Genomic DNA, 136,330 nt, shown 5'->3' with positions numbered 1-136,330 from the left:
AGGCCTTAGATGGGCTCATGGCATGATTGTCCCACGGCCCATAAGTCTCTCCGGCCCAAAAGAACAAAAGGATTTCATGCCGGCCCGGCCCAGAAGAGATCGATGAACTCCCCGCGGTCGACGACGTCGGGAGGGTTTTTTCACCTTTCACGGCGGCGGCAAGTGGCGGCGGGCCGGCGGCACGGCAGTCGATGGGACGGATCGCCGGGACCGCGCGGCCTCTCGAGCAAGAGAAGCAGAGGTTTTCTCCCTAACCTTGCTTCTGAAGCTTTTGTTGCTGGTTATTTTGGGGGGAGAAACTTAGGGTGGTTGATACTTGATAGTTCCTGGATGGTGAACGCGTCGTGTTGCAAATCCTGTACCATCTATCTATTTCTGTTTGTTTGTACGGAGTTCATCGATGATGAGAAATCGTAGTTTAGTTTCATAGGCCGTGCTTTCGTTGAATCGCAATGTGGGGAGCCTAAAGTTTGGCGAGGTGATAGTTTAGGTTAACACTGTTTTGTAGCTGGTGTACCATCCTTCCGATGCATGACTTGGCGGTGGCATTGTGTGATCAGGTATCTGTCGCTTTCAAAGCATAGGTTAGTGCAGGATTGACTGGTGTAATGTTATCCCCCTGTGGTTCTGACCCGGGAACCTGCCGCATTGGGGATGGCATGTTCTGTGGCGACATAGGTTAGGCAAACTTGCTATCGTGAGAAGTTTCGTTGCCTTCTTGGTGATGGGAAAAGGATGAATGGACATCCAGTAATGTAGTTTTGTTTGGATGTGAGGTGTTTTTTTAAGGAGGAGGCAGGAGCACTGCCTCTTTTTATTACTCCCTCCATTCTAAAATATAAGCATTTCTAGGATTCGAATTTTGTACCACAATATAAACATTTCTACATTGATTCTCATGATTTCAATCATTCCATTGATTCCAGAACCAATTAGATGCTTTGAAAGAGAATATAATTTCAAAAATTGACCACTTAAGTAACTAAGAGAATCTTTGGACGTATTCTTAGCCTATGCTAAACAACCTATAAATGTTTATATTTTGGAATGCAAGTAGTAAGAAGGAAACAGCTGTGACACTGCTTGTAAAAGGTATTTTTGCTTTATATTTTGTATGCAGTTATCTAATAACTTGTGCATTGGGATTTTACAAAAATATTATGTTACATATGGCAAAGGCTCCCTAAAGGCCCCCAAAACAAATGCGTCAAAAAACATTTCCTGGAGGAGACGCAGCTAATGCATATCACAGCCTTACTAATCGGTGGATGTAGTATAAGTGTATAATCCTTGTGGTTTTACAGACTTACCATGGTTCAGGATTGCAGGGCCCAATGCATGACTTAGTGTGTGGTAGCACAGGGATGAGCCCTCCCCATAGGCATTTTGTTATTGTAGGGCAAAGATTCCTCCTCCATATGTGCTGAATACACTGGATTTACTGGAACACAATTGACAGATGATCTGCATCAAGAGATGGTTGATGCCATTCTTTTCTTTGTTTCTTATTTTATAATTTATTGTTTTTCTGTATGGGGCGTTTCATAATGACATTCGCAGATGCTGGACCAGACATGCGTTATCAACTGATCAAGCACTGTTTGAGTAAGAAGGGCCAGCAACTTCTGAGTCATTATGACTATGAATTTTGTTTGTCTAGAGAATTTTGAAGAGAAATCTAATCGACTTGGCTCAGATCATCACTTGGTACAGCTATAAAATTTTGTATACTGATTGAGGCATATAGATGAATAGAGAAGTTCAAAACCATAATAAATAACAAGGTCTCTTAAAATTTTACTTATTCCTAGCTTTGCTTCCTCTCTGAAAGTAGGATGTTCGTTTTATAGCAGTAAATTCTTTATAAATGCACATTATAATCAACAAATAATAATTCCTGAATAACCTTTCTGTTGCTATACTTGGACTTGGCCACTGGTTTGCTAATGAAAGACTGAATCATACTGCCACTCTAGGGTCCGCATGTAAAATACACGATAACTGCCTTGTTGGATATTTATCCATGAAAGTTATGTTTATGAAAGGAAGCAGCATCAGTCAACCAGTAATTGACAAAATATCTTTAACAGACTGCTCCATTTACTCCTCCCCCCCCTAAAGAACACAGGAATTTCATTTGTTGATCACTGGCCTGCCATTTTTATTTCTTTATTTAGGGAAGATTTTACATTTTATTGAGCAAGATATTATTGTTCTTGGCCTTATCCCTCACACCAAGTATAGTGAGGAATATGTGCTATCTGGAGTTTCGATATCATTGTATTCATCGTGCTTGGGTGTGGGAAGCTGAAATGCTAAATTGCCATGTACTCCTTTTTTTTTTTCGTTTTACCAGATCCTGTTTCCTCGACTCCATGACTGTACTCTCCAGATTGTTCTTTTCTCCGGTTACTGCCCTTCTTTATCACTTTGATTCTGGAAAAAAGTGTGCGTGTGGCCATGTATACATATGTTCCTTCTAAAATGTTTATTCTCATCATATATCAGTGAATTGCTTGTCAGCATGCCAACTTCAGGTCATGGTTCATAGATTGTTCTGTAATGGGGACATATTACCGCCTAACAGAAGTTCATCGTTCAGAAAGTATATTTGTTTAAGTACAAGCTCAGATCAATTATTGCCCATTTGTCTTATCGACCTCTTGGCTATTTCTTTCTGTATGGTGACACACTCACGCCTATCCACAGAATTCTGACTGCTGAGGCTTTCTACTTGCAGTGGTTCTTGACTTGTATATATTTCACAAGTCATAGTACAGGTTATTGATGTCTATTTTTGATTCGTCTATGAATGATCAGCACATCTTTTATTTTTCTGCATATGGCACATTCAGCTTGTTATCTACCATACACTGGCAATTCAATCTCACTTTTGCTGTACAAAATTCGGATGTGGAGAATCTGTTGATACTGTTATGGACCAGAAGGATAAAGCTTTCTCTCAGTGCATAGAAAAGCTTCAAAGAAATGGTCCTCTAGTACAAACAAACTAGCTCGATCTTAAAATACTTGGTCATGCTCATGCTCTCTCGCTTTGTTGCACTGGTCCTGCCAAGTGTGCCGTGCATTTTTTTTGTAACCTCATTTAATCGTTTCTGGTTTCTGCCCGACTTGAAGCTGGACGATGGCAGAAGCTGATGATGTCTAGATAGAAATCCTCATGAGGGTGCTGGGAACTACTCTTGGATTTATTCAGCTCCCAACCATCAATAATGTACTCTATTTCTAGACCTGGAATGATATTTTGTTCCTGTGAAATGGAAATGGACAGAACCCATTTATAGCTGTTGCCCTTGCTACACATTTGGAGTTCAAATCTTTGCCTCCCATTTTATTTCAAGTCTTCATATTGTTGGATGCATTTCAGACGCAGGATTTCTGGTCAGTTGTCCATGCTATAACTGGTGAAGTTTGTTACAATTCTACTATACATGTGGGGCTTGGTCAGTATCATGCGCAAGGGCGACATACGTAACTAGTCCTTGTAAAACATTGGTGGTTGCAGGATTGGTTTTCGCCTTTAAGCTGGAGCGTGGCAGCTGCGGCATCAGAAGCTGCATGGACCACTTTGAGGCGTTTTTTTGTTGGAAGCTTCAGAGATGGCGGAGCATCCAACCCTCGCGTGGCTGTACGTGCGCAGGGGCACTGTAGGTGAGGAAATACTGTCGCCTTGTTACTAACTCTGCTCTGAGTCTGACTCCTCTCTTCAAAAAAAGATTAAAACACTGCTCTGAATCTTGCTACTACGTTTTCCTCTTGCATTACATATTTGCATTGCTGCAACTTGATGCGGTGCTTCCTATCTGCTTGATTGTGTATGCATTTTGTGTGGTCGAATAACTTTCTTGCTTTTGATGGGTTTTTTTTTCCTGTATTTGTTGTAAGCATAGTACTCATACACTACTAGTAGGCTTCCAACGATGCTGGTTAAATGCTACTCCTATATACTTGCTGTGAAGCATTTAGCACCAGTTTCTGGCGATCATATGCTTGGCACCTTTTTTTTTTTTTTGTGAGGGATCATTGGTTGCTTTTCTGGAAAAAAAACACCTATAGATTTAGCAAGCTCTATATCACGGAAGACGTACGAAGAGAGACAGTTTTGTAATTATTTTTTTTCTTCTTGCTGTTGGAATGGAGTGATGAGAGTATTGTAAAAGGGGGATACGTACGCACGTACTACGTACTGCTAGCCTTTGGGCTTTGATGGGCATGCTCGTGTCGCCACGAGCTGTGGGCCATATTCCAAGGTTTTGTCAATGATGGTCACTTGATGCGTTTATCAAGGCTGGGGCCCATCTGGAGGAGAGTAGCTTTTGCCAGCAAACAAAAATGGTGGATGCAGAGGCTGCAGGCTGCAGGGATGGAGAGAGAGAAAGAGAGGCGTGGGAGTGGGACAAAAGGGTGGAATGGCAGCAGCAGAGAGATTGAGAGAGGGTGCAAACTGTAAAGAGGAAGACAGAGGGGAGAGACTTATTAGAGAGAGAGAGATGCATCGTGCATTCATGCATGAACTCGTCGGGTTCAATGGAATACTTGTGGATGGACTAAGATGAGTCTCACTCACATCAAAGAGGCTTTGGAGTTGTCCTCCTCCGTGTACATCCCTATCAATGGAGGCTTTCAGGCAAATGGCACGAGGGGAGGAAGGATGCATGTATGTTTCTCACTTCATTTCTCAGAGAGAGTGTGAGAGAGACAATAATACTGAGATAGCAAAGCTTTAGTTGTGGAAGAGTTCCCACACACACAGCCACTTAGCTGCTCTATGATTTTCTTGCTCTGCCTTGACCTTCGGTGTTGGCCCTGTTACCGTTAGAGGGAAGGGAAGAGAGAGAAGGCAGGCGGCTGCAAAGCTGAAAAGCTAAAGACAAACAAGGACACTTTGGCCAAAGCATGAAACATAGATCCTGTTTTGACTGCCTTCACAGTTTGTATGGACTATGGACGCCTTGCCATTTCTCCATTTCGGTTTCAGCAATTAGTTGCGCCATAGAGTGTTGTACATTAGTACTTAGGGGTGTGGGGTGCTTAGTTCTCTAGCTAAAATAAGTTCTGCTATGCTATGCTATGTGCTTAGGATTTTATGTGGTCCTACTTGTACTTTACCTATTTTTGCCGGTTTCATATTTCTTTCTTGTACCCTGACTCGTACTTTCCATGCATGCAATATATTTCCTCTTCAAATGGGCCAGACTACAATTTATCAGCAGGTTATCAGACGTAAAATTATTGTCTGTGCAAAGTACTAGCTTAGTAGGTGTTCAGTTTGGCATTTCTGAAGTATGTTCAGAATTCTATAACCACTCCAAAGATGCATTTCCATATGATGCAGCTATCTTCTAAATGATTCTGGAAGCTGTGATGAGAGAATGAATCTTTACAGAGTAGTGCCCATTTTCTGAACAAGTAGATGCCTCGACTATCAAGAAGGGCAGACACAGCCACACATGGATGCCCTTTTCTGGAGATTTGGGGAGAGCATGCATGTCCAAGATGGCCTTTATAGCTAATCTAGACCCTGAAACCTGCTTTGCTCTGCCATTAGCCTGACTGCCTGGCAGATGTATTTTATGAAACCAGTCATTCCAAGCTTAATTCCCCTTGTGATCCTCTAATTAGACTAACATAAGTGCTCTCTTGTGTTGCTTCAAAGATTGAACACAAGGCTCTATGAGGTTTTCAAACATTATTAGTGTGTTGAGAGGGTCCACCAACCAGTGAAACAGCTTGCAGGATAGTATTTCCCCATGCCATATTCTTGGTCAAGTGTGCTCTCAATTCAAGAAGATTGGCCTTGTCTTGGGGGAGGGGGCAAATGGGCACGACAACTAGCCAAGGATGTACTTTTTGATTTACTACTAAACCTAGGCACCGGTCTAATCTCAAAGATTGAGCCAGTATTGCTGTTTATTTTCACTAGTGATCATTCTGAAGCTAACCATCTTTCTCACCCGCTCGTGCAATCTCTTCTATGAAGATGGGTCCCGCGAACTAAATGCCCAGTAGGATCAGCTTAGCCTACAGTAACATTGGTATATACCGCTCCACTGTATATATTATACTACATTGTACTTGTACATATGAATCTAGCGTGTGCACAATTGTTAAAGGCAAAGTGTGTAGCTTGGCCATGATTGGGCAGTAGTGCAGTATCTGAATTGAGTTATTTAAGTCATTATCAACATGAACTTGGAGCAGGGATCGATAAAAAATCTGCTCCTATTCAGGTTAACTTTCTCTGAGCTGCCATGCGTCCATGGGAATTTTTGGGATAAACTTAGCAGAAAGGATGGGGCTTTGCACGACTTTTGACGGAGATAACCCCGGTCGTGATCTCTTGGTTCCAGGATTATGATGCTAATTGTTAATTATTGGCTGGCTTCAGAGTTCAGACGGATTGGCCAGTTCTGGCAAGAACTCTACATTTGTTCCTGCCATCTGAGCAAATGATCATTGGAAGTCGACTTCACGTGATTGGCACACAGGTTATATTTTTCTTTCCCTAACCTAAAGCTTGTCATGCTGATCTTTTTCCCTGATGTTTTTGATGGTTTATTTCCTTGAACATGCACATGGAAAAAAAAAACTCGCAAGAATTTTTGGATTGTAAATTCTGGATATGCCATGACCATGAAGAGAAATACAGGTTTCCTACTTGATCTAACAATACATTCTGGACCCAGGGAACTTAAAGAGCCCACTTGAAAGTGTTCATGGATGATGGGTGATGAATGGAATTGAGTTTATGACAATCATTCGAGGATGCAAACTAATGAAATATTAAAATGTTGATAAACCGATTTTTAGAAGTTATCTAAGAAATGCTGAGGAAGAAAGTTTTCTAAAAAAACACACCGTCCAAAAGTTTATAAAGTGTGTCCAAGATAATCCGGAATCAGATAATCTATACTCCTATAAATATTTTTGGTGCCACCACCATCAACTCCCTGTTTTTATTTATTCTTTGTTTTATAAAAGAAAAAATAATTGTGGATCACACATGTCAACCACTTACCTGTTATGAGAAGGAAAATACCATCAGACTATATGCTCACATATCAATAACAAATATAAGTAGCAATTAAAAGATGATACATGTAAAAAAATGTTAATGATATTTTTTTACTCCATCCGTTTCACGATATAAGACTTTCTAATTTTGTCTAGATTCGTATGGATGCTAATGAATCAATTGATGAATTTAGACAAGGCTAGAAAGTCTTAACGGAGATATTAATAAAATCTTGTTGCAACGCACGGACAGTATGCTAGGTTATAAAAAACCAACAATCTTCCTCTTAGTACGCGGACACCAAATTTGCACACAAGATTCTAGGCTCAGTTATTACTGCCCCCTTTCAATAAAGTGGTACTTCGATCAGTTAATTTACCTAATTACATCTTAAAAGAGAGGAAAAAAAATCAGTGCAATGGTAGCTGCAGAAATTTTACTGCATGGAAACCATCTGACAAAGTGACAGGTGGTGAGCAGCGGACGAAGAAAGAACCCAGATGCATTAGACCACATAACTCCAGGGCAACAACCGAACCTGGTCAGTCAAAACTGTCATCAGAGGAATCAACCTGTCTGTTTTATTGCAACCTGTATCTGTTTTATTGCTGAGATCAGCTATTATTTCCATGTCTGTACTGAGATCTCACAGTCCGTTCACGTCCTTTGGAATAGGCTGCAGCTGCAGCTGACTTGTTACCCAGAAAGGTGGTATGAGCGTACCACGAGCATAAAACAATCTAGCAATAAAAGTCGCCAGATAATGACAGATAACACTATAGCCTGTAGTGCTAGCATTTCTGCAGTAGGTGTGTGATTTTTGCATCAGGAGGGTGTACTTTATTTAGCTCCTTTTCTTTTGATCTTGATCAAGATTCAGTCAGTCAGCATTCAGTCTCTAATCTCTATGGTTTTAAAGAAGGAAGGCAGTATCAAAAGAGAAACTACACTTTCTTTTTTTTCTCTTTTACCAATAAGCTATGTTCTTGATTCTTGAACACATCAAAAGCAACCAAGAAAACAAAAGGAGTAGCTAGATGGGGGAAAATAAATGACTGAATTGCTTGTTGGACTGTAGGTGCAGTGCAGACACCCAATGAAAAATCTAGGAGGTAGGAACCAATGTGCAACCTCTTGCATCCAGATTCCAGCATCGCCTTCGAAAGGCATGCGTGGCGTGCCCAAGTACCCACGCGACAAGAGTCCCCTCCTCCCAACATCTCTGAAGCTGTCAGCTCCACTCCAAGTAGCCTCCTGGTAACTGCACTTGCCAATTTTCATATCTGAATATCTGATGAAGTATGCTTTGAGCTAACAACTTCAATCGCCTCTCTCTTTTCTCATTTGAACTGATTCTGTTCTAAAATATAAATACTTTTAAGGTGAGCATGAGTATTTAGTACGCGAGAATAATTGAAGAAAGTTTGTGATTGGTTGAGAAGATAATGTAGAAAGAAATAAATAAATAAAGAATGTTTGGGATTGGTTGAGATGATAAGTTAGGTGGAGAAATAAATACATTTTGGAGCAAATGGTTGGCCGTAGAAATAACTTCATTTTTTAGCAGAGGGATTAATTAATACTTCTTGCATATTATAAGTCATTTTGAGTTTGTTTTAATTCGATCTCTTTAAATTTGATTAAGTTTATACCGTCATCCAAAACACCAAATTAGTTTCATTAAATCCACATTTAAATATATTTTTATAGTCTATTTATTTTATCCTAGAAATGTTGCTATATTTTTATAAACTTGATTAAACTTAAAGATATTTAATTCAGGACAAACCTAAATTAACTTATAATATAATATGCTGAACACTAATTGTATGATCAATGATATTAGTAGCAGTAGCACATCTGCTTTAATTTTTATAACCTAGCTAAGAACAGTACTGCTAATTCAATTGGCAATATCTTTTGCATGCAGAAAGGTGTGCATTCCAGCTCAGATACATACATTCTCACCGCCGTACAGGAGCACAAAATCTAGCAGCAGCAGGCCGCCGAAGAGGCAACGACCAGTCCACCACATTGGAAGAGAAGAAACCCCCCCTAGAGCCACCGGTCTCCTCCTCTCCGATTTGGAGTACCAAAGCTTGTCAAAAGAAAGGAACAAGAGCAGCGAAAAAGAGCATGGAAGGGACAAAGAAAAACAAACAAATTAGGGGCCGTATAGCGTATCAGCAGCCACAGCCCAAAAACACAAGAAAAACGTCTTGGAAGGTAAAAAAGTGAGATCTCTCTGAACAAGTGAAACGCCCTCTCCTCCTTCCTGACTTTTTTTCTCTCTCTTTTTTTTTCTTTGGTTCCTCCTTCCCCAGCTTCTTTATCTGCTGCCTGAGTGGCCAATGGGATTGAAGTATCAAAGGAACAAGAGCACGGCAGTAGGAGTACACTGTTGCAAAGGTGTGCCACCATAATATACTCCTATACAGATGAAGCAGAACTCGAAATTCAGATGCAACTAAAAATGACAATTTTGAGTTGCATTTATACAGACACATTCTCTTTAAAATTCCAAGATTTTTTTCCCTTGAAGAAATCCAGTATTTTTGCACTAGGAGCTAGAGCTACATTGCACGGAATACCATGTCTTGAGGAGTAGCTCTTCACAAATTCACATGCATAAATACGGCAGTGCTTCTTCCCCCGAAGGGTACTACTGTGTCTATTTGCCCTCCTTCCTTGGTTTTGCAAGAGAAACGAAAAGCAGAGACTGACCATCCTAAGATTCCTCTACACTTTATTCTCTCCCATCCTCACACGTATTTCACCTCCAAAGACTGGGGTTTTTGAAGGAGAGACCTCCCTCTCGCCCTCACTCGTGCTGCCGCTCAGCTCAGCTCAGAGCCTCAGTTACATGCACACACACACACAAACACTCATCTTCCTCCAAGAAGCCGCAGGCTAGTAGTAGCATCACATTTGTTCTTCTCCCTTTGCTTCAGAAGCCAGCTAGAACATTAGTGTTACAAGGCTCTTTCCTCCAAAGAGAATCCAGATTTTGTTCTCATCCTCAATCCCTCTCATCTTCTTTCTATCTGTGTGCGTGTCTCTCTCTCTCTGTCATCCTCCTCCTCTTTCCATCAAATCACAATCTTTGTTTATAGAGAAACAAACAGTGGCCGGCCTCATTGTCTCTACCTCCTCCTTGGCCCCTACCTGCCATCAACTGCCCATTTTTGCTGCAACCAACAGTTTGTTTGGGCTGCATGAGTGTTCCCCTGAGAAACAATGAGAGATGGCAGCAACACCACCAAGAAGAGCAAGGTACGTCTTTCGTTCTTGGTCTCTTCCTGACCTCGCCTTCATTTCTGATAGTAAATGCCGTGCCTCCTTATTCTTCAATGTGTTGTATCTTTGATGTTGTCACAACCTGTAGCTGTCATGGTCCAAGAGCTTAGTGAGGAAGTGGTTCAACATCAGGAGCAAGGCCCATGACTTCCATGCCGATGATGTAGCTGCAATTGGGAGGAGAGGTGTGCATGCGTTTGGGTTCTGCGAGTGTGTGTTTGTGTCTGTGAGCCTGGTTGCTCCATCAGTGAGCTCGCCATGTCTCTCTTTCAGTCTTTCTTTGCCCTGTTTCTATCGACTCTCTTTTGCCACTTGTGAAAAGCACTCTCGTTTGCTGGTTTTATTATATTTGTTTTTGCAATTTGTTCGTACACCATTATTTGGAGTATTTCTCGCATTGATCGGGCTGTGTTCTGATTGCAGGAGGAGGTGATGATGAGTGGAGGGGAAGCAGCTTCACCAGGAGGGAACCAACCACAGTCAAGAAAAGCAGAACAGGTGAGCAAACTACCAAAGATTGAACATTTCCGTGCCTTTTGATCTTGGCTGTACCATTTCTCATTGCATTCGCCACTGCCATGAACTGCTTTCTCAGAGAGGTCTTCGAGAAAAAGTCATGAGCGATCAAGGCGCGGAAAGATCGACCTCGACGCCACCGAGGCCACCGTGACGTTAGACTATAGGTAAGCCTCTACACTCACAATGTTGGTGACACCCAATTCTCCCACATTTTGGCCTGCGCGTGATCCCTCTTGTTCTTGAAGTAGGATCTTTGTTGCCACATGGAATGTAGGTGGCCGATCACCCCCAAACAGCATGAGCCTCGAGGACTGGCTCCATGCTGCACCTCCTGCTGATATCTACGTCCTCGGGTACATGCTTTTGTTGATCATCTCCTCCATGTTCTTTGCATCTCTGAATTGGTGCAAGATATCACAGCCCCGTTAGTTTGATTACCGTGATAATTGCGATGTTATCGTGCCATTTAGGTTTCAAGAGATCGTCCCGTTGAATGCTGGCAATGTTCTTGGAACAGAGGACAATGGCCCGGCAAGGAAGTGGGTGTCACTGGTCAGAAGAACTCTGAACAACTTGCCGGGCACTAGTGGCAATGGTAGCTTCCGGACGCCATCTCCGGCGCCTGACCCGGTGGTGGAGATGGACGACGACTTTGAGGGGTTGTCGTCGAGGCAGAACAATGCATCCTTCTTCCACCGCCGGTCTTTCCAGGCCGGACTTAGCCGGAGCTTGAGGATGGAGGGTGACATTCTTGCACCCCAGCCTAGGCTGGAACGGCGGTACAGCGTCTGCGACCGAGCTATCTATGGTCGTCGGCCTAGTGACTACGAGACGACCTGCCGGTGGGGAGGCTCATCGGACGATGAGAACAACACTGGTGAATCACCAAGTACAGTTTATTCACCAATGTCGTACGGATACGGCAATGCATCATCTCTTGAAGAAAACCATAGACCGGCTGGTCATACTAGGTAATTTTTGAGCTTGAAATTTTTAAACCTTTTATGAGATCCAGTGGCTCATTTGAGGATAATATGATGTTCAGATATTGCTTGGTTGCAAGCAAGCAAATGGTGGGATTGTTTTTGATGATTTGGGCCCGGAAAGACATAAGAGATGACATTAGAAATCTGAAGGTATCTTGTGTTGGGAGAGGATTGATGGGCTACCTTGGAAATAAGGTAATTCATGGTGTTCCAATGTTGTGTATCAAGTGTTATTTTTTTTTTACTGTCTACCTTATATGGATTGATTGCAACCAATAAATCTTATTAGCTTAGGTATTCAACAGTAAAGGATTTGTTTTCCAGGGTTCGATTTCGATTAGCATGTCATTGCACCAAACAAGCTTCTGCTTCGTCTGCAGTCACCTGACATCAGGACAGAAGGATGGTGATGAGATGAGGAGGAATTCTGATGTGCTGGAAATCCTTAGAAAGACAAGTTTTCCAATGGTTTATGGACAGTATGAGCGTTCACCAGAAACTATCTTAGAGCATGAGTAAGCAACGAACCTTAGCACAAGCTCTTAATTTGTTCCATATTCATGTGTTGTAATTTTGAGGGCCCTTCTTGTGCCTTTTGCTGCAGCCGAATCATCTGGCTTGGGGACCTAAATTACAGAATCGCACTTTCCTACCGATCGGTGAAGGCCCTCGTGGAGATGCGCAATTGGAAAGCATTGCTTGAGAAAGATCAGGTGAGAATTTGTAAACCTTCTTGAGTACAGTATCGGAATGAGTGCGTGTGTGTAGCGTTGAACCCCTAGAAAGCAGTAAAATTCTTGTGGCACAGGCAATCAGGTGCTTTCTGTCTTGTCATTCTTTTACTTTATCATGTTACTAGATTTCTGATAGCTTGGCAAAAGCTGAGGAGCTGTTGTTTTGAGTTTGTAAAGAAAAGAAAAGAAAAGAAAAGGACACAATGTTTTCACTGTAAAAATGTTTATGAAATAATGTATAATCTCAAATATAGAAAAACTTGACACTTTCAGCTAAGGATTGAGCAAAGAGGTGGGCGAGTGTTTGTCGGTTGGAACGAGGGGAAAATATACTTCCCGCCAACATACAAATATTCGAATAATTCAGACAAGTATGCTGGGGATGACATGAACCAGAAGGAAAAGAAGAGAACTCCTGCATGGTATTTTGGCTATACATTATTGGTTTCAAATTTTTTTGCTGAGGTTTATACAGTAAGAGTAAATTTGGTGATCTTTTTGTGCAGGTGCGATCGCATATTATGGTATGGAAGGGGCCTTGGTCAATTGTCATATGTTCGAGGCGAATCTCGCTTTTCAGATCATCGGCCAGTTTACAGCGTCTTCAGCGCAGAAGTAGAATCAATCAATCATAGCAGAATCCAGAAGATGAGTTGTTCAAGCTCACAACTAGACATTGAAGAATTGCTGCCCTACTCATACGGATATACTGATATCAATCCATATGGATACACCGACCTAAATTTCTACTGAAAGGATTTGAGAACTTCGATCATCGTATGAATGTCTAGTCCTGCAGCTATTGATGAGGTGGTATGATTGGGAGAGTGAACTTAGTTCTAAACCGAAATGTCTGTGTTCCATAAATACTAATCTAAAAATTTCCAATAGCAGGCTGCATTGTTGATGAAGAGTAAAGGACTAAAAGTGGACAAGGTCGGATTTGAATTTAGCAGAATGCCATAACAGCACATTGATCTTCAGAAGTTCACCAAGCGCTTGCATGATGCACAAGATTTGATTCAATGGGACAAGGTACATGTGTGCTCAATCTCATGTTACAATATCTACATGACATATCACATATCTGGTGAAGGAGAGAGCTCTAACGAGCAATTTGTCATGTTCCTCGCCTTTTTCACAGCAGGTACTATGGACCATGTTTCTCTGAACTCTGAACAAAGTTACTACATGCTGCAACTAGTAGGGATGGTGTGACAAATTATTTAACTGACTCCAAAGAGAATAAGGAACCCAGATGAGCACTTACACAGCAAAGGAGAGGAACAACGGCAGATAGGACGATCATTCAATCATAAGTACAGCAGTCTTTGGCCACCAACAGCAAAGATACTACTGAGTACTGACAACAACGGCAAGCGTCCACCAGATTTTTTTTCTGTACATTGCTGGGCTTTTTTTTTTCTCTCCTTTTATTCCCTGTTTTTGGACTGTAACGAACAAGTAGCCATTTGCAGTTTTGCACAGTGCACTTCTCTCTGTGGGTGTTTTGAAAGCTGTAAGAAAGAGCTATGAATGCCTGCATTGTCCATATCATTTCCATGGATGGAAAAGGATGTATAGGCCATCATTGTCATGTTTTTGTTTTCATGAGCATTGTCTGATCAATTGAGCTGACAAAAAGGCTACCAGTCACATTTTCACCAGCCTTCATTCACTCTACAGGGCAAGATGTGTTATACTACTCTTATCCCTTCTCTTTTGCACACTTTGCACTGTTCTCCTGGCAGGAGCTGAGAAAATAAAAAGGCCAAGAAATTTGTGTTGCTGGGATCTGCAGAGACAGTGAGTAAAATCTTTTGTTTTTGTGTTTTGTTGTGACTTGTGTGTGAGTGCACGCGCACGCGCACGCGCTGATGAGGTCTACCATGGAATGATTTGCTGTTTCTTTTGCAGTGCACGATGCCCAGATCGAGTGCAACTCTGCATTGCTGCAAAAAAACACAAATGCTTCAGACCCAAATGGTTTCAGTTTAAAGCGACCATGCAGAGTCTGATTCAGTGGCATCAGTTGTCTGGGCACGCATGGTTGGCTGAACAAGATGCCAAGGTCCATTCATGTACACCAATAGTTTCGAGATGCTAGGTGATGATACCGAATCAGATACTGCTTCCTGAAGCAAATCATTTTCCACAAGAACAGGAGAGGAAGAGAAGAAGACTGATTAGCAAAGGTGAAGAAAAGCTATCAAATCTCTGAATCCTAACGGCCTAACCCAGTCTTTGAACAGGGAAAATGCAAAGTTCTAGGCTGCTTTAACCTTATTTTCAGCCGAAGAAACCGACCTTTTCACTTGACAGTGTTTCTTGTTTAACAGAAGAAGATTACCTAACCCTTGATGTGCCTCAAAAGGAGTGAGTTGGAGGAAATGACAGCCATCTTTCACCCCAGCTAGCTTCTTTTCTGTGGCCTGTGGGAGGCTAAAGAACTGTAAATTTTACCAAACCTATAAAACAGGGGTAGGTAGCATACATGTCTGTTAATCTGGCACATTTCCATGATCTGTCTTAGCTAGCACTTCAGTGAATATTTGTGCTGGCTAGGTGTGCTACTAGCATATGGGTGCCTGTGGCATGGAAGCTGTAAAGCCTGTAACAATTGGGTCCGGATCCTCTAGAATAATGCAGAGGAGCACTGTTTATGTGAGGAGAACAGTAAATAAATGTCATAAACAACACATAAAATACTTTAGCAACAGTAACCCAAAACACCATTTACTACCGTAGCAATAGCTGTAGCGATAAATCTCGGCCATCTATTTTAATCCAACGGTTAAAGGGTATACCAAATGCACTATACTGTAGCCCCTGCAGTAGCACTGCAGGGGATCCTATTCCATAACAATTCCGATTTTTATAGAATAATATTATGTTAACAAAAATTTACAAAATCTTTCTATCATCACGTGTGGTTGCAAGAATAACACCCAAGTTTAACTGTGCGCCTATGAAACTAGAGGAGAGCGATAGAGACCTATTAAACTCCCACGGTTCGACATACCCTACCACCTATGATAGCACGAATGCCAAACCTGTCAAACTAGGGGGTGTTCAACAGAGGGTGTTTGTGAAACTGGGGGAGAGTGACAAGGTGTTGAACTTCCCCAGTTTAACTACGGTAGCACAGATGCTAAACATGTTGAACTAGGGGTTTGACATGGTGCTATTCTTATAATTACACGTGTCGGAAATTTATTTTTGCATTTTTATTAAAATAAATATTATTTAAAAACTAACAATTCCCATCAGTGAGAAAAAAAAAGAGTTTACCATATTTTTTCTCTCTCAAAGGCAACAGCTGTCTCAATTCTCAAGTACTAACCCCATCTCAAAATATTAAAAACAAATAATTCCGATTCGAAATGTAAGACTTTCTAGCATTATCTCCGATTCATATTGATGCTAAACTTAATAATGCATATAAACAGTATGCATTGATAAATAGATGAATCTTTATCGGAGTAGTACCGGATTTGTCACAAGATAGTAGTAGGATGCATTTATTTGGGTCACTGCTGTGTGGGCCATTGAAATTATGGGACCACATACCGGTCTATATGAGCATTGATAGAATTGGCTGGTCAGGAACCACGCCATACATGGATGTGCGCTTATATGTGTCAAAGTAGAATTCACTCCCTTCTCACAGTTTAAGGTGTGCATGTATTTTAAAATTGAACTCTTATAATATCTGACCAAGAATTACTGTACTGTAAATTAAATTAAATTTGATGAAAATAGTATCATCGATTGGCATTTAATGTATTATCTTGCGGTTATGATTTGTCGCTACAATTATGATAGTATACGGGAAGTTAAAAGTCAAAGATTATTTTCAGAGTTTGACCATCATTTATATAGAGAGGGAGTAAATGATAAGAGCCCATTTGGCCCAGCGAAATAAAAAAAAAATGATAAGAGCCAATTCCTAGTTCTGAAAAGTGAGAAGAAGATGACATATTTAGCTGAAACCATAGTAGTTTGACAATATTAATTGCACTCATCACAGACCAAGCAAGCAAATAATTTGTTCATTTTTTTCAAGTAACCAGAGAGAGTATTTCCTGCAGATGAATCATTTGAACTAATCTCCATCAGGAGTGCGTATCATCCGTACACGACGATCGAGTGAAGCGATGTGGAAGAATCTCAGTGCGTATGGAGCAAAAACCACATGCATGGCATTGGCATTGCAGCCCTTTGGACAGTGAAGTGATTGGGAGAAAGAAAAGCAAGCATTCGTGAGAAGACGCGACGGCTGAACTGAACGACATGGCTTCTTCCAGACCCCCCCCAACCAAGCAAGCTCAAAGGCATTCATGGCGGCGAGCAGCGAAGGCCAAGGAGCCACGTTTCTGCATGGCCAACCAGACATGATATCAACATCATCCTTCCATCATAGAGCATCCTAACAGTTAGGATCATCTAAATTTGGTTATTATATCTTAATTTAATGATTATTTAAAACAGTTTTATTTTCTATATCTTTTCGTACTCCAGCAGATTATCCATATTTCTTGGAGAATGGAGAGAATATCCAAATATAGAGTTTCTCTCTCTAAATATGAATGACATCTAAAAATAGAGGATAAGATGTTGGAGCTCAATCTTTATCTTTCATTCTCTATTTTTAGGATAGATGATGAGATAGATGAACTGTTGAGGACGCAGCAAGGAAAGTGATGATATATATTTGCAAATAAAAACAATCTGGGATCGAATAGAAATTTTTATATACGTATTCTTAGCGATCTAAAAAATAGGATGAAAAATAAACTTTAAGGAAAAAATCTAAAAATAAACTCTAAATTTAAAATTGAAATTTTAAATACTAGCTTATAAGAATAAGCGTGAGCGAAAAGATAAGGTCGGAGGTGTGCAGCTGCCCAGATTCATCGTCGATCGTCGTCATTGCAGATCTTTCTAATTGTTTCTCCTATACTCGATCTGATCGGATTGTATGGATTTGCTTCATGCAGTACTTGATCTTGGTTGATCAATTATCTCCGTCTCAGCTAATGATTGGAGATCAGAGCTAGGCATGCATGATCAACTAAACATGCATGTTTGCTGCTCCTTTATGGCTTATTAATCACCAACTCATATTCAGATAAAACTGAACTGTTTTCAGTCCTGCTGCAAACTGCTAGGATTAATTAGTTTCCCATCTTGATATATACTGTTATCTGGTTTGATATGGGAAACATAGATTGCCCTTATATCTGTACATACATAATTTGCAAGAGATGGATAGAGAAAGAACCGGCATATGACCAAGCTAGGGATAATGAATGGTCACTGCAAATGGACAATGCTGCACTTTTCCATTGAACAATCTGCTGCATGCATGGAGGAAACAGGTACCTAAATAAAGTCTAAAGGCCAGTGCTATCATATCATGGAAAAGAATGGAAAACAACTCATGCATGGGTGATAGCATCAAGTTCAGAGGTTGAGGCCTTGCATGTCTCACCATTAATCCTTGCCATTGAAGCAAGGGATGGTGTTTACTGCAAAGTCTGCAGCGTGCGATAATGATGCAAAGTTGGGGAAGATAATGCTAAAAATTACCGTGCACATGGAGCAGTAAAAAGGTGGCGGATACAAGATTTGCTGCGGCGTAGTTTAGGGTTCAGCCTTCACATAATCACATTGATCCATATGAGAGGATAAAGTTTACTTAACATTTAAGGTATAGGGGTTGTTTCACTTAACCCACTTTATAAAACCGGGTATTTTACCTTTGTAGTATTTAAATTGGTTCAATTAACTCGATCCTAAGATAGTTTTATAAATGATTTTGTCCACATGGACGATGATATAACATAGAGATTTGCTTCGGTCTAATAAAAAGTAATTTGAGGTACTGGTACCTCACGGGATTAAATCATTTTTTATCATTGGATCTAGTTGAACAGAATAAGCATTGTTAAATTTAATGATCAGAAACGATTTGATACCGTGAGCTACCGATAGCTTGAGTTACTTTTTGTTGGACTGAAACAAATCCATATGACATATGATATGTGGTATTGATTATGTGACAAGCATTAGTTCATTTCTCCTTAGTCGACCCAACCAACTTTTTTTCTCATTAATAGGCTAGTTCTTTTTTCTCACTAATCAACAAGCCTGAGAATTATATATTTGTTTATTTTGAAGTTGTTATGCTTAAAAGTACTTAAAACTCTGTACTGTCATGTCATTGTCTACGTTATCGTTCACATCTATAAAATTACTTATAAAACTACTTATTTATTTGAATACTTCTGGGGTAGATACCCTGTTGCATAGTTTATGGTGTCAAGTAAACTTTTTCCTATAGAGGAAATTAAAAGAAAAGGAGAATGTGAGAATAAAAGTAGTTCAATAAATTCCATTGTGTTGCTTTAAATTAACCGTGGATAAAAAATAATAGAATTGAGCAAATTGCGTACTATGATAGCACGCACAGTTCATTAATTTAGGCTTAGTTTTTAGTGGTTGTTGGTAGCCAGAACCGTTCTGAATCCGTTCGAAATAAGTATATGATAAGGATAATTAGTATGACTGCTTGTATCATATATATATCTAACATTTAAAATTAAATATGTTTCAAGTTAAAGATTTGAACATAGGTGGACATTTTTAATGGACATCTTTATTTTTATCATTTTGTCAGTATGTTTCAGTTCAATTAGGTTGGTGTTTGTCTAACTATTTCCTTTCTCAATTGCACAATGCAAAATCATGGTTTACCTTTGGAAAATGACACACCAAGTAATACACGTGAAACGAAGCGATAAACGTGATTGACCAATACAAAACTACATCAAATTCAATTAAATTTTAAATTACTTTTAAATTTTATTTGCATATATAAAAAACCCAGAGTTTTACTACTGCCATCCGCTAGGGATACCGAGGTAGGTTTTGTAAACCCTGGAAGAAACCTACACGTTACACGTGAGGCGAGCTTTCGCTTTGAATTGAAGGCCGGGGAAAAGACCTGAGATTGGAAATGAGAAAGAAGGCGAAGACGACGATCGATCGAGACGAGAAGCCTATACATGCTGCCGTTTACCTTTGGAAAATGACACATGCATCTTTCTTGCGTGGTTCAGAAGCTGTCAGAATGAGTTCTGACTCCCAACACACGAAATATATATACGCGATGCACGCTACTCCCACGGTCGCACAATAATTACATTTTTTATAGTCAACGTTTAATAGTTTTTTTATCTAAAAATATTTTATGATTATTATTATTATTATTAAATAATAAAAAATGAATTATAAAATTTTAAATAAAACAAAACGGTCAGACGTTTGATTAAAAAAGTCTATAAATACAGTTATATTGGTGCTACTGTAACACGACACACCTTAAATAACTGTAACATGTGCCACTTATGCATGCATATGTACTCACATCCAGCCGGCCAGGTCGGTCGGAATGCTGTTTCAATCAGCACTACTCCCAAAATAGAATAGTACTATTAACATTCAACCTTTGGCTAATATTAATAAGAAAAAAAAGAAAAAATCAGTTACGTTAGAATGGTTGCGTTATTTTTTAGATTTTTATCGGTTTCTATGCGCACCTTTACGAACGGCTAAATGTTGATTTTTTTATTAAAAAATTCTATGTTAATATCTTACATTTCTAAATTAGAATGTTCTATTTTATAGTAATTAATTATTTCTTTTATAACATAAAATAACTAGTAAAAAATCAGATATCTTTCATCTTCATCTAACAAAATAATGCAACCAACGTGTTACTATGTTTATCATTAAATAAATAACCATAAAGTTCAATTACTTAAAATGACTTTTTATGTTAATATTATTAGTTATAATAGCATCTCGAAAACTGTATCATAATCTACAGATAATTACGCTTTACCTTGATCTGAAAACATAACGGTTTTAAGAATATAAATGAATAAAAGCATGCATGGCATGAGTGACATGATGATACGCTCGAGCTGCAGTATGCAGCTGTGGTCGATGGGTCGGTGTCAACCTATCATCACGTAGACAGCCGGTACGGTGCGTACGTACTCCACCACCGTTCATGAAAAGTTCACTGAGAAACTGTAATAAGGAAGGCATATACAGTAGCCAAGAATTTTCCCTGCTACCCCTACAACTGTGACACTGTCCGAATCATATCACTGTCGCAAAGGAGTAGTAAAAGGAGAGATCGTGTAGCACGAGCACGACCCAGATTCCACAACAAGTGAACAGTTTAGTGATTAATATAATCAGCAAAGATGACACGGTCGAACAGCCATGATCATCTTCCGAATGCCAACGTCCTCGTCTCTTTTTAGCATAAGCGTAACGATTTATATATAGCTGATTAAACAATAAGATATAAGCCTTTTCTATACACGTTCTCGGCTATCGAAAAGAAGTATAAAAAATAAACTACGATAAAAAAATCTTTAAAATCAAATTCACATTTAAATTTTAAAGTTTAATTTTTAATCTATACTACTTTAAATGTCTCTAGTGATGAATCTGTCATCCTCCGACTGCTTTCTACATGTCTTTTGCAAATTAGACCACGGTGATATCATGGAATACTTCATTTAGTTCAAACAAGTGATATTAGTATAGTTAATAAAAGAAAATCCTATAGCATTTTTTAAACCCAATAAAAGTTTCAGAGAGATAAATATTAGCACTCTCGCAAATCTCTCGCAAATGTAAGTTCATATCTTCCACGCCATGTGTCGTGCATGTTTGTACCTTTTTTTTCTTTGTAGAAAATATTGAAGAAACTCACGCGAAAAACAGCCCTCCTGGTGGACGGCCGGCCCAGCAGAAGCTCGTGACCGTGGGCGAATCTTGTGGCCCATGCGGCCCGCGTGATGCACGGCCTCTCTCGCGCGCGGCGGTTTAAGAATTTTTTTATTATTAATTTTATTTTAAAAATATGTATATAAATATTTTTATTTTAAAAAAAAATATAAAACTAACCTTCTCGCGCCCAACGCGATGTATAAACCGTCTTTTGGTGGTGGTCTTTTGGTGGTGCACGGTAGATAACGTGGCACATAATGAGTGATGCACGGCCTCTCACGCGCAGCGGTTTAACGGATCGGCGACTAAACACATTTTGAGTGTTTTTTTTTTCAGTTCCTGTTTGTGCCTCCAAATCCTGGGAAATATGGCTGCGTGATCAGACAAATTTGTTGCCATGGGGACCAAGCATCGAGGGATGAATTACTGTGACAGTGAACGCAGGAGAAATCGTTCGCATTTGTTGCTGTGAAATCTTTACAATTTACACATCGTGTACTTATAAATAGTTAGTGTTTTACCTACCGTAAACGGTAGTAATAATTTGGTAGAGCATCTCTTCATTGCTCATCTTCAAATCCGAGTTGTGAATTGCATTTAACAGGATAAACTTACTGGCCGATGGTTTTACAGTTCGTTTTTTTCTTGCCAATATCAATTGAGAATTAATTTGGCAAATGCATTGGTTGGCAATCTGATGGCCAAAGTGTCGTTTTGTACGGGGAAACCACCCACATCGATCGGAAGCCCCACCAAAAGATAAAGCCACTAAATCATGTCGGTGCATCTAACTGAATACTTTCCATTTCATCCGTTTCATTAGCATCCAACCATGACATTACATAAATTAAATTAGGAGCTTCTTTGAAACACGAGATTTTAGAAAATATAAAAAAAATATGAAAACATAGAATTAAGATATGCACAGGTAAAGTATGCATGAATACAGATTAGAGGAATCTTGAAAGATGATGTGTTTAGATAGCTAACAGGAAATTCCAAGAAAAACAACGTAATTTTGTAGGATTTTAATTTTATAGTTTTTTTTTCATATATGGTCATTTGATAATTTTTATTATTTTAAAAATAACCATATAAGTTCATTTGCAACTTAAAGATCCAACTTCATGCATAGTTCTTCATCTTTATCTCTTCTCAAATTTCTATTTTTTTTCATCGGTCTAACTAAACGTGATTTTTGTACTTTTTCTACATTTTACGATTCTCCTTATTACGTTCATACTTATATCAAAATTCTGTATTTCTGTATTACTATTTTCTTAATCGTGTGTTTTAAAGGAACCCTAACTGTTTTTTGTTTCAGGTTGAACAGGTGGTCCGGGTTCCTCCCAAAAAGGCGCACGGATGCACATCCAAAAGTTCAGACTTCAGAGCTGCAACTTCTGCAGAACAACTCATGAATGCCACACTACTTGCAATGCCAGTTCCATGATATCTCGCCCTGCGTGATTCTCTCGCACCAACTCCCCTCCTCCTCCTCCTCCTCCTCATAAACCCTCTCCGCCTCTTCCCTCGCGACGCCTCCTCGATCGGTGCTTGATTGGTGTTCCTGAATCCTGCATCTCCGGTCGACTCGGCCAGGGCAGTTCTTGGACAAAACACCGGTGTTCTTCTCTCAAGAACTGGTGACGCCTTCTTTTGTTAGTGTAATTAGAGTTACTGCAGCATTGCAAATTGTCCCTTGTTTGTTTGTTTCACATGATTTTGTTCGTGGATTGGTTGATTGTATCATGGGATGCATATGAATCTGGTTTCGAACTTTCGATCATGGGGGCCAGGTTAATCGGCTGAAAACAACTAAAAATTTGTTTTTTTTTTTGTTCAGAATATCGCGTAAAAACCACTCCTTTATATGCCATGGAGGATGAGAAGAAGGGAGGGGACTAGGAGTGGAGATTGTTAGGGTTTTGTTCTTGTACTAAAAGAACCCAAAGCCTTGCGAGTTGCGCCGCCTGCGCCCGGTCTCCATCCCGCGAGCAGCGTGCCGGCGTCCTGCTGCTTCCGCCGCCGGTGAGCACCCGCACCGGTGCACATCCTCTTTCTCATCAGTCATCCCTCTCTGTGCACACACCTTCTTTTTTTTCTTCTTTTCTTTTGCGTTAACCTTAGCGTAGAAGTTTGTTCAACCCCAAAAAATTGGGATTCAACTGAACCCCCACGCCCTAGGTCGGCCGCAGCCTGAGTGCGATTACAACGAAACAGCAATTCTGAAGTTACAGGTCCAAATGGGCGTTCGTGTGTTCCAACTATTGATTACTCCATTGTACAGTATGTAAAATGTAGTGATGCTGTAAAACGAAAAATGCTGATATTTTGTGCTCCATTCGATTTAAGATAAAATTATTAGTTTATTACAGTAAATTTGATCTTGAGTTGTGACAACAGTTCATATGTTTGATGGTCGGCAGCATATTCCCTCTTCACATTGTCTAAAATGGGCTTTTTCTCATTTCAGAGTTACCCTGAGTGATTATTTTTCATATTGGAACTGGTGTTAATTTGCTCAAACATTTTTTATGTCTCAGGATTCAAGATGGGTACCTATCTTAGGAACTATTCAGATGATGAGTACTCTGTGGCTGGTGAGAAGCCAGATGTAGAGTTCATGGATTATCAGAATGATGGCTCTCTTCAGGATTATTCACTTGACGATGGACCTGTGGTTGTCACAATTCCTTTCCCATTCATTAAGGGCAAACCAAAATCTGTCCTTGTTGGAGAAACATCTGCTGACACCATTAGCATAGAAAATACCTCTTCTGAACCCTTAGATGTGTGGAGTGTGAGAATATTTTCTTCTAATCCAGAAGACAGTTATGTGCTCTCTATGATGAAACCGCCACTGAGTGATGCTGATGAGGAGGCGAAGAAGAATTTCCTTGGGTTGACTTCTGTGGAAGATCGTACACTCCAGCCTGAGCAAACCCTTACAATTTGGCTCTCTTGTACGCCAAAAGATATTGGCTTGCATACATCAATCGTGCACGTTGATATCGGCGATGAGAAAATTGAGCGTGTAGCCTTTCTATTGGCAGATGATAATGTTTCCCAGGCTTTATTTTCTGACAAACCCTATTCCAGGAGACACACTCAGAAGAAGACATTTGAGTCAACTTCATTTGTGCCAGGTTGTCGGCCAACTCGGCAGCACAGTCAAGGATTCAAGTATAAGCTCCCTCAGTTTGCAATACCTGCAGACATCCGCGAACTCATTGAAAGTAAACAGAGACCCGACGTCCTATCTGAAGAGTTGGACATGACAAACTATGCGAAATTTTTTAGCACTCTTTTAGTCATGGAAGAAATTCATTTGGAGGTATTTCAAAGCATGTAGTTGTCTTAGATTTTATGTTTTGTCCTTCTTTGCTAACTTCAGTGTCGCATTTGCAGGAGGAGATGAGATCATATGACATGGAGCATGTCTTAATGAGGAGGAGAGGCAATGAATTTTTGTCACTTGAGGTCCCTGGCTTGGCTGAAAGAAGGCCTTCACTAGTTCATGGAGATTATATATTTGCCAGACATGCTGGAAGTGATGTTCGGCCTTATCAAGTTTGTGTTCTTTCCTTGACATTCAAATATTTCTTGGATATTCTTAAATACTCTAAATTCTATCAGTTAGTGATGATTTATTTGCTCTCCAGGGCTTCATTCACAAGGTTGAAGCAGATGAAATATTTTTGAAATTTGATAGCCAGTTCCACCTTGCTCACCGTGATAGGAATCAATATGATGTTAGCTTCACATATAATAGACTCAACATGAGAAGGCTCTACAAGGCTATCCATGAAGCAGAAATTTTGGGACCTGACATTTTCTTCCCCCGTCGATCATCCTATGGAAGTACGAAGAAGTGGTCATTTAAACCTCTAAATCCACACATAAACACTGAGCAAGCTGATGCAGTTTCAACAATACTTGGCTACCGAGGGGTTGCACCTTATGTGATATATGGACCTCCAGGCACTGGCAAGACCATGACGCTTGTGGAGGCTATTTTGCAGCTTTATACAGCCAAGAGGAGGGCAAATGTTCTCATATGCGCTGCTTCTAATAGTGCTGCGGACCATGTTTTGGCAAAGCTTCTTCAGGCTAGTTATCTGATTCGCCCAAGTGATATATTTAGGCTAAATGCTTCCAGCCGTCAATACGAGGATGTCGATCCTAATTTTATCCGGTTTTGCTTCTTTCAAGATACGGTGTTCAAGTGTCCTCCAATGCAAGCACTACTGCGATACAAGATAGTTATATCAACCTACATGAGTTCATCAATGCTGCAATCCGAAGGCATTCGTCGGGGGCATTTCACACACATTTTTTTGGATGAGGCTGGTCAAGCCTCTGAGCCAGAGGCCATAGTTCCTTTGTCAGGTTTGTGTGGAAAAGAGACTGTTGTTGTTTTAGCAGGAGATCCCATGCAGTTAGGACCAGTGGTTTTTTGTAAACAAGCAGAGAAGGATGGTTTGGGGAAATCATATCTGCAAAGGCTGCTATTTGAATACGAGCAGTACAGCACAGGGGGTCCTAACTATGTAACAAAGCTAGTGAGGAATTATCGGTGCCATCCAGCAATCCTCGAATTGCCATCAGAGCTTTTCTATGGGGGTCAATTAATTGCCTGTAAAGAAAAAGAAGTGTCATCTATATATGACTGCATTGATCTTCCTAACAAGGCATTCCCTGTTCTTTTTGTTGGCATTCAAGGGTGCGATGAGAGGGAAGGAAATAATCCTTCATGGTTCAATAGAATTGAGGCTAGTAAAGTAGTAAACATCATCCGAAAGCTGACAAGGGGTGGTGATGTTCGTGAAGGTGACATAGGAGTCATTACTCCATATCGTCAACAAGTTGTCAAGATAAAGAAGGCCCTTGAATCATTTGAAATGCCTGACTTGAAAGTGGGAAGTGTGGAGCAATTCCAGGGTCAAGAGAGGGAAATAATAATCATCTCTACAGTCAGGTCAACAGTAAAGCATAATGAGTTTGACAAATTCTTCAACCTGGGATTCTTAAGCAATCACAGAAGGTTCAATGTTGCTATCACACGAGCCAAATCATTGCTCATTATCGTTGGAAACCCTCACATTATCACTAAGGTGAGTTTGTGTATGCCTATTTGTGGCTTTTTTAGGTTTGCTCATGATATTTTGCTTAAATCATGCAACCACTCCTTGCTTTTCTTGACAAAGCTGACGAGCCTTACTGTAGGATCGACATTGGGATAGGCTCTTGAGGTATTGTGCAGACAATGGTTCTTATCAAGGATGCCCACTTCCACCACCAGAAGAGACTCCAGAAGACACCAGAGTCTCTGGATTTCGTGACAGCCAAGATGAACCTGCTGGGTGGGGTTACAAACAAGAAGAAGAATCTGCCAACTACAACTACAAGCAAGACCCATCCGACTCTAGTTGTGGACATACAAATGGTTTGCCATCCACTGAAAATGAAGCGGAATGGTCTGAGAGAACTCCAGATGAGGAGCAGCAACGACTTAGCAGCGCTGCTGAAGCAGACTCTCCTGAGGTGATGCTGAAGCAGAACGCTGAGGAACATGTTGAGCATGATGGTGTACAGCCTGAGCAATGCCCAGCCAACGATAATCTAGTCCAAGATGCGTATGCAGCGAAGTACTCTTTTCCTCCTGAATGGTGTGATGTTTCAAATGTCCCTGCAACAGGCTGGGATGATTGATCGGCTTCGCGAGTGACCGCCTTATATTTTTTTCGACAAGAAAGTATTTTACCTAGGTGCAAGTGGTAATAATTGATATCAACCTTGTAAGGACTAACATTCAGAGTCTACTGTCTCCAATTCTGCACTCTGTAGCCTTTCCTTGAGGCTTTCAGCTCATCCTCAGTCACCCATTTTACTGTCTGCAGTCTGTAGCCTTTCCTTGTCCGTCTCTATGCCATTATCTGCCTATGTTAGGCTATACAGGAAGAAACATGTTCCTGTTGAAAACTCTGAAACTAATCATCTTGCTAGCTATGGGCATATATATAGCGTTCTCACTTGCTATTGTCACAAGTGTGTTTATCCTATCTGACATTACTTAAGACTTGAGCTGTTGATGTCCTCTGTGGTTCCACCCGACTATAATACATGCAGATTTAACATTTTCTTTAGAATTAAACACATAAAAGTAATATGATTTGTGGCATGAAGATTTTATGGATGTATATTTCATCAAAATTACCCACATTTCTTTCAAAATGACAATTTAGCAGTAACAGAGCGGTGATCATGTGGGAATATTGGAGAGTATTCAGTATCTGGTAGAAATTGGGGTTTCTATTTTCTGATGGATAAAGGGCAACAAACACTTGTGATGGAGAATCATTGAGGTAGTTGATCATTAGTAGATTAAGAGAATATATATATATCAAAGCATCGATTGTCTTGTTAGTATTATTTAGTAAAGCTCACTGACAAGGGCATACCTAAGGTGGGGCCTTCAGCAATGGCAGCTGCAGCAATGAAACCATGCAACTTGGAGGTCCAACCCGGGCCCTTTGTTCTTGTTCCTCTTTCAGTTGTTCCTCAATTTCTTGCACACCCACCTGTTCCTTCTATTAAGTTTGCTGTTTTTGTCAGTATCAAGCATGTTTATCACACTGCAATACTGTATTATTACTACTACTCCCCTTTTTTTTTTTCTAAAGTATAAGCATTCCAGCTATGTATGTCCCAAGTATGTAGCCAGAAATGCTTATATTTCAGAATGGGAGGAGTACATAGCAATGAGTAGAATGAGGTTCTGAGTTACCATACTGGCTTGCAAATGAAAAGTAGTACTGTAACTACACTCTACATAGAAAAGAAAAGAAGACACGTTTTGTTTGTATACTCCATTGCCTTGTGATCCTAGGACAAACAAACAGTGGTGTCAAGTATGTCGAGAGATCGTCAAAATTGACAGCTGGTGTTGTCACCCTCCATTGGGGATGATACTGAATCAACCCAGCTGTACAAATGATACCAAAGAAGGGATTTGCCTACTTGGAGTCTTGGACCCAATAAGTACCACCAACCTTTTCAGCTAATAAATTAAGTACAGATAACCATTTGTTATGCCAAAGAGTCTGAAACTACTTTAATGCAATGGAGTTTCTGCAGTTACTCCAGACTGTCCAACCAGGGTCCCTAAAACATGTGTATTCTAGCATTTGGCATGGATGGTAGGTCCGAAAACTGAAACCTGAGTTGGCTTGGCCTCTGTTTTGGATAATGAATTGTCATGCAAGTCCAAGATGAACTGATCTTGTCGAAGAAAACCTGGTTAAGACAAGCAGAACAAACGTGTTTTCGTCATAATTTTACACGGGTAATGAGCATTGATCAACTATGTAACAACCTATCCGACAAGGCCAGGTGTGTCGTATTATGAACAGCGGCTGGAATCCATCAGAATGGGGCCAAAAGTGTTGTTCTTGGTGGTCCAAGAACGATGGCAACTACGTTGTTCTGCATGGTTTCTGCTCAAGCTTTATGAAGCATGTAGAGAGCAAGAATCGCAGAGAGATCTTTGTTGATTATGTCTCCGTACCCACTTGGTGCTGGAATCATGTTACAACAGTTTCTCATACAACTTCAAAAAAAGCAAACAAAATGTTAAAAAAAAATATGGTAAGCTATTCTGTTGTCTCCCCGCAAAAAAAAAAAAGAAAAGCTATTCTGTTGTCAGAAAACTATTCATTGTGATTTCCGAGTCAATGTATGGTGAGTTGTTAAGAAGATGAGTAAGTTTTTGAGCAAATTTTGTTTCAAAGAACATCTCAAAACTATTCCATATAACTAATTTTAGCAATTCTACTGTTTCTCTTTTGTGCCCGGACATGTATCTCTCCAGGTCAGTGCATTGTTCATCAGTAGCTGCATCTCAGAGCCAACTGTGACTCTGAAAATTTGTGGTAACCCTGCAAGAATGTTCAGATTCCAAATCAAGCGAAGACAAAGTTATGTATCAATCTCCATGAGCAATCACACAGTAATAGAGGCAGAGCAAAGTAAACCTCACCTAGACACTTTTCACTTGTACTATGCACCACAGTAACATAGTATATGCTAAGTGAAAATTTAAAATTTAGAACTTAATTGATTTTTGGAGGGGGTTTATCATCGTAGCTTATTTCCCAGCATTTACTTTTAAATCACTAAACACATATATAAAAATTTTACTCACAAATTATTTTTAATCGCTAATAAGCACGAGCGAAATGACGAGGCTGACCATACTGCCACACCCCCAGAGCTAAGCTAAGCTAAGCTCCTCATCTATAAAAAAAACATGAGTGCCAGCATCTCAGAATGCTCTTCTTCTTCAGAAGTATAGAGAGAGAGAGAGAGAGAGAGAGCTCCTCCCTCTGAAACGCCAGCACGCCGGCAATGGAGGTGGAGTCGGCGAAGTGCGAGTGCTGTGAGCTGAGGGAGGACTGCACCCGGGGGTACATCCTCGGCGTGAAGGCCGACTTCGGCGGGCGGTGGCTGTGCGGCCTCTGCTCGGAGGCGGTCAGGGACGAGGCGGCGAGGAAGAGAGCAGGCGGCGGCGGCGCCGCCGCCGCCGGAGGCATGGAGGAGGCTCTGAGGGACCACATGTCCTTCTGCGCCAAGTGCAGGAAGAAGAACCCGGCGTTCAGGGTCGCCGACGGCATGCGGCAGATGCTGCTGCGCAGGCGATCGAACTGACGATGCCATCGCAAGTTTGCACCTGCATTTGCATCGATGCGTGATGGTTCTTTTTTTTTTAATCTGCAATTAGTCCAGCGCCATAATCATCATCTTGTAATCAGAGTTCTGAGCAAGATGACATTTTTTTTAGGTAGTTGAGCAAGACGACGTGTATTGCATCTCTGAGTTAGGATTTCAAGCATGTAATGTCAGATGTAATAATCTAGCTAAATGCGTGTTTGGGCTGAGGATTGGTAGGGTTTCATGCAGGTTCGAAGGATTTGATCGAAAATGTGATCATCGAATACTCATTCACCTATGCGACGGCGACTTGCCGTTTCTCTCTGAAAAGTGAAATCACAGTAAGTTTGTTTCTTTGGGTCAAGGTTTTTCAAGAAACCAATCATCCATATAGGTGATTTATGCTTCTAACATATGAAAAATTATATTTTTAGGTAAACATATCGAAAGATGTGCTGTTGGCATGTAGGATGTAGCTTCAAATTGAGATAAGATTTCCGCATTTCTTACAGGTCTTTTTACCATTGTTTACGAAATTTCTATGAAATTCCTGAATAGATTATTTCATGCTGATTATTGTAAAATTTGTTTAAATTTCTTCCGCTTCAAACAAGACCAGCGACTAGAATCTGGTGAGAGTTTTTCCATCTCATGATATGTCAGAGATTCAGAGAACCATACTATGAAGTTGATGACTTGGACGCTTGGAGCTCCAAGACAAAATGGTTGGTGACTTGGACGCTTGGATCTCCAAAACAAAATAACCTAAAATTTAAATTTTCGACTTTAAATTTAAAGTTGATTTTTTTCGTCATAGTTTATTTTTACCTTTACTCTAGGTAGCTAAGAATATATATATATATATATATATATATATATATATATATATATATATATATATATATATATATATAAAAGTTCTATTTACATATTCTTTTACAAATATGACGTTTTTTTTTCCTTGGCCTTTTCCCCGAAAAAATGAAAAGAAGATCCCTTTCAGTCTCATCACCTGGTATACAGCACATTCGCATTTATATGGTTAAACCCTGGAGGAGTTGGGATGCTTTGTTGCTTCATTATCTCCTCTATTTACCCTTTATCGAGAAGCAAGAAACTTTGTTCATGATCAACCCAGCAAAAATGCACAACGAATATAATCAGGGAGCATGCAAAGGATGTCAGATTCAAAAGAAGAGAAGTTCCCTGATCCCAGAATAGAATAACCGGCACAAATAGGGCATGAAGCCAACTGGACGCTTCATTTAGTAGCTACTGTTCTTTTTCTTTTATTTTGGAATGCAGTAACTCTTCTTTCTTTTCTTTATTTTTGATATGCAAGAGTAATTGTTCAACATGTTATAATAAGCCGGTACTCATCAATGGAATAAAACCGCATGACCTGATGAAATGCATAGTCGTCATAACCAATCATAGAACATCATAGATCACGCTGCACACATCAGAAGTTACGTGCTACAACACTAACTCCAAATATATCATAGAAACTTTTTTTTAAGACAAGTGGAACATAAGTCTACTTTTAACTACCAAGCAAGCTGATAAGGAAAAGGCAACGTCTGCCAGCCAAACAGACGCCAAGCAAAAGTTTTATGACACCGACAAAATGTTATAGCAAAACAGTACCAGATACGACTAGCCAGCCAAGCAGGCATTACACTGAATTGACATTCTAGCATATATGAGTGCTGACTGTTGACTGCGACGATTATTCAAACTTGATGGTGGCTAAATAGCTCCAGGTGAACAACGGGAAGCATGCTGGTATAAGCAAACCTGCAGAGCACCACAGCACAGGAATTACATTGCATTAACCAAAGAGATAGGCTGCATAAGAGTCGCATACCAAAAGAGTTTAATTACCATATTCAGGTCTGCATGCTCAGAGGTCTCTGAAGTCTGCCATTCTTTATCCGTCATATAGAGCAGTAGAATCCCAAATACATTTTGTGAACATAAACAGGACTAGGAATTATTGATGGTGCCCGAAAAAAGGCATACCACTACTAGATACAACTCTAGTGGTGAAGGCATGAAAGGAAGATGGTAGGGATCTCACATGGAAGATATGCAACAAACTACAGAATACAAAAAGGTGCATGGATAAAATTAGTAGAGTCAGATGGGACATGGGAGCAAGAGCATTAGAGATTGGAGCTCCATGAAATCCCACTGTGCTTCTTCCTTCCAAAAAACAGAAGAGAGCACCAAGAGATCGTAGTTTCTTTGCAGAACACCAGAAGCAGGTAAGACTAGTGAGTCACTGGATGTAAGGAATGTCTACAAGGTGAGGCAGAATGCAGGTAAAATAAGATAATTGCTATCCTACAGTTATTCCACATGGATTTGAACAGTACTAAGACACTAACATACCCTGCCGAGCATGAACCACCAGGAACAAGGATAAACTCTGACTAAAGGTTAATGATGTGAGACCATGAATGCAAATGGTGATCTAAAACCTAAAGGAATACCTAAAAGGTTGAAAGAACATTAGGAACATTTAGGTCACCACAGGCTACTCAGAAACTGCTGTGCTCTCATCCAGCCAACCAGCAGTGTCACCACCAAGTCATTCACTGCAGTTTAACTGCCATGCATACTTGATGTGCTTCACCCACCTGCGGTGCCTCCTGTTGATGCATTATGCAGAACCACCATCCAGGTAAAAGATGGCCGTTCTTCATTACTCTATACAAACTACCAAGGTTAGTTGCAGATTGCCTATGTACAAGGACCTGCCCATCTGTCATTCAGTGATCAGCGATTTTCAGATGGAGGATTCTCCTCAGATTCTCCGTTGCAATAGCAGTCTCACTGTCACTAAATAAGCTGACACCTGAGCCTGCAGTTGGCGACGAAGGTGCTGACTTAGCATGCAAGGGCATCTCCACGTCATCTGGTTGGTTAGCAGTTGGCAAGTCGAGTGAAACACTGCGCTTCTGGTGGAGGGAGAACTTGGGTATCGGCAGTGAGCTGGGAGGCGGCGAGTTAGAGAAAGCCGGGCCAGCCCAGAGCTCAGGCCGGGAGGGAGGAGGCGTCGAAGGGCTTATAGATATTGCCCTGCTGCGCTTCTTCCCAAGGTGTGGCTGCGACTTGGGCGTCTTCGGCTCAGGGGAGGAGTAGGTGCGCGCTGGGGGTGGGGGTGGGGGTGGGGGCGGGGATGGGAGGATGCCACTGCTGACGCTGGAGTGGAAGGCTCGGCAGTTGACAGCATGGAAGCCACGCATGAACTGGGGAGACGCAAAGTGAGACGATGGCTTCCTCCGGCGACCGGACGAATGATGCTGCTGGTTGCTTCGCTGCTGCGAGATGACAAGAGCGGCCATGACCCGAGGCACAGGCTAAGGTGACGGAACCGAGTGTACAACTCCGGCAGCTCGAGCGGCAGATCCCACGAAGCCCTAGTAACAAGCAAATCAAACGCGAATACACATCAAAACATGCCATTTTGAATCAGCAACTACTGGAAAATCACAGTAAATCCAGTTCTGATGCGAAAACAATCACACGAACGAGCAAATTTCGCTCCTTTCATCGCCAAAACGTAAAGTAACACAGCATTAAATCAGAGGTCAGCAACAGCAGCAGAAGATCTACAGATAGTTACCTCCCAGATCTACAAACAAGTAGCAGATCGGAACCGAAACGAGCACAGAAATCGCGGCCCCCCTACTCAGATCGATCGCCTGATTCACCTCCACACTCCTCTCCCGCCGCCGTCCCAAAACGAAACCCAAACCCAAACAAACCCTGACCAACCAAATCATCGCACCATTCAACACCACGGATCATACACACAACACCCCCCCCCCCCTCTCTCTCCCAAATCATCACCCTCAAAACTCACCGATCCCGCCGCACAAAATGAACCGCACCGATCGACGTCTCCAGGCGCGGGGAGGGTCTCGAGAGAGGTATCGCCGGGATCGTGGGACGATCGGGGAGGATCTAGCCGCTGCCGTCGCGAGCGGATCGGCGGGGAGGATGCGATTAGGGCGGTGGTTGCGGCTGGGGTTAGTGGGCGTGGAAAGAGGGAGAGGAGTTCTTTAGTTCTGTTCTAGCTCTATCCAATCGGCTGCTACGCGACGCTCCGGACTTGAAATGGGACGGCGCAAAGCCAGGTTTAATATAAAGTCCGGCCCCCCGCACGTACCTCCGTGTCGGGGGAGCCGTCGGATCAGGGTGGTCGGCGGGAACGGACGGTGATCTCAAGGACGCGTGGCGGGGTTGGGTTGTGTGTGGGCAAGTGGAGTGGGAAGAGTGGGCTCGGGGTTGGGAGTATTTTACGGGAATGCCACTAGGACCGTGAGCTTTTGAACTACTCGACCCCCGGCCCTTCGCTGTCCCGTCCGATCAGCCCTCGGATTAATCCTGGCCGTTCGATCGATGGCTTTCTAGGGTAGATACGAGTTGCCTCTCGGAGAAGAGAGCTAATTTCACGGAACCACGGGCATTATAAATCAAGTTTTACAGATCCATTATAATATATAAGTTGTATATTAGCATTTTTGTTTTTACCATAGAGCAAAAAATTAAATGGGTTAATGGTGCCACCAAATACCTGGTGTTATTTATCACGCGCCAAAACACTTGTGTGGACTACAATACATGTAGTTTTGCGAAATTTTCTTTAAAAATGAATAAATATTCTTACCATCATGTACGTTCAAATTATAGGTTCAAAAAAGGTTCTATATTACAACCGTTTGAATTTCCAAGATAACATGTTCTGCGGCAACAGCTATTCAATCCACTGTAAACACAGCCAGACACAGATGCTTTCTCCAACGCGACGAGCTCTCACTGCTTTTCAGAGGGCTCGAACCAAACGGTTTTACAAACTGGGAACATGAAAAATGAGATGCCACAGACTGGATGTTTTTTCTTCTTCGGGTCATCGATTGATCGATGACTATAGTCTCTATACATAATTCTGCCACTGGATTCTTTTGTCGCGGCAGCAGGATGTCTACCATTTAGGGGCGCTCAAATCTACAGAATGCGCCCACATTTGCAGACTTGAACAAACATAGCAGCAACAATCATCAATTACTCACAATTTTGAGTGTGGATTTGCCCATTTGCCCCTCCTCAAGGGGTAGAAGAGTTCACCCATATTTCTTGAGGCACAGGGGGGCTTTGGGCTTCCTGATGAGAAGGGGTTACTAGCCTTTGGACAGTCTTCAAAGCACTCGTTAACTGTGCAAATGAGGGCCGCAGATTTGGATCCCTGAGGTTTAAAAGTAAAATATTAGCTCAAATTTAGCATGACGGTCGGGAGCTGGAATACTCTGTTGATGCAAACAAGTTTGTTTCAAGAAACTCACTTCTGCCAGCATTCCCATATGATCCTTGCAACTAGAGGATCGATTTCTTTGGGAATATCGAGGCGCTTGTCCTGGAAGCCGACTGCCCCGACAACTTGCATTGGATTCATTCCACTCCATGGCATCCTAAGTGTTGCTAATTCCCACAAGATGACACCAAAGCTGTAAACATCACACCTGCAGACATTTCAGGTGATAGCAGAGTTAGAGTACCGCAACACCAATTAAACAAGGAAAACTGAAAAGTTTGAGAGGGAGATGCTGTTTCCATTTCTTTACGTAGAGACTGGAAGATATATATCCTGTCCTCTAACAGTGCTGGACAACTTTGAATGGAATGCCCAGAACGAGGAAATAAATGCAAAAAGCTAGGACAAACCCAAAACAGTTATTAAAACAAAAGCCATCAAGGAACAACTTACTTTTCATTTGACTGTTCATTCCGCAAGACCTCAGGTGCCATCCACTCAGGCTGGCAAGGTATTGAAAACAGAAATGGTAAGCACTAAGTGATGATCAAAGGATAGAACTCATCATGCTATGGACTAGGTTAGAACTTACAGTTCCAGCAGTTGATTTGGATGATAAGAATGTACTGTGCTTCAAGCGTGAAAGTCCAAAATCACAGACCTATTTCATATCATTGGTGAGCCAATAGACAGACGCAATCATAAATATGACTGACCAGACAAAATTTAGTTGTTAAAAGGTAAAACAAGCACAGTACCTTCACGTTCCAGTTATTGTCAACCAGCAAGTTTGGTGATTTAAGATCCCGGTGAACAATTGTTGGTACACTAATGTGGAGGCAATTCATTCCTTTGGCCTTAAAGAGAAAGCAACCATTTTCACAAGCAGGTACAAAACTAAACAAACATGCCAAGAGCAATATACAAAATACTTACCACGTCAAGGGCCATTTTAATTCTGCGCTTCTCGTCAATTTGGCAATTAGGGCGGTGAAGGATCTTATATAAGCTTCCCCTGCCAAGAATACAATAGTCAGGGTGAAACATCATTTTGTTGAACATCACCAGTGCATTCATTATAGTGCTACAGACTTAGCACAAGAGATGAGCATGAGCTGCACTGTAATATAACAATTATAGACAGATGCCACCTCCCATGCACAAGTAAATCATTATATTTATTTTATGTCTGATGAAGACAGGTATTTCAACTACAGCATGTTGAACCTCCAGTGCTATGTTCCATTTTAAAGCTAAATTATTAAAAGAGCTTTCTTTTTAGCCCATCCAGCTAGAATGTTTTCTTTGTCATTTATTCCATGATACTTTATCATAAACACGAAAAATCTTCATAAGATGTACCGTAGAAACAGCAGTACAAAATTGTTATACCTTGGAAGATACTCAGATACAATAGATAAGTTTGGAGGGCGAGTAACAGCACCCATGAAGAGAACAATATTTGGATGACGTAATCGACGCATAATCCGCACCTTGTAAAAAGAAAGCATATTGCAAATTAAAACATTGCAGCAACAATGAACTAAAAAGGACAAATAATGAAGGCATGATACAGCCAATAAAGCTCTGCGATAAAATACATATAGTTTCACCTACTTCACTCCGGAACTCATCTAAAGCATCACCATAGAAATCCTGGTCCAAGAATTTCTTGACAGCTACTTCCTGCAAATAAACAAAAATGATTTTGTTGTTACAGAAATAAAACAATAAAGAATTTAACTTCTTGGAAGAATGGGAAGGCTCAAGATGGAAATAGAATGAAACAGTTTTTTACCGTTCCATTCCAATCAGCACGGTACACCTCTCCATATGAACCTGTTGGGAGGAGGAAGAAGTTCATTCAAGTTGTTTTCTCACAGCAAACACATGCACATGATTTGTGCCGCAAACTGGCACAATATAACGCAATGAATTAAAACACGTGGCTGAGCTATAATAAGTTTGGAGTATTGTTAAAGATGTGTCGGTTCAACTTGTTAGTGTGAAGGGCAGCAAGGAACATGTCAAATCTTAGTTGCAGAATAATACCTAAGCCAATCCTTTCACCAATCACAAGATCTTCCCAATGAATTTCACATTCAGACACATCATCAAACATGTTGTCTAGCTTGTGTGACCTAGCAAAGGATGGTGAAGCAGATTCCGGATTCCTTGATGGCATCGATGTGTCCATGAATCTGTCTAGTGGAGATTTCTTTGGATCAGGATGTAACTTTTTATTGTCTTGCTTTCCGTCATAGTATTCCTTGTGTTCTTTTGCTTGATTTTGAACTGTGCTTGTTGGAATCCTTCCTTCTACGGAATTGCCCCATTTCTGTCTTCCGATAGGTGGCTGATCCCCCAGTCTAGAACTAGTAAGGCCTTTGTCCAAATCACCATACAGAACCTTATCAGGAACCTTCCCAATCCCAGCTGCAGAAGGCATCTTCATTGCAGAGGAACCAGCCATATTATTATCATAATTATGAGCTGCCATGTATGGTGTATCAATGCGCACTCCAGTGTTAAGGCTAGTATTTTTCGCAGATGGCCTTGGCACCTGAGATGATGATGCAGCATTATCACCAATATTTCTACGTGCAGATGAATCCTCAACATAATTGTACTGCTTGTTGTTGGAAACATCATTGTAAGGAGACCAATTTTTCATAACCAAACGCTGCTGTGGTCTTCTTGTGCTAGGGACTACATTCTCCCTGCGTCTTTGCAACTCATTATTTCTATTGTCTGGCCCATTTAATGGCACTGAAGTCTTTTTGGACTCCCTACCCCCAAAAGGATTAAGGTCAGCAAATAAGTTGGACTCTGGATTTCCTTGCAAATCTGAAGCAAGTTTTATATTCTCATTCCGTGCATTTATATTCTCATTCCGTGGATGTTCTCCACCTGGAAGTACAACTTTCTTCTGGGATGATATACCAGCAGAGGTTGATGGATCATCTGATTGCCCATGAGATACTAACGTCCAAGAACTATCAAAAGCACTTCCAGCAGTAACAGAAGATGTACCACTTGAAGAGGCCTGTGAAGATGTTGCGGCTGCATCTTTTTCATATACAGATTGACTGGTCAATATCCAATCGCCACTGCTAAACAATGGCAGTTGACCACCTTTATGTTCTGGTGGTAACACATTGGCAATGAGATTAGAATCAATTGCACTTGGCAACCCAGCCAGCTGATTCTGGGAGAGTCTTCCATTGGAATTTAATGAGTTGCCCTTCCAACTTAAGACGTCCGATGGAATAAGAGTACCAGGAGCAGCCATGAGATCAACCAAAAACTCCCTGCAAACGCAACACATAAACCCACTTAGAAAATGTAAGGCATCAATACCACATTAATTAAAAATGTTTTTGAAACAAAGGTAGCAGATGATTAAATAAATAATGTATTTGGATTGTTTCTCCCGGAGAATAACTATGTTGTGAACAATATGCAGAGATCAAATACATCAATACCTTTCATTGTCCATCTTTATAATGTTAATAGCATCATCATCATCACCAGTATAATTACTCCCTTTGACAAGCTTACACGGAATGCCAACGCTATCAGCAAGAATCTGCACGAAGATGCACAATGGTCATAAGCGCACATCTATATATGTTGGACAAATGAAGAAATATATTGCTTCATTCAATATATGGAGGATTTTATAATTTACTATCGACTCCCAAGCATTGGTTGCATTGTCGGACACTGCAAACTGTGGGCCCCCCAGCAAAATACACGCATGCAGAGAGAGAGAGAGAGAGAGAGAGAGAGATGACCTTGAAAAGTAGGGCACGGTGACGAGACAGGCCTATCTTGATGCAGCCTATAGGCAACAAACTTGTGTGTAGTGAGGTTCTTAGCTCAGTGCTCTTCTCTAGCCATCTAGTGAGCATGTCATTTGCATCTTTCACAGGTCCACCCATATGATCTGTAACAAGCTCAGCTATTCTTTGAACTAAGGCTGCAATATTTGCAACAGGAAAGTCAAGCAAGATGCATTGTGCAACTTGTTCCATCTCCTGTAAGGTTGTATCAATGGCACGATTGATTACAATGACTTCAAAGCCTAGGTCGCCTATGCCTGTTTGAAGATCTGCTAGTGATGGCATCTTCCCTTGCTTGGATGATTCCATAGAGTGGCCAAAAATGTCATAGAAGCCATCAATAACTTTGTCGTGATAATCAAGAAAGTTGTAGTCCTGAAAGGCAGAATAGGAGCACAATGATAAATTATCAGACAATCCAGCAAGAAAATATACTTCATAACTAGAAATATCATCCCCAAGTTTAACTGACTCAACATGGAGTGCAGAAAGTGGCTGACCAGGCAAAATATCTACAAATATGAAATAGCACTCACTAAGTAATTGAATGGCATCAACCCAACAGATAAAAAACATAGATTGATGTAACCAACAAGGCTACAATCGTCTGCAAAAGAACCTCCAGTCAAGAACATCTTGTCGCCTTGCAAGTTGTATCGTCTACTCCCTCGTCATCCCCAGAAATAATAGATGTTTATTGTTTGGCAGTATCCAATGTAAAGACTGATTTGTTTGTTTTTATAATAATGCACCAGCAAAAACATGGCAATGTATATTGTAGTAGCATTCTATTAAATTGTATGGTTTTAATGGGTTTATCACAGGGGTGGTTCCACAGTATACACGAATGAATACTCGCAGATGCTAGGTAGAAGCCCTTTCATTGTACGTGTGATTTTCCATTCCACTGAACAAGATGAAGATTCACATTTGAATGATCTAGACATAGCCACATAAGCTACTATCCAATCCATTGGTTGAATTTGAATACGACACGAACAATGGTATCATGGATTGTATTAGTGATCATTGGTAATCATAACATGTAACACAACCCTTGCACCGCACTAAGACTACTGTTCTGCTGTATGTAGTATGTACTAGCAAACTAAGAGATCAGTATTGACATGCTTGCATGGTTTAGCATTATATATCGAGCTCGAATCGGATCCTTGGTCATGGAGACTCACCCGGTAGCGGCGGGAGAGCGCATCGGCGGTGTGGTCCTCCTCCCGGCCGGCGGCGAATCGGTCGCCCCTGCCGAGGCTTATCAGCTTGGCCTTCCTGATCTGCTCCCCGTCCAGGTCGCCCACGCACTCGCTGTTGGACGCCGACAGCGCCATCGCCAGCTGCATCTGGAACTCCTCCTCCGACAACATGTAATCCTCTCCACCCCCACCCCCGCCCCCGCCCACTACCCCATCTCCCGCCGCGGCCGCCCCCGTCGGAGTCGCGGCGGCGGAAGGGGAAGCAGACGACACCGTCGAGACGGACAGCGCCGGAGGGCCCCCCGACGGGGAGCTCGCCGGCGACGGCGACGGCGGCGTCTGCTGCGGAAGCCCCTGCCCCTGCCCCCCCTGCAGCGGGGGCGCCGCCGGCTCGTTGGACCGGTGCTGCCACTTGATCTTACTCTTGAACAAATTCTTCATCCCGTCCACGGCGTCTCGCCTCGATACACCCCCCACCCACTCCGCCGCCGCGCGGGGGCGGCGCCGCGCGTGATCGATCGGCGGCGGCGACGCGCAGCGCGGAAGCGTGGGCGCAGGCGACCGCGAGGTTGGGGAAAGGGAAGGAAGCGTTGGGGAGAAGGAAAGGGAAGGAAGGAAGTTTCCGAGGGGTTAGACTGCAAAACGCGCGATTAGTAGCTTAGCTTAGTGCGGGGGGGTTAAGTGAGATGGGGCATCGAGTTGGGGGTTAATTACCGAAGTAAGCCATTGAGATGAGATGGGATGGGACGGGGGTGATTACGCGGCGGGGGGCGCGGAGATTGGGACGTGACGCGGGCGGGAGGACGGGCAGCCGTCGATGATCGTGGGTGGGGCCCGCGCTTCCTCTGCCTGTGGGGTAGGATGCGGCGGCAGCAGCGGAGGATGTGCATGCACCGGGGATGCGGGGCCTGACAGTGTGGGCCCGCGTTGCCAGTCTCACTCTCACACGTCAGTTCACGCGTCACTATGGACCATTTTGGTTAGTGGACTAAACACTTAACTTTGGTTAGTCACTTACATGTCTTGCTAAATCTAATCACGATCGGTGGTACTGCCTCCTCTGTCTCAAAATTGTCTCAAAATAAGATCATTTTTAGTTTTTTATACAATGTTTTGACTCTTTATCTTATTTAAATTTTTTTGCAATTAATATTTCTATTCTTACTGGATGATAAAACATGAATAGTGTTTTATGTGTGACTAATATTTTTAAGTTTTTTTATAAATTTTTTAAATAAGACAAATGATCAAAACGTTGAACACGAAAATACAAAAAATAATGTTATTATGGGACGGAGCTAGTAGCTCACTGTGTATAACTGGGTCTGTTGATTGGTTCATTCGTTGTGGCGATAGTACAGAACCGTGCCCATAACTGATTAGTGTCACTCAAGTGTACAGTGTCTCACGGTTGGTTCGGTTGCGGACTGTAATATGAAACGATGCTACGGTGTAAAGTTTGATGGTGACACGAAATTATTCCGTTCTGTTATATAAGTTATATACATGGCTCTTTCGGAACAGATTAATTTTACAATATTTCCATAAAATAACAGCTCAGTGTTCCTTTAAAACCAAATAGGCCTAAAATCTTCCGTCATTTTTAAGTTGATTTTGGGATTTTTATCGTAATTTATTTTTTATCCTTTTACTTTTATATCAATAAAAAAATAAAATATATATAAATTTTATTTATAAATATGTCGTTCGACTTTAACTAAAACCATCATGCCTTGATGCTCGGTTCTCTTTCTGATCGGCGATTTCGCGCGTGATCTACCAATTTGATTGGGGAAAACCCGTGAGACCGTGTGATCGATGCATTCATGTCGACGAGCAGGCAGATTTTTGCCTCACCAGCTCTGAATGTAGACCTCCAAAATAATTGCACCCGGTTAAGCCTGAAGAGGAGTGTTATAAATAGTCGACGGAGCTTGCAAGAAGATTGCTTCATTAGTGAGGCTGTTATGCACAAAAATTCCTAAACCTGATATCTGAGATTTCCAGGAAGCATCAATGTAACAACGAAAACCTGAAGGGAGTGGTGCCCATAACTGATTAGTGTCACTCAAATGTACAGTGTCTCACGGTTGGTTCGGTTGCGGATTGTAATATGAAACGATGCTACGGTATAATGTTTGATGGTGACACGAAATTCATCCTGTTCTGTTATATAAGTTATACATGCCTCTTTCGGCACGGATTAATTTTACAATATTTTCATAAAATAACAGCTCGGTATTCCTCCAAAACCGAATAGGCCTGAAATCTTGAGCCATTTTAAGTTGATTTTGAGTTTTTTTAATCGTAGTTTATATTTTAAATTTTGTTTTTAGATCGATAAGAAAAAAAAACACGCACAGAGATATATATTACTCCAAAACAATCGTGTGATCGATGCATTCATGTCGATGCGGTGGCAGATTTTTGATCGATGATTCTTCTTCTTCTTCTTGACGCGGCAACTGCTCCAGCCTCCATGGATAGGGAAGGAAGAAAACGACCGGCCGATTGCTACTTGGATGTCAACAAAGCAAAGCGTCATTTGATGTTTTCTTTTATCCCCTCTGCTTTTTGTTCGTACTCTCAGGCAGAGGAGTGAGTGCTACAGAGCATTCGCCGTCAAGGATCCGACGATGAACAGGAACACAAGAATATGCGAGATTTTTTTCGTTTTGATTCGAAGGGTTATGTACTTCAGTTCAGATTCCAGAGTTCAGACTGGTCTTTGAGATCGGCTACCATGGCGTCCGTGCACCATCTCCGTAATCTCGTGGAAAAGAAAGAGAAAATCATCCGATCTTTCGGTGCCTGAATCTCCAAGTTTACTGAAGCCACATATTCATTCCGAAGAGTAAATATTACCATAATAATTAGAGAAAAGAGAAGAAATTGAACCGTTAGATCATGTGATCCAGATTATAATGGTATTGATTGATATAGTTATATACAGACTACAACTGTATCTATAAAGAAAAAGAAAATAAGTGTTGTATATCAAATCTAATTCAACTTTTAAACATGTTATACATATTATAATTGTATATGCATGAAATAGAAAAATAAGGCAAGACTTGGAAATGAAATCCAATTTTATTTTCAGCTTTTATATAGAAAATCATAATTGCGTTACAGTATAAGAGTTGTTTATCAAATCCAATTCTAATTTTGTCTAGCTCCGTGCTGCGGAGTGCCGGAGTCTACTAGTTTTTCAGAAAGAAAGAATATAACACGGTCAGAAATGCGAGATAAAAGCAAAGCTTGTAACTTGCAAGAAGTAACTAAATAGTTTGGTTTTGAATAAAAAAACAGTTTAGTTTTTTCTTCCAGCTGAACATAAAAGCCGCAACCTTGGGAAAGAGAGACATAACATGGCCAGGCACTAGCAGCAAAAGAACAATATTCTTGTTTACTATACATAACAAAATCACCAGGAAAACAATAATTACTCTAGCTTACTGGTAATCGCTGGTAGTGAAGAAGACTACAACGGCGCAACCACTGCTGGTTCTAGTGCATATCCAGATTAGATGACGCACAAAATAGTCTGAGCTGACGAGACAAGCAAACCTGTACGGCGGCTCAGATAAGCTCTGAATGTTGAGCAATCAGCGCCTTGCCTCAGTAGTGCATATCCAATCAAAGCTGAGACCAGCAGTCCTAGTCACCGAAGTAAGGGCACGTGTAGTTACGAAAACTTTTCTTAAAAACATCATATCAAATCTTTAAATGTCTAAATTAAACATTAATATACATGAACATTAAAATTAATTACACAGTTATAGAGAAAATCGTGCGACGAATCTTTTAAGCTTAATTAGGACGTAATTAGCCATAAGTGATACAGTAACCAACATGTGCTAACGACGAATTAATTAGACTCAAAAGATTTGTCTCGTGGTTTCCAGACGGAATCTGAAATTTGTTTTATAATTAGACTACGTTTAATACTTTAAATGTATGTTTAAATATTTGATGTGATGTTTTTGCAAAAAAATTTCAAACTAAACAAGGCCTAAAACTATCTTCCATTCCTACCAGTTCAAGGATTTGAGCAATTTGACAGTAATTTACCAAACCTGACACTTCAGACTTCACACATAGTAGTATTATTAGTACAGAACGCTATGCCAATTTACCTCTACGTACGGGTCAGGTGACTTGCCTAACCCGAAAAGGCGCCGAGAAGTATCTGACCGAGCAAAATTATACCTTTCCTGAATATAGGAGACAGCTTATAGTTCTTACACTCTTTACCTGCACCACAAGTTGCTGGTTCCATTCTTTTCTTGACAATTTCTCTTCAATCACATGAAACCTCCCAGCCAATCTCCAAGGCATCTGACCTGTTCCCAGTTCCCTATCATATAGTATCATGACCTGGTCAGTTAATAGTACTGATTTACTGGTAGTACTAGTAGTAAATGACAGCAAAGTGATGCGTAGATTCTGTGCACTGAATTCCAAGACCAGAAAGAGAACACACACAGATACCCAAGTGTAGTGCTCTGGTCTGAAACCGTTGGAGCAGCGCCCCATGTTTGGCGCGGCACAGCGGCTAGGACAGGTAGGATTACTGGGGAAACGGCCAATACCGCCCTTATCTTGGCCACCACCGGAGCCCACACGCGCGCGCTGTGACGTGCCCCGCCCGGCGCTCCCACGCCCGGAAACACGAACAATCACACAGACAGGGCGCTCGGTTCAATAACATAAGACTTTTTAATATTAACTAAATTTATATAAGTTATATATATTTATAAATTTAAATCCATTTAGAAAATTTTACTGTACGAAAACAGAAAAAGGAGATGAGATAACACCGTACGAAGCAGTGATCTCAAATATATGTATATGACCGTACACGGCGATTGAACATTCTCCTAAATTTTTTTAGAATATAAACGGCGCCTGAATCGTGATCCCTCCCTTGGGCTTATCTATCTGCCCTGCCCTGCACTGCACCACACCACACGTCAAGGAAAAGAAAGAAAGAAACAACAACCCTGTGACACCTGCGTGTGGCCTTCACCTATAAATCCAGCCCCCCTCCACCGTTCGGCTGTCCAGCCAAACCAGCAGCGAGAGAGGAAAAGGAGAGTGAGAAAAGTAGCAGAGAATTGGAGGAAGAAAGAAACAGAGGGAAAAAAACCATACTCACATGAGGATCCACCCATCGCCAGCCACCACCGCCGGCGGCAAGAAGGATCTCCGGCGGCTGCCGCACGTGTACAGCAAGGTGCTGGAGCTGCCGCTGCCCGCGGACACCGACGTCAGGGTGCTCGAGGGCCCCGACGCGTTCCACTTCGTCGCCGCCGCCGCCGGCATGGGCGCCGCCGGCGAGGTGCGCGTGCGCACCGTCAGGATCCACCCCGGGGTCGTCAGGGTGGTTGTGCAGGCCGGTGCCGGAGGCGTAGAGGACGACGACGATATGGAGCTCGACAAGTGGAGGTCCCGGCTGCCGGAGGGGAGCTGTCCGGCGATGGCCGTGGCCGGCTACGTCAACGGGCAGCTCGTCGTCACCGTGCCCAAGGGGCGTGACGGCAGTGAAGGCGACAACGAAGGCGGAGACGAGGCCTGGAGGTGCTGCAATGGAGGAAAGATTAGTAGCAGGCTCGTGGTTGTACAGTAGAGAATCAGAAGAGTGGTAGCCTTTGTCTGCGCTAATTGTTCATCTAATCTATCTAGTAATGTCTTGCCATCTTTGTTTTTGGGTAAAGATGGGTTCTTGATGTTTCTCTTCCATGATAGTTCCAAGGAAGAGCTGTTTCATATGCTATCTTCAAACATCTTTTTTGAAGAAGGGGAAGAAGCTACTGTAAGTTTTGTAAGTTGTAGCTTCTCTTTGATTTTTTTTCCTGAAATCAAATGTAATTATGTAGTTATTACAGGAGAATATGTGACAAATCCTTATCCTGACTTGCTTCTTCATTCAATTTGGATGTGGACCATGTAAATTTTCCCCAGATTTGTCAGGTTATTTTATCACTGTTTTTTTCTGAAGGTCAGTAGCCACTAGAGCAAGAGGTCCACTTGGTTGGTGCAGCATTTCACATGGATTCATCAACTCTGTCGTATTTCAGTGGCCCACGGTCTACACCGAAGTGTCTGGTAGCTCTTATCTGCAATAATTAATAGGCGCAAATCTTTTTTTTTTGCTAATACCTCCACAGAAATACTGATTTTTTTTTTCTCGATTTCTGCAGAAATTGAAGGAATCGACTAATTCAATTCCATAAAAATCCTACATAATTCTGGCACCAGAAAGGAGAGTATGTATTACAACTGTACGAAGAAAAGGTCCATATAAGTAATGCTAATATAATCTTAGAACCATCTATAACTGAAAAATGCATCACTACAATTGGCTTTATGTACCATAACATAAAGGTGTGCGGTGTGCCAGCTGACAATCCATGGTTTGTACTAAACCTCTACCTGCATACCCTTTGTTTCATTGCGTGCTATTTTATTTCTACTTGCCATTTTTCTTCTGTAAATAGCTGAACTGAAGTCAGTGATAGCTTAGTTCATCCTCCTATCACTCTCAGCTGGAATCGGAAGTGTTAAATTATGATAGTTCGAGAATATTTGTACATTTCTTAGCAAATTTTAAATCAAGTTGCAAACAAAAGGGAACACAGTTTATTATGTATAGAACACCAAAACAACTGATTCAAAGCAAATTAGAAGATGAACCCTAACAAGAGAAGATGAACCCTATCAAGATTAAAGAATCGTGCCTAACAAAGAATCGTGCCTAACAAAAGGGAACCCAGTTCGTTAAAGAGTCCACGGTATCATGGGCAAGAGAAGATGAACCCTATCAAGATTAGATGGACCACACAAGTTGTTTCGTTGGGAGTATGCATCATGTATGCATGAATCTTTGTTTAGTACCAAACATAGCTTTATGACGATGAGCCTACTCTAGTTGAATGAAATCATTTGATAGTGATTATTAGTACCAATGTATCAGTACAGCAGGCAGCCTCACATGGGTTGCCTTCTCTTAGAAATTTGCTTCATATTTAAGGAAGAAAACATAATTCAGACGAGAGTAGTAAATTAAAATTTGAGAGTATCAGCTTGATCGATGGAGATAGTGATATTCCCACAGATTGGGTCCTAGAAACCGATTGCCACATAAGTTAGCTTATGGAAGGAATGTTATCATGTATCCTTACATTTGATATGATCACAACTAAACAAAGGTTCAACATTATGGAGCATATTTATAAACTAGGGCGGATGGATGACAAGACTTGGATATAGTAGTAATCATATTTCTTATGTCATATAATGTACTAGTTGCCAAGAACATAATCAGGTCTCAAACATAATATCAGTATCTCAAATACAAAAGAATATGATGTAAGAACATCAGGCCAGAAACAGTGGAACATCGTCACCTCAAAGCAGACATACCTAAATGACATGTCCGATACCTTAAAGGCTCAAATATTGCAATTCTTCAGCTCAACCCATCTCTCGCTAATGTAATACCAGCAAATTCAGGGTCTCCAAGATAGCATCTAACGAAATATCAATTGCTTCTAAAGCTCACTACCATTGGCTGAATAGATGCGTGCAAAATAAAGTACGATGCCCAGGTAACTGCATTTTCATCCCATATGTGCACACAGGGTCTCAAGATAGCATCTAAAGAAATCCCAAATTCTTCTAAAATTCGCTAGCATCTTGACTGAATAGATGCATAAAAAATCAAGCATTTTGTTCCATATGTGCGCGCACACCATCAATGACTTGTCATGGTAATATATCTGAGTCTGAGATCTCTCCTATTCCCTAGATAGAACTAGGAAAAGAATCTGAATGTTGAATAAACTCTAACCCGGAGGGCACAAGTTCATGCCTGATGCCCTTATGGGTTCTGGAAATATCAGATGTAGGAGTTCACCAAACAATTAATGTTTTTCAGGATATCACACAAACCCAGCGTCCCTCATATCCTTTATGGCTGAGTCAAGCCTTCCGTGTAAATTGAACCTCTGATATCCAGAAATCAATACATCATAAGTAGACCGGGTGAGTTTGTACAAACTTTGGATTTGGTTTAAGAACAGATCCAACCTATCAAAGTCCTTGTGACGAAAATAAGAACAGATAACAGCCTCAACATCCTCTGAGCAGGCAAAAATTATGCCATTATCCAACATCCGGAAAATTGCATGCTCCATATCTGACAAGCGATCAGCATTAGCATAGAACCTGACAATTCCACAGTGCAGCTTAGTTAAAGAACCCAAGTGCATGCCTTGTACTAGGGAAAGCAACTGCTCCAGTTCATCAGTTTTGTCTTCGTACAGACATAATCTTGTTAACCTCTCCACTGTAGCTTCACTCAACTCTTGATTTCCATCGCTTAAAAGTTCCAAAAATACTTTTACCCTATTAGGGTCTTTCCTTCTTGAAAGCAGCACAAGCTTGGTCTCCAATATAGCAATATTTGGCTTAATTTCAAAGCAAATCATTTCTTCAAATACCAGTTCAGCATCATCTAGCCTGTTCAACTTGACAAAACCTGTGATCAAAGATTCAAAGGCCTCGATACTAGGAGTAAATCCTGCATCCTTTGATGCCAGGTACCAGCTCATCATTGCATGGCTACTACCAAGCCGTGAAAATGCAGAGATGAATGCATCATATGTAGCGGAGTTGGGCTTGCAATCCTCCATATCTTCCATAGTCTCATATAAGGTAGTTGCAGCAAGGAGATCTCCTACCGACAAGAAAGCATCGATAAGGGCATTGAAAATGCCAGTGTTCAGCTGAATTCCCAGTTCCTCCACGCATTCAAATACTTTCATCGCAAACGCTGCATTCTTCGTCTCTCGACAGTAACGGATTATTACTGTGTAGGGCTCACAATCATGGATCGCTTCCTTGACTAGCTTTTCTAGCTTCCATTCTAAGACCTGGTTCAATGTTGAATCTACTTTTAGCTAGCGATAACAATGATGCCTCACTAGAATACAAAAACAAATTTGATTTGACAAAAGATCATCATGAAGAACTGCAATAGTGTCAGCACCACACCACTGTACTCACTAACTCGGAAATCGCATCAGACTATCAAGAGCTTATTAGCTTCATGATTTAATCATGCACCGGAAACTCGCGGTGCAATAGCGCTACTTCACTTTTAGAAGCTAAAACATGCTACGTCAAATGCGTTGCAGAGCCAGATCTGATTCCGACTTATGAAGAGAGGGGGGAATTTCTCTGCACCCTCATAACACTGATACTAACTAAACGAAACAGCAACTCAACTGACGCTAGAGCGGGGAGAAGAAGGGTGTCTCTCACTCACGAGGTGCGCCTTCACCGGGGACGACGCGCGGAGGAGGGCGGCGGCGAGGGGCTCCCAGAAGGCGCCCGGCGCCGAGGCGCTGCTGGCCTCCTCCATCGTCGCCTTCACCCGGTGCTCCGGCTCGGCGACAAGGCGGGCGAGCAAAGCGCCGGTGTCCTCTTCCACCCCTACGGCCGCGGTCGTCAGCCCGCGCCACAGACGCCAGCGCGCGGCGGCGATCGCCATCGGTGATCGGCGGCGGCGGCGGCGGTAACTTCTGCTTCGCTGGTGACAACCCCAGGCTCGCACGAGACCCAGTAAAGCCCATTACGTGATCCGCTTATGGGCCACATGTACGCCGCGATGCCTTCCGGCCCAATAAGAAATGGTCCTCACGTCTTCCGGGATCCGGTTCCGGCCCAACCAATATGGCCCACACAGAGAGGAAGCAAACAGGAGGCACGGGCACAGCTCGGCGCTCGCACGCGCCATGCGGAGATGACGACGTCGTCCTCCTCCCCTCCGGTCTACTGCGACGTCTTCCCGGTGAGCGGAAGCCTAGCCGTCAAGCCCATCGCGCCGCGGGGACGCGGCCAAGATGCATTCGGGCGGAGACCCTCGTGCTGGGACAGATTCCCAAAGGTGGCGCGCGCCCTCCTCGGCCATGGAGCCGGCGGCTGCGCGCAACGAGAAGATGGGCGTCGTCGGCGGCCATGACCAGGGCCGCGGACGCCACCGCCGGGCCGGCCGTCACCGTCTCTGATACCCACGTCCCCGGCGGGCGGCCGCGTCGTCACCCGAGTTCGTCGCCGGCCAGGTTAATCACACGGTCACAGCTACCCGCGTCGTCACGTGGTAGCTGTGAGCGTGAGCGATTCGATTGGCCCTGTTCGTCTCTGTGTTTGCAGGCTGTGGGCCAGTTCGTCGGCGTGCCGCATGTCCCAATGTCTGTCTGTCGCCGTCTTCGCCGCGGCGTGCCCTCCAGTGCTCGCCAGACACGGCGCCAAGAAAATTTTTATGGCGGCGCGAAGGACAATCGGCACGAGACGCGGATCCTGTCTGCTCCGGCGGCACGGCCGGCGCCTGCTCCCCGCCCGCCGTCGCTGATGGATCTGAGCTGATGCACAGATCCATCAGTTGGCACTTTATTGCGCCATGCTTCAGTTGCCTGCAACCTGCACTGCTTAATTTGCCGGTCCTGATATGGCTGCATGAGTTGCCCAGCCCATGCAGCCATGCTGCTAATCATATACTATAAAATTAACATGCAGTAGCTTCTTTTGAAATTAGCTCAGTAACCTCTATAATAATCAACTATATAAAAGCTGAAATGAATTTAATTATCTAAACAAATATGGATTTTTAAATAGCCTATTTACCATAAAATCCATACTAAGGCAAGGGAACAGAAACAAGGGAGTTTATTGGCTTATAAACAGTACAAAAGTTTAGGTGATAATGAGGTTGCTCTAAGGGGCATTAGTATTTTCTCTTCTCTATACTCCCTCCAAAACAAACCAACGACGGAGAGAGTATATATATTTTATGAGTAATTTTACGATCATTGAGACTCATAATTTTACGATCATTGAGAAGGTATCAGAAGTTATTATTATTTTCTATATGAATTTTGGTAACTCTTGATACCTTAGTTAATAGGAGATACCAAAGGTATCTCTTGAGGCCTACTAAAATACAGTAAAATTATTCATATTTTATACGTACATGTCATACATAACAATATCATTATCACCTATGCCTGCGTAAGTAGTTGTGTACCTAAATGATCATGGTTGCATCATACTTATATCAGGATCGTTAATTAATGGGAGATCGATCGATGGATCAACCGGCCGGTGAGAGGCTGACGGTGCAGATTGAGATGGGTGAGCGAAAGGTTGAACCTCACGTATAGTGTCGACGGAGACAGTTCGATCGGTAGCTCGTACGTACGTACGTATACGTATGTACAGCTACGTATAACTTCCCCGATTAATTGTGACATTTAAAGAAATCTCCTCTCCTTCGGACCAGACATATAAATATATGTTCGTGATCTAGCTACCGTATATTACATTTTTTCGACCAATTTGTTAGCTATACTCCTACTATAGCTATAAGGTCACGTTCTTCTCTTATGAGATTCTTAGATGATTGTCTGATTTTGTGATAGTTGTGTGAGGGTATAATAAAAATCTAAGTTAACTACTACAATTTTAATAGTTTGTTTTAAAATATCAAATCAGAAGCTTTTATATGGAATTTTTAGCACATAACTTATTATTTAAGAGCTTGAAAGTGTGCCCGGAATTGTCTAGAATTGATAATGAAAAAAGAACATACCGCGAATCCTCCTTAATCTGATCTCAGTTCCGAGAAAACATCGCATAAAAGTATAAAACCTCATCGTTGGGTGGTTTAGAAGCACGAACAAAACCACTTAATTATATAATATGAAAAAGAATTTATATACATACACGTTCTTTCTGATCTGAAAACAAATACTAAAAAATAAAATATAATAAAGAAAATCTTAAAATCAACTCTACATTAAAGTTTTAAATTTAAATTACAGCTTATAAATATAATATAAGAAAAAAATGGGGCCAAATAATTGTAATGTACCGGTAGCTTAAGATTGACGTAAAAAAATGAAAGAAATGTCGCCGGTGGCAGCTGGGTAGCGTATTAATTCTGTCGGTAGGGGCCAGGAGATCGATACATCAGCCAGATATACGGTACACTGTACTAATCAATTCATCAAGTCAGCTGGACACATGCATTTTGGTTGACATTTATATTCGGCTACCTGCTACCAGTATACTATCATCAATTCAAAATATACGGTGTATTTTTTATAACAATGATTTATCAAAAAATATTTTATTAGAATATAATTTTTATAATACGCAAAATTGATATTATCATATTTATATTCGAAAGTTATTTTTATGCCACATAAATAATCTATTGATAGAGTAATATGTCATTAATCTATTATTCTAACGAAATAAAATACACTATATATTTAAATTTTAAAATGAAGGTGTTACATGCGCATGGAGTATGCACTTAGTGCATTACCAATATATAATTAGGTAAAAATGTTTTGAGATAAAATCTTAATAAGTATCCCGCTTGATTTGTAGACTAGATCGGTCCCTGTATGTATACATGCTCACCTGTCAGACTTCATGTGTCGTTCGGTCATTGCATCGATGTGAATCAGCATGCAGCAAGGCCATGTGAACCCATGCACGCAAACGTACGTACAGCTAGCCACACCCATATACGTACCGACCAGGTCATGTACATACGTATACACGTACGTACTCTTCCTAGCTCTCTCGTCATGCATGGTCATGCACATGCACATGCACTGCACGCACAGTACGGCACACGCATGGACATGACATGGGTTACGTATTACTTGTCACGTTTGGATTTTGTTGGGCTCAGTGCCCTCGCGGTAAAACAACCGTATGCTGTATGCATGGACTCTCTCCTCCGTATCATACTTCCTTCGTTTCAGTAGGTCATACCCTTTTATTTTATTTTATAAGACATTTTTAACTCTAAAATTTATTTATAAATAAAATAAATATGTTTTATATAAGCACGCAGATTCATTAGTATAAAAATATATCTTATAATTAATATGGATCGGATGTAATACCTAGACATTAATATTTTTTTATAGTCTTCAACATTATACCTTGATGGTTAGTTTCCACTGTAATATACCATCAACTACTAGTTGATTACGAAATCAATATGCTATGAAAACATTTTTAGTTAAAAATATTTCAATACTAACTTTGCAAAAAAATAAGGACGTTTTATATTTTACAACATATATATGGGTCATGTACAACTTACAAGCTAGCGTGTGGCAGGTGTACGTACGTGCGAGCTAGCTGGACTTGCGTAGCAGGGGTGGATCCTGCGTTGGTGCTGGCCTGCTGGGGGGCTCAAGCCCCCATCCGCGCTGGCCTGCGTCCGTTGGATCCCCATAAAAAATAAGAGGAGAAATGAAAGAAAAATTAAAAAAATACAAAGAGTAGGGGGCTCACGGAGAAAGAAGTCAATTAGTCCCCCTTAATTTTATGATCTGGATCACCACTGCGGTGTACATACTCACTTACGGTGAGAAAGAGTCCGAGGAATTCTTACTGCAGATAGGACCAGTCATCAGCAGCTAGCTAGGCAGATGTACTGCGAAGCAAATGCGGTGGTTGAACAGTACTATATTTTACAACTCTCAATACTATTTTCATATTTTTCATATTTTTATGTATGACACCGTTAACTTTTATAATCATATTTGACCATTCGTCTTATTCAAAATTTATATCCAAATATGCAAAATTATAATGCATAATTAAAGTTTCTATAATAATAAATCATATTATAACAAAATAATTAATAATTATATAATTTTTAAATAAGACAAATGATCAAACATGGACCTAAAAGTCAACGGCGTCGTATAACACAAATATAGAGGGAGTATTATTTTGCAGGTTAGTTTCTGTGCATATGCGTAGCTGACGAAGTACAAAACTGTACATGCATCCGGTTTAATTCTGTGCATCATTTGGATTTGGATGAATACAAAGGGTGGTAGTGATCATAATCTAAGATTTCAGATTGAAGTCTTCGATTCGTTGGAGTACAAATGAATTGTTCATTTTTCATTTATCGGTTTAAGATTTTGGTTAAACTGATTGGAGTAGAGTAATACAGTACTAATCATGCGTCCGTTTCAGAGTATAAAATGTTTTAGTATTGTCCAAATTTATAAAGATACTAAAATATATATATATATATATATAATATTGATTACTCGATGAAATTAGATATTGCTAAAACTCTTACGATATGAAATGAATGTAACAGTAACTTAAATTTTGAATTTTTATTTGGCATGGATTTGGATGAATACAAGGGTGATTATAATTTTGGGTTAAACTAGGGAGTGCATTTTGCTTAATGTAATTAGTCTCAGACAGAAAGCATGGTATATATGATATTTTCTGCTGCTGATTTACTACTGATCCACGTGTTGATAAGATTGTTAAGTATAGGTAGGACTTGGGAGTAAAAATATATTAACCCTTATTGTCCAAACAAATCATGCATTCTTAGTCAGCTTGGAGTACTGAACTCAATTTTGTCCAGCAACTTGAGCCCCCTTCTCACCTACACCTGCAAATGCGAAGTTGCAAACACCTCCTCCTATAAACTCCTCACAGTGCACAGCTCACAGCGGCGTCGTCGTCGTCGTCTCCGTCCTTGAGCTACCTAGTAGCTAGTTGCAGCTGCAGCTGCCTAGTGAGTAGAGCTAGCCAAGAAGCTAGTTAGGTAGGTAGCTAGGCGCGATGCTGGGCTGTTTCTCCCGGCTGCGGCGGCCGGCGCCGGCGGGGGCGGCGCCGGCGCCCATGGCGCAGTCGGACGAGGCGTCGACGTCGTCTACCTCGGCGGGCGGCGCCGCCTCCACCGCGGAGACCTCGCCGTGCTCGTCGTCGTCCTCCGTCCGGTGCAAGGACCTGAGCGGAGGCGGCGAGGTACACCGACACCGCCGCCACGCGGTTGAAGAAGACGACGTCGACGGCGGCGGCGGCGGCGCCGTCGCCAAGAACCCCTCCGCGCTGTCCGACTCCGGGTTGTCGTCGGCAATCGCGTCCCGCCGGTTCTTCCTCTCCTCGCCCGGCAGGTCCAACTCTATCGTCGACTCGTCGGCGCACGGCGGCCCGGCCGTGGGCGTGGTGGGAGCTGCCGGGGTGGCGGTGCCGACGTACTCGCCGGACCCGCACGCCGACTTCCTCACGTCGATGGAGGAGATGGTGGCGGCGCTGCGGCTGGACGCGCGCCGCCGCCGCGACAGGGCGCGGCTCCACGAGCTGCTGCTCTGCTACCTCGCGCTCAACGACAGGCGCGCCCACAAGTACGTCGTCAGCGCCTTCACCGACCTCCTCCTCCGCCTCACCGCCGCCGCCAACCTCGACGACGACGAGCCGCCGCGCCACCTGCACCAGTCACACTGAACCCTTCCCTTTCTTGATTTCTCCTCTTCATTTTTTTTCAACCGATTCTCTCTTTGCATTGCTGCATACGAACAATTTTTTGCTACGAAAATTCTTCACAACGATCGACTGAAAAAATCTCACGATCTCATTGCATGCAAAATTGCAAAAGCAGATGCTTTCAGCTGTAAAAATGTCAGGTCGTCTAGCTAGCTAGCTGTAAATATGCCTGAAAATTTCGTGGCAAATTTCAGTTCGTATGCAGAAGCTTTTCACTTTCCAAGGCGTGAGCGTGTTGGTGAAGACAGCATAATATCAGCTTCCCCAAATGTGCTGCTGTGTGCTTGCTTTTTTGGTCATCTTTATGACTCATCTTCTCACTGTTTGGCTCATCTCATCTTTCTTGCTCTATCTTGTTGGTTGTCTCAAACTTCCAAATTAAGGCCAATTTTGTTGTTGTGTGGTTGATACTGTAAGCTAGCTGTACTAACCACTATGATTGCTACTAAACATTGGGATGTGTATATGCAATCTTATTGGCTTTCCATCACAGTTTGTCAGTGTATATATCTTCAGAAAATTCAGCATTCGGTTCACATCTTCTGTGTCCTTATCAGAATTAACACAAGTTGTAAACTACCCTGTAAACGAGGTCTCATCCCTAGAGACTAGTGAGGTCTTCGGATCCAGCCACAGTTGGCAATAATAAAAGCAGGTGCCGTGCAAAACAGAAAACCTATTGGCAACAGTGCAGGACAATGCAGGCAGTCACTCTCTCACAGACACCAGCATGAACCTCTGTTCGTGTTAGTTGGACGGATCACATCTGAGTGACATCAACATTTCTCTCCTTTCATCACAAAGCTCATGGACTCGTGTAACTTGATGACAAAAACAACTAAAGAAGAAGAAAAAGGAACTCTTGGTGACAAACTGCAAAAGCAATTAAGCCTGTGAGGAGAGACACTGACATTGCAACCGTGAAGAAAGAACAAAGACCTGCATAGTTCTGCCTTTTCCAACGATGACCCGTGATGGAAAAAGTATATATTTACAAATAAAAATAATTTATGAATAAAATTATATATATGTGTGTGTTTTCTTAACGATCTAAAAATCAAGGCTGAAAAATAAACTACAATAAAAAACTTAAAATCTACTCTAAATTTAAGGTTAAAATTTTAAATTTTAGCTGCATATGCATAAGGAAACAAAAGATGGGGCTGCTTCACCGTGTACTAACTTGATCTGAACAGATGACTTTTCGCTGTCTCTACAGAAAACTTCATGTTTTGGGACCAGTTCAGTTTACTCACTGACTAGCGTGCCACTATGAGACAGCCAGTTTGACATCAAGATGTGAACAAGGAAGGGCAGGCATTGGTGCAAGCACAAATTGTGCAGCCATGCTGCGATCTCTTCAGTAGCAGCAACAGAACAGAACAGCGCTGGAGCAGCAACCAACAAACACAGCATCTTACACAGTGGAACCAGAAACAAGATCTGCCAAGTCCACCACCGGCCAGCAGCACTACACCTCCTTTCTGACCGGCAGCGACGCCGACATATACAGGCGCGATGACACGGAGCAAAAGAGGCATGCATTGCTTCAGGCAGAAGCACTGCAGCAATGCTCCCACAAACAAGAAATGCTAAAAAGCAGATTTGGCACCATGATGGAGATGGATGAACTAGGATATGCACTCCACACTACAGGATATGAAATATGTATCCATGAAAGAGCAACAAGTCTAGCAGACACTCAATACATCTTGCGAATAGAAAGAGATACTGTACCATATTATCCATACCATTTTATTCCTGGAACAATGGCCAGGAGCTTGGTGATGGATTACCTCACTATCTGTATCTGAAAAGAGGAAAATCCAAATCTACATCCAAAAATAATTCAGTGGCAGAACAAGGATAAATTTCACACAGCCCAAGGGTTAGAGGCCAATGTAACTCAAAACCACAGTTCTATTCATTCTCTCACATAACCACATGCACAGAGCTTAAATAACAAAAAACCCCAGATTTTACCACAATGATGACATATGGCCCAAATAGCAAATATACACAACTGTAGGTTCTACAATTCAAACCACCACATCACTTCAGCTAATCCTATTCATAAATTATAACGCGTAGTACTAGAAGGATGAAATGTCACAGCATAGCTTAGATAAACCTCAGTTATGCACTCTGAATCTAATCCGGTCCCACAGCTACCCAAATTGCAAACACAAACTAAAATGAACATAGAGATATGCAGCACAACACAGATGGTGTTTTAAGAGGCTTACCATCATATAAGTGCATGCAACAGATTGCAAGAGGGTACAGAATATAAAGATCAATATTCAATACAAAGGTACAAAGAGCTGTCTAGGAGACCCCCCCCCCCCCCTCACACCTTTACTCTGAAATAATGAACTGACATCAATCAAGACCAAACAGTGTAATTAATAATGACAACAACCTATGATATTATTAAGACAATGTCTTGATGTAGGCAATACTAAACTCACATTTCAAATTAGAGGCAATTGATCACACAACAAATATTTAGTAAATATCAAACTGGAAGAAAAAATAGACTCTTTAGGGCACCCATTCAATCAGTAAGCAATGGATGCTTGTCAGAAAACACTTGCTGAGATATGTAGCTTCCAGCAATAACAACGACAACCATCCTAAGTGCAGGTACTATATTCAAAGGTAATATTTCTGGTGCACAGCAGCATATATTGCAAACCAGCAGGTTTGCATTTAAGAGAAGGTACAAAAGCATCGCTCGAATTAAAATAAACTAACAAGGAGGCGCGCTTTTGTGAAAGAGGCTAATCAGATGGGTCAAATTCCCTCTTGCTCTTAAGGGAAGCCCTTTTCCTTGAATCAGAGTCTAATTCATCCATATCGGACGAAATTGCTAGGTATCCATAAAGTATCCTCTTTTTCTCACCTGTCCTGTTATCTGTCTCAACCAGTAAAGGACTATTATCAGAATCTAGAGATTGTCTGGGTTGTGCACGCAACCAACCCATACGTCCATGATCTTGCCTCTCAAGGAAATCAACAAGGCGCTCAGCCTCCTTCAAGCCAGCTGGGCTGTTTGCAAACTTGATAAGTGTCAAACCCAAGTGCCCTTCCTTTCCATACAAGGACTTTGACTTGCCTCCAGTAAAACCTAGTTCTGAAAACAAAGATAGATTGACACAGCAAATATTACTGTGATATATATTCCATGAACATATGCTCAGCAAAGCCAGAATTGCATAACTGGGAATGCTATTTCTCAAGTGATCTTATCTCTCGATGTCCAAATTTGGCACATTTGTAACTTGTAGATTAGATGTTTAGTTTAGAAAAAAAAGTGAACCTAGACTGCCATTGGAGTTCTTCAATTACAGTATAGCTGGCAAGGACAGTGACACTTTTTCATTATCTGTCAAGAAAGAGACATAGCCTACTGGAAGTAGTTTATCTGTATGATGGGCTTGACTGAGAAGACAAGACAATTGAGTTCCTTTAGGACAGGACATATAGTTCATGTAACCAGAATAAGTGTACGACTTTATGGGCTGTGCAGCAAGCATGGACAGTGTACGACCTTATGGGCTGTGCAGTATTCTGGAAATAAGTAGCCTTTAGCTTAATGCATATATAACAATGGATGCAACTACTATTTCTACATTCTACTCCCTGCGTCCCAAAATAAGATATTTTTTGCCCCTTCTTGTTTGTTCGAAAATAAGTTCATTTTTGAGCAATCATTGCATTAGAGTTTGTGAAAGTAGGGAACAAATGCATTGGAATTAGATGATTTGATAAAGTGGAGGATATTCTAGTCTTTTTTGTATTGGTATGTGTAAGACGAGTGAACGAAGGGAATAGTCAAACAAAGCACCTAAAGACATGCCCACACCCAAACCATTGCTCCTGCAGAGAGCAAGCTTGAAAGAATGCATCATCAAGAGTCAAGACTAAAGCCCCTAAGGTGCTGCCTCAGCAGCATGCCCAATCAGCCATTGCAGCAAAAACACCAACACCGCCGAACTTTTTTTTAAAAAAAATACAAATTTGTAACAGGACAGTACTAGCAGTAGCAAGGCAGTATGCCTGCTCGACCCTATCACATGGTATATTTGCCCAATCAAACAAATAATAATGAGAAACGTTCAGTTTCGCAATATTTAACCTCTATCAGGCTATGTCATTCCTGTGTTATTATTACACCTAACAGAAATATATGGCTTCTAATGATCATTTAGTTTAAAACAAAAGCTTTGGTCAAGCGGGTCTTCGAAGAGCCACTATACAAAGCCGTTGAGCTTCCTTGACATGAAGCCCCTAACTTTCTTCATGCATTTATCCAACCAATAGAAAATATATATGCAACAGGGCTTGCACGCAAACACTACACTGTCCATATAGGGAGCTTAAGATAGCAACATATAAATATACCTGAAATTTTCTTATCCATTTCTTTATTCCCCAAACCCTCAGAGCGGCCATCTTTCTTCCTCCCTGTAGCAGTGTTGCGAATGATAACCGTTGGTGGCCATATGATAAGGTCCTCCCTACTTGCTTGAACAAGGTCAGGGAGTAATGACTGGTATGCTTTAGAGTTTTCAGGGACTTTTGTATAATCCCAGCCCATAAGTACGCATAGTGCCTTGTGCAAACCAAGATGGTCAATGAATGAATCCGCATTTGGTGGGTTGTAAGCATGCATGACAAGTCCATGCACATCAGCAAAGTCCTTAGAAGACCTGGAATTGTGCACATTGACCAGACATAATCACAAATAAATTAAGATCTGGTGAACATGAGCTGAATACTAGCAAACATAATGCAACCTTCATTACATATGCTATCTGACAGTGTCTATACATGCCAAAAAAAAAACTTTAACATCACCAAGCCCCATAACATATATATCAAAAGTATATCACATGAAAAGCAGGGAGATAGGATTCTAATGACAAAGGACGTTTGATAACAGGTTAGTATTGTTTAAATAAGCCATACCAGCTGATGTGTCCAAAGTTCTAGGACAATCAAGCATTGCATGACATTAAGCAGCAAGTTACATCATAGATCTTACGGAGCAGTATAGGGATGAGGTAGCCAGTAGCAAGAATAGTAATAATTATTGATAGTAGTGATTTCTAGGTAGTTTTTACTTTCTACTCCATCTCCAAGGCAGCGATTTTTCCTTCCAAATGGTTTATTATTTACCGGCTATTGACTATCTAAATTGAGCATTGGCATACTAAACTATGTGCTCACATGACTGAAACACATCAAGGAAAAATCATCACAAGCTACACAGCGCATGTGACTTTAATGCCTAGGTGCTAAAGCGCACACCTCCTAGCATAATCATAACAAAGTTCAGATAGAAGGTTTTTAAAATGATTATTGGGAAAAAAAAAACTTGACTCTGATGTAGCATTCCAACTGGTGTTATTCAATAGGATGATAATCTTGAGGAAGGGATAAAGAAAATATCCTATATAGAAAGTACAGTCCAACCATGGAAATGAAAAAAAAAAAAGATTCTGTAATAAATCAAACTTGTAAGTCCAGCTCAGCTAGATGAAGTGTTGCTTAAGGAAATCAGTGAATACATGGAGAAGGTATAGATAAGCGACGACAGGCATAGGGCCACAAAAGAAAGGGCTGAACGACTATAGGGGGACCACTATATACACACATACACCCACACACCTTTTTCATCGCAATAATTTTCTACCTCAATTTTCTCACAATCGTTTTCTTGCTTTATTTTCCTACAGAAGGGGTAATCCAAAGTAGCGAGCCAGGCTATAAGTGATCCCCTTACAAACATTAGTTTGACCTTTCAAATATGAACGGAGTTCCTATTCCACTACTTTCTTCTGAGTTGCCTTATGACATTATGCACCCTCACTATTATATTCGAGAGCGATGTTGGTGGTCAGGTCCTCATAACTTAAGAATATGAAAGTATTGTGTGCTTAATCATGGATGCAAAGTCCACCTTAAGTGTATCCATATAGTAGATAAGTCGTACCAGAGGGTGAATCAGCTAAGCTCCTGGTTTCATCAGTCTAGCATTCAGACCGGCTGATCGGGGAGTTGAACCATAGACCATGGTTCAGAAAAATCATCTAAGATGCATATTTCCTTCTAAACTGCACCAACTTGGTGGTAGGATGGCAACGTGAGGCTACCCCAAGACCTAGGGTCGAATCCCCACCCAGAGTCCTTTTCATCATTTTTTTGCCAAAAGAAAAGATTATGGATTATGTTGCAGGCCTTGATGTAAGGAATTGGGCCTTAGTTCAGCACGCATTCACCATTACAAACGCTCTTCAGCCCCCACCCAGCCCAACTGATCCACTTAAATGCCCAGTTCGCCTGAAAAACGCCTGGTTTGAATGGTTCAACTCGGTTTAGATACAGAAATGGTCTTCACAAGCAACCAAACCAAGCTGAGATTCACTTCTAGTTTTTCTGATTAAACCGCCAGAATGGGCCTCTTTTTCAGTGGTTGAATCTTGCAATGAGTTCATTCCTACTTCGTACTGGTTTTTGTATCCATTCAAAATATTTCGTCTACCGTGCATAATATTCTTTTTTGTATCCATTCAAAATATTTCGTCTACCGTGCATAATATTCTGTCCCTACAAGATATTGTCTATCAGAGCATATGACATGTCTCCTCATTAGGAGGCGCATTAGTTTTATTAAATATATTATGTATTGTGCACCAAAAGGTTGTAGATTCATTATCGAGCATATTTGGTTCATACCTAAGGTAGCCATAATGGTTCGGTAAACATATAAAGTTAGATCATCAAAATCGGGGCCACACTTTGGGCAGCAAAAGTCATTCCCAGTGATCTACAGAAAAGGCAATCCACGCATGCGTTGCAATCGTCCAAACAGATGTTTAACTCGGTCAAACACTCAAAACTTGCCTAAATATGAGTCTGAGAAAGTAGGCTATGAGACAAACAAGCCCGAGATGTTTAGTTGGCCAGTTTGTCTACCGTTGGCATTTTAGGCAGGAGGTTGAAAGATCCAAAATCATTGGCTACGACTTCTTTTTTCTAATCTAGGTGGCATAGGAGAGAGGACAATTGTTCAACCTGGTCTATCCATAACTGTACACCAATAGGGTTCAACCAGGATCATGTCGGCTATCGCAAGCTCATTACTATAGTTTACCACACTATCCATAAAAGTTCAGCCATAGATCAAATAATCTAACACAGTACTTGTCCACAACAAAAACCACATGATATTAGTGGGAAATCTTATGGTACTTGCCACTTGCTCATAAGGATAACTGTTCTGCAGCAAGAAATGAACCAGGATATGAAATTTATATTATTATATCTAATATCAGAACAGTGTTCTTAGCAGTACACATAATCAGAACTCCCAACACAAGAATGCAGCTCTCAAAACATGTAACTATGTATGCATACTTCAGAAAGTTCACAGTAACATGAATATCAAACAACAGAGGCATAAAATTAACTAACTGAATGTGGAAAAGAAAGCATTTCAGTTCTATCTATAATTCTAATGACAAAAGTAAAATACTACTTCTCTCATTTTCTGTGGCCAGAAAAGAGCTAAAACAAACCACAAGTGTTCCTGCTGCTTGCCGGGGCAAGCTCCACACCAGTCAGAAGTACAAATGAACTCTAAGCGGCAGTAACAAATTACTGGTCCAGTTGAACACAGTAATGTCAACTCTTAAGACAGAGAAAAAAATCTTCATTAAGGGGGAATAATTTTTAGGAACCATAAGGGTATGATGCCATACTAAAGCTACAATTCAAATCAGCATTCCTAGTATCACCACCGGTATCTAGAGTAGTCAATAATTCATCCATTGCCCGGCTATATAATTCGTGCAAAGTAAGCAACATGGAAAATCTCAGACCTCAGCTAGCATTTTGAACAGAAATCAAATGTCATTGTGCGGATATCTCCATCCAGACTGGCAGAAGATAGTATCATCAGTGACAGTTTACGACGATAAAGCGACATACGCAAAGTAGCAAAGTCATGTCAAGTCAAAGAGTAAGAGCGAGCTCAACGATGGAGAGAAACCAGCATAAGAACCTAACTAGAAACGATACAATAAAGCTTGCCAGAAATGAAGTGACAAGCAATGTGGGATCACCAAACCTTCCGCAGGCAAGGCAGGGGACACGTCCACCTTCAAGGTAGCTCCGCCTCTGCGCCGCGCTCTCGTTGAGCATCTTGGCGTACTTGAGGAACGCCCTCCTGAGCGCGTGCCGGTCCACCGCCCCATGGGGTGCCAGCTGCTGCGGCGCCGACTCGAACCGGGGCTGCTTGGGATACCTACTGTGGAAGCCCTCGTCGGGGTCGGCGAGGTGCTTCCGCTTGGCGTCGTGCTGCGGCGGGCGCTGCGGCGGCCAGGCGTCGGGGCCGGCTCCGAGCGGGAGGTGCGGGAGCTGGGGCAGAGGGGTGGGCTCGAAGGGGTAATCGGGCGGCAGCGCGAAGTAGGTCCGCACGGAGCCGTCGGCGAGCAGCATGGTGCGGCGGTCCAGGTTGTGGAAGCCGTACGACGGCGGCGGCGGGGTCTCCACCCGCGGCTGCGGCTGACGGAAAGCGGCCGCCGGCGACGCTGCGGCGGGGCCAGCGCCAGGAGGACCCGGGTGCTGCCGCCTGGCGTCGGCCGACGGGGTCGGGGTCGGGGTGCGCGCCGACGTGGACGCCGCCCCCTTCTCCCCGCCAGGCGGCGCCGGGCCCCATCGTGACTTCCGGGTCGCCATGGCGGCGGCCGCCGGCGGCATCTTCGCCGCGGCGGCGGCGGCGGCGGAGGGCTTCGCGGGAGGAGGGTTAGGGTTCTTCATCGCGACGGAACTGGGGGATTGGGGAGAACGAGATTGGGATTTCGGTTTCGGATTTGGAGCTTCGCCGCGGAGGACGAAGCTGTTTCAGTGCAAAGGCGAGGCGACGCACACCTACGTGCGTCAGCATGGGATGCGCGCCCAGAGCTTTACGCCAACCAGAGGCGAAGGCGTATTTTTGTGATCAACCAGCTGAGATGCTGAATGGATGTATATTGTCACCTTTCTTTTATTCCTTTTTTCTTTGACAAATATTTTCTCTGTTTTGTGTTACAAGATATTCAGCATTATCTATATTAATATACATGCTAGTTAATATAAACACATATATAAAACATATGCATCAATTTATGAATGAATTTAGATAGGGCTAAAAAGGTGATCTTCCTGTTTCATGTCGTAAGAATTTTTGGCTATTACTAGATTTATCTATTTGATCGATGTATATTGGTTGTATATATATATATATATATAGATTTAGTATATATGTGAATCTAGTCAATGCTAAAAAATATAATATGTAACGGAGGTAGTAATAATAAGTTTTAAAAATATAATATGGATTTTCTTTTTTGAGTGATAAATGTAAATATAATTTTCATTGTCATTTTTTATAATGTTTTTCATGACTACTCATGTCAAACACAAGACCTCTCAAAAGCGTAAAAGGCCACTTCCCGTATCAAACACCAGATACACAAACACAAACCTAAAATGACACCATATCACATATACAGAACAACTCCATTAGCTACTATCTACAGATCAAGCACCCAATTTAGCTACAGTAGCCAAACCCATGGTGACATTATGTAGTTAAGTACATGGCATCTTTGTTTCTCTGCACAAGAAGATGCAAGCCCACAACACACACACTTCAGTTCAGGTGCCAGTGCCACTGACCAAACTGAAACCGGAGCTCTCGTCCTCCTCCGGCTGCTGGAGAGGCTCCAAGGTGGCAACAATGTCGCGCATCAGGGGCCTGGCCTTGGGGTTGCGGCTGAGGCAGTGGTAGGCCAGCATCGCCGTCTTCTGAACCGCCTTCACCGGGTAGTCGTCGGCGAGCCTGGGGTCCACTATGCCCAGCACCTTCTTCTTCTGCGTCAGCACCGGGAGTGCCCAGTCTGCCAGCGTCTGCTCCCTCACCGGCCTGGACTTGTCCAGCGATTTACGCCCCGTCAGGAGCTCCAGGAGCACGACTCCGTAGCTGTACACGTCGCTCATCGCCGTCAGATGCCCTGGAGTAGCAGAAACAAAAACACACTGGCCAATATTCAGATACCAATCCGGCAATGCACTTTTGTTTTGGATTTTTTAAAAGGTACTCTCGAATGATCGCGACCCGTCCATTGGTTTGGATCGAACGGATCTGATTTTGTTATACTACGCCGGTAGTATGTGTAGTAGAAATTTTATAAAAATAAAATTGGAACTAAAATATATAACTTTGCGATAAAATTTTGTGTCGCATATCATGTTAAAATAGATAAATCGATAACATTTTGCGAGATAACTTTGTTTTCGTGCAGTGTCAGGGATCGGGCCATGTCTGTAATGGCAGGGACAAGTTCAGTTGGCATTGACATCAGCCTCTAAATTTGGCTAGAAACTCAACTGGTGATGGTTAGGCTTTTGTCTTCAGTTAGAGATGCAAGATGAAGATGGTATTACCTGTCATGATGTACTCTGGGGCTGCATAACCGTAGGTGCCCATGATTCGAGTTGAAACATGTGATTTGTCGCCAACTGGTCCATCTTTTGCGAGCCCAAAGTCAGAGAGCTTTGCATTGTATTCCTATAGATCAAAGTTGTCCAAGAAACAAACAAGAAAATGTTATCCATGTGGTCAATGAAAAATCATACAAAAAAATAAATGTTTGAAATTTAGGACATGCTGCTAGAGAGAAATTTCTTATTCTAATTTATGTCCCATTACCATAACTTCAGTTGGCATGGACTTGCTTGAACAAGAACATATAAACAGTATAACTAAAAGAGGTGATCTTCCTCCTCCTTGCAAGGAATTTTAATTAGTTAAACTCCATCTACCTCATCAAGTAATATATTCGATGTCTTGAAATCCCGATAAATGACTGGCTTCTCGGCTTCATGCAGAAAAGCAAGTCCTTTTGCTGCACCGAGTGCAATTTTCATTCTGGTGCACCATGGAAGTGGCACCATTACCCCTGTTTAGACTTTATCAATACTAGACAATACTAGAACAAATCCACAAAGTACTGTAGCTGATCTTAGCAAAAAGATAGTAATGCATAATTGATCACATCATTCATGCAGTTATCTATCTAGAATACCACTGATAGGCCACTTAAGCATTGTGAAGGTCCAAAATGAAGACAGAACTTCACAAAACAAGCAACAGTTTGTCAACAAGAAATTTCGCCTTACTTGAAAATAGGTGTGATTCCACACTTCCCAGGGGCATGAACTCATAAACGAGCACTCTGTGGTCATCTTCGCAACAATATCCAATCAACTTCACCAAATTTGGGTGAGAGAGATGCCCAAGAAATATGACCTCAGCCTGCAGGCATGAAAAACATTTTCATATCTGGCATCAGTAAAGAGAAAAAAAAGGAAGAACACATCAACACAATAACTTTAACACAAAACATGCTCTAATCAGTATAGTACTAATCAGTAATGCTATTCACCAGCCACTCTCTATGTCCCTGGTAGCTATTATCTCCATCATGGACCTTCACAGCAACTCGCAATGGTTCCTCGATTGTTAATCCTTCGCGAAGATCATTAGTGATATATCCTTTGTAAACTCTACCAAATCCACCTCCCCCTAGCAATGAATCCTGCCTGAAATTTTTGGTTATTCTCTTGAGCTCCTCAAATGTGAATGCTATGAGAGGGTTTCGAGCCGACTCCTTTCTCAGTTCTTCCACCTCTTTTGGGTTCGATGGCAGCAGGCTGTCCTCCTTTTCTTTTCTCTCAGACGGGCTCTGCATTTTAGGTGATTCTGTAACAATAAGAAGACATGTATGTCATTGGCTTGATACTTGATTGTACCTAAAGCACAGGTTATAAATGATAAGAATGCTTTAATAAAGATAGACTAAACATGAATTTCTCGAGATAAACAAAATTTCACATGGCAGAAAAAAAAACTGAAAGCAAGTATAGCCAGCTGAATGGATCAAACTAATCCCCAGTAATCTCGAATAATAATTTAATTAGCCATTGAGTCAGGCATGCCATTTGAATTACTAGGATTAAACATTTTGTTAAAACTGGTAACAGTTTCGATCCATTAACAAACAGTGCATATGAACACGCACCTCTCTATATATTTGGGGGGATCAAACTAATAATAGAACGTATTGCACCATAGAGCTTAAACTTCATAATCACACAGACCACAGCAAGAAAGGACATTATTACCTGATTTTGTTGCATTGGAAGAAACCCTGTTAAAGTATGGGTTCCCTTTAAACCAGCAGTTACCCATAGTACACAATTCCTAAAGAACAACTCAGCTTTTCTGTCTCACCAAGAACACCAAGAAGACAGCAGACAGAGATGTCTGCACTGCAATGAGATTATGGTTTGGTTGCTCCTTATCTGACAAACAAAGAACATAAAAACAATACTCCCAGAACCAAGACCAGGCTCTCTTAAAAAGAAGGTCACCGGTTATCAGCCAGAGAGGAGGAGAAAACTAGAAGAACAAAAGACCACCCAGAGAAGAAAAGACGCGAATTTCTGTTCTCCTGCGAGAGGAGAGCTTTCTCAGAAGGAACAAAACGCAGAGACGCAAATGAAGGTCTCAACCGAAACATCCCTGTCTGTATTTATCATGTGCTTAATGAGGAGAGACTAGAGGCGAAACGCAAGAGGGCAAAAGGAACGGAATGGCTGAACAGTTCAATTCTGGTAGTCCGTTTCCTCTCTACACATCCTTTACATTTAAGAAGGGTATGGAAGATTTCTCCTTTTCCGTATTTCCGGTGGATTTTTGGTTTGTGGGAGGGAAGAAAAGGGGAGTGGGAAAGCAGCAAAGCATACACCACACCACCAAGAAGAGAGAAGGGGAGTGCACAGCACTTGAGTTTGAGTGGGACAATGGGGGACTGTAGGTGGTGGCTATCTCTCCACCCTGTCTCTTCCTCCTCTTCCTCCTCTTCTCCTCTCCAACAAGATTCCATTGTCTTGGCGTCGAGACCCCTTGACCTTGGTTGGTTGCTTTTCCCTCACTCCTTTCCAAACTGCTTTCTTGGGTTGTGGTTGGGACTTGCAAGGAATGCACTCATCTAGCCTCCTCCATTTGCTTGAATCTTTCTCAGGGAGATGGAATGATGGGGTTTCTTGGTGGACTGGCTGTGGTGCTAGTGGTGCCCATCACCACCCACTAATCACTACAGTACTACTCAGTAACTGCATCCACAGGTAACTCTGATGACTGCAGTAATCCCCAATCCACCCCCTCTTTCTTGCTGCTACAAGAATAAAAATCGCTCCTTTTCCCCCTCCTTGTGGTAGTAGCATTCACTTTTCTTTCTTTCCCTGGTGATGATTAACCTTTGTTGCTGGGGAGGTAAGTGGATGTCTGAATCACAGTGCCAGGTTTGCAATCCCCAGAAGGACTTTTTCTCCAGGGGAGAGGTTGCAATCGCTGCAAGAGTTTGTGTTCTAGTGGGAGTTTTTCTTGGACTTGGCCACTCGCTTTTCAGGCCGGCCGCTGTTTTGGGTGGGCGTGGGGATGAGATGAGGAGGAGGGAGAGGCCTGGACCAGTGCCAATCTTCCAAGCCCAACACCCACCGAGCCACCACCAACTAGCAGCATTTGATGAGTTCTGCTCGTTCCATTAGGTCAAAAACATCTGCTTTTTGTCCAATTTGGGGTGTGTCACTGTCTCACCCATCCTCTTCATGTCCAGCCAATTGTCATTCCCAGGTTAGGCTAACCTTCCCTTAGTTTAAGATCAAGAAAGGTGGCTCCAGATTACTTGCAAAGGTGCTGGCTTTTATCAGGTTTACAAATTATACAGCACAATGGGGCCTGCACCCAATAGAGGCAGTTACAGTTAGGCTGTTCCAGCATGTGCATCATATAGTTGCATAAGGGATTTTTAGCTAGCTAGGTTGGTGATCCTGTGAATCTGTGATCCTACTGCTCTATCACATTACTAATCTTTGGAGTTTCTGACTAGGGGAGGTGTCCATGTCCCCTTGGAGCTCAGCAAAGCAACATGAATTGCTTGTTCCATTGCATAGAAACAGTTTCTCATTTAATCGAATATCAGTGAACAAATAAGCATGTCGGTGTGACTGAACTGTTATACTTCTTTTTGGATTGGTGTGGACTATATGCTCGAGTAATCGATGTGCCCGCCAAGTGTTCGACTGATCGCCTGTGAGAGTAGTGGTTCTGGGCTCTGCGTGCTGTAGGCAGTGCGCTATTTTGAACTCACTAGGGCTTAAACAGTGCTAAATTCGAAGTGATTGGACTGTGTGAGTTCTAGCTGGTATTGCACTTGCACTTGGCTGTCCATTTTGTGCTAGTCCTAATTATATTGACACCGGTTGCTAGGATGAATAAATTCAGATTTTCTTTGGACTTTGTATGACTATTTGCACCTTGAGAGTGCTGGCAGATTCGTCCGCGACTGGTGTGAAGGAAGGTAACTGGCTAGAGTGAGCATACTTTGGTTTGGCATCTAGGGGATATTTTGCTTAGGTTAGAATGCTGCTTGCAGAAACTCACACTTGGCATATCATCAAAATAGCATCCCATCATTGTCATGCTAATCTAACAGATTGCATGCATAACATTGACATCTCAAAATCTATTACTCATGAGAATAGCCTTCACCTACAAATATCAAAAAGAAAAAAAGGGGACATGATAGTAAAGAGCTGATTCGAGGGAAAGCTAAGATTTCACTTTTCTCGCAGCCATCAAGTTGGAGTAGTTAACCATCTACATGCAGTGGGATAATACGCTCCTCATAAATCAACACCCTAAAATAAAGGGAAACCCCCCAAAAGCTGCGTTCTTCTTTGAGGCAAGAAAATAAATAACTAATATGAGCATATTTCTGTAACGCATTTTTGTAATTTTCATGCGTTTCCATGGTTACACGTCAAAGAAACGGGGTCCACTTGGGTTTCCATAGTTGTCTGAATTCTGATCCTAGAAAGCCCTAAAAGAAAGCTAATTTGTTGGTTGTACCAGAAAATATCATTGTCTAGATTCTCCAAAGATGCACCTTGCAAAATAGTGCTTTTTTTTTTTTTGCCGGGAAAGCCTAGGAATAGACTCCCAAATTTCATTAAGATTGGGGAATATACAAAAGAGAAAACAGCATTCAGTCTAGAAAAACTGTAAAAATACAGTCCGGGATGAGACCAAAAGCCTAAAACTGAAAAACAGCTAACCCACGGTCGACTTTAGCCAATTCGTGCTGGTTCTCTAAAGAAGTCAGCTCCCTTCCAGATCAAGAATTCTTCTCTGGAAAAATAGTTTTGGTGAAAATAGTGCTTGTTAATCTTGTCATTTGGCAATTAAAACCTCTAATTTTTTGCTCTTAGTTTCTAGTGTTTATTATGAGGGTACTGTGTGCTTTTTGTGGTCCTGATTGCAACCTTCAGCTACAGTAGTCTGGTCCATGCTCTTATCCATGCTTTCCATTTTTTATTATAGATCTTCTGTATTTGTTGATGAATGTTCTCTATTCTTTTATTACAGAAGTTCATTATGTAGTTGTAATTTCAGTGTTTCAACAAATTAATGATTTTTTTACCTTGCCATGAAGCTCCTAATACAGTCCAACAGTTTTTTTATTACTTGCTTTAAAAAATACAGTTCATATTATATTTTCAGATTTAAGTAGTTGATTCAAGATTTTTTAAAAGGGGGTGATCGTTTGGGTGATTTAGGAAAAAAGTCAAACGACATATTTGTAAACGGAAAATAATTTATGAATAAACTTTTTATATAAGTGTTCCTAGCGATCGAAAAGTTAGGCTGAAAATAAACCACAATAAAAAAATTTTAAAATTAACTTTAAATTTAAGGTTAAAAATTCAAATTTTGACTTATAAACAGAAGCGATAACATAAGGCCGTAAGACTGCATTGGTGGACTAAATTAAGTACAAGGGGGCAGGTGACAAAACAAGTACAGTTAATACCTTCCTGACAAGCAACTGGCTCGTAGTACTCGCATACGTGAACTATCCAATTGATTGAAGTCTAGTTTTCTGAATCATAGCATTATCTTTTAGAAACTTGTGGAAATTTAAAACAGTTAAATGCCATTCTCATGTTTATTTGCGGTTCTGTAACTTCAATAGGATTCTGGCTTCACTACATGATGATATAGAACTTGATCTTACTGGCCGCGGCAGTTAATAAATAACCATACTCTGCATTTTCTCAGTTTGTTCCTATAGACAATTACCATTTGACTATGTATTGACTTAAGGTCAGGTATTCAGGAATAATGGACACTTCACCCTGTCTTCAGAAAATTTTGTCGATGGGACCAGGGGCGAATCTAACCCAAAAATTAAGTGGGGTCACCTTATTAGAATTGTTAGTATATTGAATTTTTTTACTTAATTACATATTAATAATACACTAAGTATCAAATTTGAGTGCGTTACACTGTGGATCTGCCCATGGATGGGACTTCTTTAGATATCCTAGCTGACAGTGATGAGAATTGTGCTTGGTGCTTTGTAATATACGTTGAGGATAATTCAATAAAGGGTCCAGAGTTCCCATCCCATGTCTGATGAAGGTTCAGGAGTTCATGTGTGGGAAAATGTACAAACAACTGGCCGTATGGATCCTCCTGAAAATGTATACTCGTTTTTCATGAACTGCGTAGAACTGGCAGTTGCCATCATCAATCCATCCTTGCCACCCAGATGCCAGAAAATGATTTGGCATTTGAAGTTTCATAATCATACCAAATATGCAGGTCTTAAATTGATAGTACACCATGCAGCAGGCTGCTATGGTGAATCTGAAAACATGTACTCCTGGATCAAAACCACTATCCTGACAATACAAAGTTACCAACTAACCTCCCAATTCGATGGAACATCATCAATTCACATGAATGTAGGCAGCCAGTGAACCTGAATGCAGATCCAATCCATATGGAACCCATTCTTTGCTCTGTTGCATCCAATGATGCAAATTTGCATATTATAATTCATTGAAAAGGCAAGATTGATGGTGGGTGAAGCATGGTTTTTCTGTGAAGTGAAGAAATGTGATGGATTGAATTCATGCCATGGGGTGTTCAGTAAGCTTCATACTGTCTGTATGTTGGATACTTCAGGTTTCTTTACCTGCAATGATTCTCAATATTTCCATCTATAAACTATTATCTTTGCATTAATGAAGTGCAGGGCACATATCTACTGGATGTGATTCAAGATATCTCTGCTAAAATAGTACCGCGTGATCAATTAAGTTTCTCTCTGCCTCCATGTTCTTGAGTGTCCATGATAACATGTACAAGGATTTTTTTTCCCCATCTTACTAAGGCCCCCTAAACAGTCTATTCATCATCAATTAAAAAGTTGCAACAATGCAACAAGGTTGGCTCTATAAGCACGCTCTTTTAATTGTGTGCAACGTTAGATGACATGTCTACTACTTAATTACTACGCATGCTAGACCTACACAACCAGCTACAAGCATCTAAAATATATTAGGGTGTGTTTAGTTGGCCAGATATCCCTAAATGAAAGATGAACGCTTAGTTTTTTGATGTGTTTGGTTAGTTTTTGGATGTGTTTGGGTCATGGGCGAAGCTAGATAAGGCGACCGTGAAGGGAATATTCTACAAAGATATATGAGTTTATCCAGGCAAATTGGTTAGATAAGCTTATCCACCTCTATTAATTGTGATTGTTTAGTATAATTAGCCATATTTTGTCATTATTAGTACTTACCAGTTGTAAATTAGTTTAGGGATAATAGATATATTTTGTTATTATTTTGTACGAGTTGCGACAAGATCTATGATGATTAATTTGTATTATTATTTATCAGTAATTCAATATGCTAGTTCTATCCATCCTTATCCATCCAACCAAACAAAAAATTAGATCATCACATCCATCCAACTAAACACAAAACTAGATCACTGTATGCCTGAAAATATGGATGGTCTTATGATATCCTTCACTGCCAACCAAACGCACCCTTAGTTAATTGAGAGCAAGTGGTTGAATGGCTGTAAAGTTGGGCATGAAGGATTAAACCATACCAAAATAAGCATGGTCCATACCGATTAAGAACTAGTTTTTCCTTCAAAGTATGATTGTTCTGCATTTTTTTAGATTTACACTGCCATGAGTGTTAACAGAATAAGTAATGGTTAGTCCGAATGTAATTATTGGCATTAGAAGCATGTATACTAAAGTTGATAATGTGTGGCTACTATGTTGAATATTTTCACTCCTATCTTTTTCTTCTACTTATGCTTATAAGCCAAAATTTAAATTTTCAACCTTAAATATGAAGTTGATTTTGAGGGTTTTTTTAACGAAGTTTATTTTCCAACCTTGGCTTTTAGAGCGCTAAGAATACGTATATAAAAGTTTTATTTATTCACAAATTATTTCTCTTTTGTAAATATGTCGTTTGGCATCCATTTGTCTTTTTTACTTCTGCTATAAATGGTCGACAGAACACTTGAAAAGACCCAGCATTGGTTCAGGGGAACAATTACTAGATATTTTAGGTTTTATTTGAGTATAGTACATTCATCACTGTGATTTGCTGTAACCTGGATACTGATGGTAGGAATGTGTGTGTCTTGTCATTAAAGTATATCTTCAAGGTCTAATGATTTGAGCACACATGTGTTGAAGGCACCTGTATATTTCATTGAACTCTAAACCTTAGAGTTTAGCCTTTTAGTAGTTATTTAGTTAAACTGAAACTATGAGGTTAGCCTTTACAGGATCTTAAAAGCTGATAGATGGGTCTTTTTGCCAGTTATGTCTAGGAGGTAACAGAGCACTAGATCAGATGATTAAAACACGAGTTCAAGAAGGTTAGGCCTCTATAAACAAGCTTTAGGTTTGTTATCTTCTACACTGTGCAGTGGCTAGACTCTGTACTTAAACTCTGTAGGGTTAATCATCGCATCAGGCATCTATTAGACTAGATCACTAGATGGACAAGGCTGAGGCATGATGCAGCCATGGAGGATGTCAGAGCCATTGTAGCTTTGGAAAGCTTGTCTTGCAAGCACCCTACAGCATATGGCACAAACACGTCCCCACAGAATCATACATGTTCTGTCCTCCGGCTATCTCTGTCTATATATATCTCTCTCCCATTGCAGTAACTTCATTGTGTAAAGGACAATGGCTGTTTTTCTGCTTCTTCTCATTGTTTCCTTTCTCTCATTTTATCCCATACAGGCCACTCAAGAGTCACATTCTCATGTAGATTTTTCTTGCAGATATATTACTACTGTTTTTCTTTTCATCTTTCAGTGAAAAAACAAAAATATCACGTGTTCATGTTATACCTGTCCTGTCTGTTGTCTTGCAGGTTCACATTGTGTACTTGGGCCACAACGATGGCCTCAATGCTTCACTTGCTGCAAAAGTTCATCTCCAACTTCTATCAAGAGTCTTTACAGAGTATTTGATTATCCTTTTTTTCTACTCAAATTAAAGGCGAATAACTAATGACACACCAAGTATACTTGAAGTTGACTATTGCCAAATGAAATGCAAAAACTTTATCTTCTCGCCTTGGTTATTGCTTTGTCACACTGTGTCTATCAGTTAAAACACTAGAGTTGAACTATTAATTTAGAAATTTCAAACCCCTAAGCTCAGAGAATTTTTCATATAGTTGTATTTGGCAAGAAAATGTAGCTGAAGACTTACTTTGTGAGCTCAACTTTGCAGCCCGGATGAAGCAAGAGATGCTATTCTGTACAGCTACAGCTATGGATTCTCTGGATTTGCTGCATTGCTCAATTCTACACAAGCTGCCAAATTATCTGGTAGACATTTACCTTCATCCAGTCGACTTTGTTCTTGTATCTAAACTGGTTTCTGTGAACTTACCAAAGACTGCATTGATCATTGTAAGCAGAAGAGGTCATATCAGTATTCAGGAGTAGGATGCTGGAGCTCCATACAACAAGAAGTTGGGATTTCATGGGCCTCAACCTGCATATTCAGATGGAACAATCAGCTGGAATGCAACTGAAATTCGGAGACGATATAGTTGTCGGTATCCTAGATACAGGTGCTTTTCCACTCACGGTTTCATATACCTGCAAATTTCAGTCTCTATATTTGTTGCTCTATCTTCCCAAACATGAAAAGCTGAGCCTCTTCATGGTGTTCTTGGCTGAAAAAACATGTTGCTATCATCACAGCATGGTCCAACTGCATCGCGAGATGTTCGAGTTGATCAGCTGAATGGTGCAGAGAAATGACTCGAGCAAACTTGAAATGAAAGATAAAATCATGCCTTGCGTCCTGGCACGCGATGCCAAGATCTGAAGCTAACATTTTTTTTTATCACTCAATTCATGTTAGTTAGTTGGTGCAGTAGAGTGGTCACAGTGTGGTCCTTGGTTTTTTTCCACTTAGATGCAGCTGATTCATCTGTTCTTTTTTCATGTGTCTTCTTCAGGAGTGTGGCCTGAATCCCAGAGCTTCAGGGATGATTCCCACCTAGGCGACATCCCGTCGTCATGGCACGGCACGTGCGTGGCCGGCGAGGAGTTCGACCCGGCCACGGCGTGCAACCGGAAGCTCATCGGCGCGCGGTACTACCTCGCCGGATTCGAGAGCGAGGTCGGCCCGCTCAACACCAGCGGCGGCGCCGAGTACCGGTCGCCGCGGGACCGCGTCGGGCACGGCACGCACACGGCGTCGACGGCGGTGGGCGCCGTGTCGCCGAACACCAGCTACGTCGGCGGCCTGGGCAGCGGGGTGGCGCGCGGTGGCGCGCCCCGGGCGCGGCTCGCCGTGTACAAGGTGTGCTGGCTCAAGGACCTCACGGGGCGGTGCAGCGACGCCGACATCCTGGCGGCGTTCGACGACGCGCTGCGCGACGGCGTCCACGTGCTCTCGGCGTCCCTCGGCTCGACGCCGCCGCTCACGCCGCTGTTCATGACGAGCACCGAGATCGGGTCGTTCCACGCGATGCAGCTCGGCGTGCCGGTGGTGTTCTCCGCCGGGAACGACGGCCCGGACGCCGGGACGGTGCAGAACGTGTCGCCGTGGGTGATCACCGTCGCCGCCAGCACCATCGACAGGAGGTTCCCGACGGTGATCACTCTCGGGAACAACGTCTCGCTCGTGGTAAGCTATCGCTGCTAATGGCGCCTAACTATACGAGGTGGACGCACGCCATGAAAGCATGACCCTCAGTAGTGCACGTCGACGCACGCCATGAAATCCTATCATGCATTATACTATTTCTCTTATTTTAAAATATTTTAGCAGTACCTATATTCATTCCGGGATCAATCTATATGTTATATTATATTTATATGTTTATATGTATATATATATATATATATATTTCTACTAATATATAATTACTTCCTTTACGTCTAAGGTATATAAACACTTTCATACATGTTGCTCTTATCCAATAAAAAATATGTATGTTTTTGCTCTCATACAGTAGAAACACCTTCATACATGTTTAGAATAAGATTTAATCGAACTTTTAAATTCTCAACCATCAACAAATCTTCAAATTGTTAGTTTTTAAACAATATATGGTATGTGTGTATTTACTTGAAAAGTGCCATCATAATAATGTAAACTTGTTAGCTTTCATAAACTTATAAAATTGATGATTAAAATTTTAAATGTTTGATTGAATCTTATCTCGAATATCAGATGTTTATGACAGGAGGAGGAAGTATAGTTAACTCTTCTCAATGACATATTGGGTGAATGTTCTAATTATACTGTTCTTATAATAGTGGATGGAATCTTGCGTATTACTCTGCGAAATTAAGTAATAATGGGTTTTTTTTCTATTTGCACAGGGAGAGAGTTTCAATGTGAATGACACGAAGACGAGATTAGTAGAAAGTGGCAGTGTCTTCGCGGATGGGTAACCTCTCTCACACACAGTTTAATTGGATTAAGGAACGATTACTATTACTGTAACCTGTGGGGCACTAAGAGATAATGCTTTTCTAGGGCTGATATCCAACTCATGATCAATGTGGTATTGTTGTTTACATTCATGAGCCTGAATTGTATTAAAAATATCTTTAGCTAGTAACAGAATATATAAATACAATGCATTTGTATTTTGGAAAACAATAGTAGTTGCTATATATGATTCGCGAGAAATTTTACCGTCTAAAATATCTAGGTGTATCAGTTTTTTAGTGTAATTTTTTTATATACCTGGAGGTACGTGTGTTTAATTACTACGAACCGCAAGGTTAATGACTGGTTTGTAGCTGCCATGTTGTTCTTAACAGTGTTCACCACAAACTGAACTTACTATATTAGACATCTAACCATTTGCAACAAAAACAGCTCTATTTGAACACAAATACATAGATATTATGAATCAATGCCTGCAAGTTAAACCCTACATACATCAAGCTGATATAATTTGTTCTGAGAACCCTAATCAATAGTAAAACTCGCAAGATTCTCCACATTTGCATCCATGAATTCACACACAAAGCTTCACTGCGTTTTGTGCCTTTGTGCACCAAGGTCTTGCTCACTGGACCAGCTGACCAACGGGAGCCACTCGGCGGCGTCCGGCAAGGTCGTGCTGTGCTTCTCCACCATGGGCATGGTGTCCGGCGGCGTCGCGGCGCTGGCGGTGTACGCGGCCGGCGGCGCCGGCGTGATCTTCGCCGAGACCATCTCCCGCAGGTCGACCCAGGACAACCTCCTCCTCACCGTCCACGTCGACCTGCGCCAGGGCACCCGGATCCTCGACTACATCCGCAGCAGCAGCCGGCCGCCGACCGTGCGCATCTCCCGGAGCCGGACCCTCATCGGCAGGTCGCCGGCGCCGGCCGTCGCCTACTTCTCCTCCAGGGGCCCGAGCTCCATCTCCCCGTACATCCTCAAGGTACGCCCGCGTTCTAGCTTTCGCGCGTGAATCTCATGGCTCTCCCATGGCCAATGGCGTGGTGGTCTTGTGATGAGATTTGGTTTCTTGATTCGCGGTGCAGCCTGACATCACCGCTCCCGGCGTGAACATCCTGGCGGCGTGGCCGCCCAAGTCGTCGCCGACGGTGATCCCTCTGGACAAGCGCTCCGTGACGTGGAACTTCGACTCGGGGACGTCCATGTCGTGCCCGCACGTCTCCGGCATCGTCGCCGTCGTGAGGTCTGTGCACCCGACGTGGTCGCCGGCGGCCATCAAGTCCGCGCTGATGACCACGGCCTACATGTACGACGACACGTCCGACGTGATGCTGGCCGGCGGGACGCTGAAGGCGGCGGATGGCTTCGACGTCGGCGCCGGGCACGTCGACCCGCTGCGGGCGCTGGACCCGGGGCTCGTCTACGACGTCGGCGCGCGCGACCACGTGCTCTTCCTCTGCAGCCTCGGCTACACCCGCGCGCAGATCCGGCAGATGGTGCTCCCCTCGCCGGCGCTCGACACGAGCTGCGGCGGCGCCGCGCCGGAGTACGACCTCAACTACCCGGCCATCGTGCTCCCCCACCTCAACGCCACGGTCACCGTGAAGCGGACGGTGACGAACGTGGGCGCCCGGAGGGACGCCGTGTACCGCGCCGCCGTCGTCAGCCCCCAGGGCGCGCGCGCCGCGGTGTGGCCGCCGGCGCTGGCCTTCTCCCCGTACCGCGACGTCGCCTCCTACTACGTGACCGTCACGCCGGCGAAGCTGTCCCGCGCCCGCTACGACTTCGGCGAGATCGTCTGGTCCGACGGCTACCACCGCGTCCGGACGCCGCTCGTCGTCAGGGTCGCCACCATGCCCGACACCGCCGCCATGGACACCACTATTTCCACTGGGCCACAGGACTCCTAGTCCTAGCTCAGCTTGTTCTGATCTGCAAAAGTTGAGATCTTTTCTGTGGATTTCTCCGAGTTTGGAGCTCATTTCTTCGCACGAGTAGGTGTCAGTTTGTCACTGGTCAAATACTAGCCCAAATGAACAAATTTCTGGACGCTGCTTCTACTATTATTTACTGCCATTTTCTACGATGGCTAATCATGCACGAATTATTTATTTATGTATGATGATGTGAGTGATTAAAAATCTGATGGTTCACCTAGATCCGTGGGAGCATTATTGATCGAGATGTGCAGTGCAGCTTCGATCTGGGGAAGCGAGCAGGGGAATTTCAGCAAGGCACGGCAAGCGAGGCCAAGCCAAGAAACTCAAGTCGTACTGGATCAAGTGAAGTGAGTGAGCTGCATTTCCAATTACCCATTCTGGCCTTTGGCTCATTCTTGAGTTCCTGGCAGGTCATTTTCACTGCTGTCGCCGGCTAGTAGCCGGCTACTAGAACTGCTACTACTCCAGTACTGGAGTACTACTTGATCAGCAGAAAAACTCTAGCTACAGTAGACTATAAGTTAACTATAAATATATTTTAGAAAAATAATAGGTGGAAAAGAAAAACAGTGAGCTATAGATTTATAGTCAGATGCAGCACGTACTTTAAGACACACTGTGTATATGATATGTGAGACATGATAGTATATGTATTATAGATAATTATTATATAAATTAGCTATTTGATTGATTATCCATAAATTATGCTCATAGGCATTTGCAAATTGGGCAATTCGAGAACCGTATAGTACGTACAAGAGGATGGAAACAGTTTAACCAATCATGCATATTATTATGATTCTTCCATAACTCTATCATCAGGTCACTGTCTAGGATGACCTCTGACGCAGACGACACCTCTTTAGGTGTGACACGTGCATGCTCGATCTCACTCGTGCGTGGTTACAATTTAGAAAACGAAAATATGCTGCATAATCCATCGTTAGGTCAGATGTTGATGATATCACAGTATAAATTGGTTACAAGCTGATGTACCAAAAAGTAAAAAACAAAGGTTGATTTTTATGCGAGAATTAGCTATATACATACTCAAAAAAATATATTAAATGATGATGGTAAGAGATGAGAGATAAAACTTATACCTAATAATATAATTAATCTATTACATGTGCTAACTCTAGTATAAGCTATTAAATTAGTTTTAATATCAAACTCACTCTAAAGTATGCACGCACAACTGTACTTCGCCTCATACAAAGTGGTTGCAATTGGCATTTACTATCCCATCTCAAAAAACATGCATTTCAAAATCATTTCACGCGTACCGATACCAAGCCAAAAAAAACTAAAATATCATTTATATTATCAAGTTTACTTCCTTTAAAAGTTAAATCTTTAAAACTTAAAAGAAGTCTCCGTGAAATGGAAGAAACATTTCTTACCACAGTCATCCCACACGACTTGATTAATTATAAGCCAATGACCCACCGATTATATCAAGCAGGCATGGAGTAGTATCTATACTCTATGCTCCTATATACATTTCCGTGGGGGTGGATGGCAGCGGACACCAACACCAACTCCCTATTTTTTATTTATACTATGTTATTTAAAAAAATAATTGTGGATCTCGCATGTCATCAACTTTCACCACCTCTACTTATTATAATTATTATAAGAAGAAAAGATTGTACGATTAATAGACACATATCACATATATATACTTCCAAAAATTAATACTTAAAAAATAACGTTAATAACAATATTAGTAACAAAAAGTTTTCGTTCCAACGTCATATGGTTTTTATTTTACCAACAGTTAAAATCAGCAAATACCTGAATCCCTTACCGACCGATAATCAATTGTCTGGAAAACAATTTGTTTTGCCGCCGCTTTTTTATCGTGCCAAGGAATACCAGGCTTCTCCACAATAGATCCCAGAAATCGACTCGGTCGGTTTTTTCTTTCTCTCGACCGGGCATCCCGCCGCATAAAACCGGAGCAATTCGTTGGGCGGCGCGGCGGCGCACCACACCCGCCGGCGATCTCCACGCAGCACCGCACCGGCTCAGGTGCTCTTCCGACCGCACCTCGACGCGGCGCCGCGCCACGTCGACCACCGCCCTGGAGTCGCCCTTCCGCCCGCACGCGCCGCCACCCGTACCTCACCGCCAGCTCGATCGAGGCCGCGCCTGAAGCGCCGCGGCGAAGCTCCTCGCCGCGCCGGCCGATCCGCTCCTCGTAGCCGAGCACGACGTGGTCGCGCGGTACACGCCGCCGATCGATGCTCGCGATCCCGGTCTCATCCTTTGGACGACCCCGTCAAAGCTGCGCTTCATCCACCCTACCTCCGGCTTCCTCCACGCCGCCGCCGCCACCGCCGCCGCCGATGAGGCTACACATAGTGTTGCGCAGCCGTAGCACGCCCAGACCAAGCCGGTTCAGAAGCGGCATCGGCCGGCCCTGCACGGAGAACCGAATCGCCGACCACCGCGACGAGAGGAACTGTGTGGCAGAATCTCGCGGCACGGCGGCCGGCCCAGATCCATTTCGGGGGCGTGGATTCGCTTCCGTTTTGGCGTGATTTCCGAATTCTCCTCGCGTTTTTTTTTTTTGAACAGGAGGAGCCAGGCACGTGCGAGATCTTATCCTGCCTTGTTTTTATATGCGTGGGAAAATAAAAAGGAAAAGGCAAAAAAAAAAAAAGCTGCTCGCTGCTGTGTACTCCTCCAGTACTTGCTACTGCGGGAAAAAAAATGGAATAAATGGTGCGGCCGTGGTGGCGTGGGCCCCGTGGGATGGCACGTACTGGAGGGCGTCCAGTGCGCCGTGGCTCCTCCTCCAAGTTGCACTGCACGCATTATTTTTTTTATAAAATTGTTTTGTTTTATTTTTCCTTTTCTTTTTTAGTGGTTTAAAAAAGGTATAGGCGTTTCTGGAGCGGGTGCAAATGGGGACAAGAGAGCTGGCGATGGGTGGACTGGACGCACGCGGTTGTTGTTAGGCAGGGTGATCAGCATAGCAGCTCACTGCAGAGTCATGTATTGTTTTCTTCTCTATCCAACGTAAAAACATGACATGTAAAATCGTCCTCGCAATAAAGACATGACTAATGTCTCCGGTGGCCTTTTCTATTTTGGATTTGTTTACAGGCATGTTTTCTAGGATTTAAAATAATATATTTCAAGGAAGATTATATACATGTAAAATTTTATTATTTACTATAGTGATATTTTGAAAATTGTATTTAAAACTATTTAAATAATGTATTTTGAGGAAAATTATATACATGTAGAACTATGTAAAAGTCAATTTAAAGATTATATTAGTTTATTTTTGAGCTTGTGATAGGTAATACTTAATTTGTTATTCATTAATAAGATACCTTATGTGTAGAAAAAAAATCGAAGAGCAAATTTCTCTGTCATCCTATTTGGCCAATTCACCATATTATCTACTCCACGATTCATAAAGATGTGTTATTTCACAATATAAAAATCTGTTGTATCACAGTATTCCACTATATTGTTTAGACCACTTGTTTTAATTTATTTAAATATGTGACTTATTCTTAAAATAAAACACAAGACTTTCTAGTTTTAACTTAATACACGAATATATATAAAATATTAAGCAATTGTATAATCTAAACATGAACATAAAGTATGGAACAGATGGCGTCTGTAATTAACAGCAACAACCCCGAATTAATTATTTAAACCATCGTTTCCAGACCATTTTCTACATGGCACACCAACAACAAACTCCTACTGACCGATGATATTTCTTATGATCGTCGAACTTTCATGATTCATCCAGCACGACTACAAGATTATGTTTGACTAATTTAGGCGTTCTAAGGGCTATACAATACATTTAATCTTAACACACTCGTTGTTTGTTCTGCGACTGATAATAGCGACAAGCAAATAATTTATAAGTACAACTTTGATTTCTTTTTTAAAATACGAATTCAACGGAAAATCGTAGAAATATATGTTATGGGAGGAAAATATAAGAATATGGTTCAATTGGGCTTCGCATGATCAACAAGGCTCCTACAGAACACGGATCAAATGATAGTGTCAACATGCTTGTTATATTGGGTCGTATCAACATGCCCCTGCCAAACAAGCAAAAATCGACACGGCTCACGTCAACCTGATCCAGTTTGACACGGTACTATATTCGCAATTCCCTATTTAAAATAGTATTTTTGAAAAAAATCTGAACTTTTATATAAGTTCATTACTGATTTATACGTAAATGTTAGAAATAAGACAATTTAAATCCTTAAAATTAACTTCAATAAAGTTTAAAAGGTTTCAATTATTGACGATGTTTATAAAAACTCTTTTAGATTTGTAAACTTGAAAAATATAATATAAATTCATAGGGCTCATTTTCTCATATATCCATCTCGCCCAACTTACGACATCGTTGTATTATTATGTAGTACTACTTGTTTATTTTCTTGTGCTTATGTGTGGTGAAGATTGCATAAATTTTAAAAAAAATTAATGAAATATTCTACCAAAGTATCTGATTATATTCAAAATTCTGGGTAACTACATAATGCTACTGGTTGTTAAGATATATTTTTATTACACACATACACAAGCCACACTCACAGACTCACTCACACGGTCACACCCATTACATATGTTAAAAATAGAAACCAACGGCGCACACTTGATTTCACTGTATTGAAAGCCCAACTATATGTGTAATATCTACAGCTACCAAGATTTAAACAGTGACAAAGCACGACTTTACCAGCTCACTGTTGTGCTTTCTTATTCATTAAAATTATTACTGTGCATCAATATACAACATATTTTTTTTACTTTTGTTTCTGTTTATAAGCTAAATTTGAATTTTTAACAGTTGTTTTTTAGTTTTTTTATTATAGTTTACTTGTAACCTCTGTCGTTAGAACACCAAGAGCACATATAATGTTTTATTCGTAAATTACCTTTTGTCTGTAAATATGTAGTTTGACTTTTTTTCTGAAAAATGAAAAGAAAACCCATAGTGTATAACATAGTGTATAATAGATAGGTCAAAACAAAGAAACCAATATGTCAAGATTTTTTACTTAGCCAGTAAGCAACTAAAAACCACCCCAAATAAGGAAAATGAAAATGGATCTCATCCAAACAAGTCATTATGACATTCCTGAGTTTACTTGCTTATCAACCATTCTCCAGAAAAACAAACAAAAGCGAGAGAGAAAAAACAGAGAAAAGTGTTCAAGCCAATAGCACCAGGAATAATTCCTATATTTCCAATTTTTTTTCTAAAATACTATTTATTTAAAAGACTTACTCCAAATCTAAATGCCACTGCAGCGTTGCAGTGCCTGTCACGTCATGGGATACCCTATTCCAAAAGATAAAGAATAAAAAAGTTTTAAAAATTATTAAAAATCCAGTTTAAAAAAATATTAAAAAATCCACCAGAAAGAAATGCAAGGAAGAAGAAAAAGAAAAGAAAAAAATATCAGTAGGGGGGCAAACTGGAGAGGAGTGGAATCCAAAGCGCGTGGCGTCCAGTGAGACGTGGTCCAGTGGTCCGCTCCATTTCTATCCTCGAGTGGACTAGTATATGAGCCCCTCCACCCTCACCCAAAACCCTCCTCTTTTCCCCTTCACACTCCGCTGCCGGTTGCTAGCCGCCTCGCTGCTCCGGCTCCGCCTCTCGCTCCGTCCCCCTCCCGCCGCCGCCGCCTCCTCCTCTCGGCTCTACCCCCGCCGCATCTAGCTGCCCATCCATCCTTCGGAGGGGAGGGAGGGAGGAGAAGGGCCGGGCGCGCGCTCGCTCGCCTCGTCGGATCTACCGCCGCCGCCGCCGTCTCCGGGTGGTTTCTGTTTGGGATCTCGTCACCAGCCATGGCCGCCGTCGCGCCGCCTCAGGTCCCGGCCGCCGCGCCGGCGCCGGCTGCTGCTGCTGCTCCTGCCTCGGTCCCAGCCGCTGCCGCCGCCCCCGCCGCGGATCGTATCCTTTTGGGGTTATGAGTTGTGGTTTTCTCTTTTTTAGGTTTTTGTGGATGGGGGATTTGGTTTGGGTCGTGGGTGTGCTTTGCTGTAGGGCGGCCGCCTGCCGGCTCCTTCGCCCGGCGGTCTCTGCCTGGTCGTGCTATGGGTTGACTTCCCCGGTTCCCCCAGATCGGTGTGTGTTTACTGTATTTAGCTTTCCGTTGATAGCAAACCCGGAGAATTATTTGTTTTTTATTGCTATAAGGTAGGATATGTGCGGTATTTGGTAGGGTTTTTGTTTGAAAGATTAGACTTTGGGATCTGGATGAAGCATGTGACTCCTTAATTCATCTTGCTGTCGAAAGAAGCTACGGATCTGCTGCAGAAGTTGTCTTTGGATTCGCAGCCCAAGGCGGTGGATGCGACCGCCGAGCCTGCCGGTGCTAAGAAGGTATTGATAATAAAACAGTAGAAATGGATCCTTGATTGATGTTGCGTGTATGTTCATGGTTTTCTCCTGGTGATATGTGATTCTAAATACATCTCTCTGTTGATGTCTGATTGTTAATTCAGCAGGGGCCTGCAGCCAGCCAGCCTCTTAGCGTGTCAATCCCGCCTGAGCGGTCCATCACGCCTGTGCTTCAAGATTTTATGGATCCCAACATGTTCTACCTGCCGGCATACTACTATGGAGGTGAAGAACTGCATAGATTCTTGTGGCCATCATGCACAATTGAGCCCAGCTGTTTTGAATATCTGGCATGCTTTTTTTGTTCCTTCCTATTTGTTAGCGGTCATGCCACTTCTTAGTTTGATAGGCCCTGTGGTTATTTCTAGGATTTAGCTTCTTTTCATGTAAGTTTGGCTTGTCCTACTCTGACAGAGTTGTGCTGTAATTATCAGGTTACGACGGTTCCGTGAGCGAGTGGGATGATTATCCTAGATATGTAAATCCAGATGGAGTGGAGATTGCCCCAGTAAGTTAACCTTTGATAATTATTCTATGTGCTTTCCAGGGGATATTGCTGATCATAAATTTCACCATGTGTCATATACTTAATGTAGAAATGGTCGATATTTGCTATTATTGTCTGTTGGGAGCTGTCTTGTCGAGTCTTGTTGGATGCAATAAGTGGAATGCTATGCACTCGGCTATTTGGCTATGGTTTTGTTATCTGTATGGTTCTTTTTCTTATTGCTTATGCTCTGTGCACTATTTTCCTCATTGCTTATTCCCTGTGCACTATTGCTTCCCTATCAATCTTTTGTGTTCAGTGCTATTTGTCTGCCACTAAATATACTGTCATGAGAATCTTTACGTGGTGTGCTATCAACTATTCTGATCGTCCTTTCAAATTTCACAGGCAGTATATGGAGACATTTATGGATATGGGTATGCACCTTATGGTGCATACTCTCCTGCTAGTTCCCCAGTTCCAACAGTTGATGGCCAAATGTTTGGACAGCATTATCAGTATCCAACTTCGTATTACCAGCCTCCTACACCCGTTCCTTCTACCACTCAAGGTGACCTGCAGCCTTCTGCCAATCCAGAAAAACCAACAGCTAAGGCAGATCCTGCTAAAACAACCACAAATGGCGCTTCTAATGGTACTGTTCACAGTAACAGTGGAACTGTACCCCTTGGATCAAGCCAGCAAAATTCATCACTGACCCCTGATGGAACTTATAGGGCACCCTTGCTAGGTGGAGTTCCTTCTGCTGGGTACCTGGACTCTACATATGGGTATGACAGCACAGGAGCACACTTTGCATGGTATGATGGTTCTGCTTATACAAATGGACAGCAGAGAACAACTACAACCAATCACATGTCGCCTTCAACATTCAGTAATGGCTCTTCTGCAAGGACTCAAAACAAGGGCCCTGCGCCTCAGCAGACGGTAAGTCCTGCAAAAATATGTTGATTGTGTGCTGCGTTGCATTTTTCCTCATATGCATGCATTGTCCTGATACACTATTGCCTTGATTGTGAAGAATATTATTCATGCACTGAATTATTTGAGTTCTCTAATTTTCTGTATGCAGGCAATGAATAACAGGCGGCCAACAACTACAACAGTATCAACTGCTCCTACTTATCCGAATAGGATGTACCCGAGCACCCGGTCTTACAGCCAGTATGGAAATTCATTCAAAACTGGCCTTTCATACGGAACCAATGGTTATGGTAGTAATGGTTATGGTAGTAACGGTTACGATTCCAGGTTATATGGTCGGTGGGGTCTTAGTATGGATAACAGGTACAAGCCAAGAGGCCGTGGTAATGGATACTATGGTTTTGGCAACGAGAGTCAGGATGGAACAATTGAGTTGAACAGAGGTCCTAGATCAGGCCGTTTCAAGAACCAGAAATTGTTTGGCCATACTGTTACTATTGCTGTGAAAGGGCAGAGCCTTCCTCCAAGTGACGGCAAGAACACTACTGATGTACCTGACAGAACACAGTTCAACCGAGATGACTTCCCTGTCCAATATGATGATGCAAAGTTCTTCATCATTAAGTCTTACAGTGAAGATGATATCCACAAGAGCATAAAGTACAATGTGTGGGCAAGCACCACTAATGGAAACAAGAAGCTTGATGCTGCTTATCAGGAAGCTCAGGCTAAGAGCTCCAAATGCCCTATATTTTTGTTTTTCTCGGTAAGATGGTTCTTGGCATCTTGTATTTATTTTAAATGCCAATCATGGTTGCCTTTTATTTTTCTGATTTTATCTTTGTTGCTTTCAACTGCAGGTTAATACTAGTGGTCAGTTTGTTGGTGTTGCTGAAATGACTGGTGCTGTTGATTTTGAGAAGACCTTAGAGTACTGGCAACAAGACAAGTGGAATGGTTCCCTCGCTCTCAAGTGGCACATTGTCAAAGATGTGCCCAACAATATTCTCAAGCACATCATCCTAGAGAACAATGAGAACAAGCCAGTCACCAATAGCCGTGACACACAAGAGGTACCTTATAGCTGTCCTATTTAGTCTACTGACTTTCAAAAAGGTGGTACCAAACATTGTCTTATTTCATTCACTTGCTAAAAATCCAGGTAAACCTTGAGCAAGGCATGCAAATGCTCAAGATATTCAAGGAGCATGTCAGTAAGACCTCCATCTTGGATGATTTTGCCTTCTATGAGAACCGCCAGAAGTTGATGCAGGAAAAAAGGGTGAAACAACAGCAGATCCAAAAGCAGGTATATAGTTCTGCACCTTGTCAATTATCAATCTGTGCAGCATGGCTGCAGTTATGCACTGTTTAATAACTATAAGATTGGTTCGATCATTTTAGGTTTGGGACAGCAGGGCTCCAAATTCTGTCGCTGGAGAGAAACAACAGGAAACCGCTAACGTGAAGCCAAAGCTATTGGTGGCAAATGGCATCAATGGAGAACTGAAGGTTCCTGCAGAGAACGGCACAGCTCCAGTTGTTACTTATGCAGCGAAGGTCGCCCAAACAGCAGCGACTGAGAAACCTGTCCTCGCCAACGGCACCACTGTCAAAGCTGGTTAAGCTAGATCACATACCCCATGTTACCTAGCTAGCCAGGAAGAACAGACGGTCCCGAAGAACTCAACAGGCATATGGTCCCAAGGAACTGATGGTCTGGAAAACGCTATCTGTGGAACTGGCAGCATGGGCCCAAGATCCTGCTGCTTTGGCTGGTACTGGACAGCAGTTTGGCTAGTTAGTTTTGCTTAGCTTTCTTTTTTTCCGTATTTCGCGTTTCAGTTTGCTTTAGCTCGCTCTAAGACTCCGTTTATAGTGTCGTCGAAAAATGCCAGAAAAACCTAGCGGCAAAGACAAGAAGTTGCAAAGACCATGTCTGGCTTTGGTGCGTTGCGTTTTGCGCTTATTCAGTGGTGGGGTGGAGTACTATAATCCCGTTGTTGAGTGGTTCTGAAAGTGGGTTAGATTGGTGCTATTTATTTTACTTAAAAAGAATCTTGCTTTACATACATGTCTGATGATGCAGGGTTTCTCCTAAGTGCTCCACTAAACAGCTATTGCAAGGCTGACTAAGCAAAGCGCACTGCTTTCGCGTTTCTGCTCTGTTCGCGGCTATTCTAAAGCTGGGGCGGGCTTTGCTGCTTGCATCACTCCATCTGGTTGCTTTGATGATAGTATCATTTCAGGGCTAATGCCAGTCGTACCTTACTAGCACATGAACTGCAGACCGCAGTACTGCCTGCAGGCTGCTGCTGAAGAACCGTTCATGTGCTGCGTATGTACTGACTGCAGTACTGCCTGTCTGGTATACGTAGGTGACCACTGTGATTGCTGCAACATGCTTGTGGTAGTAAGGTTCTTTTTAGTTTCTAAAAACTTTTCTAAAAAATATCACATTGAATCTTTGAGCGTGACATCTAAATGAAACATTAAATATACATAAATATTAAAACTAATTACACAGTTATGGGGAAAATCGTGAGATCAGCTATAAGTGCTATAGTAACTAACATGTGTTAATGATAGATTAATTAGACTTAAAAGATTTGTCTCGTGATTTCTAGGCAAAATCTACGATTTATGTTTTGTAATTATACTGTTTAATACTTTAAATGTGTAATAACTAAACGCTACGGTTAAAGAGGACATACAAACAATATATTTATAAATAAAAATAATTTATAAATAAACTTTTATATACGTATTTTAGCATCTAAAATTAAAGATTAAAAATAAACTATAATAAATTTTTGAAAATGAAGTTTAAGTTTAAAGTTTAAAATTTAATTTTGATTTATAAGCGTAAACGAAAAGACTGGCCAGCGAGACATGAATCTAGCGAGGAGGCGCGCTGGCCAGGTCATGTCGGGTCGTCTCGTATACTAGCAGCGCAGCAGCAGCCGCCCAGCCAGGTCCCAGCCTCCCGTGTACATCATCGGCAGGATAGCATATCCACAAGATGGGTTTTCTTAGTGGAAAATATGATTTGCCATCTTGTTTAGAGGATATTATTGTCCGCGTTACAATAAAGTAAAGAAGGAAAAGGAGAGGAAACTATAACATATCATGCTGTTTCGAGGAGATTACTTGCAATGAAGGGAGAAAAAAAATAAAGGAGGCAAAAATGAGAATAAAATATGGCAAATCATGCTGTTTAAATAAGGAAAAATAGAAGAAAATAGTGCGATACTCTAGCTGTGTTTAGGTTATAAAACCTCGGTTTTTACACAAACGTTTTTCAAAATGCCAAATGGTATATGTTTTTTTAAAAAATGTATAGAATTTGATTATGTCATATTTTTAAAATAGATTTTTAATTTTACAATAATTAATTTTTATTGTTTATACCATGAAATATCTATCAAAAAATCTGACAATCTTTCGTAAAAAACACAGCCTATATACCTTGCAGTTTGCGGAAAATTAGTCACAAGCTTACATGAAACAAAAAAAAGAAAATTTAATGTCAGAAGTGGGATTTGAACCCACGCCCTCGTTAGAGGACCAGAACTTGAGTCTGGCGCCTTAGACCACTCGGCCATCCTGACCTTGTTTTTACTAGAATCTTTCTCAAAATATTCACATAATATTTACTTTTACAGGTCAGGTTCTGCTGCTGTTGATAGACCTGTCGGTCGCCCTACAACCTATGCGTTGTTGCCAGAATTTGAGTTCTAAATTTTAATTTTAGAATTGTTTTTGTTATCCTTTTCTTTAGCACAGCATTTTTATGTGACCAAAGTTATTAAAGATACAACTATAAAAGTTTTAACCAAAAGCTATTTTTATACCATCCAACAAATTATCAGCAAAATTTTGAATAATCGATTAGGTTCATGATTTCTCTATTTCTGAACAGAAATACGTTTTTTTTCTCTCCAAATATTTAAGTACTTATCAATCTCACGGTGTTACATCATATATCTGTATTATGACATACGAGTCATGGATCCACATGTCATACATAAGTTAATAATGTATTAATAGTTGTAGCACTAGGGGAAAACATGAGTGATGGTTTTTCTCGACGTGAAATTTCACCGACCATTCATGCACCAGCCTACCTCATCTTGCAGCGTACGGATCTGGATTCAGCGACATTGTCTCGTGATATTCTCGGTGACATTGAGTCACTGACGTGTAGAACCCACATGTGACTGGACCCACGTGAGTCTCACACGTCAGTGACTTAATATCACCGAAAATATCACGTGGCAATGGTGAATAATCCGCGTCCTCAGCGTACACACCACCCCTCCAATATCTCCCGGGAAAACAGCGCAGAAAACGCGCGGGAGCAAAGCCAAGCAAATCAAAGCGAGAGAAGCAGACAACCCAAGGGGAAAACTATCTATCCTGAAGCCGCCGGATATGAGGCTGCAGTGAAGTGAAACCCCAAAGCCCCGCCTCGTCGCGCGCCTCATCACCTCATCGCCCATGGCCACCTCCTCGCTGCTCCCGCTCCACCTCCCGACGAGGCCCTCCTCCGTCAAGGCCTCCTCCGCCGCCGTCGCCGCGGCCGCCGCGTCGCCGACGCCGCAGTCGCTGGAGGAGTCGTTCGGCCGGAAGGGCCTCCGCTTCGCCGCCGACCCGGCCACCGGCGCGCCCACCGCCGAGCTCAGCGTCCGCAACGGCAGCTCGCTGCGGCTCCGCCTCGCCGACGGGCTGGTCACGTCGTACCGTCCCAAGGTGTACCTGAAGGAGGATGGGTGCAGGGAGGTGCTGCACACCTTCGCCGCGGCCGGCGACGGCGAGCTCAAGGGCGGCGTCGGGCTCGTGCTCAGCGAGGTGTCGTCCTCCGGCGCCGCCGAGTCGCTCCTCGCCGGCTCGGAGTGGTCCGTCATGGACGCCGACTCCGACTCCTACGATGCGGTGCAGGTGCATCTCCCATTCTAAATCAATTCGATTGCTTTCTTGACATAATTTTTGTTCATAAATTTTAAGAACTCTACGAAACCCAATCAACAAAATGTACGATCGTATTTGATTGATATTTTGGGGATGGGAAGAAAACTGAAATTTCTACATCAAATTAGTTCCTTGCGATGAAAATTCAAAAGAAAGAAAGTATAAGATATTTGAGGAGCGAGAAGAAACCGGGCACGTTCACTCGAGCTATAAAAAAATAAAATAAATCCAATTTTGTATATTGTTAGCTGTCAATCTTTACCTATTATAAAAATAGAAGATGTTTCCGTCACTAGTTCTGATTTCTAATCGAAGTGCGAATGCACACATAATAGCTTGGTTATCAAATCCCTAGTAAGTATGGCACGTGAGATCATCCGAGTCAATAATAATGAGTTAGGATGTCAAATAATCGAACTTTAATCTTATGAGTGTCAAAAAATCAAATTCCTCATGTTTATTGTGTCAGAAGCAGACCTTGCAAGGTTGTGAATTATACTTCTATTGTCATTTTTTAATTTCCTATCGACAATTTTGTAATAATGGTTTAAACCTGTATCAAATTTATAATCATCACATTTAATTTAATTTGTGTTTAAGGCAAATTCACTTCAAATCTGGACTGAAGTTTTTTCAAGATTTGTAGGTTGAGCTGGGCTGCACCAAGGGGAGCGGGACGCTGGAGATAACCTACGTGGTGACGCTGTACCCGCTGAGCATGGCGACGGCGGTGATGGTGAAGAACAACGGCGCGAAGCCGGTGTCGCTGACGAGCGCGATGCTGGGCCACATCAAGTTCGACAAGCGGCGCGGCACGGCGGTGGAGGGCCTCCGCGGCTGCCCTTACTGCTCCCACCCGCCGCCGGCGGCCGGGTTCGCGCTCCTCACCCCGGCGGAGGCCATGAAGCGGGAGGACGCCGGCTGGTTCGGCGGCGGCGGCGACGAGGAGCCGCGGCAGGGCGTGTGGACCATCGAGGACAACCTCTACACCATCCTCAAGAAGAAGGTGAGCAGGGTGTACGCCGCGCCGCCGGAGGAGAGGAAGAAGCGCATCTACAGCACGGCTCCCTCCAAGTTCACCACCATTGATCAGGTAAACATCCAAGAAACGTTCATGGACCATCACCAAAAAAAAAAAAATTCTCCTCTCATCGGACTATTAGAAATGTTCATGGATCATCAAAAAACTTGGTTGAGAAGTTGAAACTGAGCTTGAATTTGATGGTGCAGAATAGCGGGCTGGGATTCAGGCTGGTGAGGATGGGGTACGAGGAGATGTACCTGAGCAGCCCGGGGGAGATGTACAAGAGGTTCGGCGAGGACTACTTCCTGTGCACGGGGATGGCGTCCATGCTGGTGCCGGTGGTCGTCAACCCCGGCGACGAGTGGAGGGCGGCGCAGGTCATCGAGCACGACAACTTGTAGTTTTTTTTTTTCTTTTGGGTTCTTTGCGACAGAGTGAAAGAGGAAGGAATCGTGTACATTCCCATGCATATGTGACCAATTTATACACGAATTGTTCTTTGAAACAAGTAGCATGCAGATAGAGAAAACAAATGGTGCAAGTGTACACTTACAGCTGACGCAGAATGATCTTTCCAGTTTTTCACAAGGACGTAACGTACACCGGTACAGGCATCTCGACGACACGAGACAGCCCTAAATAAACCAAACAGGTTCCAGTTTAAGTACACGATGTAACATAAAAATGTGTAACCCTAGTACTGGCAACGGCAACGGGCGCTACTCCCACCAAATAGCGAAGGAACACCTTTGCTCCGTATAAGCTCATAGCATCAAAATTGTTGGAAGGAGTTCATTTAACGATAATTCACAACTCTTAACATACAACCTTCGCTATAAAACAACCTAGGATGAGCTCAAGAAGCTCTGACTGTTTGCTGTGGCAGCTGGTAAATCATGTGCCATTTCGTCCAAAGGAAGAGCACGACTTATGCGTTACTCAACCAGGCCAGCATCCTTAAGAGCTCTTTCAAAATCTTCCTCGCTTTGCCAATTGCGAACCTACAAATAAATAGAAGACAACATAATAAGCCAACTGCTTAGGATCCCAAGATTACTGAAATATGCATCTTGCAGTTACACACCTCAGGTACTCTGTGCTGGAAGTAGTCCTCAATCTTTCTCATCACAGTGTTATCTGTTTCTCCACACAGCAAGTTGAAAACAGCTCCTGCACCAGTAATGATAAGGTAACGATATAAGCAACACAACACAGGCACTACCAATGTCCATTTGATTAGGTGGTCAGTTAAGCCTAGCATCACTTAGTCTACAAGCCCTACGCCCCTACCACATAAACCATGAAATAAATCTAGCAAAATTAGATTATAAGCTACAGAAGACACATCACCACCCATATAGAAAGAAGACCTGGTAACATAGACCATTCTATCTTATCCTCAGAAACTATCCTAACTGTTCAAGGGAAAAAAAACAGTATGCTTTGCATTCAACTAGAGATAGGCAAAGCTTTCTCAGCCCCATAAGACAGATTTGCTCTGCGACTACCCTCAAATTGATTGATTTCTCTTAAAACTAGGATCATCAACCAAAATGTTGACATTCTTACGAAGACTGCTTTTGATGCTGATTATTTCTTGTTATTTATTAATGGAATATCTGACTTACTAAACATTAAATTATAACCACCACATTTTTTCTTTTTGGGGAAAGGACCAAAGAAACAAAATTTACCTTTTCGGCCAAAGCGACCAGCTCTGCCAATTCTGTGCAGGTACACCTCATAATCAGGTTCATCTCTTGTGCCAAACTTGATTGGCATGTCATAATTGATAACGAGGTTAACCTTTCAAAGGAAGAATGTTAGAAAGAGTAGTTTTGCACTTGCTCAAGTACAATACAATAAAACAAATAGTACCTGTGCTTGGTCGAAACCTCGAGCAAGAACATCAGTTGATATAAGAACCTTGGTGTACCCATTTTTGAATTCCTGTATTATCTTTTCCCTCTCTGATTGGTCAAGGGATCCTTGAATCGAGGAGCATACATAGTCCTCTAATGTCAAAGCATTGTGGACATCCCTAGTACTTTGCTTTGTTCTAACAAATATTATAACCTGACCAACTTTTTGTCCAAACTCAAAAATCTTGTCCTTTATGACATCTATTTTGGCCCTTTCGTTAGGGACTTGAACTTTATATTGCTTGACTTTTTCCAAAGTAAGCTCTTCCTTCTTCACAAATATTTGATTTCCGTCCTTAATGACCTTTGTAACAAAATCTTTAACTCTCTCGTTGAACGTCGCAGAGAAGAGAAGCACCTGGCATCCATCAATCCAAATAATAACTAAGTACTCCACATATTGGAAGATGAAGTCCACACATGACCACACGGCAAGGATAGAACTACTCTAAAACTCAAAAGTGTGTCAGGATCATCTAAATGATTTAGCAAAACTTAGCTAAATCAAAAAAGCATCAACAACCAAAAATTTTAAAATATTGGACCCTCTTTCCGCTACTTGTGAACAAGCAAGGAGTTCTCCAATTACATCATTAGCATTGGTTGAAAATCGTTCTTGAATAAGCAATTACATGTACTTGCAGGCTGTAGGACAATGCTGCTTCTAAAAAATGTTCTTAAACACAGAATGGACATGTTAGCTTTATATCTGAGTGCAAACTGTACCCAGATCACCTACTATAAGAAGCATGCAAGCTGTTCCATGTAATCCTACTCAAGTAAAGGAAATTAAAAATGACTAGAAAACTGTTACCTGACAGCCACCAGCGCTTCTTTGTATATCCCTCATAATCCTTTCAGAATCACTCCTGAAGCCATCCTGCAAGAATGCATTTACCATCATAAGAAATTGGCTTTATGAAATTTATAATGTAGAATTAGATGTCGTGAACATAAAGCTATTAACTCCTATACAGAAACTTATCCGGCAGATAAGCAGATATAAGTATGAAACATACAATCAAAAACCAATTTGAAAACAAATGCTTAGTCATCCAACGAACTATGTCCTACCAATGTAAAACATCAACATACAAATGACTATATTTTAATCTAGAGAATAGATATGTAAGTACCAATATATTCTACTTCAGGAAAGGCTGATTTCAAGCGCTTTTCCATTCCAATCTGACCCATTCTATAACAGCAATGGACCAACTCAGTATTTTTTTCATTGTCTTACTTATAATGAGCATTGTGAAACACAGCACAAACAAGAGGCAAAGATAGTGATTGTAAAAACATGAAGCCACTTAATATGCCAAACCAGGCCCAGTTTGTAATACCAATGCAATAAATATTTCAGTAACTTATACTGAACATAGTGTAACACTGTGCAAATCAGCAGCAAAAATTGAGTGTAATTGCTTTGCAGTCCCAGGATGGGTTATACTATGCCATCGTTTGATCTACAGTGTATACTGTATACATGCCTTAGCTAATCTTGGGCTTACTTCGAGTAAGAAAATTGAACATCATGATGCCACCATAATTTTGCCAAGGAAAAAACAGTTCTTACAACAAATCAAGCTTATGCTATCCATACATCTTGGAAATGGCAATAATCAACTAACTCTTTCCATAGGATTAAGATTGAAACAAAAGGTCCCTAACAACTAGTAAAAACAACGCATCCTAATAACTAACACAGAACAACACTGGGCATACACAAGTTTTGGATAGAGAATTGGCAGTTGAGCTCATCCATACCTCGGCAAGCATATGGTCTGCCTCATCAAATACAAGTATCTTGATATCCCTTGTTGCTAGCTTCTTATGATTAATCCACTTCATAAGCGTCCCAGAAGTGCCGATCACCACCTGGTCAGTAACCGCTGGCATTTTGGCCATCGGCACATAATCTTTCTGAGCCGGTGGGATTGCGCAGGCACAGGTAATGCCAGTAAATTTTCCCATTCTCATAAGCACTGACTTATTCTGCAAATCACAACCAAGCTAATTGAGTACATTACAGGGTGCACATCCATAACAAGTAAAACAAATCCACATACTAATACTAGTAAATAAAAGCGTGGGTGCTCAAATCAACCTGCTGGGCGAGCTCCCTGGTGGGGCAGATGCAGATGGCCTGCGGGACCCTTCGGTTAGGGTCGACTCGGCTGAGCATGCCGAGGACGAAGCAGGTGGTCTTCCCGGAGCCGTTGTGCGCCTGCGCGATCAGGTCCTTGTAGGGCGGCGTGAGGATCATGGGGAGAGTGACCGCCTGGATCTTACTCGGGCGGCTGAACCCCATCTCGTCGTGCAGCCCCTTGAGCAGCTCCTGCGTCAGCTTCAGATCCTCGAAGGCCGCCGCCGACTCATACACCGTGCCTCCCGACGTCACCTGAGCAGAAACCACCTCGAATCAATCCACCGATCAACTTACCCTAGAAGCTACCGAGATTGGCCAGCGCTAGCGCCGAGCGGAAGCAGCGAGCGCGGGACTTACGGCTTGGATTTGGGACTCATCGGAGTCGTCGAGGAGGGGCGGGCCCTGGTCGTCCCCCGCCCCGCCGCCGGCCCCATCCTCCTCCGGCACGGAGAGCGAGAGCGCCTCAATCTGCTTGGCCTGCGCGTCCACCGCCGGCGCGCTCGTCGAAGACGACGAGGCGGCCTCGGCCTCCGCGGCGGCCTTGGCCTTGGCCTCCTCCTCCTCCTCCACGTCGGCCCACGACTTCTTCTCCGGCGTCGCCGCCTTCCCGCCGTCGGCCATCTCGCCGCCGCAGATCGAGAGCAACCGAGAAGGGGAGAGAGGCGAATGCTCAGCGTGCTACTCGCGCAGTCGGTTCGCGTTTTTTTTTAATTCCTTTTCGTTTTTTTTTTTACTTGGAAAGGGTTTATATTGGGAGTAATTTAGCTTAGCCTTTAAGCGGAGGAGGCCGCTGCTCTGCTTACGATGTACGCGCACCGCGGTCCACGGCGCGTCCAGCCCGCGTCTCTTTTAGTGGGCCGGAGCGGCTCCCTTCTCTTGGTATTTGGGCCCACGTTCAATTTACCATTCACTTTGGGCCAAATTGGAGACTTTTTTCACGATTGAATTAATTGATTTCTGAAGATTCAGAAATCACAACGATGCTAGCTAGCAGGTGTTTTTCTTACTTCCAGACCTCTTGCTTCAGATTGTTGCACACTCCTCTGTTTATGCTTATAAGCCAAAATTTAGAACAACATAGAAGTGTAGGGGCTGCTTCAACCAGGCGTACCCGTATCCATTGATTTCCCCCCTCTAGATGAGTCTAGAGCTTTGCTAACAATAGCTATTTTCAACCTTCTATTTAGAGTTAACATTGGGTTTTCTATACTACCTCCGTTTCATAATGTAAGATTTTCTAGCGTATCCTAAATTCATATAGATATTAATGAATCTAGACATATATATAAACAATATACATTAGTTAATAGATGAATCTAAGCATAGCTAAAACTTCTTACATTATGAAACGGAGAGAGTAGCACTTTATTTTTTAACCTTTGTTTCTAGATCGCTATGGACACGCATATAAAAATTGTATTCAAAAAATATTTTTCGTGTTCGTAAATAGGGCAGCTAAAAGAACGAACCCGATACAGAATAATCCTACCCTAATTTCTCTAAATAACATATACTTCTGACACTGATATTAGGCAAGCAGAAGAGCATTTGGACTCCCATTGTTTTGCTTCTCTGAAGAAAAAAAAGAAACGACTTGTTAGCAACCGAAGAATGATTTATGGGTAAAATGCTTACATATGTGTATATGGTGATTAAAAGCAAATGATGTAAAATAAGATACGGTGGAAAAAAAACACAAAACGACCTTCAAAATTAAATTCCAGATTCAAATTTTGGCTTCGGATGGCAACTTGGCCAGGGGTAATGGTTGACTCTCAAAAAATTCCTGAACTTATTTTGGCTCAAAGCACATTAAGCAAATGAAAAAAAGATCCAAAATTTAGTTAGAAATTCAGAAGTTTGTCACTGAAATATCCACTCAGCCGAATATATTACAATACCAAACGAAGAGTCCAAACGGGGATTAATCATCGATGACGTCACATGCTTACCAAGTGGTAGTAGTATACCCCAGGTTTAGTGATCATCTCACTTGAGAACACCGAAGATTCATAAAAGCAAACAATGCACTTGAGATTCCTCACGTCTCTTTATATAAAGATGTATCAACGGATCAACATGGGATTGGAAAAATAGCCTAACATGCTCAAACAACTCTCAGCTTTATGGTGGAGATCATAATTAGAAAATATTATTAACTGAAGAACTACAAAGGATTGGTATGTGAAGGGATTCAAAAGGTTTATTGCTACTATACTTCAAAATTTGACAGAACAAGTTCAAAGACACAGTTTCTTGTGATTTGGTACTTACACACCCTTAGTACTCTACCACAATTTTACCAAACGTGCACTTTGAAATTTCAAAGTTAAATGAGACTTTGTTTTTGTTTATCTACTCTTTAACTTGCAACAAGCCGCTGTCACCCTCATGCCATTTTGGTGGATTCAACGTAGCATCTCAGTGAGCCAGTCCAGACTGAGACACTGGAACAAGCGAAATACTCTTCACCACCAAACTCTGAAGTCTGAAGGGCTCACTGCCTCAAGCGCTCACCAACCTCAAGGTTATGAATTCTAATATTCTAATAACAAGGAGGAGATAGCAGTACTCAATATGGAACAAATCCATCTGAAATTACAACAATGGTATATAAAGGAGTGTAGCATTGCACCTCAATTGAAGAACTTTCTGCTGGAAGAATCTTGCATAAACCGAATGAACAACAGTTTTCGACAAATCTAAATGATCAAACATCAAAACCAACCAAACTGTTCTGTCTTTGAGAGAGGAATTGCAACCGAGCCCGAAATTGTACATTGTTACATAAGCACTGAATCATGAGGCAGCACCATACACTCTAGATAGCTAAGAATCCACCTTTATTCCCAGACTAACATGTCTCAAACTCAATGGCACAAAATGGGAATGAGATCCCATGAACACATGAAAAAGGCAGCAGCATCGCGAAATAGTTACCAGTACCAGTACAACAGATGGATCGGAATCGCTTAGACCGTTACGAAGAACAGAACCATTCCTTACCGCTTAGACCGTTACGAAGAACAGAACCATTCCTTACTGAAGGCAGTATCGAATTACCATCCATAACCATGATGAATTCGATCGATCAAGGGTTCCTGGCTTGGAAATCCTTCATAAAAGCGACGAGCTTCTCCACTCCGGCGAGCGGCATGGCGTTGTAGATGGAGGCGCGCACGCCACCGACCGACCTGTGCCCCTTGAGCTGCACCATGCCCTCCTTGGCCGCCTCGGCGATGAACTGCTTCTCAAAGTCTCCACCTTTGGCGAGTGTGAAGGGCACGTTCATCAGTGATCGCACCGGCTTCTCCACCGGGCAGATGTAGTACCCGCCGCTGGCGTCAATGGCGTCGTACAGGATGCCGGCCTTGTGGGCGTTCTTCTTCTCCACCTCGGCGAGGCCCCCCTGCGCGAGCAGGTCCTCGAACACGAGGCCGCAGATGTAGATGGCGAAGCAGGGCGGGGTGTTGTACAGGGATGCGTTGTCGGCGTGCGTCTTGTAGTCCAGCATCACCGGCGTGATGGGTTGCGCGCTGCCGATGAGGTCCTTGCGGACGATGGCGATGGTGACGCCGGAGGGGCCGACGTTCTTCTGCGCGCCGGCGTAGATGACGCCGAAGCGGGAGACGTCGACCGGCTTGGAGCAGAAGTTGGAGGACATGTCGGCGACGAGGAGGCCCGACTTGTTCTGGGGCTCCGGGTAGTCCTTGAACTCGACGCCGTGGATGGTCTCGTTGGAGCAGATGTGGAGGAACCTGGCCTCCGGGTTCTGCTTGATGGCGTCGAAGGGTGGGAGGGAGGTGTACTTGCCGTCCTTGCCGGACCAGGCGACGGAGGCGGCGGAGAACTTCTTGGCCTCCTTGAAGGCCTTGTCGCTCCACGACCCGGAGACGACGAAGTCGGCGGGGTCGGAGGGGGACGCGCAGAGGTTGAGCGGCACGGCGGCGAACTGGGTGGTGGCGCCGCCCTGGAGGAAGAGCACCTCGTGGGTGTCCGGCACGGCGAGGAGCGCGCGGAGATCGGCCTCGGCCTTCTTAATCGCGGCATCGAACTCCTTCCCGCGGTGGCTCATCTCCATGATGCTCATGCCAGAGCCCCTGTAGTCGACGAGCTCCGCCTGCGCCTTCTGGAGCACCGAGAGCGGCAGCGTGGCGGGGCCCGCGGCGAAGTTGTACACCCCGCGGTCTGCGGCGCCGGAGGTCGGGTAGGACGGCGCGGGCGTGGCCACGGCCGCGCAGGCGATCCTCGCGGCCCGCGTGGGGGTCAGACGGAGCGACGAGGCCGCCGCGGCCACCTTGGGGCTCGGGCGGTGGAGGAGGAGGGAGTTGGGGGTGGCGGCAGCGGCGGCGGCCATCGCGGCGAAATGGAGAGGAGAGGAGAGGAGGGTTTTGGGGCTGTGTAGTGGGCGGAAAGGGAAGGGGATTCTAATACCGGAGAGGAGGCGGTGTCGGGATCGGGGTTGGTGGCTGCGTTGGTGGGTGGGCGTGGGCCTCCATATAGGGGAACGGCAAATTGCTGCCAAGTTGATTGCGAAGTGTTGCAGGTTGCGAATCTGGAGACGCGCACTGCTTGTTTCGTGGTGCCGTTTGTTCGATTTGGGTGGTTGCGGACAAGATCGCGCATGATCTTGGGAACCTGGCTGTGTTTGATCTTGGTTAATGAAAGATTATGGTTGCGTCTATTTTGACAAAAGATTAAATGATAAAATTTAATCTATCAACTTGTAAATCTGCTTAATTCAGATGACATGATGAATTCTCATGTATAAAACTTTTTGCGAAAAACGTTTTGTTTAGCAGTTTCAAAACATACACTTAAAATACGAGAGGAAAAGGCCAAACTCGAGAGAAAAACACAACCAGGCCTGCGTGATGGTTTGGCTGCCATGGGTTGATATAAACCGAGTAATTTGTCGTCAGCGGTATTGAACCAGTTGGCTTCATATGCTGAGGCGGCGGAGTAGGGCGCCTTGTTCGAACAGGCGTTGCCAGTGGAAAACAACTCGTACTGGAGTAGCACAGACGTAGATAGAAAACAAACGGCACACCAGGAGATGTCGAGATGATCCGGCAGCTCGTGCCGTGATTTGACCGGGGCCTGAACCTGCAACTTTAACTGACATGTTCAATTGCCTCCCATCCATGCTCCCGATCCTGGTGGGCGCAAACACACAGATGCATATTCACCGCTGCAGGCCCAACGTTCCAGTTTGAGAGTGAACATAGACAGGAACAGCACCACATTCATAAACGGCGAGTTCCAAACGATCAGCCGAAACTAAAAAATAAGCCAGTGTGATGGAAACAGCAGGGGGATGTGACGGCAGATAACTCAAGGCATGCTATCCAAACAATAAAAGAAAATCAAGCCATGATGTAAACAAGGAAACGAGACCAATGTTAATGTGTTCCCTTTCTGTCTTTGTATCATGATGCTATGTGTATCACTATTACACTATAACACTTGTACAACTCCAGTATTCACAATTACACAGCACATGTTTGTCAGTTGTTTACACACAAGCCAATCCAGATGGTATCTCACATGCTCTTCATCTACTGTCAATGGTATGGGCTATTCTCATATTTCTGTTAGCCTAGCCAAGTATCTAAGGGAGGCATAGTTTCTCATATGAGGGGGCACGGATTAAAACAGCCCAGTTTCTCTTTCTCTACAGCTATTTTCTGCACATAAGGATGAAGTGAATGCATACATCAGAGCAATTACTGGTATGCATCACTTATTGTCACCGGAAGGTGGGAATGATTGATGTCTTCTAGGGTTCTGGAAACCCCTCTCATTCCCAGCAGGAGGTTGTTCTGTCCCTGCACTTGTTCGGTTTATTGATTGAAAGTCATGCCCAACTTCATTGTGATATTGTGGAAGGTGGGGGTAGTAAAAGGCTGGATAAGTTTTAGCCTTCTCCATCTTCTCAGCCTGCAATTGCGTAAATTTTTGAGTTGCAATAGTAACAAACTTAAGTCTACAATTCCTATGTGAAGCTAACTGGGAGAATCTCAAATATTTTCAGGAAAGCATAGCTAAATCATGCAGGAAAAAGGTAAAATGGTGACATTTTCTTCATAAAAAGCAGTAAACATAATGACATGGGCAAATATACTACGAATTTATAAGGGTTAACAAAAACATAACATTCTGTAAACATCTTTAAAAAATCTATAGTAAAGACAAACATTTAGAACTGCTAGTAACCAGAGGATTCTTTAAACATTTGACAGTAAGACCAAGAATGTATATCAATAACTCAACAACATTTCAAAAAGAAAATACCACGCATGTATATAAAGGAATAATCAAATATTTTCATTGTTCAGATCAAACATTTGCTTATACCTGTTTATTTGAAAACTCTCCAAAGAAATCTCTCTGTCCCGCTGACGTTAAATTCTCTCCTAGAGCTCCCAAAGCAATAGGTCTCTTCAGTTCTTGAAAAGTAGCATGTGCCGCCTGCACAATGCATCTACATAAATACAGGAGGAAAAAAAACCATAGACACAAATATTTCTTACTTGCTGATGTATGTTATTGTTATCATTCAGTATTTCCTTATCCATTGGTCTAACCAGGCCTGATAAGGTCAGAGAGGTTTTCATCTCAGGTGATGATATAGTCTGAACCCTGTCCCCTAGCTGGATAAAAACCAATCAAAAGATTCAAAGGTGCTTAAATGCCAATGCTGATAATCCGCTCAGAAAAAAAAAATTGCATTGTGGTCCTTCCCTACCATCCTATAAAACAAACAAAAAAGAAGACATGAAATCCACAGAGGATCAGCCTAAACACACCTGCTCCAGACGTTCCTTCTTTAGTTGCTCAGCTCTGCTTTCAAAGACATAAGAAGATTCAGTTGCATTCCGGATGATCTCCACAATTTGCTCCAGATATTCATCAACAAATGGATATTTTGATTTCACAATTCTTTTTAACTCTGTAGTATTTGTAGGCATCTTCTTTGCTTTTGAATTCAAAATGAAAATAGTTAGCCAAACCAATACATCAAGTCCTGCATAACAACGAAAATAAATCCACAATACCTATCTCAATTAAAGCCTTATTAGGCAGTACATAACCAGTGCTCTCATCTTCCTCACGAGCGATATAATCTCTCCATTGATGTAGAGCCTGCAAAAATATATTTGAGATGTTCAATATACAAATAAATTGAACCTCTGAATTGGCAGAAGAAATAAAACTTGTTATTTGGAAATATGACATGAACATATAGGCTTTCAGAAACTTCATGTCATCAAAGTTATGAATATAGCCAAAATGAAAAACCGTTATCAACAATCAAGACCTAGATTTAGTATCTAGCAAATACACATTAATTTTTAGGAATAGTGACACATTATACATGATAGGTCTACTCGAGACAGAATGATAATGAAGTAAACAAATAACAAGACATTCTCTTACATAAACAATGGCCAGCTGTTCTGCATCCAGGTCATGTTCTTGCAACCTGTAATGATACACTTGATATAATGGGATTCACACGAATTATAAAGATGAAGGAAATAGCTCCAAGGTAAGCCAAAATACATTTTCCGTACAACTGTAGACACTAATCACAGAATGAAATGAACTGACCGAGTAACAGCATACAGACCCGTATATATGGAGATAAGATGTATCTGTCAGCAGTTCCTTTTCATACAACTGTAGGCAAATTTCATTACTGCGTTTTTGAACCTGAAGAAACAGAAAACTAGTGATCAGAGTGTTGTTTAGATACTGAACAAGATGGCATGATGGGGATTTTGTAAGCTCTACATAAATTCTAAGATGTGGTTTCATTCAGGGGGAAAAGGATAAACCAAGCTTGCTCATATGGGCTTCAAAAATCAGATCAGATTATCAGAATTCAGAACCAAAGGAAAACCTAGTAAAGTAAGGTTTTACCTCTAGAAGAAGATCGTTTTCAGCAGTCGACTCATTTCGCAGTCTCAGTTTCATCAAGTCATACATATACAACAGATAGTGTGTATCTTCTCTAGCATACCTGCACAGGAATTATTTGCAAGTGGATAAAATTGGAGGAAATGGTGGAAAATATTAGACTAAAATGAGGCAACACTAGACCAAAAGAAATGATTGGGTATATAGGCCAAATACTTTATCATTGCATCAGAAAGTGGCCTTGACCTCCAATCAGCAGTTTGATATCTACAAAAAGGTATATTTTGGTCATAAGGTTACCCCTTGTAAACAATTAAGGCCGCGTTCGGCAGCGGCGGTAAGATATTGAACTCCTCTCTTTTTTCACGTGCACGCTTCCCGAACTGCTAAACGGTGTATATTTTGCAAAAAATTTCTATAAGAAAGTTATTTTAAAAAATCAGATTAATCTATTTTATATTTTTTAAATAATTAATAATTAATTAATCATATACTAATCTATTACTACGTTTTCCGCGCCGAATAACTAACCCACCTCTCAACGACTACCGAACGCGGCCTAAGTAGGTTAGCATAGCTATTTGAAAACTGTGTAGTGTAAACCAGCAGTACTCTTTATTTGCTGTGACTCCACAAAGGTGACTCAATAGGTGCTCTAGGCTGTTTCGCTCCATCTGTAAAACCCTCGAAGCCTGTTTGGAGTTAAAAAGGAAAATTGAATTCGTAAGGCATAAGAATGAGGGTTTTGTAGAAGAATGAAAAGAAGAGTTAAATTAAAAGACACAATTAAGAATCACGGTTTAATATTTAGTGCTATCAAATCACAATACCTGTCCTGTGTCAAAAAGATTGCAAACATATATGTGGAAATCCCGTTGGAGCCACATTATGTCACGATCAGCCCCATGCATTACCTTTTTGCACAAGAAATAAGCAACTGGAAATTTGAGTTCACAATGACAAACAATTTACCCCCAAGAAAGTGACAAACAATTGGAGAATGGAGAAAAAACCTTTCTCTTGGTCGGATCTTTAAAATGTTCTTTCAAGTAAAGGCCAATGAATATGCGAAGTTTAAGGGTATCCACAACAAAATCCTCTGTTCTTGTTGAAATCTGCATCAAGCAGGTCAAACCCTGAAATGATCTATATTGGTTGTGCTCCAAGTCAACCTGAAAACAACAGAAAATCGAAAGAAAAATTATGTTGCTAACAAAGTAACAATGCAAGGCCTCAGAAGTTGTTTTGTTCCATGATAGATGTCTATAACATAATGAAACGCAAAAGGCTGAGCAGACAAAAGAAAGAAAGCATGACATATGTTCTTTTTAAGAAGAATCAATAAAGCTATGCAATGTCATTCTCGTGCAGAAAGTGAATAATGTTTGCGGGGAAGCCCAGACTGGGCTTAACCAATTTCATTAAGGGGAAAGCATGTACAGGGTGGGTTTTACATACTCAGCAGAGTTTGCTGAGGCCGGCAAAAGCTACAAACAACAGTGTCATTCCATTTCAATCCTAAATGAAAAGCCACAGTATAAACACTTAGAGTTGGGACTTAAAAAGGTTTAAATTCTCACAGAATGTCCGCACTAGTTGGACTTACGACTGGAGCCTGATGATGATAAGTAAAATGAAAACATTTAACGACCTAGTATATCCATTTTTTTGTCAAAAAGTTCTAGAAATAGTAGAGTCCAACTGCAGTAATCAAAATAAACTCAACAATGAATATGGCTGTCAAAATCAATATACCAGATCATAAAGGTTGCTTCACACCCAGTAAAGAAAAGCTACTGTCCAACAACAACTAGAGATATGTCGCGCCTAGAGAATATTTTATGGATAATTACTGCCAAGATTTTTTGTGCGAATGTTTTTTAGTCCAGTATTAGGGACTCATGTCAGGGAAGCATGCTTACAAACTTTTTGAGAGGATATGCATGCAACATAAGGCAAAATGCTCTAGCATTTGAACTTTAATACAATGCAGGCAGGAAATAAAGTATGATATATATTCATTTGAAGTTAAACAAAACATAATTACAAATGCTTACAGCAAATTCATTTACACTCTTCAACTTTTTAGCTAAGTCTGCTAAACCATTCTTATCTTCAACTAGCGTAAATGGCGTATCCTCCAAATCAGCTGGCTTTACAGGTTCAAATTCAGGAACATTTCTGTCAATCAACTGCTCCACTGGCAATTTTTCCTGCAAGACAAGAGTACACCCATCATATTTCGTGCGTGGATATGAAAGATTGAAAGGAAGTCAATCCTTCGACTATATGATTGAGAAAAGCAAAATATCATACTCAGTAATTTTGCCTGTTACAGGTCACTCTATCTTTTTTCTTCAAAATGAAAGCATTCATACTAATTCTGTTAACCAAGTTCAATTAGGGCTAAAGCTAGCATGCAATTGTCTACTTTTCACTAGTTTTCAACATATAACATCAAACAAAACGTTGATTATCCTGCCAAAACAAGAAACCAAGAAATGCTTGTCTTTCCCCACTTCTTTGTACAAATGCCATCTTACTTTTTCAAGAATGCCCAGTCCAGTCATTCTGTATTAAGATCGCACTGCAAAGGTAGATGTAGCCCACCCCCACAAAACAAGGTCAAACTTTCTTAACCGTTCAAGACTCGATCCTTGGTCAGGAAACATTGATTTTTGATCTACGGACAAATCGAACACTAAAATATGCAATGTATAACCAGGTTTGGTCATATCATGTCTTAACTTTGATAAAGAGCTTCCTAGCTTCCTCATTGTAAATACAGCAGGCGACAGAAAAAGGAAAAAGGCTCAAAGGAAAAAAACTAGTTTCGAACGGACGAAATAAAACACTAACCAGAGGGTGAATAGGTCGTCGGCTGCCATCTTCGGTGTGCTCTAGCCAGACATGTTGGAATGGCGTGTAGTTGTTCACTCTGATTGCGTACACGTCCTGCGGCCGCGGAATGCTGGGATCGTGGAAAGGCACCTTCGCCTTCGTCCACGGCTCCGCGGCCGCCTTGTCCTTGGCCATCATCGTCCCCGACCCGGGACCCGAAGCGGAACCACCGTCCTGGCCGCTCGGCCGCTTCTTCTTCTTACCGAGTACCACCTGGAACCCGTCCCCCGCCTCCTCCTCCTCCTCCTCCTCCTCCAGCGCGACCCTCTCGCCGGTCTCCTCCTCCTCCTCCTCCCCTGGTCCTTTGCGCTCGTCCATCGAGGTGGCGGAGTCGCCCAAGCTGTCCGTCGCCGTGGTCCACGAGCCGGCGGTGCGCGTCGTCGAGATCTCCCACGCTAAAACGAGCCGCTGCTACCCTCGACGAAGAGCCGAGGGAGGCGTCGATGCGGACTGGGGAGAGAGAGGCCGCGAGCGCGCGAGCTGGTCGTCGTCGATTCCCGCGCCGCCGCGGCGCTCCCGAGATCGTGCCCCCGCGCCCCCCGCCGGTGCCAGGCCAGATTTATTGCAGAAGACGCGGAACCCCCCCGGCGCTGACGGCCAGCGCCACCGCCCTTCCTCTCCTCGCTCCCACCCGCGGGGAGGCGGAGGCGGCGGCGGCGGGGTGCGCGGCTAGGGTTTTGGGGTGGGCGCCCCGCGGGGGGGGGGGGGGGGGGGGGGGGGGGGGGGGGATTGAGGTCGGGGGGAATGAATTGGAGGAGCTGCTAGGAAGGAAGGAAGGATCGATCGCAATGGCGGTTTCTACTGCGTAACGCGGCGCGGCGTCTCTCCGCGCTGCCCCTTTTATTGACGCGCCGACCCGCCTCGCTTCGCTCTGGATGGGTAGCAGCAGCTGCTGCTGCTGCTCCTCTCGCCTTTGCCGAGTTCATCCATTGTTCATGCGCTCTACCCAACTCAACTCAACTTTTTTTTTTCGCGTAATCCATTCATTTTAGGAGTTCGTTTGTTTGGATTTGGACAGCTACACGGGTAAAAAATATCTCCGGCTAGTTCGGTGTGCGTACGGTTTTTAGCAGTTGTGATGCAAGCATGTCTGGATCAGAACATGCAAGAATCCAAACACAAAGGACTATTTGGTCGTTACGTTGGTTAAGTGGATAATGGAACTGTGTGTGCGTTTTACTACTGTTTTGCGGTACTCGGCTTCGTGACATAAGATTTTTGATTTTTTAATAATATTTGATCATTCGTTTTATTAAAAATTTAGTATAAATATAAACTGACGAGTCATACTTAAAATTTTTTTTATAATAAAGTAAGTAACAAGCAAAATAAATGATATTTTCATAATTTTTTAAATAAGATAAATGGTCAAACATTACAAGAAAAAAATAAAACATTTTATATTATGAAACGGAGGGAGTACCAATCTAAATGATACCTAAAATTGCCCTCACCACCATTTGTAATTTAAATCTTCCTCACAAAAACTTGGCAACCCACACATTTCATGTTTTCATGGTTTCAACCTTACCAAATATTAACATTTAATAATTATCTTTTCGTTTGATATAGTAAGTTCTTGTAGCCTTATAAGATCCGTTCATTAATAAATATATATGTTTTGTATATATGTCTAGATGCATTAGTAACGTATAAATCTTAAAAATATAAAAAAATCTTACCTTGAAAAATAGGGAAGTATCGAAATTTGACAGCCCCAAAATTGATGGGGTTGATTTATGCATCGTTTCGTCGTAGTGAACAGCCCCTTAGAGCATCCCCAACAGCTCATCTAAATTTGGTCATCCATATCTTGGATGATCATCTAAAACACTTTTATCCTTCATATCCCTTTGTACTCCAGCAGATCATCTATATATGGCATCATCTATATCTATTTGGAGGATTGGAGAGAGAACATCTAAATATAGAGTTTCTCTCTCCTAATATGGATGACATCCAAAAATAGATGATGAGATAGATGATCTGCTGGAGCTCAACTTTTACTCTTCATCCTCTATTTCTAGGATGGAGGATGGGATGGATGAGCTGTTGGGGATGCTCTAAGAGCATCTCTAACAGCTCACCTAAATTTGGTCATCCATATCTTTATTTGGATGATCATCTAAACTAGTTTCTTTCTTCGTATCCCTTTGTACTCCACTAGATCATCCATATATGACATCCTCTATATCTTAGAGATCATCTAAATATGAAAGTTCTCTCTTATAATATGGATGACATCTAAAAATAGATGATAGAATAGCCGTTCTGTTGAAGCTTAATTTGTAGTCTTCATTCTCTATTTTCAGGATAGAAGATGGGATAAATGAGTTGTTGAGATGCTCTTAGCTCTTATGGAAGCTAGCAAACAGGTTTTCGAATTCTACAATGGTATTGGAGATAACTAAAGGATTATTTTAATTTTGTAATAGTTATGTGGGGTTAAATGACTAGATTAGTTACTATAAAGTAAAAATATTACTTTAAATTGGTCAAATGAGATTATATATATATATATATATATAATTTTTTACTGTTTTAAAGTTTGAGAAGTGTACTCGCCAAAATCCAAAATCTTATATAGAAAACAAACGCCGTCTTTAAGATATTTGATATGACATGATTATCTGATTTTTAATAGTTGTTTGAGGTATACAATTAAATTAAATACTATAGTGCAGAGTAAAAATCTTACATAAAAAATATCCAACGAGCATATTTTACCCAAAAAGATTTACACGGAACACGTTATTTTAGAACTTGATAAGATTGCCCGTGAAAGTTTAAAATCCGTAATTAAATCCAAACAGGCCATGTGTTACGAAGGCCTGCAGAGCGAAGCCGCCGCCGCCGCCATGGCATAGCGGCAAACACGGCGGCGAACGACGAGGCCCGTATTGTGCGGCGAGGTGAAACGCCGTGGCTGGCGCGAGCTCGTCACGCTTGAAGCCCTAAAGCCTTTGCAGGTGAGGGCGTGAGCTCCATTTCTCTCTCCTTGCCCAGCTACAGATGGGGTTCTGCAGGGCTAGCTGTTTTAATAACTTTTTGAGCTGTTAATCTGACGCAGTAACAGTACTCGAAAAGCACATTGATCCAGGTTTAAATTTATCTTTCAATTTGTCTCTGAATTATATGATAAGGCATAATCAGTTAATCACCGATGCCCTAATGGGGAATTGTCAATTTGCGTGGTTGACTGGTTGGTAGTTCTAGTTCAGATGGTGATTTGGTTCGAAAGATCTGAAGAGCGAAAAATTCAGAACAAACACCAAATTTATTAGCTTGAGCTGAGAGATCCAAGAGAAATAAATATCTCTGAATTATAGTAGTAATTTCCACTGCCAATATGTTCTTCCAGATCCACAGGGCACTGCCAAACACTCTACACCACCACACTATACGACTCCTTTATTTATCAACTCACATTGGCAGAATTCTCTCTTAAACAAACAACATCCAACAAAGTGTTCCATTCCATGTATCGTGCTCTCCCATTTTTCAGGTGTTTATAACGAAAAAGGATGGCAGTATGGAACACACGTTTCTGAACAAAAAAACATACATGAAACTGAAGCTTATAGCTGCACAATACCCAGGTTGGGATCTTCTTACCGTCATTTCCTCGAGCACTTTCACAGATCACTCCCGTCGACCGCACGAACTGGAACGGCAGGTATGCTCTCCCACCACTCCCTCCACCGCCGGCTGCCCTGCGGGTTCGACATGGCCCTCGCCATCCTCGTGTTCGAGATGAAGCCGCCGGCCACCAGCGCAATCAGGACGAATTTGAACGGGATCACGGCCAGCGCCACCGCCAGCGCCGTCAGCATCCATACCACCGTCTCGGTGTGCTGCAGAGACAACACAAAAGTTATCCAGATCATATGAAGAACACATTAGCCTGCCTGATGGAAGATCGGTGATCGGTGAATGCGATGTGGAAGTGCGAAATTGATGATATATAATACCTTTGGTGACCTCGCTAGCACGATCGACGATAGCCTGAGGATCACAACATTGGTTGTCTTGATGTAGTCGTGCACCTTTCTCAGGCTCTGTTGTGCTTCCACTAAGCTTTGCATCGTTGTCTTGTCGGAGGAAGTATCAATGATCACCTCTGAGCATAGTGCACCGATTTTTCTTTTTCTAGCCCAGATCATTAAGCCTGCTGCCAGTATCAGGGATGCCGCTAACACAAAGCCGACCCACTCTCTGCATCAGTTAAAAAAGAAGAGGAATGTGTATCTTATGCTCCTTGCTCATTTCCCAGAGTAAAATATATGACATGTTCACAATTTAAATGAGGTGAAAAAAATCTCACTTGTATATGGTTAACACAATCATGGCAAGGACACCGATGGTCACAAGTGGTCTTTCCCATGAGGTTATCTTTTGGATCACTGGAAGCAATTTGCTGATGGGGCTTACTAACCCCTGCATAAAAAATAATCAGAACCGTTGAATCGAATTTTGATTGAAACAGTACATGGCTGAAATGGAAATGACTGATTATGTAAAACACCAAAACAAACACATGAAAGAAATGTCCATACCACCAATACAAGAAGGCTATCAGTGATACCTTCCTCCTTCATTCCTTCGATAGCAGCGTTAGCGACGGTGACTTCCCTAGCCTCATCTCTTACTTGACCGATAGTGTTCTCGAGGGATGCCAAGGGTTCCTCGTGGCTACTCGAGTCCTTGTCATGCTCTATTGCTATCTCTGCAATTAAAGCTGCTCGATTTGACTTGCTTAAACCCTTGAACACATGGGAGGCACTGAGTGGAGTTATGGTTGACGTCTCCTTCAGATTATTCGCTAGTTGTTCAAGCACAAAATCACCTTTAGGTAGCTCCTCATATAGAGAGAATACTAGGAAGCTAGAAGGAGGTGGTGGCGACATCCGCAGCATCTCTCTCGCAGCGTGAAGCCTTATCACCCCCAATATGATTCTTGAATGTAACTCCCATTTGTGAATAGGGGAGTCTATGTTGTACATTGATATGAAACGGTGAAGGAAGATTACTTCCCTTATTAGGGTAAGCCACATATCGCGCCTTATTGAGCTGGTCATCTCAGGAAACTCCAGCACCAAAGGTTCTGGTCTGTATAAATGAATGTTTACTGTCAATAATCTTTGCAATAGGAATACAGTTATAATTATAATAAGAAAATTGAGCCGTGTAAGTTGTTCATATGAATACAAAAGGGAGAAATGCAAGATGGAACTCACAGTTCAAATTCGATGCCTTTATCAAACAATGGTGCACCAAAAGGACCAGTTGAAGTAGTTTTAACATGTTTCTCCATTTCACTGCCTGAAAGTTCAACTTTCAAAGCAGGTTCGTATGAAATTTTCCCGGAAGCCTCAAAGTACAATGCCTTGTTTGTCAGAATCAGCCTACCTGTATAGTATACAACCAATGTGTCAATTCACATAATCACATGTAAATGTTATGCACCAAAGCATCAATGTAGAAGTTGAATTTAAACTTGCATGTTGGTGGAGTGATATAACTCATACTAAACTATCTTGTTAAATTTTTTCATAATTTCTGATGACTATTTAGATGACATGCAAGCAACGGGTGTATATACACCCGTATGCTAAAAAACTGCTTCCCCTCAAGAAATCAGAAAGAATAAACACAGATTGGTGACCTGGCCAACTTGTGGTTCCAATGTGCCGCACTACCCTTTGTGTTCCTGCTGTCCCCTCCATGTGCAAGATGAATTCATCTTCAGCAAGATCAGTTCCTGTTGGAGCTGACACCTTTCTCAAGAAATCAGAAGACCTAAAGACAAGCCATTTCAATGTTATGACATCCAGCAGGGTGTGATACTGTGGTGCTCGCGCGGTATATTTGTATCTTTTTCTCCCGCTTCGTTAATATAATAATTGGTAGTTCTCCCACCAGTTAGTTAAAAAACTAAACAAGACAATCGGTTGGGAAAGGGTTTTGTATCCTCTAAATGGTAGAGGAGCACAGTGGCGTGCAATAAATGGTCATGACAGAGTTCTATAGTGAGTGCATTGTGCATCTCGGTAGCAAATCATTGTAGATATTAAAATCACCGTAGCAAGAGATCTAGACTCACCCATCCTACAATGAACAACTGATATTCATCCAATGTCACATCAATATTCACCCTCTGCCATTATTGCCAAAAGGGGTTTGTATCCTCTTACTTTAGGCATTAATGATAGAGGGAAGGCTTTGTATCCTCTGCCTATAGGTAGTAATGGTAAAGGGTGAAAAGTGCCATGACATTGAACGAATATCAATTGTTTCTCGTAAGGATTTAAGGTATGAAGTGTCGTTTCCTACTATTCTACTCCCTCCTACAAGTCACTTTGGGTCTGTGGTTTATCATAAGTCAGAGCTCTTTTAAGTTTGATTAAATTTATGTAAAAATATACTAATACTAAATTAGTTTTATCAAACCCATCTTTAGATATATTGTCATAGTTTTTTATTGAAAATATTATGAAATGTTTCTATAAACTTGATCAATCTTAAAAATGTTTGACTTAAGATAAAACTAAAGTGACATAATATGAAATAGTGGGGGTACTTAATCTAGACTATTAGTTCTAACTGTGAAGTGGTTGCATACTTATCCATTTCCTTCAGGAATTTGTCATAAGCAGGATAATGAAGCCTATTAGCTGTTGTCGCAGTCAGGGCTTCAAAGGTGAATCGAGCATTGATAACATCACATGCCAAAGGGAATACAGAGCCAAACCACACATATGTATCCTCTCCAACAGTCGGTTCTTCATTCACCTAAAACATTGTTGACCGATCAATAGTTTGGAGAAAATTACAAAAAGGCATTTAATCAGCTATGTGTTGACATACAAGAAGAGGCATCATATCTGAATAGAACAGTGAGGTCTCATCACCCATCACGGCTTCATTTGCTTGAAGAGGTTCCTTCCTATCTTCTCTTTCTTTAGCTATGCTCTCCTGTAATGTTTGTCACATTGGTCAATTTAATTCAGATTTCAGAAGACAAACATGGAGTTTCACATAAATATATAAAATTACAAACCATGGTAACTTGCTGATCTGAAGGAGTGGGGGTCTCCCAAGCCAGCATCATATCAAACGTGAACCGACTGAACGACCCATCATGGATCTTGTCTCCAATATCGACAGAAGTAATAATTTGCAGTGCCTGAAGGCTACAAAACTCAACAAGTCTTCTTGAATAGTTATCCACTGCAGCTGTCTTCAAACCCAGCTCAAAGTCTGAAACCAGTTCATCAACCCCTCTGCCCAGTGTTCTGTACACCATGAACATATTTGTTACTCTACCATCTGAGTCAGGACACTCGATAGTGATATGCATTGACAGATTAATTTGAGATGTGCTAAATGCATATATGCATGTGATCTTTGGTGTACTATTTAAAAACATGCGATTTTTTTCTTTCTGCAAGCTAACTGACAATATGGTAGGAGTGGGTCGTAATGCCATTGCACACCAAGCAAAAGGATGAAAGAGAAAGACAGAAAGAGTGGATTATAATTTCACTACAGGATAGCGTCTGAGATAATTTTATTAAAAAATAACTAGCACTACTACATGCTTATAAATAATTCAAAATTTCAAATTGTTTTATAAGGACAGGAAAACTAGAAATTTGTAACAAGTACAGAACCAGTTACTGCAGAGCACCGACGCATTGAGATGGTTAATCTGGAAGTGTTTATATATGTGGGCAAATCAAATACTCAGACATAAATAGCACAGCCATAATTCAGCTTGATTGCCAGAAAACTTTCCACCCAATAACTTGAGCGATTCATGCTCCAGTTTCATACAAATATTATGTTCGAGATCAAAGCATGGTTACTGCAACAAGGAGGGCAATTAATTGGCCGGCGTCCTCTTTCGAATTGGCAGTAAACAGTTCTGCACCATACTGATCCTGGCCTCATTTTCGTCGGCAAACATACGCACGGTTTGCTTTGCTACGACGATTACCGACGGAGAGAAATCGGCGTCGACAGGGATTGACTGATTAGCGCGAGTGTATAGAAATACGCACAGGGAGCATTGGCGGAGCACGTGGTTGGTGACGGAGGAGAGGTGCTTCCGGCCGCCCACTCCCGGCGGCTCCGGCTCGCCGCCGGCCGCCGCCGCTCTCTGCCCGTCGGCCGCGTCCGCGTCCATGGCCCGGTGATCTCGCCGGGGTTGGAGTTGGGTGGTGTGGTGTGGTGTGGTGTGGCGAGTGGACGGGGAACTGAACTGGGAGCCGGCTGGGATAACTCTCGCTGGTTGGTTGGTTGGTTCGCGCGTGCGTGCGTGGGCGTGGGTGTGCGTGCATGAGCCCATGCAGCGCGCCACCTCGGCTCGCTTCCGTCCCCCACGTGTCGCCGTCTGCTCCCGCGGCCACTCTTCCAGAGCATTTCCTCAGAGCAGTGGCATTTCCTCAGAGCATTTCCGTAGCCCCCTCCTCAGTCCCGTAATAAAATTTTTAGTATGGCTATAAAGAATCTTTAGTCTCCGCAACAAAATTTTTAGTATTGCTATAAAGAAGGATAGGCTAAAAACAATTTTCTCTCGTCCAGCCCCTCCTAATATTTTTCTCTGGACCTGCCGCTGCCTCAGAACAAGTTCAATAGTGTCAATCTAATAGCCAACTCATACAATAGATACCGAAAAAAATACCACCATATCCTATATGTCATACACACATTGTGTATTGAAATCCGTGTTGCAGCTGGCTATTAATTCTAAATTAATTAGTAGCTTACTCCTCTTCCCTCTCCCCTCTTATATTATATCTTTACAATATGATTGTAGCGGCCTTATATCGTACTATTGTACTCCTCTCAGTGGGGTTTACTTTGACTTGGTAAGTGTGGCCGGGCTAACGGCCCAAGGCCCAAGGCCCAAGGGAGATGAGATGACTTGAAAAGTTTCAAGACGGCGTTTCGTGGAGCATCTTCTTGCCGAAATTTCTTAATTAAATACCTTTTTCTAATATTCACTTTTGAACATAACATTGCCAAAACTTATTTCCAAAATCTTCTATTTGTAACATCATTGGCATATAACACTGTCATGTAATGGTATGTTAGCAAGACTTTTTTTCTTGCTAGACTAATCCTACGAGTGTGGCATTCGCATGTTCAAACCTGTGGCGGGCCAAGCCTAAAAAAAGTTGTAAAAGGAAAACAGGCCCTAGCTTGGCTCGAGCCCAACGCTCCATAGAAAATTAAGGCCTGGGCTCGACCTGAACCCTAAGCTTTCCCCGGCTAGGTTTTTTCATGCTTTCTCGAGGTTTCTATAAATTTTAGGGTTTTGGGGGCTTTTGGTCTTCAATACCTAGGCCCATTACTATCGGATCCGGTACATAGTCAGGCTAGGCTAGGCTTTTGCTTTTTCGGATCAGATTAGGACAGGACGATCGGATGGTGCCCAATTTAAACATGCCTAGCATGGCACGACAACAATAGCAGGGCAACGAGATTTATGCGACAATATTATCTTGATATGCTTACTCCAAATCAAATACTTAGCACACCCATAATTCAGCTTGATTGACAGAAAATTCACCCAATAACTTGAGCGATCCATGCTCCTGTTTCAGTGGCGGAGCCACCAGTATAGCGAGGTATAGCGGCCGTCATACCTGGCCATCGGCAAACCTCCTCGTCATACTCAGTGTTGTATATCGCACGGAAAATGATTTATAACTATTGTGATTCATATGGAGTACCATTGTATACTGATTTATAAGTTAATGCGTTATAGCTTCATTTTATTTTACATGTGTAGTTATTATATACAAATTAGAACTTAAGCCTTGTTTAGTTTCAAAAAAATTTCTCCTAAAACATCATATCGAATCTTTGGACATCTAAATAGATCATTAAACACAGATAAAACGAAAAACTAATTGCACAGTTATGTGAGAAATCATGAGATGAATCTTTTGAGCCTTAGCCATAAGTGTTACAGTAATCCACGTGCGCTAATGAAATTTGTTTTTAGGCGAGCCGTGAAATTCATTTTTTCATTTGTGTCCAAAAAGTCATCTGGTCAAATTTTTGACGTGACATCTAAATTTTTTCCCAACTAAACACCCCTTTAGTAGTATTAAGTTCACCATAGGTAAATTTTCGTCCTGGCTCCGCCGCTATCCTGTTTCATACCAATATTATGTTCGAGATCAAAGCATGTTACTGCACCAAGAAAAGCAATTAATGGCCGGCCTCTTTCGAATTGGCGATAAACAGTTTCTGCACTGTATTGCTCCTGACCTTATTTTTCACCCTCATACTTTAAGGGCTTCTGATTACGTTTATAAGCCAAATTTTAAATTTTTAATCTTAAATATTGAGGTTAATTTTAGATTTTTTTACTGAAATTTATTTTCTAACATTGACTTTTATATCGTCAAGAATACATATATAAAAATTTTATTCGAAAATTTTATTTCGTTTACAAATATACCATAAAAAAAGCCGCCCCTTCGTCAGCGCAAACATATGCACGGTCGTTACGACGCTTAGGGTGTGTTTGGTTGCTCGCATCATCCCAGCATGTCCCATCTCTCCCATCCAGGCTGAATGTGGCCTGGCTGTGTAGGTACTTATGCAGTTGTTTGGTTGTTTGTATGAGGTTAGCTTGGCTAACCAGAGATTGTGTTTGGTTTTATGGTTGAGAGATACGGTAGAGAGAAGATTTTGTTTGGTTGATTGCGTACGTCATAGGAAATGGTAAATATACAATTTTTCGGTTAACATGACCAATTAATAAAAAAATTCCTACTGTATAGTGTTTTGTGTAGCTGTCCACGCCCTAAATATATATGTACCTAAAGTAAGTGGAAAAGGGAAATAAAATCATTGGAAAAGGAAAAAAGTGGAAAAGAAAAAGAAAAAAAGGGGGGGGGGGGGGGGGGATGAGGAGCCGACAGCAACATCGCCATGGCGGTCACCGATGGCGTCAAGCACTAGCAGTATTCACCGACGGCGTCGACCAACGCGACCAACGATGGGGCAGTGAGGAGAGCCGCCGGCGGTGGATCTGGCGAGCGGCTGCGATGGTCACCGACGGCGTCGAGCGGCGCGACCAGCGACGGAGTAGGGGCTCGAGCTCGTCGTCGATCGGAGAATCTCTGCATCCGCGTGCCAGCGCTTGCGTCACACCTGCATTCGCGGAGCCAGGCCCGAGAACGAAGCTCGCTCACTGCGTTTCTCACGGGCCTTGCTGGGGGGCTTATTTTGCACGAGTGGAGCCTGGTTGTGAAAGACATGCAGGCTACCAAACAACAGTTCGTTGCACCCACTCATTGAGGCCAGCCTAACCAAACACGCTTTTAACGACGGAGAAATCGGCTACAGGAGTGATTAATTAGCGCGAGTGTATAAAAATACGCACAGGGAGCATTGGCGGAGCACGTGGTTGGCGACGGAGAGAGAGGTGCTTCCGGCCGCCCACTCCCGGCGGCTCCGTCTCCGGCTCGCCGGCCGCCGCCGCTCTCTGCCCGTCGGGCGTCGGCCGCGTCCGCATCCATGGCCCGGTGATCTCGTCGGGGTTGGTTCGCACGTGCGCACGTGCAGCGCGCCACCTCGGCTCGCTTCCCCCCCACCACATGTCGCCGTCTGCTCCCGCGGCCACTCCTCCACAGCACTAGCGCCCTCTATACTACACTGGATAAGGTTTGGTACCCCATTGCACAAACAAACCATCACAAAGAAAACTTGTTAAACAACTCCCACGCTTCCTCATCCTCTGCATCCCAGCATCAGTGAGTGCATCACCATTCATCACCCCCTTCCCTCCCCTCGCCCCTTGCTTCTTCTGCTTCTAATCTCTTCCCCATCTCCATCTCCTTCCTTGCATTTGTTGTAAAAAAAATTCTACTAGCTTTGACCCTCTTCAGCTTGTAGTTGGTGGTGAGTGGTAGCTGTATTCTTGGAGAGGTAGCAGAGGCAGTGTATAGCCATTGGGAGCTTGAGGCTTCTTCAGCTCCGTCCATGGAGGGAGGCAGTGGGAGAGAGGAGGGGCGGAGCCCTGTTGCAGCTGGAGGTGCAGGGTACGGGCATGGGCCGCCATGGGTGTTCAGGGGCAGGCAGGGCTCTATCTCGATCTCGATCTCGATCTCGATCCCCCGCGTCTCCTCTTGGGCTGTTTTGATTCGTTGGTTCGGGTTCGTTCTTGGCATGGCAGCGCATTGTACCAGCTGCATTTGGTGAAGGCGGCGACGGCGCGGGCGTTCGTGCCCAAGGAGCTCCGCCTCGTGGAGGCCTTCGGCTACACCCTCGGCGGCATGTTCCTCGCACGCTACGACGACAGCCCCGCCGGCAAGTTCGACGAGGTGCGCGTCTTCTCCGGCGATCCTGGCCCCAGCTCGGCCTCTCCCTCTCCCTCCGTTTCTTGATCGGATTAATCTCTTGCCCCTTGCAGCTCGTGGTGATCGCCGGCATCGTGTGGAACCCGCCGACATCTTGCGCGTGAGTTGCCTAGTTTAATCTCCTCGAGTCCAACCACTAGTGATTGCCTTGCCTGATTGGGGGGTTTCTTGGAACAAGTTGGATTAGGAAAAACCGAGCTTTGCATTGTGACAGGTTCGAATCACTGCAAAAGCTAATAAAAAACACCTACTTGATTAGTGTTGGTTGTACTTGAGTACAGGCTTCGCATATGCGTTTTTTCTTTCTCTCCCCTTTTGCCGCTCACTTTAATTATTGGGTGTTTGCATGATTCTCCTGTATTTGCTCCGTATGGTACGGCCAAGTTGCTGGTGACTCTGAGCTGCTCTACAGAGAAAAAAAAAATCTCATTTTTATTCAGTGGAGAGGAATATGTGCATGTGGGGAATGTGGGTTATTCAAACAGTAAAATGATTAGATTTTGCAAACTTGTTAGTACCTTTCTGAATTTTGTTTCAGATTTCCAATTTCCAGTCCCAGGGATGCCTAAGATGAGTTTGTTTGATGCTTGAGACGGGTGTGATGTGATGGTGCCTAGTTCTTTGATCGAAAGTTTGTGTAGATGTGTCTTCTGTTGGTTTGGTCTGAACTCTGAACACTCATTTGCAGGTGGGCTGCTAGAGTGCTGGTGAACAGCGCCGAAGCCTGCCGACACGGTCGCAAGGTGCCACCAGAATAGCATCTGCTGTTTGTTTGTGATGCTCTTTGCAATTGCATTTATACAATTACCTTGATGAGGAGTGCCATTCTCATTCCTGCAGGAAGTAGGGCTCCCAAGCCATGTTGCTACATTCTCGCAGGTACTTGGGAAAGGATGCCTGGATGGTTGTTGTAGGGGTGCAACTGTGCAAGAGTATTCAGACTACTTATGATGCTTATTGTCTACAACTTCTTATATCTCTTGAACATTGTTCAAATGCGATAGATTGAAGCTGCTGCGCTTAGAGATAAACCGGTGGTGAAATCAAGCAGCTTCCTGAGCTTGCTTGGGATGTGCTCGGTTGTCTCCAAGCATGGGAATGGCCATGAGGTAGAGATCTCAGAGACTAAGGGTTCGTCTACAAGGCATTTATGCAACATTAGTGTACCACTTACTGGTGAGTTGGAAGTCAAATGCTTTTAATGCATCAACGATGCATGATGTTTTCTAAGGTCTTTCCACTGAAATATCTGTTAAAATCTTACTCTCCTTTAGCTCAGCTGCCTGGGTTTCAGAGTTCCCATCTCCTTTGAAGCTAAAACCAAATCGCATATTAGTAAGCCTACTTCATAGTATAATTCATCAAATGACTCCATTCTTCATTACTGAGGTCTAAATGTCTAATGGATATCATGTGGACTTCCAACGTGTCTTCATGATAGCAACTTCCTAACATTATGTGTCTCAAAAATGGAAGTTACTAAACCTTCGCTTGTTGATTCAATGCTTTATTTCACTATCTAATCATGTGAAAGTGTGAACAGGGTTGCATAGACACAAGTGGATGGGTCCAACAATCAGAATGTCACTTCCAAGCTTCAGGTTAGGTAAAAAGGAAGTGGAGGTATCCATGTTTTCCAAAAGAAAACTACCAGAGCCTCCACTCTATGAAGTATCCATATGTGGTGTTATTTTCCAAGAACTTAGAAAAGCTTATGAAAGTAGAGATCTTTTATTAAAGAGCAATTTTACCATCCTTAAGGAGATACCACTGTTTTCTATATAAAATTTGGTTGTGACATCTCTTCAAGGATGGAAAAAATGATCTTTATTGAATAGCTCGAAACTGAACATGGCATGCACTGTGAATTTCAGTGGACAGATAGAGGACCATCCTGATCTTCTGAAGTACTCTTGCCAAGTAGAGGGCAGGTGATGACATACCTAACATCTCTAAACATCCTGAAACACACATTTTGTACCACTGTGGTCCATCCATGTCTAAGCACTGAAAGTTTTTAACAATTGTCGCATTCTACCAGAGCAAATACACAGTCGTTGTTCTAGATTTCTAGTCTTTACCTTGCAATCGCCTTCCTAAACATATTTTTTGTGTTGTGCAGAGTGCGCCCGGTGAGGCCTGCCAAGATTTGGAGATCGAGAACTCCTGAACCGCAGGAGTGTTACGATGGCAAGATCAGTAGCAAACACTCGGGCTTACTAGCTGAACCAGATGCGCAAGAACAGGTCGTTCTGGTCTTGTTATCTAAGCCTATCTTGGCTTTGGAGTTCAACTCTCTGCAGATGCAAGTTGATGCTCCAAAAGTTGTCGTTCCATGCTCCAATAAGAAAGAAGTCAGGTACTCCAGTACTTGAATATTATGGGGACTATAATGTCCCGAGCAATTTTACCATCCTTGAGAAGGTATTAGGAGTTACCACTGTTTTCTATGTAAAGTTTAATACCTTTTGATTGCTAGAATGTATCTGTCTCATGGTACCTACTCAGGGAGGGATGGGAAAATGCTTTTAATGTCCCGTGGTTCACAAACAAAGGGTTTTGACCAAGTTTGATCTGGTTGTTTGATGAGTTCTTTTTGTTCCTAGTTGGGGTTTATCATCTCCTTTCCTTTTTTTTTTCCGATATATATGCGGTGTGTATCATATCTTTAGTTTTGTTTGTGTTCAATGATGCAAGAAAATTTGTATTGAACATGCAAAGTACTCAATGAATTGAAAATTGTTGATAGTTGGTGTAATTTGGAAATAGATATGTCGATATGGTTGTATAACAGTTGCAGTTATGTCTCACGCAGAAAAAAAAACTTTAGAAAATTTCTCGGAAGAAGAAAAGCTTAAGTTCCCAAACTTGTCAGGGAATTATCAGCAGCTGAAATTCACATTGATGTCTGTATATGAACACTTATATATGTTAGCAACACTACAACTCTAAGGAAAATATATAAGATGAAAAGAAACGGACAAACACAAAAAATGACTTACGTCTATGCCTGGTAGATTGAACGAACATATCCTGGATGCAAGCATTGGAGCTGAAAAGACATGAAAAATGAAGAGTAGAAAAATCTATGGCCAAACATGAACAGCAACTGCGGCATGAACAATCAAATTAAAGAAATAATAAATGAGTCAAGACCTTTTATTGATGCAGCGAATCTGCGCATTTTTACGCCTATGTCGCGCTTGAGTCCGGTCGTGGATATTCTAATGAAAAATCAGGAGAATAATATAAGCGCTCCATGCAAGCAATGTGAGAGATAAAAAAGTAAAAGACTAATTCTGGATTTCTGGTGGTAGTATGAATTGGTGACGGTCGTTCTTTAACCTAATATCTTACACATGCCACATTGGAAGGGCACTGTCATATAAAGTATTCATAAAAATACACATTAGCAAATAAAGTATCTAAATAATTTATTTTTAAAAATAAATATTAAAAGGTGCATTTAATAAAAAAATATCACTTTTTACCCTGGTGGCAATCCTGTACGTAGAAAATCTTCTCTCGGGTGTGAAAACTGAAACCTAGAGAGATACCATCTGCTCTGCTTGTAACTTCGGCTACCATCGTTTCACTTTTTACTTTTTAAAAGAAAAATAAAACAATGGTTTTAAACGATAAATAATTTGTGCTAAACTTTTATGTAGGTCTCCACAATGATCTAAAAAGAAAAACGTAAAATAAAGCACGAGGAAAGAAACACAAAAACAAATTTAAAAATAAGTTTTTAATTAAAGTTCCAATTTTTTTGAGATAAAAGTTTCCAATTTTATCTTCTATAGACAGTTGGAACTACTCTCTCCGTTTTATAATGTAAAACTTTTTAGTCTCTTTTAGATTTATATATAGATGCTAATGAATTTAGACGTATATATAAATTATATATTTATAAATTGATGAATTTAGACAAGGCTAAAAAATCTTAAGATATGAAACGGATCCAGCATGAGAACAAGTAACAGCACGGTTCAGATTTCTTGTAGGAGAAGGACAAACAAGATCTGTATGCGTTCGCGAAGGCAAGAAAAGGTATATCACCGAGTGAGCGCAACCAATTAAATTAAGCAAGCAAGCAAGCTAGCTTCACGTCCACCTGCTTCTCTTGCGGACGCCGGAAGCAATTCCTCCTCCTGCGTTGCACTCCAATCAACCCTGAATCCTCCTCCTGCTACTACCAGTATATATGCTCACGAACATCAGCTTCCCCCTCAAAATCAACTCGACCAATTAACCTGAAACTGATCGATATATACATGATAGTAGCTCGCCTGAGTTGCTGAGCACCTGGGCTGAGATCAGTGATCACCACCAGCCAGCCAGCCATGGCCGCCGCCGGGCCGCGCACCTACGCCGACTTCGTGCCGCCGCACAAGCTGGTCGAGAAGGCCGACAAGAAGGTCCTCCAGATCGACCTCTCCGGGAAAGGTACGCGTGATACATTCCTCTACTTAATTCGATTATGTTATCATGCAATGCAATCTATGCTTTGTGCCACTGTGTCATTATGCAATTTATGTTTTGCGCCACTGTGTTTATGCTCGCGACTATATTTTGAACTATCATTTTTTAGTTGATTAATTTTTTTTATCTTTTTTGTTTAGTCTCAAAGCTTATAAGCCGCAGCTAGATTTGAATATTTTCAACTTAATCTTTTCGTTTCTGTTTATATTTATAAGCTAAAAATTTAAATTTTAAACTTAGATTTAGAGTTTTTTTATTAAAGTTTATTTTTTTAGATCGCTATAAAAACTTTATTCACAAACTATTTTATAAATATGTCGTTTGATTTTTTAACTCTAAGAAACCAAACAGGTACCGTTTATCATAATTATTTTTAGTATTCGCTTTTAAATAGTTATATATTCACGTGTGAAAGTTTTACTGTAATTTTTTTCCTCGTTGATAAGCCTTACGGTTTATAACCAACATAAGCGAGACGATGACCAATTTGTGCCATTTGGCGCATGCAGGGTTCAAGAAGGAGCAGCTGAGGGTGCAGATCGACAACCACGGGAGGCTGCGGATCAGCGGCGAGCGGCAGGTCTCCGGCAACCAGTGGAGCCGCTTCTACAAGGAGTTCCAGGTCCCGGAGGACTGCAACGCCGGCGACGTCCGCGCCAGGTTCGAGTCCAAGGACCGCGTCCTCCACGTCATCATGCCCAAGCTGTCGCCGGAGGAGCCGCCCAAGCCCACGCCCGCGCCCGCCGCCGCACCAGGCGCGAAAACGCGCGCCGGCGCCGGCAGCAACGGCCAGGGAGCCACCGCGCCCGCCGGCCCCGGCCATGGCGCCGCCGCCGCCGCCGCGCAGCAAACCGCTGCTGCACCGACCGAAGAGCAGGACGAGGAAGAAAGAGAAGAATATAAGCACACAGGCCACGACGACGGCGGCGACGATGGCGGCAGGGAGGATGCGTCCGACGAGCCTGCAGCCACCACCGTCTCGGGCGCCAGCCTGAGGAGGAAGACGCCGTGGCCGGTGCTCCTCGCCGTCGTGCTGGCCTTGCTTGCCGCAGCTGGATTCTACGCCAAGTACAGGCTGATGGATCCGTCGGCTGATCAGCCGGCGCCGGCGGACGGCGGCGTGCAGCTCTTCGGCTTCTCCGACCAGTAATCATGTGTGCGTGCGCCGCCAGAACGACGTGTAAGTTTCGAAAGCCGCACGTAGCTTACACGTCGTTGAACGATAGTACCTTGTACAGATGGTGACTGATGCCAATTGCCAACGTTTCCTTTCGGAATACGTGTGAAAAATGTCAATGTAAATGTTATGTGCGAGCGAATTAATTGAAGAGTAAATTTGCAATCGATTGCAGCATCTACAAGGGATCATCCAAAAAGTCAGGCTCACCTGTTGATGCTATGGGCTACGGCTTCTCTAATTGAAGAGTGGATGATCATATATAAGTAAGGATAATGGTTAGTATATAGATTAAACTAAGCATTTTTATTAAGTTCATGAACCTATAGTTTAATAGGATCAATTCATGATGTGCTCATTGTGTGAATAGGTTATCCATAGATAGCCTAATTAATAGAACAAGAGACAAATGTAGGTCTCGTATTTAGAGATGGATCAAAGTTTGTATCAAGTTGGTCTTGTACATAATAAACCATCCCACCAAATTTCAGTTAAATTTAATAAATTTTGTAGCGTAAACATGAGTTTAAAAATCTTAGATTCGAGTTTACATGTATTAAATGAGTATAAATAAAATAGGTAATATGAGTACAAACAACTAGAAAGATTTATCCATCGATCCTAGGTTATTAATGTTAGAACTATCTGGTCCATTAAATTCTAGAGGCACCATTTCAAATTCATCATAGCATATTATGGATAGGTTTAAGTGATTAATGGATTAAATCTAACGGTTCATACCCTGAATCATAAGAAAAATGCTTGCACATCAATGAAGATATGTTTCCCCCTAAAATTTCCACAGCTAATTTATTCTCCTGTAAAGAGTAACAGTGGTGTGGGTGGTCAATCTGGCACCTATCCCGTCACAAACTTCCTCCTATTTTTGAACCAACAAAAATTTATATATCAAACCATTTTTATTAGCTCTACTCTAATAACATACTAATAATGTTTTTTAATAAAATCTCATTGCAACGCATGGGTATCCCAAATAGATATGCAGAACATTTCCTATTTTTGAATGTATAGAACATCTTCTATCCATGATGATACTAAGCAACTAGCTGCAGCCTGACACGAGCTAGAACAAGGGAGGAACTTGGGGATTGAACCATTGATTGATGGACTTAGGCTCTCAAAGAGCATATAAACCGAGTACAAAACACCCTTGACTAATATACATATGGAACGAGATCGTCTGGCGAGTCAGATAGACTCAAGGCACTGACATGTGGGCCCATGGATGGTGGGGCCCACATATCATCGACGACGTCCCTCTGACTTAACATCAGATGATCCGCTTCCTATACATATACCCTTAAAACATCCTACAGTTCATCATCGAACTTTTGAATCAGAGGAATGTGACAAGTATATAGTGTACAACAAGCGGCTAAAGCTGTGTGACTATCTGCAGTCGATACCAAGGAACTATTTCCCTGAACAACAGTTGGTGCAGGCAAGATCATGTTAGGTATAAGGCACAAGTTCCAGTTTAATTGTAAATGTAGAGGATATAAGTTTCTCCTCGGTACTATCTGCAAGCTCCAAGCAAATTTGCGCCTCCAAGCTTAGCACCAGTTAAATGCTGTTCATCAAAGAAAAAAAATCTTAAGAAGCGAGCTTAAATTCTGTATCCCCCTCATCCCTACAGCTTCATATTTGCAAACGACTGGAATAAAGAATATAAGTACTTTTGACCCCCAAATTTTGTCAGAGTGAAATTAAAACATTCACTGTTAAGGTAGCTGAAGAGGAAAGAAACAGAAAGCAGGATGTAGAACATACAGTCTCACGCAAATCAACTTCTCGTAAGTAGGCTCGCTGAAGATTTGCACCCTCCAGGTTTGTACCGGCCAACTTAGCTCCCTGCAGACCAGACTAGCTTAGCTAGGAATAAGAGATTTGAGTGACAAAATGAACACAAGGAATTGAATCTACTGTCAGATGAGACACCAGAAAAGAGGGCTTGGTGTTAATGCCAATGACCTTTCATTAATGTAAACTTCAGTACACACAATAAATTAGCCATATGTACAAGACATCACAGTGTCAGAGTTCATGGTTCAATATAAAGGGTTTGGACAATTATCAAAGCTTACTACGGGTCAAACCATTTTCATTCATGTCAAGCATGTATGCAAGATTACTTGATTAACATAATTACCACATGATAATGTTTCTTTCGCAAATTTCTATTTATTAAAATTTTGCAAGCAAAACATGATGTGCACATCACAGCATTACTTCAACCCTTTGGAAATCTCCTGGTGATTTTATTCTAGAGCTATTCCCTAGTGCAACTTCAGACATCTATTTCAAGCTTGGAATAAAGAGCAGCATAGTCACATTTGAATTAAATTTTCTGCCTTTGTGTATGATCTATGTGGCAAACCTCCTCAAGTAGATTCCTTAAGGCCTAATATATATAACAAGCAGGATGAAAGTGCAGGTTGAACGAGGTTTTTTGTTACCTTGAGGTTGGCCCCTTCAAGATTAGCTCCACTCAAGTTGGCACCCATAAGGTTAGCACCCTGAAAATCCAGTTGGACCGACAGTAAGACATAGAGGAAATGATAATCAGAACCCAAATACCAATGTACTTTAAGTTACCAAAACCAATCATGTAAGGAGGACCTTCTATGCCTGTATTTAACTATTTAGGAAGAGATGGCACAGTCCTATACAGACAAAATATGTCTCTGTGTGTCCATTTATAAAGAATTCTGGAGCCATATTTGGAAGTTTGAATGGTACAAAATATTGCAAAGACGGAAAGTAGATATTCGATCACCTCTAGCAGCAGAAAACTAACAAATAAAACAAACAAAACAATGAAAGGCCATGCTTTGCTTTATGCTAATGCTCATCATGATTTGACACTTTTTCTCTTGTATATTGATCAGGAATGCAATATGTTAGCAGAGTGGCAGAGCAAGAATCTGGGAATTTTTATGTAACACACTGAGTGCTATAGCTTGCAAACCTGTAAATGAGCAGAATGAAGATCCGTTTCAATGAAGGAACAATCCTTTAAACATGCATCTGCAAAATAAACCTAGTAACTCAAACCATTTCCTACTTAGTTTCTAGAAAAATATGGTAAAATCAATTAGCACACCCCAAACAGTAGTGAAAGCAGATACAGTGTCTAATACTATATGGGCAATAATCTCCACTTGTGAAAAAGATGTCAAAATCCAAGAAAATGACGAAACAGCATAAGGTTGAGCATACCCTGTAGGTAAAAATAAAAATACAAGAACAAATAAACATAAGACTAACGACAGGTAAAAAGAAGATTCATACCCTGTAGGTTTGCACTTTGAAGGTTTGCTTTATCTAGAACAGATCCTTCAAGATTTGCTCCAATAAGCTCACACCTATTATTCCGAATCAAACAATTACAAATATCACAGAGAAATAAAAATAACACAAACAGGAGGAATGGATGGCTAGCTGGTTGCTTATGCACCGAATACAAAGAAGAAGGTAAAAGGATAGAGCATGTCCATCTTAGAGCCTATGTACAAGCCAAAAATAAGCTCTTGGGCCATCTTACTCATGTAAATTTGCACTCTGGACTGAAGAACAAGTAGCTTCTGTCCGCTGTCAAGAACATTCAAGGTAAGGTATTACTGATACAACATTTGACAATCATACAAGTAAGTCTCAGATAATCCTTTAGCTGGTGGCATAGAACTAAAATGCCTTAAAATATTAAATAGCTCTCATAGTTCCTAAGGTCGCTACCCCATCAAAAGTAGATAAACAATGAGGAACTTGGGTGTGAATAGCATACCCTGAACTTTGCTTTGCGAAGATAAGCAGAGCAAAAATTGGCATTCTTTATGCATGCATAACTGAAGTCCACCTCTGATAAGTCCTGTAGACCATGAAATTGCATTGATAATAGTTGAAGTCGCGAAATAACAAGAAACTAAAGAAAACGGTAATTTTATTTTATTGACTTCTGTTGAATATATACAAAATTAAAACACACACACACACACACACACACACAAGCTGTGTGTACAGTAATCAGAGTTGCTAAGATTATAGAATGGTATAGTAATAACTTAATATGAGCAATTTCAATAGATAACAATAATAAGACCTTACAAGTTTGGATAGATCAAGGCCAGAAAGATTTACACCACGAAATCTGACTTTCGGAGCCTGGATGCACTTGATCACATCCTTGCGTGTCAATTCGGCTTCCAACAAATTCTCATCCTTTTTCCAACCCAAAATCTCATTTATGCAATCAGCCAAACCCTGGAAAACAAACCATCATGTTTTCACAACGGCTGGTCGGAAGCTGGAACCGATGAATCGAAGAAGTTGCAATCGAGAATTCCTATTACGAGCAACTGGTAGTACTCCGCTTCTCGCAGGAGCTGCTGGCACTCGGACTCCGACATGGCTGGGACGGCGCCGTCCCTGAGCCAGTTGAGGATATGCCTGAAGTGCTTTCCGTCCCTGTCCACGAACACCATGCCCTGCGCCCACCATTCACTCGATCAGGCTACAGCTCCGAGAAACGTCACCCGAAAGAGCTCCACTGATGAGGAGGGAACGCAACGCACCGTGTCCGGGTGGCGGGGGAGCGTGTGCCTCCCGCTGAACATGGCGGCGAGCATGGAGTTGGGCTCCCGCTGCGTGAGCGTCTCCACGGTGGTCGCGTAATGCTTGCCCCCTGGGCGCCATAGCCAACATCAGCCTCAAAATTGACGCAAACCGGGTGGGGAACTGGGGACGGCGCGAGTTTGAGAAACGGTACCGATGTTGAGGAAGATCGGGGAGGAGGAGGGCTCCGACGACTGCATCGCCGCGGCTGCGTCGCGGCAACGGGTTAACCGGCTCCGGTTCCGGCCGACGCGAGATGGGCAAGGCGCGTGAGCGCGAGTAGAAGAAGTGCGGAGGAAGATCTGTGGGTTCTGGTGGGGAGAGCCGGAGAGCCCGTCCCCCCTCCAGCTACCTTCCCAGCCCCTCTACCTGCCACCGGGCCAGAGCCCCAGATGGGGGGGCACCGGGCACGCCGCCGCCTCCCTCCGCCGCCGCGGCGCCCTACCGGAGCCGAAGCACTCCGGCGCGGAACTCGTGGCGTGTGCTGCACCGCGGCGAGGGTGGGCGGTCGCGCCGAGCCGAGCCGAGCCGCACGTACGCCGGCGTCTTGCTCCGGCCCATGTATAGTTAAACAGGCCTCACGTGGGCCGGAATCCCGTTCCGGCCGAACTATAATACAGGCCTCATGAAGGCCGTAATCCCGTTCAGGCCCAACATTTAACGGGCCGGAATCGGAATCTCTTTCCGGCCCAAGAGCTGCTCGCGGCGAGCAGCTGTAGCTTCTGCCGTCTACCGCTACCATCGTCATCCTTTCGCCTATAATTATACTTGTAAAATAAAATTTAAATTTTGAAGTTATTTTAAATTTTACTGTAGCTTATTTTTATTTTAGAAGATTGCTAAGAGCATATATATATATATATATTTTTAGAAATAGTTTTCTAATTATTAATAAGTTGGTTTTTCTAGTAAAAAGATCTCAACGAAGAACGACAGCTCAATGACCGAAGAAGAACACCTCTTTTTTTTTTGGGTCAAACTACAGTCCTGCACACGTTCCGTTACGTGTATGTCTCGTCATATTTCGCAATAAATGGAGCAGCAGAGTGCTTTAACCCAGAGGTCAATAATACCCATGAAAGGGATGGTAATGGACTAAGCGCATGTTTAGTTCTCAAAAAATTTTCTCAAAAATATCATATCGAATCTTTCAACATCTAAATAAAACATTAAATATACATGAATATTTAAAATTTAAACTAATTACACTGTTATGGAGAAATTATGAGATGAATCTTTTGAGCATAATTACTACTAGTACATAATTAGCTATAAGTGCTATAGTGGCTAATGATAGATTAATTAGACTCAAAAGATTCGTCAGATGAAATCTAAAATTTTTTTACAACTAGACTATGTTTAATACTTTAAATATTAACCATACGTATCGAGGTGATCTTCTTAAAAAAATTTTGGGAACTACACACAGCCTAATGCCTTTTCCCGATTGGTGTGCGTCGGTCGGTGTCCGGTCCTTAGACCATTCTTTTTCCTCTCCGAGGACAAAAATTTCCTTGTCACTAACATTCAGGAAAGGACCGTGCAAACGTACACACCCCAGCCACAACCACTCGCCTACTCCACATCTTGTCAACAACAAACACCAGCGAGGGCTCTCTGGTTGACAGCATCTCATCTACCTTAGGCTTTATTACTAAGAGATATCACTATTTTCTATATAAAATTTAGTAAATTTTAATACGTAAGGTACAAGAGATACCAAATTTTAAAACAGTAATACCTCCTGGTACCTTCTCAAGTATGATAAAATTGCTTCTAGTTTAAACTTGTGGAGTTAGAAACCTTATATTACTATATCTTGTCAATTTTTAATATTTTATGACTAATTAGATGACTTAAAAAATGTAAATATCAAAATCCATCTCCCTGTAACTGGTCCATATACCTGCTACTATCCGGGGGTACCAGGGATTATATTTTATAAACTCTATTTTACCAGTTTATCAAAGATTTCATAATAATTATGTACTCTATCGATTTCATAATAAGTTAATTTAAGGTTATTTTAAATCAAATCTTTTTATATTTGACCAGTACTATAAAAAAGTAATACTGATGTGTACATTATTAAATTAGTTTCATTTAATCCATTGTGCAATATATTTCTATAGTATTATTTTGTGTTATAAAAGTTGCTATTGTTTCTGTCCAAAAATATTAGCATTTGTAGCTTCTTAAGCTGGGATTAAGGTTGAGAAAAGAAAACTGCAGTGCCCTTTAATAAATAAAGAATGAGTTAAGATGGAAGGGTAGGGTGAGATTAAATGGGAATAATTTTGAATGTAAAGTGATTGATTGTATAAGTAGTAATTTAAATAGTGTCAGAAATATTTATACTTTGGTACCAGATTCAAATATCGGAAATACTCGCATCGCATTAGAACGAAGTAGTATATTTTTTATAAACTCGATCAATGTCGAAAGTGTTTGACTTAGAATAGACTTAAAATAATTTATAATAAAACAAAAGTGTTGATACTATATTATATTAAATAATATCATTTAGGGTCATTTAAATATAAAATTACGAAGTTTAGAAATAGGATGGGCTGGACTTTGCTTGATCAATAGAGCCCTATCGAACAAATGGCAATACTTTAATGAACCCCTCAATTTCAATAGGGTTATAGGGCTCACCTATCGCATCAATAGCTTATCGTACACCCCAATTCGACGAGTGTTAAACAGATTTTAGCACACGGTGTAGGTATACCCGTGTGCTTGTATGTCATATAAACAGTCATTAAAACTATGAAAAAAATTTACAAGATAAATTAATATGATTTATATCACTCTATAAACATGCAAGTTTAAATTTAACTTCTACAAGTTATAGAAAAAAACAAACAAAACTGAAACTAAGTATACACATATTCATAATTATTTTTGTTATTTTTGCTACAACTTATAAAATTTGAATTTAAACTTGCATGTTGTTAGAGTGATATAACTCATATTAAACTATATTGTTAAATTTTTTTATGATTTTTGATGACTATTTAGATGACATGCAAGTAACGGGTATACATATAGCGGTGTGCTAAAAAAAAATTGCTTCCTTCTTTGTTACCCTCATCGACGGTTGGTAGTTCAAGGACTGTCTTTAAAATGTCTCCCCAGGTCAGCAAGCCAAGAGCTCTGTGTCAATATGTCATAAGTTCTGTCGAACATATAAAAATCGATATGAACCAACCCATTTCGGTAGGGTAATGTTTCTACAATTTTTATATAAGATCTTTACTTTTCTAATTTTATATTTAGATAATACCTTTTTCATGCTTTTTATATGACACCGTGTGTATTTTATCTATTTTGACCATTCGTCTTATTAATTTTATTTAAATATGTTATAAGTTAAACCTAAAGTACATATAATAATAAATTAAATTATAGCAAAATAGTTAATAATTATATAACTTTTTTAAATAAGATAAATGGACAGACGTAAACGTAAAACTGAATTTTTGATTTAACGGAGATAATATGTGAACAGCTAAGAGACATCTTGTCGACAGTTTGTCCCCAGGGCTATCTATCAAATCAACTCAGCCGAGCGAAAACCGCCGCGCGCGCTCTCGATGAGAGCTGATCGATCTGCAGGCTGCAGGGGAATTGGTGCGTGCATTTGCCTCGCCGCGCGCGCTCCTCCCCGGCTCGGCTCGGCGAGAGGGCCGCGAGGGAGGGATCGGGGTCGCTGTCGCGGGCTAGCTAGCCGCGGGTGCCCTGGGCGATACGTCGTCGTGAGGCCGGCATGTGTGGAAGGTGGCAGCCGGAGCGCGCCCAGCCACACCCGCGCTTTCCCCGCTCCATCAATGCGCGCGCGTCCCACACACCCGCCGCCAAGCTTCGCTGGCGCGCCCCTGCCCCTCCGCCCGTCGCCGGTCGCCCTCACTCCCCGCCCCCTCCCTCCCCTCTCCACAATCCACCACATCACTGTATATAACGGCTCGTACGTCTCGTGCAAAAGCTAAGCTAGCTCGCACGCGTTACGTGAGTATAATATGTGTGTGTGACATGGAGTCGATAATGGAGAAGCCGATGATGGACAGTACGGGCGGGGGCATCGGGAGGACGAGGTCGGAGCAGCTGGCGCCGTCGTCGACGGCGCAGTCGTCGTCGTCGCTGAGCAGGACGGCGTCGGCGGAGACGGTGCTGAGCGGCGCGGCGGACGGGACGAGCCTGTCGCGCAAGTCCAGCTTCGGGAAGCGCTCGGCGTCGGGCGGCGCCGGCGCCGGCGGGAACAGCCACGGGTACAGCCACATCCGCAAGTCCCGCAGCGCGCAGCTCAAGCTCGACATGGAGGACCTCGTCAGCAGCGGCGCCGCGCTCAGCCGCGCCTCCAGCGCCAGCCTCGGCTTCTCCTTCACCTTCACCGGCTTCACCCCTCCTCCCCAGGACATCACGTCCTCCGCCGAGCTCCCTCCCTTCAGCGACGACGAGAACAGTACGCACCCACCACCATGCACACCTCCTCCTCCTCTTCTCGGCCACGCACGTACTGACCTAACTGCACATGCGTTTCATTCTCGATGTGCAGCAATGGACATCGAGGCCGGGACGCCGAGGAAGAAGCTGATGACGGAGCCGACCTTGCCGATATATCTCAAGGTAATTGAACCCACCAACGCATGCACCCCCAAACTCCATGGACGCCGCCATGCGATCGACCTTCACTTCACTGAGCTAATGCTTGCTACAATGGTCGACATGCATCCACGCACATGTAGTTCGCGGAGGTGAAGTACAAGGTGGCGGTGAAGGGGACGCCGAGGGAGATCCTGACCGGGATATCCGGGTCGGCTGCCCCCGGCGAGGTGCTGGCGCTGATGGGCCCTTCCGGCAGCGGCAAGACGACGCTTCTCAGCATCCTCGGCGGGAGGGTCACCGGCGCCGGCGCCGTTGAAGGCTGCGTCTCCTACAACGACGAGCCATACGGCAAATCCCTCAAGCGCAGGTAACACTGAAAAGAAAGCTCATCACTCTCGTGCAATAGATGCATCATGCATGCAGCGCATTAATTAATTAATTAGTTAGTTACTCCGTAGCATGCACTTGTTTGTACACTTGGCATAATCAATTTATTCCTCTGGGCCCAGGGTTATTAATTATTAATTAGCTAATCAATTAGGGCGACAAATAATAATATGGACTTT

The 136,330-nt window shown here is 42.3% G+C and overlaps 21 protein-coding genes and 1 non-coding gene across 35 annotated transcripts in view; 11 read left to right on the top strand and 11 right to left on the bottom strand.

The window, feature by feature from the left end:
• Nucleotides 1-10,020: 10,020 nt before the first annotated feature.
• LOC102714625 (type I inositol polyphosphate 5-phosphatase 4) lies at nt 10,021-14,231 on the top strand. Of its 4 annotated transcripts, none has more exons than XM_006649373.3 (13): nt 10,021-10,309; nt 10,422-10,518; nt 10,757-10,831; nt 10,929-11,016; nt 11,101-11,205; nt 11,323-11,823; nt 11,898-12,033; nt 12,163-12,353; nt 12,443-12,551; nt 12,846-12,994; nt 13,079-13,382; nt 13,467-13,607; nt 13,717-14,231. In XM_006649373.3, the coding sequence occupies exons 1-11, from the start codon at nt 10,274-10,276 to the stop codon at nt 13,323-13,325; spliced, it is 1,734 nt and encodes a 577-aa protein (XP_006649436.1). In that variant the 5' UTR covers nt 10,021-10,273; the 3' UTR covers nt 13,326-13,382; nt 13,467-13,607; nt 13,717-14,231. The 4 variants fall into 4 exon arrangements, with proteins under 4 accessions (XP_006649436.1, XP_015690418.1, XP_015690417.1 ...); XM_015834932.2 differs by having other exon boundaries at nt 11,098-11,205; nt 13,720-14,231; XM_015834931.2 differs by having other exon boundaries at nt 11,098-11,205.
• An 8,535-nt stretch (nt 14,232-22,766) lies between these two features.
• LOC102714353 (probable RNA helicase SDE3) lies at nt 22,767-27,539 on the top strand. Of its 3 annotated transcripts, none has more exons than XM_015835649.2 (6): nt 22,767-23,032; nt 23,233-23,417; nt 23,933-24,723; nt 24,798-24,959; nt 25,052-26,503; nt 26,616-27,539. In XM_015835649.2, exons 3-6 carry the CDS (start codon nt 23,941-23,943, stop codon nt 27,099-27,101), a joined length of 2,883 nt encoding a protein of 960 aa, XP_015691135.1. In that variant the 5' UTR covers nt 22,767-23,032; nt 23,233-23,417; nt 23,933-23,940; the 3' UTR covers nt 27,102-27,539. The 3 variants fall into 3 exon arrangements, with proteins under 3 accessions (XP_015691135.1, XP_015691136.1, XP_006649435.1); XM_015835650.2 differs by having other exon boundaries at nt 22,767-23,047; XM_006649372.3 differs by lacking the exon at nt 23,233-23,417.
• Nucleotides 27,540-29,739: 2,200 nt separating this feature from the next.
• LOC107303876 lies at nt 29,740-30,829 on the top strand. Its single transcript, XM_040522623.1, has one exon. It carries the CDS (start codon nt 29,796-29,798, stop codon nt 30,093-30,095), a length of 300 nt encoding a protein of 99 aa, XP_040378557.1. The 5' UTR covers nt 29,740-29,795; the 3' UTR covers nt 30,096-30,829.
• A 738-nt stretch (nt 30,830-31,567) lies between these two features.
• On the bottom strand, nt 31,568-34,206 carry LOC102714076 (formin-like protein 20). Of its 3 annotated transcripts, none has more exons than XM_015835695.2 (3): nt 33,970-34,206; nt 31,983-33,872; nt 31,568-31,895 (listed from the first exon to the last, which is right to left on the bottom strand). In XM_015835695.2, the coding sequence occupies exon 2, from the start codon at nt 33,446-33,448 to the stop codon at nt 32,873-32,875; it is 576 nt and encodes a 191-aa protein (XP_015691181.1). In that variant the 5' UTR covers nt 33,449-33,872; nt 33,970-34,206; the 3' UTR covers nt 31,568-31,895; nt 31,983-32,872. The 3 variants fall into 3 exon arrangements, with proteins under 3 accessions (XP_015691181.1, XP_015691182.1, XP_006649434.1); XM_015835696.2 differs by having other exon boundaries at nt 31,983-33,523; XM_006649371.3 differs by lacking the exon at nt 33,970-34,206 and having other exon boundaries at nt 31,983-33,523; nt 33,730-33,949.
• A 660-nt stretch (nt 34,207-34,866) lies between these two features.
• On the bottom strand, nt 34,867-41,049 carry LOC102716583 (serine/threonine-protein kinase EDR1-like). The gene is made up of 13 exons (XM_015835406.2): nt 40,454-41,049; nt 39,216-39,638; nt 38,904-39,007; nt 37,471-38,729; nt 37,217-37,257; nt 37,036-37,104; nt 36,811-36,911; nt 36,355-36,433; nt 36,177-36,275; nt 36,011-36,079; nt 35,872-35,921; nt 35,450-35,626; nt 34,867-35,352 (listed from the first exon to the last, which is right to left on the bottom strand). The coding sequence occupies exons 1-13, from the start codon at nt 40,910-40,912 to the stop codon at nt 35,214-35,216; spliced, it is 3,069 nt and encodes a 1,022-aa protein (XP_015690892.2). The 5' UTR covers nt 40,913-41,049; the 3' UTR covers nt 34,867-35,213.
• A 4,401-nt stretch (nt 41,050-45,450) lies between these two features.
• Nucleotides 45,451-46,390, top strand: LOC102713804. Its single transcript, XM_006649370.3, has one exon. The coding sequence runs from the start codon at nt 45,633-45,635 to the stop codon at nt 46,101-46,103; it is 471 nt and encodes a 156-aa protein (XP_006649433.1). The 5' UTR covers nt 45,451-45,632; the 3' UTR covers nt 46,104-46,390.
• A 1,225-nt stretch (nt 46,391-47,615) lies between these two features.
• On the bottom strand, nt 47,616-50,066 carry LOC102713527 (pentatricopeptide repeat-containing protein At2g30780-like). Its single transcript, XM_006649369.3, has 2 exons — nt 49,806-50,066; nt 47,616-49,410 (listed from the first exon to the last, which is right to left on the bottom strand). The coding sequence occupies exons 1-2, from the start codon at nt 50,028-50,030 to the stop codon at nt 48,418-48,420; spliced, it is 1,218 nt and encodes a 405-aa protein (XP_006649432.1). The 5' UTR covers nt 50,031-50,066; the 3' UTR covers nt 47,616-48,417.
• Nucleotides 50,067-54,956: 4,890 nt separating this feature from the next.
• Nucleotides 54,957-56,836, top strand: LOC121053895 (transcription repressor OFP15-like). The gene has a single exon (XM_040522371.1). It carries the CDS (start codon nt 55,166-55,168, stop codon nt 55,829-55,831), a length of 666 nt encoding a protein of 221 aa, XP_040378305.1. The 5' UTR covers nt 54,957-55,165; the 3' UTR covers nt 55,832-56,836.
• A 1,546-nt stretch (nt 56,837-58,382) lies between these two features.
• LOC102716305 lies at nt 58,383-64,866 on the bottom strand. The gene is made up of 3 exons (XM_006650997.2): nt 64,008-64,866; nt 60,278-60,585; nt 58,383-59,006 (listed from the first exon to the last, which is right to left on the bottom strand). Exons 1-3 carry the CDS (start codon nt 64,697-64,699, stop codon nt 58,654-58,656), a joined length of 1,353 nt encoding a protein of 450 aa, XP_006651060.2. The 5' UTR covers nt 64,700-64,866; the 3' UTR covers nt 58,383-58,653.
• A 490-nt stretch (nt 64,867-65,356) lies between these two features.
• Nucleotides 65,357-68,613, bottom strand: LOC102713248 (probable serine/threonine-protein kinase PBL16). Its single transcript, XM_006649368.3, has 6 exons — nt 68,108-68,613; nt 67,369-67,685; nt 67,103-67,238; nt 66,746-66,882; nt 66,368-66,491; nt 65,357-65,934 (listed from the first exon to the last, which is right to left on the bottom strand). Exons 1-6 carry the CDS (start codon nt 68,172-68,174, stop codon nt 65,579-65,581), a joined length of 1,137 nt encoding a protein of 378 aa, XP_006649431.2. The 5' UTR covers nt 68,175-68,613; the 3' UTR covers nt 65,357-65,578.
• A 6,416-nt stretch (nt 68,614-75,029) lies between these two features.
• Nucleotides 75,030-80,033, top strand: LOC102716027 (subtilisin-like protease SBT3.18). Its single transcript, XM_040521700.1, has 8 exons — nt 75,030-75,144; nt 75,254-75,345; nt 75,619-75,716; nt 75,809-75,964; nt 76,358-77,031; nt 77,733-77,800; nt 78,424-78,790; nt 78,894-80,033. Exons 1-8 carry the CDS (start codon nt 75,064-75,066, stop codon nt 79,716-79,718), a joined length of 2,361 nt encoding a protein of 786 aa, XP_040377634.1. The 5' UTR covers nt 75,030-75,063; the 3' UTR covers nt 79,719-80,033.
• A 5,321-nt stretch (nt 80,034-85,354) lies between these two features.
• On the top strand, nt 85,355-89,661 carry LOC102715747 (YTH domain-containing protein ECT4-like). 3 transcript variants are annotated; one of them, XM_006650996.2, is made up of 9 exons: nt 85,355-85,707; nt 86,054-86,139; nt 86,265-86,382; nt 86,592-86,665; nt 87,053-87,592; nt 87,738-88,355; nt 88,450-88,662; nt 88,752-88,898; nt 88,994-89,661. In XM_006650996.2, exons 1-9 carry the CDS (start codon nt 85,602-85,604, stop codon nt 89,213-89,215), a joined length of 2,124 nt encoding a protein of 707 aa, XP_006651059.2. In that variant the 5' UTR covers nt 85,355-85,601; the 3' UTR covers nt 89,216-89,661. The 3 variants fall into 3 exon arrangements, with proteins under 3 accessions (XP_006651059.2, XP_040377501.1, XP_040377500.1); XM_040521567.1 differs by having other exon boundaries at nt 85,364-85,707; nt 86,057-86,139; nt 86,262-86,382; XM_040521566.1 differs by having other exon boundaries at nt 85,364-85,707; nt 86,262-86,382.
• Nucleotides 89,662-91,116: 1,455 nt separating this feature from the next.
• On the bottom strand, nt 91,117-91,200 carry TRNAL-CAA. The gene has a single exon. It is a non-coding gene; the product is annotated as a tRNA-Leu (tRNA).
• Nucleotides 91,201-91,948: 748 nt separating this feature from the next.
• On the top strand, nt 91,949-94,401 carry LOC102715469 (photosynthetic NDH subunit of subcomplex B 2, chloroplastic). Its single transcript, XM_040521998.1, has 3 exons — nt 91,949-92,530; nt 93,207-93,653; nt 93,791-94,401. Exons 1-3 carry the CDS (start codon nt 92,090-92,092, stop codon nt 93,983-93,985), a joined length of 1,083 nt encoding a protein of 360 aa, XP_040377932.1. The 5' UTR covers nt 91,949-92,089; the 3' UTR covers nt 93,986-94,401.
• Nucleotides 94,141-98,400, bottom strand: LOC102712970 (DEAD-box ATP-dependent RNA helicase 38). The gene is made up of 8 exons (XM_015835709.2): nt 98,016-98,400; nt 97,617-97,910; nt 97,277-97,504; nt 96,321-96,386; nt 95,463-95,864; nt 95,279-95,390; nt 94,669-94,754; nt 94,141-94,585 (listed from the first exon to the last, which is right to left on the bottom strand). The coding sequence occupies exons 1-8, from the start codon at nt 98,277-98,279 to the stop codon at nt 94,520-94,522; spliced, it is 1,518 nt and encodes a 505-aa protein (XP_015691195.2). The 5' UTR covers nt 98,280-98,400; the 3' UTR covers nt 94,141-94,519.
• A 1,929-nt stretch (nt 98,401-100,329) lies between these two features.
• Nucleotides 100,330-102,096, bottom strand: LOC102715193 (phosphoserine aminotransferase 1, chloroplastic-like). The gene has a single exon (XM_040522468.1). The coding sequence runs from the start codon at nt 102,013-102,015 to the stop codon at nt 100,750-100,752; it is 1,266 nt and encodes a 421-aa protein (XP_040378402.1). The 5' UTR covers nt 102,016-102,096; the 3' UTR covers nt 100,330-100,749.
• Nucleotides 102,097-103,032: 936 nt separating this feature from the next.
• On the bottom strand, nt 103,033-109,129 carry LOC102712702 (protein RRP6-like 2). 2 transcript variants are annotated; one of them, XM_006649366.3, is made up of 14 exons: nt 108,441-109,129; nt 107,639-107,794; nt 106,595-106,753; nt 106,412-106,495; nt 106,194-106,273; nt 105,798-105,848; nt 105,585-105,684; nt 105,292-105,374; nt 105,099-105,144; nt 104,717-104,804; nt 104,468-104,637; nt 104,192-104,311; nt 104,016-104,129; nt 103,033-103,598 (listed from the first exon to the last, which is right to left on the bottom strand). In XM_006649366.3, exons 1-14 carry the CDS (start codon nt 108,798-108,800, stop codon nt 103,398-103,400), a joined length of 1,812 nt encoding a protein of 603 aa, XP_006649429.1. In that variant the 5' UTR covers nt 108,801-109,129; the 3' UTR covers nt 103,033-103,397. The 2 variants fall into 2 exon arrangements, with proteins under 2 accessions (XP_006649429.1, XP_015691201.1); XM_015835715.2 differs by lacking the exon at nt 104,192-104,311.
• A 2,649-nt stretch (nt 109,130-111,778) lies between these two features.
• On the bottom strand, nt 111,779-116,706 carry LOC102714905. 2 transcript variants are annotated; one of them, XM_040522441.1, is made up of 11 exons: nt 116,546-116,706; nt 115,543-115,777; nt 115,350-115,457; nt 115,105-115,274; nt 114,148-114,281; nt 113,720-113,891; nt 113,039-113,591; nt 112,807-112,919; nt 112,454-112,697; nt 112,098-112,336; nt 111,779-112,029 (listed from the first exon to the last, which is right to left on the bottom strand). In XM_040522441.1, the coding sequence occupies exons 1-10, from the start codon at nt 116,668-116,670 to the stop codon at nt 112,118-112,120; spliced, it is 2,073 nt and encodes a 690-aa protein (XP_040378375.1). In that variant the 5' UTR covers nt 116,671-116,706; the 3' UTR covers nt 111,779-112,029; nt 112,098-112,117. The 2 variants fall into 2 exon arrangements, with proteins under 2 accessions (XP_040378375.1, XP_015689768.2); XM_015834282.2 differs by having other exon boundaries at nt 111,779-112,336.
• A 3,483-nt stretch (nt 116,707-120,189) lies between these two features.
• On the top strand, nt 120,190-123,655 carry LOC102714633 (protein NEOXANTHIN-DEFICIENT 1). Of its 3 annotated transcripts, none has more exons than XM_015835816.2 (10): nt 120,190-120,259; nt 120,402-120,583; nt 120,682-120,829; nt 120,919-120,965; nt 121,554-121,608; nt 121,706-121,744; nt 121,870-122,041; nt 122,409-122,466; nt 122,740-122,796; nt 122,988-123,653. In XM_015835816.2, exons 2-10 carry the CDS (start codon nt 120,489-120,491, stop codon nt 123,238-123,240), a joined length of 924 nt encoding a protein of 307 aa, XP_015691302.1. In that variant the 5' UTR covers nt 120,190-120,259; nt 120,402-120,488; the 3' UTR covers nt 123,241-123,653. The 3 variants fall into 3 exon arrangements, with proteins under 3 accessions (XP_015691302.1, XP_015691303.1, XP_006651055.1); XM_015835817.2 differs by having other exon boundaries at nt 120,395-120,583; nt 122,988-123,652; XM_006650992.3 differs by lacking the exon at nt 120,190-120,259 and having other exon boundaries at nt 120,483-120,829; nt 122,988-123,655.
• A 1,462-nt stretch (nt 123,656-125,117) lies between these two features.
• On the top strand, nt 125,118-126,705 carry LOC102714361 (protein kintoun-like). The gene is made up of 2 exons (XM_040522595.1): nt 125,118-125,311; nt 125,857-126,705. Exons 1-2 carry the CDS (start codon nt 125,209-125,211, stop codon nt 126,495-126,497), a joined length of 744 nt encoding a protein of 247 aa, XP_040378529.1. The 5' UTR covers nt 125,118-125,208; the 3' UTR covers nt 126,498-126,705.
• Nucleotides 126,706-127,485: 780 nt separating this feature from the next.
• Nucleotides 127,486-131,637, bottom strand: LOC102714084 (FH protein interacting protein FIP2-like). The gene is made up of 11 exons (XM_040522085.1): nt 131,311-131,637; nt 131,117-131,226; nt 130,895-131,029; nt 130,650-130,805; nt 130,330-130,413; nt 130,090-130,136; nt 129,837-129,910; nt 129,514-129,572; nt 129,002-129,061; nt 128,316-128,396; nt 127,486-128,115 (listed from the first exon to the last, which is right to left on the bottom strand). The coding sequence occupies exons 1-11, from the start codon at nt 131,354-131,356 to the stop codon at nt 128,062-128,064; spliced, it is 906 nt and encodes a 301-aa protein (XP_040378019.1). The 5' UTR covers nt 131,357-131,637; the 3' UTR covers nt 127,486-128,061.
• A 3,480-nt stretch (nt 131,638-135,117) lies between these two features.
• LOC102712426 (ABC transporter G family member 22-like) overlaps nt 135,118-136,330 on the top strand; it is a 5,522-nt gene continuing 4,309 nt past the window's right edge. Inside the window, exons 1-3 of the mRNA XM_015835797.2 lie at nt 135,118-135,621; nt 135,715-135,785; nt 135,905-136,131. Of these exons, the coding sequence (XP_015691283.2) occupies nt 135,192-135,621; nt 135,715-135,785; nt 135,905-136,131 (728 nt within the window). The 5' untranslated portion in view covers nt 135,118-135,191. The remainder of the gene's footprint in view (nt 135,622-135,714; nt 135,786-135,904; nt 136,132-136,330) is intronic.

The sequence above is a fragment of the Oryza brachyantha genome, chromosome 3, assembly GCF_000231095.2.
Source record: "Oryza brachyantha chromosome 3, ObraRS2, whole genome shotgun sequence".
Classification (NCBI taxonomy): Eukaryota; Viridiplantae; Streptophyta; class Magnoliopsida; order Poales; family Poaceae; genus Oryza; species Oryza brachyantha.
Note: the sequence above shows the minus strand (reverse complement) of the source record. Positions and strands in the feature narration are given on the sequence as shown.

Coding starts and splice junctions, on each gene's coding strand:
- LOC102716305 (XM_006650997.2), bottom strand. CDS start 64,699: ATGAAGAACCCTAACCCTCCTCCCGCGAAGCCCTCCGCCGCCGCCGCC. Junction 60,586..64,007: donor CCCTGCCTTGCCTGCGGAAG/GTTTGGTGATCC, acceptor GCACAATTCCAG/GTCTTCTAAGGACTTTGCTG. Junction 59,007..60,277: donor AATGGATAAGAAAATTTCAG/GTATATTTATAT, acceptor CTTTGTTTTCAG/AACTAGGTTTTACTGGAGGC.
- LOC102712702 (XM_006649366.3), bottom strand. CDS start 108,800: ATGGACGAGCGCAAAGGACCAGGGGAGGAGGAGGAGGAGGAGACCGGC. Junction 104,638..104,716: donor TAAGGCTTTAATTGAGATAG/GTATTGTGGATT, acceptor TGAATTCAAAAG/CAAAGAAGATGCCTACAAAT. Junction 104,312..104,467: donor AGAAGGAACGTCTGGAGCAG/GTGTGTTTAGGC, acceptor GTTTTTATCCAG/CTAGGGGACAGGGTTCAGAC.
- LOC102713804 (XM_006649370.3), top strand. CDS start 45,633: ATGAGGATCCACCCATCGCCAGCCACCACCGCCGGCGGCAAGAAGGAT.
- LOC102714625 (XM_015834932.2), top strand. CDS start 10,274: ATGAGAGATGGCAGCAACACCACCAAGAAGAGCAAG. Junction 10,519..10,756: donor AGCTGCAATTGGGAGGAGAG/GTGTGCATGCGT, acceptor TTCTGATTGCAG/GAGGAGGTGATGATGAGTGG. Junction 12,354..12,442: donor GAAACTATCTTAGAGCATGA/GTAAGCAACGAA, acceptor CTTTTGCTGCAG/CCGAATCATCTGGCTTGGGG.
- LOC102713248 (XM_006649368.3), bottom strand. CDS start 68,174: ATGGGTAACTGCTGGTTTAAAGGGAACCCATACTTTAACAGGGTTTCT. Junction 67,239..67,368: donor AGGGACATAGAGAGTGGCTG/GTGAATAGCATT, acceptor TCATGCCTGCAG/GCTGAGGTCATATTTCTTGG. Junction 66,492..66,745: donor CGAATATATTACTTGATGAG/GTAGATGGAGTT, acceptor TTTGATCTATAG/GAATACAATGCAAAGCTCTC.
- LOC102712970 (XM_015835709.2), bottom strand. CDS start 98,279: ATGGCCGACGGCGGGAAGGCGGCGACGCCGGAGAAGAAGTCGTGGGCC. Junction 97,911..98,015: donor ATGAGTCCCAAATCCAAGCC/GTAAGTCCCGCG, acceptor GTTTCTGCTCAG/GTGACGTCGGGAGGCACGGT. Junction 96,387..97,276: donor CAGACCATATGCTTGCCGAG/GTATGGATGAGC, acceptor GCATTCTTGCAG/GATGGCTTCAGGAGTGATTC.
- LOC102715193 (XM_040522468.1), bottom strand. CDS start 102,015: ATGGCCGCCGCCGCTGCCGCCACCCCCAACTCCCTCCTCCTCCACCGC.
- LOC102715469 (XM_040521998.1), top strand. CDS start 92,090: ATGGCCACCTCCTCGCTGCTCCCGCTCCACCTCCCGACGAGGCCCTCC. Junction 92,531..93,206: donor ACTCCTACGATGCGGTGCAG/GTGCATCTCCCA, acceptor CAAGATTTGTAG/GTTGAGCTGGGCTGCACCAA. Junction 93,654..93,790: donor AGTTCACCACCATTGATCAG/GTAAACATCCAA, acceptor TTGATGGTGCAG/AATAGCGGGCTGGGATTCAG.
- LOC102714076 (XM_015835695.2), bottom strand. CDS start 33,448: ATGGCCGCTCTTGTCATCTCGCAGCAGCGAAGCAACCAGCAGCATCAT.
- LOC121053895 (XM_040522371.1), top strand. CDS start 55,166: ATGCTGGGCTGTTTCTCCCGGCTGCGGCGGCCGGCGCCGGCGGGGGCG.
- LOC102714353 (XM_006649372.3), top strand. CDS start 23,941: ATGGGTACCTATCTTAGGAACTATTCAGATGATGAGTACTCTGTGGCT. Junction 24,960..25,051: donor GTGATGTTCGGCCTTATCAA/GTTTGTGTTCTT, acceptor TTTGCTCTCCAG/GGCTTCATTCACAAGGTTGA. Junction 26,504..26,615: donor ACCCTCACATTATCACTAAG/GTGAGTTTGTGT, acceptor GCCTTACTGTAG/GATCGACATTGGGATAGGCT.
- LOC107303876 (XM_040522623.1), top strand. CDS start 29,796: ATGGAGGTGGAGTCGGCGAAGTGCGAGTGCTGTGAGCTGAGGGAGGAC.
- LOC102715747 (XM_040521566.1), top strand. CDS start 85,602: ATGGCCGCCGTCGCGCCGCCTCAGGTCCCGGCCGCCGCGCCGGCGCCG. Junction 85,708..86,053: donor CGCCGCCCCCGCCGCGGATC/GTATCCTTTTGG, acceptor TGCTGTCGAAAG/AAGCTACGGATCTGCTGCAG. Junction 88,356..88,449: donor CTATATTTTTGTTTTTCTCG/GTAAGATGGTTC, acceptor TTTCAACTGCAG/GTTAATACTAGTGGTCAGTT.
- LOC102716027 (XM_040521700.1), top strand. CDS start 75,064: ATGGCTGTTTTTCTGCTTCTTCTCATTGTTTCCTTTCTCTCATTTTAT. Junction 75,965..76,357: donor TGTCGGTATCCTAGATACAG/GTGCTTTTCCAC, acceptor TGTCTTCTTCAG/GAGTGTGGCCTGAATCCCAG. Junction 77,032..77,732: donor GGAACAACGTCTCGCTCGTG/GTAAGCTATCGC, acceptor CTATTTGCACAG/GGAGAGAGTTTCAATGTGAA.
- LOC102714633 (XM_006650992.3), top strand. CDS start 120,566: ATGGGTGTTCAGGGGCAGGCAGGGCTCTATCTCGATCTCGATCTCGAT. Junction 120,830..120,918: donor CCGCCGGCAAGTTCGACGAG/GTGCGCGTCTTC, acceptor TGCCCCTTGCAG/CTCGTGGTGATCGCCGGCAT. Junction 121,745..121,869: donor ATGTTGCTACATTCTCGCAG/GTACTTGGGAAA, acceptor CAAATGCGATAG/ATTGAAGCTGCTGCGCTTAG.
- LOC102716583 (XM_015835406.2), bottom strand. CDS start 40,912: ATGAAGAATTTGTTCAAGAGTAAGATCAAGTGGCAGCACCGGTCCAAC. Junction 38,730..38,903: donor ATAAAGATGGACAATGAAAG/GTATTGATGTAT, acceptor TTGCGTTTGCAG/GGAGTTTTTGGTTGATCTCA. Junction 36,276..36,354: donor TTAAAATGGCCCTTGACGTG/GTAAGTATTTTG, acceptor TTTCTCTTTAAG/GCCAAAGGAATGAATTGCCT.
- LOC102714905 (XM_015834282.2), bottom strand. CDS start 116,670: ATGGACGCGGACGCGGCCGACGGGCAGAGAGCGGCGGCGGCCGGCGGC. Junction 115,778..116,545: donor GTGCTCCGCCAATGCTCCCT/GTGCGTATTTCT, acceptor CATGGTGTACAG/AACACTGGGCAGAGGGGTTG. Junction 114,282..115,104: donor TTCCTGAAGGAAATGGATAA/GTATGCAACCAC, acceptor GCTTGTCTTTAG/GTCTTCTGATTTCTTGAGAA.
- LOC102713527 (XM_006649369.3), bottom strand. CDS start 50,030: ATGGCGATCGCCGCCGCGCGCTGGCGTCTGTGGCGCGGGCTGACGACC. Junction 49,411..49,805: donor CCCCGGTGAAGGCGCACCTC/GTGAGTGAGAGA, acceptor ACATTGAACCAG/GTCTTAGAATGGAAGCTAGA.
- LOC102714361 (XM_040522595.1), top strand. CDS start 125,209: ATGGCCGCCGCCGGGCCGCGCACCTACGCCGACTTCGTGCCGCCGCAC. Junction 125,312..125,856: donor GATCGACCTCTCCGGGAAAG/GTACGCGTGATA, acceptor TGGCGCATGCAG/GGTTCAAGAAGGAGCAGCTG.
- LOC102714084 (XM_040522085.1), bottom strand. CDS start 131,356: ATGCAGTCGTCGGAGCCCTCCTCCTCCCCGATCTTCCTCAACATCG. Junction 131,030..131,116: donor TCCCCCGCCACCCGGACACG/GTGCGTTGCGTT, acceptor TGGTGGGCGCAG/GGCATGGTGTTCGTGGACAG. Junction 130,137..130,329: donor TTCGCAAAGCAAAGTTCAGG/GTATGCTATTCA, acceptor TGTTCTTGACAG/CGGACAGAAGCTACTTGTTC.